This window comes from Phycodurus eques, chromosome 1 (genome assembly GCF_024500275.1).
Source record: "Phycodurus eques isolate BA_2022a chromosome 1, UOR_Pequ_1.1, whole genome shotgun sequence".
Taxonomy (NCBI): Eukaryota; Metazoa; Chordata; class Actinopteri; order Syngnathiformes; family Syngnathidae; genus Phycodurus; species Phycodurus eques.
In genome coordinates, this window is record NC_084525.1 from 27,160,603 (window position 1) to 27,304,781 (window position 144,179).

The 144,179-nt window shown below is 41.4% G+C and overlaps 3 protein-coding genes across 6 annotated transcripts in view; 1 reads left to right on the top strand and 2 right to left on the bottom strand.

Annotated features, from left to right (window-relative positions):
- The window catches only part of slc48a1a (solute carrier family 48 member 1a), an 8,493-nt gene extending 5,898 nt beyond the window's left edge, over nucleotides 1–2,595 (bottom strand). Inside the window, exon 1 of the mRNA XM_061685465.1 lies at nucleotides 1,681–2,595. Coding sequence (XP_061541449.1) covers nucleotides 1,681–1,810 — 130 coding nt within the window. The 5' untranslated portion in view covers nucleotides 1,811–2,595. The remainder of the gene's footprint in view (nucleotides 1–1,680) is intronic.
- Nucleotides 2,596–6,749: 4,154 nt separating this feature from the next.
- rapgef3 (Rap guanine nucleotide exchange factor (GEF) 3) lies at nucleotides 6,750–52,343 on the top strand. Of its 4 annotated transcripts, none has more exons than XM_061685507.1 (28): nucleotides 6,800–6,815; nucleotides 22,309–22,418; nucleotides 22,541–22,585; nucleotides 28,387–28,493; nucleotides 31,129–31,250; nucleotides 32,327–32,498; nucleotides 33,562–33,646; nucleotides 34,048–34,108; nucleotides 35,331–35,407; nucleotides 36,607–36,753; nucleotides 36,831–36,931; nucleotides 37,710–37,798; nucleotides 37,895–37,973; nucleotides 39,150–39,300; nucleotides 39,550–39,632; nucleotides 39,714–39,744; nucleotides 40,493–40,568; nucleotides 40,723–40,860; nucleotides 40,949–41,046; nucleotides 41,882–42,007; nucleotides 43,929–44,110; nucleotides 45,142–45,232; nucleotides 45,323–45,373; nucleotides 46,308–46,395; nucleotides 46,492–46,556; nucleotides 46,653–46,707; nucleotides 46,844–46,915; nucleotides 51,898–52,343. In XM_061685507.1, exons 2-28 carry the CDS (start codon nucleotides 22,410–22,412, stop codon nucleotides 52,014–52,016), a joined length of 2,520 nt encoding a protein of 839 aa, XP_061541491.1. In that variant the 5' UTR covers nucleotides 6,800–6,815; nucleotides 22,309–22,409; the 3' UTR covers nucleotides 52,017–52,343. The 4 variants fall into 4 exon arrangements, with proteins under 4 accessions (XP_061541480.1, XP_061541491.1, XP_061541474.1 ...); XM_061685501.1 differs by lacking the exon at nucleotides 6,800–6,815 and adding an exon at nucleotides 15,617–15,708; XM_061685496.1 differs by lacking the exon at nucleotides 22,309–22,418 and having other exon boundaries at nucleotides 6,750–6,815.
- A 14-nt stretch (nucleotides 52,344–52,357) lies between these two features.
- Nucleotides 52,358–111,231, bottom strand: itga5 (integrin, alpha 5 (fibronectin receptor, alpha polypeptide)). The gene is made up of 30 exons (XM_061685477.1): nucleotides 110,807–111,231; nucleotides 93,429–93,559; nucleotides 86,493–86,593; nucleotides 85,715–85,838; nucleotides 85,254–85,315; nucleotides 85,135–85,180; nucleotides 84,926–85,051; nucleotides 84,805–84,849; nucleotides 84,086–84,129; nucleotides 83,882–83,938; nucleotides 82,837–82,889; nucleotides 82,501–82,709; nucleotides 80,634–80,825; nucleotides 80,503–80,548; nucleotides 79,020–79,133; nucleotides 77,364–77,419; nucleotides 76,333–76,490; nucleotides 76,102–76,239; nucleotides 71,068–71,135; nucleotides 68,574–68,724; nucleotides 68,387–68,479; nucleotides 67,207–67,286; nucleotides 67,042–67,122; nucleotides 66,824–66,929; nucleotides 64,473–64,631; nucleotides 63,944–64,051; nucleotides 60,631–60,744; nucleotides 58,513–58,614; nucleotides 55,999–56,121; nucleotides 52,358–55,910 (listed from the first exon to the last, which is right to left on the bottom strand). Exons 1-30 carry the CDS (start codon nucleotides 111,007–111,009, stop codon nucleotides 55,827–55,829), a joined length of 3,174 nt encoding a protein of 1,057 aa, XP_061541461.1. The 5' UTR covers nucleotides 111,010–111,231; the 3' UTR covers nucleotides 52,358–55,826.
- Between the last annotated feature and the right edge of the window lie 32,948 nt (nucleotides 111,232–144,179).

Sequence of the window (144,179 nt, forward strand, 5' to 3'; positions counted from 1 at the left end):
TAGCCATACAGGCATTTTGTGCAAAGATGGTGGGATAGTGACGGTAAAGATAGATGCCATAGTAAAGGTAATCACAGCCATCTCACAGCACCACCTGTTTTTTTCCCTATGAGGAAAAACAAAAGACGACGTTGGTTTATTTAAACTGGATTACATGGAGGGCAATTTATTTAGGCACGACAACTATGACAGATGACGTCTATATTTGAATAGGAAAGTGACAAGTGGCCACGATCTTTGTGGAATTTTTCAAAACATGGAATGAGCTTCAAATGCCTCTAAAATCCTGTGTAACGAATACATTTTTGAAAAACAATTGATTCTTAAAGTGCATGACCGACTCTACTGCCGACACTACTATTCTCAGACATAACGTTCCATTTGTGTTATTCAAATTTAGTTTTTAGGGCAAGTGACGCCATTTGGAACGTTGCATTAATTTTGACTCATTAACTTGGAGAACCCCTCGGAATCTCTGAGCTTATTGGTGGATATTTTAAACTGAAACTTGTCATCCAGTCAGAGAAGGGGTTCTCCGAGTAGCACGCAAACAAAAAGGTTGAGATGTTATGAATCCCACTGCAATATGATCGGCTGCTGCATCCAGGCATGACGCGCCATGGGCAATGCAGATGATTTGAGATGACCATTCCAAATATGTACTACTACTACTACTAATAATAATAATAATAATCCATCCATTTTCTACACGGCTTATCCTCACTAGGGTTGTGGGTATGGTGGAGCCTATCAACAGCGGGCAGGAGGCGGGGTACACCCTGAACTGGTTGGTTGCCAGCCAATCACAGTAATAATAATAATATGTATGTATGTATTGTACAATATAAAATCAATCAAGTTGGTTTGGGTTAAAGTTAGGTTTAGTGGGATTTATAGTAGCGCCACCACAGTGAAGTCAGATACTGCCTTTCCTGTCAAGATGCAGTAGGGCGTGTCTTACTAAAATGCAGCAGCCAATCATGTTGAAATGGGCATGTCCTGCCTAGAACTCGGTGGGATATCTTGAAGATATATTGAGAAATAACAATAATAATTTTTCTTTAAAACAGATTTTCTATAGACGACATCACACAAAAATATTCCCCTAACAGGCCAGTTTTTCCCAACACGCAAAAAAATCTATTTCTACAGAACCCAGATTTATCTGATTTAAAAATTCTTGCTACATTATACTCAGGTTCAAGGTGCCATTCCTACCAGACCCAACCTTTTGATAGACTGAAAGAAATAAATCACACATTTAATAGGAGAATTTGTAACGGCACCTGCACCGCAAAGGGAATACATAGCATTGTTTTTTTTATTGTTAAAGATATGCCTAAACTCCTGTAATGTACAATATAACCAGAGTACACAAGTCATGCTGTGACGAATGAGATTGTGATCAAAACAATAATATTATACAACAAACATGGCGGTTTCGAACAGCTGCACTTCATCTTCAAAGACAAAACTAGCTTATAGGTACCCAGATGTACATTTGTACTTTGTTGTCCTTAACTGAAGTATTCGTTAACATGTACTTCGGTGAAGACACATTTTAGGAAGTTGGGTTTTAGCTTTGGCACGGATTATTTGTTTGCCATAAACAGACCAAACCAAAATCAAAACAACACCTTACTACATTCACGTCTGTCAAGTAAATACACGTTTACGTACCTGAGAGACCTCCCATGGCCGCTGTCCATGGCTGATGATAAACGATATTCCACACCAAAAAAGCCGAAAGTCCAACCAAGGCACCAAAGCTAGCATAGCCAATGCTAATATATATCCTTCTGATCGCCATGTCGAAGTCGAACGACCGCCTCGGACGGGTGCGTTTACAAATAATGCAGTGTTTATTTTTTTTTTTAAAAACAACTCTGCTCAGTCAGCTACGTAGTCAGCTTATCGCCACATTATGTAAATCGATAGCCCTGATGCTAACGACGGGGATCGGTGAATAACATTAATACAGCCTCGGGAGAACAGCCAGAGAAAGCCGATTTTTGTTATGGTCAACGAAGATAACGATTAAAAAGTGCCAAATAATCGCCAAAATCGCGTCTTGGAATTTCACGCAATTACAAAAAGCGAGCAACAACACAGCTAGATTACTGTTTTCTTTTTTTTTCGGTTGCCACCACAAAGATGATACACTAACACCAAGAGAGAAATCCTCTCTGCAGTCCTCCAACACGTAAAGGTAAAATAAACTACTTCAACTGTTGCCGGTTCACGTCAGTGTCCTGACAAACACATAAAACCGCATGTTCCATAATATTGTGTTGCTGCATTTATAAACCCTACAACGTTTTAAAATCAATTTACGGTGGTATGTAACTTTCTTAGACATAAAGTGCACAATGTGACAGTTCTTACCTACAGTTGTCTAGAACTGGAAGTCGTAGTACAGATACTTTGAAAAAAGAAGAAAGTTAAATATAGATGATCTGCTTTAAGTAAAAAAGTAGCCCAATTACTAACATACATAGAAATGAAATTAAGTACAAAAGTAAACATGGATTTTTGTTGTCAATTATACAATGATAACTTGTTTAGCACAACAAAAAATAACTTCTCTGCACACAAAATACTTGACCCTTTTTTTTTTTTACTTTAATCATGCAAGCACTTGGGGGGGGGGGGGGGGGGGGGACTAGAGAGCATTTGCTAATGCTTTTATCCCATTAAAACGTGTTCCCATACCTTTGTTGATGTTGTGAAGTGACTCATAAAAAAAGCTAAATTAGCTAATGATTACAACTACACTTTACCTGTTTTTTTTTGTTTTTTTTTTAGATTGGATGCTAAAAACTCATGATTTGTACAAGATAAAACATTAGCCATACTTTATTATTAGACCAACAGCATCAAATAATTCTCTTTAATAAGGTCATGGATGGGGAATAGTTTGCTTCTCCGAATCTGCTGTGTTGTACTTGAAAAATCGGGATAGGCATGGAGAAAGGATTTCCTGTAATCCCTCTTTATAGCGTCATTGGGAAACCCCCTCGATCAGACGACATTTAATTTTGTTCGATTTAAATTTTCTGAACGATGGCTGCACTGCTTTGAAGTTTTCGATCAGAAAAAAACATCAAGGATTTAGCCAAAGGTAAGTAAGTATCTGTCAGATACTTTGAAGAAGTGTTAGTTAAAGTACTAAGGTACCTGTATGAACAATTTGACCTAATTTGGTGCATACTTAACGATTTTTGCGTTCGTCAAAATTAGTTGTCAACTTGTGAATGGCAGCCATATTGCATGTGCAAATGCAGACGTGATCGTTTAATAAGAAACATCCATGCATTTTTCTACCAAAGAATCAAGGTGTCAGTCAGACATTTCTAATAATTTACACTGATTTCTGGATACGCCAATTTGGGCCAATTGGCCCAAAGTGAAAGTGGCAAAAAATTCTTAATCCTTATCCGATGCTTACAAACTAGGGCTCATTTTATGCGTGTGTCACTCTATCCAATGATATATTCTATTTTGATAAAGTTATTTTGAAATTTTTAGTAACATACCTAAACACAGTGCAACATAAATCAACAACAAATGTGACGGTTAAATAAGGTACATATTCCACGAACCAGTGGTAACATACACAGAAACAACAATTACAATTAAGGTAAGAATAAGGATGTTAATTATTGCAACAAAAACAATCCACATTGCATTGTGGGAATCACGTGGCTTATTGTCATGTATGCTTATTTACGTTAGCATTAGCAGCTTGTGAGCGACCATGCAAATAGTTTCACAGCGTGTTTGCATTGTTTGGGCTTCCTGTTCATTAGAGTTGTTTAGTCACTGTTGTGTTCTTAAGAATCGGGCTTGTATTTCTTTTTTTTAATTCACTTTATTTACCAATCAGCACACAGCTAACATCTATTCGACATGAAGCTACATTCTTCTTCGTGTCGTTTTCTTCTTTGCCTCCTATCAATGTAATATTTTTACGTAGTGCCCCCTAATGTTCCGACTGGGATACCACAGTGGGATAAAATTCTGTCTTTGTAACAAGATGAGAAACTTGTTCCTCTTTTTTTTTTTTTTTTTTTTTTTTAAATTTAATACCTTATGTTTTTGATACTGCGGCACGGTGGACGACTGGTTAGAGCGTCAGCCTCACAGTTCTGAGGACCCGGGTTCAATCCCCGGCTCCGCCTCTGTGGAGTTTGCATGTTCTCCCCGTGCCTGCGTGGGTTTTCTCCGGGCACTCCGGTAGATTTCTCAGTAGGATACTCCATTCCTAATTGCAGCACGACTGGATGCAAATTCTTGTTTGTGACATGTCTGTTTAATGTCACTTCAGAAATAAAGTGAGAACAAGTAAGTCATAGCATGTTGTTTAATTTTTCATAGAATAACTAAAAACAAGCGGTACAGTGGGCGACTGGGCCGGGGTTCAAATCCCGGCCCCACCTGTGTGGCGTTTCCATGTTCTCCCCGTGCCTGCGTGGGTTTTCTCCGGGCACTCTGGTTTCCTCCCACATCCCAAAAACATGCATGGTAGGTTAATTGAAGACTCTAAATTGCCCTGAGGTGTGAATGTGTGCGCGAATGGTTGTTTGTTTATATGTGTACTACAATTGGCTGGCAACCAGTTTAGGGTATACCCCGCTTCTTGCCTGAAGATTGCTGGGATAGGCTCCAGCACGCCCACGACCCTAGTGAGGATAAGCGGAACGTAAGATGAATGAATGAATAACTAAAAACATACTATCGATTGGTTTTGAAGGGATATAAACTATGGAATATGAACCAGGGAACATTAACGACGATGATGCAACAGATATGGAGAAGCAGAAGGTATTCCCCATCCAAGGAATTGTTGTTTGATTTAGTCAGCTACAAGAATGATTCTTGGTGAATGTGTTGTGCCAGTTTAAGACCAAAAGTTTTTCAAAGGTTCTCTGTCTGATCTGAAATAGCACACACAAGGTATATTCTTTTTCAGCATTTTTTTGTGACTTAGTTTACTTAGTTTTTTATTTTTATTTTTTACCCTCAAGATGGCGACGCATGGCGGCACGGTGGACAACTGGTAAGAGCATCAGCCTCACAGTTCTGAGGACCCGGGTTCAATCCCCGGCCCCGACTGTGTGGAGTTTGCATGTTCTCCCCGTGCCTGCGTGGGTTTTCTCCGGGCACTCCGGTTTCCTCCCACATCCCAAAAACATGCATAAATTGGAGACTCTAAATTGCCCGTAGGTGTGCATGTGAGTGCGAATGGTTGTCTGTTTGTATGTGCCCTGCGATTGGCTGGCAACCAGTTCAGGGTGTACCCCGCCTCCTGCCCGATGACAGCTGGGATAGGCTCCAGCACACCCGCGACCCTAGTGAGGATAAGCGGCTCAGAAAATTGATGGATGGATGGATCCCAAAAACATGCGTGGTAGGTTGAATGAAGACTCTAAATTACCCGTAGGTGTGAATGTGAGTGTGAATGGTTGTTTGTTTCTATGTGACCTGCGATTGGCTGGCGACCGGTTGCCACCCGAAGATAACTGGGATAGGCTCCAGCAGCCCACGACCCGCGTGAGGAGAAGCAGTAAAGAAAATGGATGAATGGATGTATTTGTATGGCTTGCCAGCAGCATGGTGACTGGCTGTGTCTCGTGCTCTTAAAAATGCAGAAATGTATTTTTAGCATGTGTGAAAGCTTATGTGATTGGTCGTAATCTGCAACATTACAACATCCCGTAATTGCGATTCAAATCTTGAATCACTGCAAAAACAGTGGCCAAATGACTAGTCACTCATGAAAATAGTTATGGAACCCCTCACACTTCATGAGAGTTCAGTCAGGTTCGGTCACATCGTTCAGTGCGGCGCAGGCTTAAGAGTAAGCTAGCAACCAGTCTCAACAAACTTACTTTGAAAATTGCAAACCCTTCAAACCCTTTTCCAGCTCACTCTGAAGAGATTTCCAGCAGACGGGGTGAACTTTGAAGAGCTTGACTCTGCCTTTGTTCTCAATATGTGTTTATCTACCAACCAGAAGTTCACCTGCCACTGCACACCGTACACAGAAGCGCTGCACGCCCATTCAGCTCTTGGAGAAGGGTAGTTGCGCTCCAACATGCTCCTATCATTTGGATTGAACTGTAGAGCATTAACTATTTAACATTTATCTTGCTCACCCAAAAATAGATAAACATATTTCGAATCATTTTTATTTTAGTATTTCATTTTTTCAAGCCTTCTTATTCAACGTAATGTCGTGAGTGGTGAGTGAGGTGGCGGCGCCGTTGCAGTCTCTTTTGGCCAGCCACCACTGTTAACACCCCTTATTGAAGCTGCTCCTTCTTTCAGAATATGTCACAAAAAAAGACGGAAAAGCAATTTTTTTTGCAACTTTAGACATGCATTTTTCCCTATAAATGTTGTTCAAATTCAAAATTGTATAACCTCAGGGGTGTACCATTTTAGAGGTTCCAATGTATTTGTTTTTGTAAGAACGTTTTCTACAAAAACCTTACCCTATACATCTTTATTTCATGGTCTGTGTAATGAAAGTATTTGCTTCTTAGCTTTAAATCAAGTTGCATAACAAGCCTACATGTTGCCACCATGTGAAAGAAAATTCTTCGTGCCCTTGAGGCTAACTCTTCATGACCAATCAGAGGAAGGTCGTCTGTAGCAACCCTCCTCACAAATCACACTGCCTTGGGAAATTATCTTTCCACCATATAGTAGAGGACAGAGGAACAGCTTGTTAAAAAAAAAAAAAAAAAAAAACAAGGCAAAAACTTTGGAAACTGATGGACACGCTGAAGATTCTCACAAGGTCTCCCACGGTGAGTCATTGACTGTCTTGTACTTTGATTGACAGATGGTTTGATGAGTGATGTTCGCTACAAGTTAGTCTGTAACTTTAGATCATATGCCATATGAGCCGATTTGAAAACAATATTTTCCAGCTGATTATTACATACGACCAGTAGCAATGTTCACGCATATGTTCATTGTACTTTGTATAGCTTTTCTATCTAAATTACTGAGTTGAACTCAATTGTAGGCAAACTTTTTTTTATTCTCATATTGTGTTAAAACGAATAGTTTATTAATTTAAGTGTGTTGTTAAAAAACAAAACTCATTGTCATCATCTGTTTTGATGCATTTTATTGTCAATATGTGACTTTGCTGGAGTCATCATTAGCTGTAAGGTTAAACACTCACAGACACATGCACGCAAGCACTGACACGCACAGACGCACAACACGTCTCATTGTCAGGTCAAGAGAGAGGAAGGAAAAGGTGTGTTTGTGTGTGGTCAGTCAAAAGGAAATTTAATAAAGAATGTCTTTGGGGTCACGTTCAGTTTAGGTCGACGATTAGGAAAAGTTTAGAGAAGATTATTCTGGATGATTTGATGACTTTTACTCATCAAATGTCTCCACTGAGAGAGCTTGACAAAAGTTTGTCCGTGTGTTTGTGTGTCACAAGACAGACCCACCAAAGACAGTTGGCAAAGTACACATTGCATGGGCGTAGATCTGTCGCAGGAAATCCCACTCCCTTCCTCAAAGGATACGAATAGAAACACAAGTGGATGTAATGAATAAATAAACATGTACAAAAAAGACAAGACACACAAAAATACACCAAATTACATAATGACCTTACATATCTAAATAAATATCTAACCACACAACCCACCCTTGTTTAATGCAATTATAGACATAATTTCAACATGAACATTTGTTATGTTAAGAGCTGGCAAAAGTACACACACGCTGCACTTAAGTAGAGGTAATGATAATTGTGTAAAAAAAAAAAAAAAAAAAAAGATTGGTAAATGTGGAAGAACTGATTCAACTCTTGTACTTAAGTAAAAGTAAAAAAGTACAAGTTCTAAAATTTACCTAAGTACATTACAAATGTAAAAGGTCATACATTTTTACTGTCACTTACAGTGGGTACGGAAAGTATTCAGATCCCCTTAAATCTTTCACTCTTTGTTATATTGCAGCCATTTGCTAAAATCATTTAATTTAATTTTTTTCCTCATTAATGTACACACAGCACCCCATATTGGCAGAACAAAAACAGAATTGCTGACATTTTTGTAGATTTATTAAAAAAGACAAACTGAAATATCACAAAGCCATAAGTATTCAGACATTTTGCTGTGACAGTCATATATTTAACTCAGGTGCTGTCCATTTCTTCTGATCATCCTTGAGATGGTTCTTCACCTTCATTGGACTCCAGCTGTGTTTGATTGCACTTGATTAGAAAAGCCACATACCTGTCTATATAAGACCTTACAGCTCACAGTGCATGTCAGAGCAAATGACAATCATGAGGTCAAAGGAACTGCCTGAAGGGCTCAGAGACAAAATGGTGGCAAGGCACAGATCTGGACAAGGTTACAAAAAGAATTCTGCTGCACTTAAGGTTCCAAAGACCACAGTGGCCTCCATAATCCTTAAATGGAAGATGTTTGGGACGGGCAGAACCTTTCATAGAGCTGGCCGTCCGACCAAACTGAGCAATCGGGGGAGAAGATCTTTGGTGAGAGAGGTAAAGAAGAACCCAAAGATCACTGTGGCTGAGCTCCAGAGATGCAGTCAGGAGATGGGAGAAAGTTCTGCAAAGTCAACCATCACTGCAGCCCTCCACCAGTCGGGGCTTTATGGCAGAGTGGCCAGACGGAATCCTCTCCTCAGTGCAAGACACATGAAAGACCGCATGGAGTTTGTTTAAAAAAAATAAAATAAATAAATACCTGAAAGACTCCAAAATGGTGAGAAATAAAATTCTCTGGTCTGATGAGACCAAGATAGAACATTTTGGCCCTAAGCGGTATGTGTGGAGAAAACCAGGCACTGCTCACCACCTGTCCAATACAGTCCCAACAGTGAAGCATGGTGGTGGCAGCATCATGCTGTGGGGGTGTTTTTCAGCTGCAGGGACCGGACGACTGGTTACAATCAAAGGAAAGATGAATGCGGCCAAGTCCAGGAATATCCTGGACGAAAAGCATCTCCAGAGTGCTCAGGACCTCAGACTGGGCCGAAGGTTCACCTTCCAACAAGACAATGACCCTAAGCATACAGCTAAAATAACGAAGGAGTGGCTTCAGAACAACTCTCTGACTGTTCTTGAATAATAACCCTGACTTAACCCCAATTGAGAATATCTGGAGAGACCTGAAAATGGTTGTCCACCAACATTCACCATCCAACCTGAAAGAAGTGGAAAGGATCTGCAAGGAGGAATGGCAAATCCCCAAATCCAGGTGTGAAAAACTGCATCATTCCCAAAAAGACTCATGGCTGTATTAGCGCAAAAGGTTGCTTCTACTATATACTGAGCAAAGGGTGTGAATACTTATGGCTGTCTGATATTTCAGTTTTTCTTTTTTAATAAATCTGCAAAAAATTCAACAATTCATTTTTTTTCTGTCAATATGGGGTGCTGTGTGTACGTACATTAATGAGTGGAAAAAACATTTAGCAAATGGCCACTGTATATACAATACCATTTTTATAACACAACGGGGGGGAACTCAGCACACAAAGTAGTTTCGCTCTTTAATTAAGTTGCAGTACATAGCACTCGTACTAACAAGAAGAATAAAATCTCATTGGCTCAACTTTTACGCTATCAAAATGTTTTCTTATAGCTTTGCCAACGTTGTGAACTGAGTAACACAAAAATGAATATTAAGAATTGTTTTAACACCAAAGTTGGTTGCTTATAAGCTGTCATAAACAACACCATACCCACGAATAATTGTTGTAGTTTAAATAAGGATGGATGGGGGATATCTTGCTTTTGTTGCATCATCGTCGTTAATCCTACGTGGTTCATGTTCCTCCATGTTGCTGCTTTTTCTTTCTGTTTCTACAACTTCACAGTAGAGGGCACCGATTGTTTACTCGTGAAATATTAAGTGTTTGTAAGTGCACAGCAAACTGCAACTTGTGTAGTGAAAACAAGAAGGCAAAACTAAAATATTACGACGTCATGATCTGATCTCTTCACTCTCTTTGACCTCAGGCCTTGGTGTGCTTTTTGAAATGTAAACCCATATAAAGCAACGATGCACCTCAGTAGACCTCATGTCAAAGGATTTACCTTTTCTTTTGTTTTTTACCCTTTTCAGGCCGAAAGATGGAAGAATATGCACCATGAAAGGGGAACATGTTATTGAAATTTTCAAATGGTAGTGATTAGCCTGCCTGCCGCACAGTTCAGAGTTTGTAAATGTTTTTAATTGATTGATTGACTCAATCAATGTGGCACGGTGGACGACTACTTAGCACATCTACCCCACAGTTCTGAGGACCCAGGTTCAAATCTGCCTTCACCTCTGTGGAGTTTGCATGTTTTCTGCGGGTACAAAACAAATAAATAAAATTAATACAATGTAAATATTATTCCATTCTGACACACTCTGTTTTCGGAAGAAGTGAACTTTAAACCTATGTTTGTCTCGGTTTTCTCCGGGTAATCAACCTTCCTCCCACATAACAAAAGCATGCATATTAAGTTCATTGAAGACTAGAATTACATGTGAATGTGAATTTAAATATATGTACCCTGCGATCAAGTGGCGACCAGTCCAGCTCTCACCCCAAATCAGCTATGATAGTATTCACTTCACCCATGACTCTAATGAGGCCACACGCTATAGAAAACGAATGGATGGATTTATTGTTGTTTGTATGTATTTCGTTGAATCTCTGTAGTGCCTGTCAACCCAAGTAGTTATCTGATTATTTTGAAATATGTATCCATAAGGGAGCCGTTCTGCACTTCTGCCCCACTGTTCTGTAATATTGCTTTAGAGCGACTAGAGAAACCGATGTACTGTAAATACCTGTATAGGTGTGAAAGTACCCTAAACGACACTTTTCAGCGATTACTCAGAAAATAGTCATGATGTGATTTTCTGAAACTTCACGTTTTAGACCAGTTTCCAAATGTTTGTATTTTCACTCTCCAAAACTGAACTAAAACTAAATAAACAGCATTTTTGTGTTTTTGCTTGTGTTGTGTATCAGAGCAGAATTCATGCCAGCAGCCCATTTTGAAGGCTCTGTAGTCGGTCAGTAGCCACACATTGATTCATAAGGAATGGGATCTTCTTGTCATGCAGCTGTTTTGACAAGAGACACATTGACTCCTCAACATTCTTGACCTTGTAGACACCAAATTGTATTATTACTGAGTACTAGTATTCATTTAGGCCTATACCGAAATATTCCATTGATTTTTTTTTTTATTATTATTTTTTTTATTCCTTCTGTGTTTTAAACAGACTTGGCCAATAAAGATAATTCTGATTCTGATAAAGCTGAAATATTTTAAATGCAGACAGTTCAACAAAAGAATAACGTCTAATGATAATATGTCAATTCTAAATCTAGTTTTAATCTAAATTTTGTATTACTTGTTTCATAGTTTGATTTTTTAGGTTGTTGAGAGACACTATATCTTTGTCCCCAGTTGATGTGCAGTATTATGCTTGTGCCACAGTGAGGTGCTAGGACGCATGCCTACCCATCACGCCTTTTATGCTTGTTTTCTTCCTGTATCAGCAGAGTTCTAGGATGCTTTAATACTTTGAAGCTGTTCTCTCACAGTAAGACTGATGTGAGAACATCTCCTTAATAATACATTTTCCATGCTTGGATACATATACTTTTTTTCTCTATCATGCCTTTATTCGAATGCAACGTTAAGCTGCAACAACTTAACATAGGTCAAAATTTAAAACGTTTTATTGTCTTACCTTCTGCATGTGCCTCTCCTGAGAAAAATAATCTGTTAATTTCATTAGAAAGTCCTATTTTTTTTTCTTTGAGTTTGAAGCACTGATATTTATGGCTTCAAGTCTTTCCTAGGTGTTTGCGTAGAAAAATGGCACCAACGTGAACCTGTGTGGCTGCCAAAGACATTCTAAAAAAGGCTGTTTCTGCATCGTGGAGGCAAAATACTGTTTGCCTCACCGTGCACTTTTTTATTTTTTTGCAGTTTTATGTGATTAACAAAACTCAATACAGTATGTAACACACACATTTTAAACAGTATGTAGCCTAAGTATGGAAAGTCAGAATGCATATTACAAGTTTCTGAAAACATTATATTGGATTCGTGAAGAGAGACAGAAGACTTGCCAATAGACCGCCCTTGTGTTGTACAGTAATTTTACTAATAGATGGTGGTATTGCTCTGTACTATCTCTCCTTTTGTGAGTGATTGTGCATACTGAGTCACTGATGGTGTAGTGGTACACTCCCTGACTAGTGCAGGCAGCGTGGATTCAGTTCCCACTCAGTGACGGTGTGAATGAGAGTGCAAATGGTTGTCCGTGTCTATATGTGCCCTTGCGACTGACTGGCGACCAGTTCAGGGTGTAGTCCGCCTTTCGCCCGAAGTCAGCTGGGATAGGCTCCAGCGCCCCTAACCAGGATAAGCGGTGTTGAAAATGGATGGATGGATGTACATACTGAGATGAGGCTGGCTGCTGCCTTACTTCACGTCTCGCGAAAAGGAAATATGCTAATTCTTCAATTTTAACGATTAAATCATGGACATTATTGGATTCCAAATGAAAATCAATAGAAAGCATAAACCATAGCACTAAAATAGAAAATAGTTTTATTCTTAAGGCATTGAATCGATCGCAACTGGACTTTTCTGGTAACCTTTCATTGCTCAGTGACTCTCTGTACTGTGTTTTGATGTCGCAAATGGATTTTCTGTCAAATGGCTGTCTGTGGATGTACTAAAATAAAGATGATTCTGATTGTCTTCGAAGACGTTTTGCCTTTCATCTGAGCAGGCTTTGTCATTTCATGCAACAAGGCTTAGTTAAGACAGAGCTAGCCTGTGTTGGTGTGGAAAAAACCCTCAACTATTTAAACTCCAAGTTAGAGCAACGTCTCAAACCACGAACAGTATCATTCTTTTGGAATGCAAAATGACAGTCGTGAGGCAGCTCCACTACTATTTTACAACTGAATGGAATATTATTGAGGGAATTTCCACCTAACGATGCTTGTGGACGGACAGTGGACTCTTTGCAAGGCATTCTAACGAGTGACGATTTACACATGCAGGTGAGGCTGTGCCTGCTCTGACTGCACGTCCCTGTGAGGATTCCAACAGTAAATGGTTGGCCTGGACTGTAAGTGTACAATAGCTGTGATAGTCGACCACCATGTTCACTATAAACTAATGTAGAACACATGTAATTAATCTTTAATTTTGTTCTGATCAATGTGCACCGTCATTCGCCTCTGTGCAGAGAATACATTTTAGGTAGCACACTCGGAATGCTTGTGCTGGCACAACAGGTAGCTTTATGAATCCATAAAGCTGAAGTGTCAGTTTAATGGCGGTGCAAAGTGCAGACAACGGTGAGAGAAATTGAACAAAACCTTTGAGGTAAGACATTCAGGCACTGTCGTTTATCCGTAACGCTGTCACCTCCACCCCCTACAAAACGTTTATCTGACCCAAAGCTGGGACAACCTGATAAGCATGCAGAGTTAGGCTGGTTAACATCTGACATCAGTTACATCAGGCAACATTCAGAATCAACAGGGTACTTAATTTATAAAGGAAGAATTCCCCTAATCTGTCCGGACAAGGCGGCACGGTGGCCGACTGGTTAGAGCGTCAACCTCGCAGGTGTGCCTCGGTTGTTTGTCTATATGGACCCTGGGATTGGCTGACGACCAAAGTCAGCTGGGATATGCTTGAGGATAAGCGATATAGAAAAGGGATGCATGGATTCTCTCTGTTGATTTGCATTATTCAAATGCATATGTATACACTTTACGACTTCTTGTAATATTAGCATACATTATCCTATTTCTCGTCATGGTAATCTTATTCTCATAGTAGTACGACTTTATTCTCTGATCCTTTCAACTTTTTTCTTGCAATGTTATGACTTTGTCTTTTTTCGTAACATTCCAACCTCCTACATCTTAATCATATTTATAGAATTACAACTTTTCTTGTAATGCTACTTTTTTTTTTAGCCTTATTCTTGTAACATTGCAAATATATTATTGTAATAATCCACATTTATTCTTGTAATATTGCAAATGTATTTTCATGGCATCCCAATTTAATTCTTGTAACTTTTTTCATAAAGTTTTACAATTTATTTTGTGGGTTCATAATCCGGCGGCACGGTGGACGACTGGTAAGAGCGTCAGCCTCACAGTTCTGAGGACCCGGGTTCAATCCCCGGCCCCGACTGTGTGGAGTTTGCATGTTCTCCCCGTGCCTGTGTGGGTTTTCTCCGGGCACTCTGGTTTCCTCCCACATCCCAAAAACATGCATAAATTGGGGACTCTAAATTGCCCGTAGGTGTGCATGTGAGTGCAAATGATTGTCTGTTTGTATGTGCCCTGCGATTGGCTGGCAACCAGTTCAGGGTGTACCCCGCCTCCTGCCCGATGACAGCTGGGATAGGCTCCAGCACGCCCGCGACCCGAGTGAGGAGAAGCAAAACGTGGATGGATGGATGGGTTCATAATCCATCCATCTATTTTCTGAGCCACTTCTCCTCACTCGGGTCGCGGGCGTGCTGGAGCCTATCCCAGCTGTCATCGGGCAGGAGGCGGGGTACACCCTGAACTGGTTGCCAGCCAATCGCAGGGCACGTACAAATGAATAACCATTCGCACCTACAGGCAATTTAGAGTCTCCAATTAATGCATGTTTTTGGGATGTGGGAGGAAACCGGAGTGCCCGGAGAAAACCCACGCAGGCACAGGGAGAACATCCAAACTCCACACAGACGGGCCAGGATTTGAACCCCGGTCCTCAGAACTGTGAGGCTGACACTCTCACCAGTAGGCCACCGTGCCGCCTCAGAACACAAACCCAATTGTGAAATACGGGTTGGCAGCATCATGTAGGATTTTGCTGCAGGAGGAACTGGTGCACTTCACAAAATACATAGCATCATGAGGAAAGAACATTATGAGGAAATACTGAAGCAACACCTCAAGACACCAGCTGGGGTGGGGTGCGGGGGGGGGGGGGGGGTTATTAAGAGGAATCTCTTATCCTGCTGACAGTTTCGCCTGTCATTCCAGCCTTCGTCAGAGTCACTGTCACTGCTTCCTGGTGTGTTGTGTCTTAACAGCTGATGAAACAGAAAATACATTCCGAATGCATATAAGACAGGATGAGTTCAGGGATTCCTCGGTTTAAGACTGAGTTCACGTCCTACGGCGAGGACCGCCCTGTAAATGTGACGTAACACTTTTGGAGCGCTCAGCACTTGACTCTTCCAAACTGATTGGACTTAAAATGAGCAGTTACGTTATTACGTCAGTAGTGAGGTAGGACACGTCCAGGGGAGGTCACGTGTGTCCCAAAGCGTGCACTCAGCGTGCGCGCGCGCTTGCAGGCATGCAATTACTGTGCATGATTGTCTCAAAGTGACGCAGATTCTAGCCCGATTTACGTGGATGCAGGAGCATATGAGGTCCGGTAGCAGTACCAGGGTTCCGTTTTTGTCCGAATGACGGTCTAACGAGGGTGTGTGCGACCCGTGCGCAGGTCGTGTGCCTGGGGAACAGTCCCGATTTATTTTGTAGTCGACTGTGCGCATGTGAAACAAGATGCATCTGTTCAGGAGTTACAATTATCAAGTGTTCCCGGACCGAGGCTCAGTGGACACGCCGACCATACGCGGCATCAGCTGGGTATGTACACATCTAACTTGCACTCTTGAATGGACTGAATTGAATGGAATCTATAGTGCATGCAAATTAAATAGAACCCCCCCCCCCGTCTGATGATACAAGAGTTATACTAACACATGACTCACATCTTTCTGTATTTTTATTTCTTTTTCTTTTTTAAAGTTATCACAGAACCCGAATGACTCATGTCTTGTCATCTCGATCAGGGGTTTCAAACTCATTGTAGTTATGTGGTCACATAAAGCCTAATTTGTTGTCAAAGGGGAAGAACCACTAAAATCTTACCATACCTGATATAATAATAAATAACAATAAGTTTAAATTCAAATAAATCAAACGCATTCAGAAAATATTTATATTTGATGATTAAAAAAAATCAATTTACAAAACAACCTCAGACTTCTTGAAAATATTTTGCTTCTGTTTGTCATATACAATGCGTACATAATAACAGTGTTTGTATTTTAAGGCACAAAACTTATAGTCACAGGTAGTTGGGACTGAAAAACACAGTATTGCACTTTAAAAATGTAATCCACTTATGAAGACCTAGGAATTATCATCATAATTTTTTTTTACAGAAGCATAATAATTCTCAAAATAGTCTTAGTCTCTACCGCAACAATGTCTTTTGTGTTTTTTCACTTTCAAATTCACCCTGCGGGCCGGATTGTACCCCCTGGTGAGCTGGTTTTGGCCTGCGGCCCGTATGTTTGACACCACTGATTTACATACAAGGATAACAAATAGATAACGTATCATGTTAAATGAAAATTATTCTGACTTTAATTGCATCTAAGTTAAATCGTGTTAACACCGACTATGTGTCCTTCATGCAGTTATGATAACATAAATGTAACTTGTATTGTATGCAATAATTAGGACCTAGAAAGACTTAATCTTCTTTTTATTGCTAACTATGGTATCCCAAAGGCCACGTAGTTTAGATTTGATGACTTTTAAAAACTTAAGCCAAAATTTCAACTAAATGGGATAGTTCTAGTCCGAAAGTATTCCCAGACATATCTGAAAGCAAATTTGTGCGGCCCTTTGTGGTGGCGTCGGGTGGATCCAGGAAAGCAACCAAAGCAAAGTATTTTATTGAATTCCTGTTATAAATAGCGCATTGTTTATTGTTCACCTTCACCACGCCCCGCTTTCTCGGAAGAGCCTGGAGAAGGGTGTACAGAAGGAAGATTGTCGTTTCGTGGTGACATGAAGACACAGCATGGGGATTGTAGCCTTCAGATGCGCGACTTGTTCTACTGTTAGACAGTTAATACAAGTGTCCGTATTGGAGTTTACGTCAAGCAATCTGTTTTTTTATGTAACTTTTATGTAACACAATTTGTTGCAAGCAGCGCTGATCTGAAGACACTCATGTTTTGTATCTTCAAGTTATCTTACATAATAAATTACACAAGTGCACTTGACAGCATGGAGGATGTTCACTGTCTGCCCACTGTTTGAAACAGGGCAAAGGTCCAGCCTGAGAAAGCAACATGAGATGTGATAGAAATAAAAAGCTGTGAAAAAGAGACATAAAACACAACATTGAACAATCCAAGTGCAGAATGAGCTAGTAAAACCGCTCTAAACTGCTTGAGGACTCTGCTACATTTGCACAGCTGCCATTATATTAGTATCACCACACGAGTCGTTACACTTTCATTGCTCAATGACTCCCCACACTCGTGTTTTTTATGTCCTAAATGTATATTTCTTCATAGTGGCCGTTTGTTGTTATCCGAGAGTGGCTCCAAGTACCGGAGACAAATTTCTTGTGTGTCTTGGCCATACTTGGCCAATAAAGCTGATTCTGTTTCTGATTTTAAAAGCAGACTATGCATGCATGCTCATGTGAGTGTTTCATGTTGATATCATTAATACTCACAACGAACCTGCAGTGTGAGACACAAGCAGGCAACGGCTGATTTAAAAACCTTGTCTTAGACCCTTATTCCCTCATTCTCAGGACAGTTTCTTTCTCTGGTGGCACCTCAAAGGCCGGTCACAATCTATTTCAGGACACTGGTTGATCTGCTCCTTCGTTGACTGTAAGGGTAATGTTTTAAAGGAACTGTATGAATTTCTTCACGCTAACAGTTCCCAGGCGCACTTGTTCATTGAACAATCTTGTGCCGTTTGTCAAAAGCTAGCGCTTTTTTAAAGCTAATCTGTGCATTCATCAACACTCAATGCCACTTTGTTTACATGCACTGGGATCACTTCAGTCTTTGCTGCAACTATGATTGCCTCCCAAATGCGCTGATGCGCCATTCAGCTCGTTTAGCAGTGACTCAACAAGTTAAATTTTTGAGCCAGAAATTTGAGCCTTTCCATCACTTTGGTAAATGTTAATTCTTGCCTCATGAGTCCATAATAAAACTTTGTTACAATTACTTTGACTTGTCTCTGTACCTTTTGGCAAATTCCTGTCTAGCCTTCTTATTCTTGCTAATGAGTCGTTTGCGTCTTCTGCTTCCATTCCCACCCTCTGGTGATTGCTACTGATGTCCGGTGTTGGGTCTTTTTTTTTTTTTTTTTTCTTCTCTCGAAATGTTTCTCTCATCAACAGCTGTTCTTTTCCTTGGTCTCCCCGTTCAACATCTGTAACTTAATACCCCGGTGGTTTGTTCTTCAGGACCTTCCAAATGTTAATATTGACATGGTCCACGTTTGTACAATTGCTTTGATTGATTTTCATCTTCACTCAGGTTCACAATTGCTTGTTTTTCACCCATTGACAACTCTCTGGTTTTCATGTTGGCTGCACAACTAACTATAATAAATTAATTATTCAAAGGAAAAACACAAAAAATGAAACTCAACGTAGACATTTCATCCTATTTATTGTTTGAATAATCAGTGTAAAAGAACACACATGAGCAACAAAATACGCTTGTATGTCACATGCCCCAATACTTAAGCTCACGTGAACAATTGATGCATTCAAAGAAAGGTTGTCATTTTCTAAGTTGTGTATTAGATCCACACGTAAAATACAGTGAAGCCCCATTTATCACGGGGATACAATCCACACCCACCTGATAGGTGGAAATACGCAATATAGAGAGACCATTATGAAAAACATGTTTTAATAGTTTTATCTCGACCACACACTTTAAACACATTTATACTTATTAAAACACACTTAAACCAACTAAAACACAATTTTTAAAGTCTTCCTTTGCGCCTGTTCTCACGCTCACTGTCAAGAATTTGAAGACTATCATTAGTACAATATCACTTTGAGAAAACAGAAATAAGAACACTGTTTGGCTCGCACAGTACTCCAAGAGGGTGCTGAGATACAGTTGTGTACCGTCAGCAGAGATGGATAGTTACATTTACTTCGTTACATTTACTCAAGTAACATTTTGGATAAATTGTACTTGTCAGAGTAGTTTTAATGAAGCATACCCTTTACTTTTACTCAAGGATGTATGTTAAGAAGAAACAGTACTTTTACTCCATGACAATAATCAACTTAATCAACAATAATCAACAGCCCACTCCTAACTTGAGAAAAAAACCTAAGTTTCAGTTTTTTCTTTTGTTTTGGCTGTGCATATGGCAACATTAACACAATTTTATGGTCACAAGTAACTCTAAAACATGCATCTTCTGTTCTGTTCTCTCTCTCTCGCTCTCTCTCTCTTTTTCTCTCTCTCTCTCGCTCTCTCTCACACACACACACACACACACACACGCAATCAATAAGTCTGGTCAGCAGACAGCTTCTTCATTCAGTCACTTCTGAACACATCCACATGCCAGTTACAGATATAAGAGGGCACTAGTGCATCCATGTGCAACCAGATTTATTTGTATTTTATTTCAACTTTATTTACCAGGTAAAAAACAATTTAAAAATATCATCTCTTTTGCAATGGTGACCTGTCCAAGAAGGCAGAAAGTGAAACGTCAAGTCGAAGTCAATCGCGTTCAAGTTTATTTAAGTTTTTTATTTTCACCTCCCCTCTCAAAAAGACGCAAAAATAAATCAGTTGAGTTGTACAAATTCTAGGTCACATTAACGGTGGGAAAAGTTTGAAAATTATTTGTCTTGGACAAAATTCTTTTACAACTCAAAAATCTGGCATTTGAAAAGGGGTGTGTATACTTTTATATTCACAGCAGCTTTGTTCCTGTTTTTGTGATCTGCCTTGTGAACCTACGGTACTGTGCTGTTTAACAAGTGGAAACAATATAGTATAAGACCATTTCTTGGAGCTGAATTTGCCTTAATGTTATTTTACAAAGGTTTTATTTTATAAATATTTGATCTATTATGCCTATGAGTATTCTCATTCATCCAGGTCATTTCATTCTGAGGGCATAGAATCGATCCCAACTGGACTGTTCTGTTTGTCTTAGAAGACGATTCGCCTCTCATCCGAGCAGGCTTCATCAGTTCATGCAACAAGGATTTTGTTATGTTTTAGATGAAGTGATATTCTACAGCAATATCTGAATTTGCACATTTGTATTTTATTTAGTTATTTTTATTTTATTTGACGTTCATGCTCTGATTTAAAAAAAAAAAAAAAAAACACGAGTTACTCAGTACTTGAATAGTTTTTCTTTTTGACTGATTCCTCTTTTACTCTTACTCAAGTAATTATTTGGAAGACTCATTACTTTTCATATTATTAATATATTATATTATTCCAAAGTAACAGTACTCTTACTTGAGTACGTTTGGCTACTTGTCCCACCTCTGATAGTCACTCGCAAATGCTGATATATTTAATATGTCAAACCCAAGATTTTTCAATCTACTGGAGAAATCAAGCAATTGACCGTGTTGTTTGAATGCTTTTGGAGTCGACTGTATACAGTATTTGTTGGATGACATCATTATTCCTACTACCTTAGTTTCCTTCCTGTGGTCACATATATATATACAGGACGAAATACTTAACATTCCCCGGTCTCCTGATCACGACTCTGTGTCCATGGGGTCAAACTGGTTTTTCCACATTACCTGCATATGTCTTATGCATCATTTCACCTAGGTTATAACTAAGAAGACAATGTCCTATATACGGTTCTCGCCCTTAAATGAAATTGTGCATTACCAGTAACTCCCTTTTCACCACCTTGTCAGACTAAACAGCTAACAAGCCTACATGTTTTCCAAGTGCAAACAATGTGGACCATTAGTCGGCTGTCTACACTGCAATGTGACTTTGACACGACTGATGAGGAAATACAAAACGCGTGTGTATCCAGGAGGTAACATTGAACAGATGCATATCAGATATTACATGAAGGGTGTCTCATCAATCAACCTGGTGTTGATGTGTGCATCACGTGAAAGACGTAGTCAGTGACGTGCACTCTAAGGAAGGGCGGGGCGAAATGGCCTTAAAATCTGCTGATTATTTTTTTTTTTTTTCCCTCTTTACAAAAATCTGATTTTAATGGATTTATTTCCCCTTCCCTTGTATAAAAAGCTAATGACAATGGCATGATGTAAAGTTTAGCTCAGTTTTTTCTTCCGCATGGCATTTGCTTAATTTCTTCTGATTTCAAAGAAGCTTTGAGATGATTTTTCTTTTCTGCATTTTTCCCCACAAGCATATACTTGCCTCAACTTCCACAGAAATAATAATTAAAAAAAAAAAAAAATCTAATGAGATAATGAGCAAATATATTTTTCCTCTTGGGAAAAAAATCCCTTTGTTCAAAACATGGATGTGAACATAATCCTTAATAAGTAAACTTTCTAAATGTCAACAATTTAACATCATAAAACGAGCTGCAAAGCTGCATGGCTCAGGTGGTTAATGTCGGTGGTAAAGTAAAGAGTGTAGCGGCACGCCTCCACCACGCTCATGTGTGATTGCAGCGATCCGTGCATGACTGGAGCATTGCCACTGTTCTTGGCCAGTGTGGCAACAGACAATGTAAACGGGTACCCTTATTAAATAGAGAATGAGCTGATAATAACCACTGGTGACTTAAATATGTCCGCGGACCTCAGTTTAATAAAGAAGGACAAGATGTTAACCACTGTGAAAAATAAAATGAATACTACAAATACAATAGCGACCTCGCAGGTCACCTGCTCGGGCCCTAACAAAAGTCAAGCTTAACCTTGATAACAAGTGATAGTACATATGGTGATGCAGGAGTCTAATTGCTTCAAATTTAACTTCCGCTGTTTAATCTTTTTCTACAGTTTATACCCCTTCTTTTGGAATAAGTGTCACTTAAAAAAAGCCAAGAAAAAGCACACTTACAGAGTTCGGAGTCATTTGATTCTCTACAATCCACACATTTCACAGTTAATATTAACTGTTACACATCTATAAAATAAACTCAACCACTAATGAAATGTAACTCGTTGAAAAATAACACATAACATCGCACCTTTGGCCACAAGTAACAAACATGGCGGCTAGCTTGCGTTCATCCCCCCTACCATTATGATACAGAAGCACTCGTGAATGCTGGACACAAGTATTATATATAGTATTATATAACGTATAGTAAGCATCACCAGAGTGTTTTCGGTTAGAATGGGAGTCTGCTTACTTCACAGTAACTTCCTGTGGATTGTCTTTTCTCCTTTGTTAATCTTTTTTTAAGATGGCTGAAATGAGGTCCAGTGAAGCTCTTTTTTGGTCGTCCTTTCTGAAGATAAGACTACCGTTTCAGTTTTGACTGCATCAAAAAAAAATCAAAAAGACATGCTTAAGGTGATCTACTGCAGGTGTGCTCATCCTGAATTCGTATTGTTTGGTCTTGGTTAAACTCTGTGATTTTAACATGCAGACTTAGCTCATTGATGATGAAATCCTCCTCTTTCTCATTCTCATAGACTCCGCTTCCAGAGGCGCTGGACTCAAAGGACACAATGAAGCAGGTCTGTATATATGGCCCACGATGTAATTATATTTGTCCTGCAAGACCATATCAAATGTGTATTAGAGCTGGACCGCCAGTATGTAGCACATGCGGCACATTACAAATCCCAGAATGCTTTGCTAGTGTGTTGGCCCATCAGTCGAGACCGGCGAGCGCCCTTTCCCTTTCTGTTGCAGTCGTTAGCAACTATGCTACCAGTCTCCTCGGGCAAATTTACACTTCCCCTTCCCAAAAATGGCCAAACGAAAGATGGAAAACTGTTAACATCCAAGACAGGTGGAAGGCAGATTGTCTGTTCACTAAGGTAAAAGTTTGTCGTGTGCGGAGCAACGTGGCTGGAGCAAAGAATATAACATCATTGAATTGTTTTTTTTAATGCCCTTTATCAACTCCTAGGCAGTGACTGTTAATAGTTTGAAGTTTGGATTTTCATTGAAGGACTTTCTTAATTTTATGGGTTGATTTGTTGTTGGCCTTTGAAAAAAAGATTTACATAAAAAAGAACGGTAGTTGGAGAGAGATAAATAGAAGATGGAGAGACTTCATGTTATCTGTGTAAGTACAAAATAACAAACAAGTACCACTGATGTCTTGTATCGCAAATTAGATTTCTCGTGTTTATAATATTAAAGTTTGTTTATTCCAGATTCAGTGTTTAAGCAAAATTTAAGTTTGTTGTCATATGATAAACTTTAACGCTACATTTCTGCAGAGAAGGGAAACATGCAGATCGCAGTGATTTTTCATTAAATATTGATTTTGGCCGCCAACGTTGTCCCAATTTTTAATTTTGGCCCACTGTGAATTTGAGTTTGACACCCCTGTTGTACCTGAACAAGTTCAATGAGCAGAAGTTCATGAACTAGTTCATATTTTGTGCAAACGTGAACTGAACTTATTTAATTTCTCCCTTTTGAACGCAATTGAGAACGCCCTCATTCTGGTGTCAAAGAATGGTTTTCATATGAAAGTTCATTTTCATTCGAGTGTCAGGTGTTGTTAGAGACTTCCGGGACAAACCCGTCTGAACACACGCTATATGTGCCTTCATATGTCAGCAGATAAACGCTGTATTTGGCAACTGATACAGCAGGCACGTTGCAGCTGCGTGAGAAAGTGAGGTGCGTTCAGGGACACTGCGTAAATTAATGGGTTCTTCGGTGGTTCTTTTGGAATGCAGTACATAATTGTAAAAAGTGATTACTAGGATCATTATTATTTGTATCAGAATGCTTTAGCTGTAACTCATGTACTCAACTCATGTAACACTGTCATGATATGGAATTTATTTTGTATAATTTTCTGATAAGAATAGATAAAATAAATATTTTGTTGATACAGTATAGTCAGCCAGAGCTGCGAGGAACGCAAAGTTATCAATGTGCTTTCACCATCGTTCCTGACATACTTTGTTGCGTGTTTTTGTTTGCACATTAAATACAATAGTTCTGTTTTTGTTTTAATTCCTCATTTTTAAAAAAAAAGACCATTCAAGCAACACATTTTTCATGTTTTTAAGATTGGAGAGTGAAAGCTGCAGCTGGTTACTAGGTGGACTGAATACGCGGCAGCAATGGGGAAATGATATGCCAGTATTTTGAGGGGAATAGCCAGTCTGCAACATATTGAGAGAAAACAAAAAACTATGAACTAGTTCATTTTTGGAATGGTGAACTTAGTGCAACATTTTACATTATGAACTATGAACTGAACTAGTTCACTTTTGGAACGGTGAGTTGAACTGTGAAGTAGTTCACGTAGAAAATGAACTTTCCCAACACTGGTGCTGAACTTGTTCTTCTGTTGTGTATAATATCCTGTTCCACCGATCATGCGAGTCTTAAAAAGCACATTCCTGGTGAGGCAGGCAGTCACAAGGAGTCTAAAGGGCACTTGAGCACTCACAGCTAATTGACCCCGCTCCTCAACTTGGCCTGGGCCTCTCACTCCGCTCTTTATCTCAGCTGGCCACCACAAAGTGGTAAGACGAGAAGAAGCTGTGACACAATGCTAAACCCCTGTTTAGCATTGTGTGAGAATACTGTTTGGAGTGAAGACCCTGACCTTGAATGAAAGCAGAATTCAAGTCTAATCTTTGTTAGCTGGGCGTTGTACCAAAATGGGCTGTTCAACTTTACATATTTACAATTTACTCACAAATTCATCTATTCGCGGATTTATGTCTTTGGAACGTCCTCTGTTATTCACTGAAAAACTTGCGTACTTGCTGCTTTGTAAAAATAGTGCTTTGGCGCCATTTTTGGCATCTTGGTGTCAAGGACCTATGTTAAGGTGATGGGAGGCGCCAACAGGTTAATGTTCTGTGTAAGACCTTATGGAAAAAGAAACTAGCAAATCAAATTTCTCATAGTCGCGGTAACTCAATAATGCGGTAAGAAACCGATTTATCGCAGTTAGTATTCCCCTACTCTGAATCTGAACGTGTCAATAAAATTGTTCCTCATAGTTGAAAGTACTCATCTGGATAATGCAATAAGAAACCGATTTATTGCGGCATGTCATCGGCTAATTTGAATCAGAACCAGAGTGGGTCCCCATCTGCTTTCACTGGGAACTAATTTGTAGTTCAGGGCCGCTCCTCGTCGGCTATGTTGAAGTACGGCTGAAAAGAATACAGTTATTTAGGCAATAGGGATGCCAGCAAGCGTGACAAGGACTGACCTAGTGCACCAGGCACTAGCAATGTATCCAGTCCAAAAATAAATTGTTAATTGATAATGATTGGGTCGAGGATGACTGTTTGTCAAAGAAAAGCAGATGATGACAATGTTTTTCTTTGAGCCAAATTTATCCCCTATTAATGTACTACATTATTATCTGACTAATAAAATGATTATAAAAATGTTGACATATGATGGCAGTAGATGAAGACCATATGGTGGGATCACCCACCTGTAGTTGCAATCTTATTTGATGACCAACAATATGTTGAAACATCTTTTCACCAGTCCAGCACGTCACGTTCGAAGCCGCTACTCGGAAAAGTCTGCCATTCCTGTTTACAAAGGTTAGAGTGCCTTCAAATTGCCCTGTAAAATCACACAGTGTTGACATGGTGGGCGGAGTCATTCCTCCCTAAAATACTAATGACTCAAGGAATGCACAAAGGAAATATGCTGGTGTAGAAGTGAAGCCAGTTGCAGCCTGGGTCTGAATTGCTTTCAAGGATGTGTGATAATAAACATCTCCTTGCATGATAGTGTTGACATGGCAAACCAATTCATGTTATGTACTTGTAGGATGGTTTAGGAATGTCTTTTCACTTGTTGGCTAATGTCTGTATACCTCTGAAATGTGAAGTGGCAATATGTTCCCCTTATCATTGATCAAATAAATGTTAAATACCCAACCCGAGTTGGACTTTTTGCTTTTCTCTGGTGTCTTGTAAACATACTGAGGGACTAAATGACTTTGTTACCGTCACTTATGATTCAGTTTGATAGTCAATCTGAGCATGCCCATCTTTTTGGAAAAAAAAAAGACTTTTGATAGTGTTTTTGTAATAACTTGCTTTGGTAATGGGAAAAAAATAATATATGCCTGAGAATGTCCCAGTGGGGGTCAAAAAGGGAAATGGGCCCCTGGGAAACACTAATGTACCTTGTGCTCATGACTTCGTCATTGCCGTCCGGCAGAAGAGGCCTCGGGGTGGATTTATTTGGGGGAAGGCAGGTCTGGGAACAGGCTGGTTGAAATGCGTGGAGCAGATGTACAGTATGTCACGATCCCTGGTACAATCACAGAGCAAAGGCTTAATGTTATTTTTGTGTCAACCAAGGTTGCCTGCTGTTTTCTTTATGCCCCTTGTAAGGCACACACTCTTGGACGAGAATGTTAAATGGGCTTTCATTTTGTATCGCATTTTTCAAAGTACCCAAAGCGCTTTTACACCGTCTTCTGATTCACCTACTGATGACCCAGCATCAGTGCCAAAAGACACTTCGACATGGTAATGAGCGAGCCCGCCATCTTCTGATTGGGAGACGGAAACTCTACCAATTCAGCCTCGGGTCAAACCAGTTTCTCCATTCTCCTAACAGGATGTGTGAATTTAGACTGCACTTTATATTAGATGAGGTTGTCATTCACACAGATAATAGTTAACTTATTGTATGCCCATTTCCATTCTACTAGCATATGAATTTTGGCTTTTGATAGGAATAAGCGTGTTCAAAAACCTCTATGTTGCAAAATAGTTTTGTTTATGTTTTGTTTTGTTTTACAAACAAAATTGTAAGGTTTTAGCAAAGACTAAATTATCTTCAGTGTTATGAAAATGATAGGGATTACGGCGACAAAAGACTCAAGAGTTGTTGGCGTTAACAAAAACCTGTACATCTGGTTTATTGAAGACTTAAAATTTTCTTCTGGGTTATGAAAACAAAACTTCAAGGTGATGGAAGACTCGATAAAGTTGTTGGTGTTGACAAAAACCTGTACATCAGGTCCATTGCAGACTAAACAATATGTGTTTACAAAAAAAAACTGTACAGAAGTTTTACTAAAATGTATTTGTGATTCAGAAAACACGTACACCTTGATTCATTGAAAAGTCTTGGGTGTTTACACACACACATACTTTATCTCAAGTTCCAGTCTTAAGAAAACACGTAGCCCAACGTCAGCTTTATAGAGGATTCTTGACAAAAAACTAATGTTATGTTCATTGATGACTCTAATGATGACTAGAAAGTACACTGGTTGAAGTGATACAATTCAGAATGTTTCGCTCTCATGTGGCACCGCTAGGATATGTGTCATAGCAGTGAAATAAAAAATAAAAAAAAGAAAACCGAGCTCTTCATATTGGAATTAGGCTTCTTCCAAATGTGGACAAACATTTAAAATTGTCCGTAGGTGTGAGGATGTGAGTGTGACTTGTTGTTTGTCTATATGCCCTGCAATTGGCTGATGGCTAGTCAAGGGTGTACCCGACTATCACCCGGAATCAGCTGGTATAGGCTACGTATCACCTGCGAGCCTCACGAGGATAAGCGCTGTAAAAATCGATGAATATGCTACAACAGAGGTTTGTTACTAATAAATAAGGAAATAATTGTTAACTTTACCACATGGTTTGGTCAAGAAAACGTTTTTGTCACAATATCCATCAGGTTAGCAAATCTTAAGCATCATCCAAAAATACTGTATGCACTTGCTTTGAGCAAGGATTTTCTTGATACTGTTACCACCTTGGGCAAACAGCAGTGCCTGATGTGAAAATCTGCAACACAAACACAACCGTCTAAGGCACTTTTAGAATCACAGGGTTGAGCACAGGGCTGAAGTAAAATTACCATTTCATTTTGTTGGTGTGTAAACAAGTGTAAAGCCTGAAAAACAGGGCAGCCACGTTGACGCACATTCTTGTTACATAAGACTTGTTTCTGCACCAGTGGCTAACAGGGTTTCAACCATTCAAGGGCTTTTCAGGTCTTGAACTAGTTTGGGCTGCGTGCATGCGAGGGGGAGTGAGGAGGAATTAAATGGCGAGTTGAAGGGGAATTGACTAATGCCCCAATGTGACAGACACAGGGTTATGAGGCAATTTTCAACGCCATCACACCTCCATATTACAAAGATCTTCACACGGGCTCTCATCATGTTGACTGACTGCCTCACACATACATACGTATGCTCTGACATTGAGTACACAAAACCATGTGTGTCCCAGCTTTTTCCCCACATCATAAAACACAACCAAATGTCATATTTATGCCCCTGATATAAATATAGTCGTGTATTTAATGACTCAATGGTCTCCTCTGTGTGTTTAAGTTCCTCTCAGATCGCGTGGTGAAGGCCGCAAGGTCGGTGTACAGCGTCATGGTCCTGAGAAACCCTGGGTTGATCCGGGATAGAAAATATCACCTCAAAACTCACAGGTAACATGTAGTTTTCTTCCATTTTATAATGTATGACAACTAGGCATGGGAATTAGACATTTCTAAGATTGACATATTTTTTTTATTATTAATTTTATATAACAGTGCCAACATCTGTCTCGCCATTCACATACACGCATAATGTAAACATACACACATCAATCCTTTCACCCATCCAAGTCCTAAACCTCATTCCATTCACCAGGCTGTCTTGTAATGATGTACAAATACTGTATTGCAATATGTCTGTGGAGCTTCTCAATCATCCAGGTCACAGTAATCCGCAAAGGTTGAATCAAGGCAACTGGACTGTTCTTGTTTGTTGAAGACCGTTTACCTTTAATTCAAAAAGCTTCTTCAGTTCTAAATTTTAAGTGTGGAGTCCCTCTAGTTATGCCTCGGTGGGTGTGTCCCCTGGGGGTGATCAACAGTAGGGTGTTATTGTTGTTGCCTGGATGGTGAAACGGCCGTCCTGCATACCAGTCAGTCAAAACAGTGTGGCAAAACAGCTCGTTAGGGCCATTCTTCCCGTTGAATATGGCGATCTTTGGGTGGAGAGACGTCAGGATATTGTTATAGGCAGACAATTGGTGATGCCTCAAAGCTCCTCCTCTGTTTGGAGATGGCTTCTCTAGTTTGTACACAGATGGCTTCTTTTATACTGTACGTCTTTCAAACCAGTGGTCCTCCCTATCCAGAATTTGGATGTTGTTGTCCTCGAAGGATGTCCCTTCTTCTTGAGATGCACATGACCTGCTGATTCTGGACAAGAAGAAGCCACCCACCGATGCCGAGCCATGCGCCTGTGCAACGGCTGCTTAGTCTCTTCATCACAGAGGTCATTGCAGTGCACTGTAATGCATAAACAACGTTGCTGAGTTTGTTTTTCTGGATGTTGTCCTTGTGGTGAATCAGCTTTAGTCTCAGGGTGTTATTGGATGTAAAATGCTTTGTAATGTTATGTTTGGAAAAAAATCCAAATCACAAGTGGAAGGTTTGGTGTTTGAGGCACTTGTCTTCTTTTGTGGAGTTTGCACAATCTCCACCATGCTCCATCTACTTCGTCTTCCTCCTAGGTTCCCCCCACAAAATATTTATTTAAAGGTACCGTATTTTGCCTAACCAACCTTTTCTTGTATATGGGATGTAATATTGTCTCAATGGTGCCTCAATAAACGTGTAGTGTTGTGCACAAGACCATACTATCCGAGACCAAGACTTGCCCGAGACCAAGACTTTTGGGGGTCGAGACCAAGACAGAGACAAGACCAAAACCATCAAAATCTATTTAAAAAGCTATGGCAAGGTTGAAGACTTAAAGTGCATTCGGTTTTTTAATAAAAAATTTATTTTAAATATATTTGACAGCCAAAAACACACTGTCTGCAACTCTTTGAAAGCACAACAAGCAAAAATCCCAAATATTGAAAAAAAAACACATTTTCTTGCAAATGTGATGACACCCCACCATAGACTGAAAAACTACCAAATTTAGTTGATTTGGCAAACGCTGCAGACAACGTATAATACATGTTTAAAGCATGCTACTGAAACACGCTCATACACAAATTTGACAGACACGTGACGGAGCACATTGTAACCTGGCTCTGATCAAGAGTGCGTGTGCACCAAAAGTTCGCTTAAAAGTAAAACTGTTTGTATACGTGTAAAGTTATGCATTCAAACATATACAAATTGACTGGCCACAAGATTAGCTACAGTGCCACAGTTGCCATTGTGTGTTGGAGGAAATAATATGCAACATATACATATAGTATTGTTAAGCAGCGGTGTTGAAACTTTGTCTTGCATCTTGGAGTAAACTTAATGAGAAATAGCGATATTGTAACACAGTAATAAACAAGTATATGACACATGTATAGATTAAACATAAGTGTATATAATAACACTGCTGTTTGAGTTGGTGGCTGTTGGGCAGCCATGATTTTTTTATTTTGAAGAACCGAGGGAAAAAAAGCAGTTCCTCTTCACGTCAGTCACAACGCCGTGAATGGTGCGGTCATTACGGGGATGGTGGAGAGTTATTAATACATGAATTCAATGTATTTATTGATTTTACGAAGCACTTCTTATTATCATATTAATGAAGTTAAAGAATAGCAGATCAGTGCTGGTCTCGACCGGTCTCAACGGAAAATCCCGAGTCCGGCCGGTACGAGACCGAGACAAGACCAAGGCTTTTGGGAGTTGAGTCCTGGACGAGACCAAGACCTTCAAAATGTGGTCTCGAGACAAGACCGGTCTCGAGTGTCGAAATATGAATTCAAATCGTCCACGCATTCCTGAGTTCCAGACCGTTTTTCTGCCGAGAGGCCTGAAATCAGGTCATTTGAATTTCTCAAGCTTATCTATTGCTAAAATCATCCAGTATTGAAGTTCTGCAGCCGTCCAGACAACCAGCCAATTGTGTATAAATTAGCTGAGCCCTATTTGCTGCTACCTAACAAGCTCAATTTGGCCTCCATTACTTCAAGATGTTACCTCACTTAACCTATTGTTACAGTACACTAATTCCTTAAGATTTAGACATTACTTAATTAAAAATCAATCAATCGCTTTATGAAATAATGCCCATATCAAGTGACAACCTCTGTGACTCACATGCAAATTGCAGACAATGTTGCTCTGGTAAGGAACTCGTCGACTGGCTGATTGGACAAAACGAAGGCCTGCAGTCGAGAAGCCAGGCGGTTGGAATGTGGCAGGTCCTGGTGGATGAAGGGATCCTGGTTCATGGTAGGACATTGAGACATCTGAAATATCTGTTGAAAATTAAGAGAACCATAAGGAAAGAGGAACTTCTCCCCGACTACCCCAAATGACTTTGACCAAAAAGATAGAAAATCTAGCGCTCTTGCATCGAGACATAAAAGTGTCAAGAAAATTTGACCAATTGAGAAGTGATTAGGAGCATGCACTGAAAGAGAAAAAAATCAATAAAACACTCGAGAATTCTCTCGAGAGTCGTCTTATTTACTGGTATTTATTTTAATATATTCAACTAATAATATCTCCGACAGTACTCAGACATGCTTGAGGAGTTGTGCTGATTGACGGTGCTCACGCACAATTCACCCAGTCAAGTATGCACTAAATACACAGGAAGGCACATTGTCTGACTGGAAAACAATGTTCCAATCAAGCGAGAAACGCTCCATCATCCATTGAAGTGGGTCACTCGGAATAGATTTGCTTTTTTTTTCATCTAGGGCTAAGCATTCTACAATGTTTTAAAGGCACTTTGTTTCCAGCGCTCATACTGAAAAAGTTCATGTAAAGCAAAGTAAGGAACAATTGTCATTTGCGTTCCAAAATATTCTGAAATAAACACTGGCTTATCATTTTCATATTTTTGAACGAACACTGCAACATTCTAGACCTCTAAAGTGGACAATTTGGCGCCGTTATGGGAACAACAGACCTACCATCGGAATGGGTTTTATCCTTTTCTAAAAATATTGGACTGTACAAGCCCTGACCCAACTCTGAACAAATAACAATTAGCTAAAACAAGTGAAAGTTGCAATGTTATTTTAGGCCATTAAAATAATGTCAAGCACATAACGAATATACGATACATTCACTCGTATTGAGGAGAATAATCCTGTGGAACCTTGTTAGTTGCCATGGGAACCCATAATCCAACTATTACATATTGAATCTTGAAACGTTTTCCAATGGTCGACAGGTTCATGCTTGTGGTCATATTTTTTCATCAAGGAAAACCCTTATGAACATTTGGACGACCTTACAACCAAATTAGCCACATGTATTTTGTTAACTTGTGTTTTCTTTGTTTTTGCTCTGCCAAGTGAAACATGAGTTGAACTTTCACGACAAGGACACTCAGTTCTACCGCTTCCTGGACTCTGAGTTTGGACTCAACCACCTAACAAAGGACTCGGAGGACGAGTTGCAGGAAAGCCTGTCGCTGCTGTCTCAGCTGGGCCCCGACGCCCTGCTCACGATGATCCTACGCAAATGGTCAGTGCCATGGCTTTTGAACAACACACGAGACCAGCCAGCCACAACATTCACATCACAAATCATTGGTGCCAACAGCTGGCACATGCCGAAGCGCGGACTACACGTGACTTCTGAACAGGTTTTTAGATGTTAAGTCCAGTTCCCGGGGAGGTTGGGTCCTAGTTTGTTTTTCCAGTAAAACCAACAGAAGCTGAATCGCGTTGCGATTCCGTGGAATTTGCAGGCCGTGTCAACTTCCCCAAGTCTTTATCGTGTTCCTCAAAGCAGCCCTGAACAACAGCACTCTGGCAGGATGTGTAGCTATTGTTTAGCTTGCCGTATTTTAAATTACATGTAATTCATTTTAGCTGCAATTGGAAATCATGGTTTATGTATTAATGGACAATATAACTTATTATTACACTTAATGCAAGGCTGTAGCCAGGGTAAATATTTTAACCAGTGTTCAGTGATTTACTTTAAGCAGTGAGGGTTTTACACACACAGTTAATTTTGTGTATTCTGTTTATCTTGATTTATATCTAAATTTTGAAGTCTCGCCATCCCCATTCACACATGTTGGTACATTCACATACACACATATAAATATTTGTTTTACCATTTACATACACATACAGTGGTTCCCTCAGATATGAGTTTAATTTGCTACGTGGACACATTCCAGACTCAAAACACTCGTATCTGAAATAGAAATAGAATAGAAATACCGTTATTCCCTTCCAACCCCCCACATATTTTGCTTCAGTTCAATGGACATTGTGCTGCTCCTTCTAGTGTGTGCACCTTGGCCACTTGGAGCCAGTATACTACACAGACATAGAGACACACACAAAGAAGAGTTTCACAACTGACTGAGTAAGCTGCAGTAATATTAGTCAGTTTTTGCAAAGGATAAAAAAAATATGCCTGTGAGTCTTATGATACTGTCTGTTTATGTTGTGCCACCTTTTTTGTTCAAATATCAGTTGGTTACAGGGTAATAAAACCATGGTACTGATGCTATTGTCTCTATGAATCCATTTGAAGAACGCCCTCTGCTTTCTTATGTGTGTCTGAATAGTCCAAATCAGAGGAGTGCTGAGGACCTGGAGGTCATCTATGAGGAGCTTCTCCATGTCAAGGCAGCCGCTCATCTTTCCACCTCGGTCAGTCACTGTTATTGCTCCTTGATCCATGACTGCAGTAATACTCAATCTGATAGAATTGAAATTCCGCATAGACATCAGACTACCAGAGAATCCCACTAATCATTTTAAACCAAGACTGTAGAATACAGTACCTTTCTTTTCTTACTGTGACATTTTCCAAATATTTGCAATAATAATACCAAATACAAAATGGTCAATAATCCTATACAAAAAGAATGCTTTTCACTTTTGTTGTAAGGTGGTACCATCTAGTCAGTACCTTCGACATAACACTCGCCCCTTTCTGTTGTGGATTTATTTGATGTTCTATTAGAAGGAAACAGACTCACGTTTCATGGTTTAAGTTTTCATTTCTTGAAAAAACCTGACTAGAATTCTGACCTCTGTTGTGCCTGTAGGTGCGGAAGGAGCTGGCAACTGTGTTGGTGTTTGAATCACATGCTAAGGCCGGAACTGTCTGTAAGTTGCCCAACTTTTGTACACGTACACACATCTCATTGTAAAGACCCCCCTTTTGAGTACAACACCATGTTTTGATAAAGCATGTGTACAATCAGGGACATTCATGAGCCCTTGTACTATGATAATGAAAGATTAGGTCAGGGTTAGGTCATCATGTGTAGACATACAGCAGGGGTCGGCAACCTTTTCTACTCAAATAGCCATTTGGGAACGCCTCCCAATTAAAAGAAACCACTCGGAGTCACAGCCCATTTTGAATGTATGCTATGTACAAAAAACTATGTTGCATTTATGAAATCAACAAACCGCTGCAGAGAACACAGAATTGTATTTCTGCATGTAACAAAAAGCATTTTACACTTGGTTGATTTCAAATAAAATAATCAGTGTCTATTTGAGTCCTCGTATTTAAGAAATAAGAATCCAAACTTACGCCAAACCGCACTAAACGAAAAATGCAACGCCGCAAATGCCATCCGGTTCTGCGTTTGATAATTTTATTGCATGTAGTACTGGATTGTGCAGTCAACTGTCCTCCTCTAATTTAGGAGACAGAAATCCAAACTTATGCAAATATTATCCACCGGCACTGAACCAACGATGCAAACCAAAATGCGCCCTCTGCTTCTGTGTTCCATCGTGTGTACTGGAGTCTGCAGTCAACTGTTCATCAGCGGTGAAAGCAAAAATGTTCAAATGTGAAGGTGAAAGCAAAAATGTTTAAATGTTGAACATTTGAACATTTTTGCTTTCACAAAAAAAAGTCAAATGTTCTGTTATCTTCAGAAATCTTTCTTTTCTTGGATTTATCCATCATTTACCTTCCGGGCAGGGGTCAAAAAGCTCAATAAATTGCAATGGTGGTGTGCTGGATTCATCTGGGCTGCTAGATGTGAGTTATGCCAGGTATACAAGATATTTGAGTGTCGCACATCGGCAGATGTGACGCATATTTTGGCCAATAAAAATCTAAAAAATGTTTTATTTGAATGTTACTCGTTTACAATCATCTTCAAATTTATAATTATAGTTAAAAACGAACAAACTAAAATAAAATTAATTTAAATAAAATTAATTAATAAAATACTCATTATTTAGGAGCCACGGGTTGCCGACCCCTGACATACATGACATACAATAATGGATCAAGTTTTTCTGTACATGTGATCTGAATGCACACACGAAATATATTCACTCAGACCGTGTGTTGTTTCTCAAGTGTTCAGCCAGGGGGACAAAGGCACTTCCTGGTACATCATCTGGAAAGGCTCTGTCAATGTGATTACCCACGGGAAGGTAAGTCCCTCTGCTAAGTGATAAAGATGACCAAAAATGTTTTCTTTCCTGTAGAACAATGTGTGCACTCTCTGGTATGCAAGCAGCAGATGCTGCACATTTGCCATTACTCTCAATTCATCATGCTAATCAACTACGTGTTGGCATGACTAAGAAACGTTTAACATATCTGCCGTTAGATGTTTAAATCAGCCTAAAACAACCCGTTCAAAATTTTCTTCAGGGCTTGTATTTGTTAGGGTCACAGCTGAGCTGGAGCCTATCCCAGCTGACCGAGCGAGAGGCGGGGTACACCTTACACACCTGTAGGCCACTTATAGACAAACAACTACACGCTCACATTCACACTTATGGACAATTTCAAGTTTTTAATAAGAATTTATCCTAACGTAGCATGTTTTTAGAATGTCGGAGGAAGCCTGAATACAGGAAGGAAAAAACACGCAAGTACGGGGAGAACATACTAACGCCGCACAGAAAAGCCAAAGCTGAGATTAGAACCACAAACCTCAGACCAGTGAAGTATATGTACTAACAAGTAGGTCACTGTGCTCTCGAGTCTCAAACCAATAGAGTAGGAAATAATCCATTAAGGGAGGCTGCTGAACTCCACAGAAACCACTTGCAGCTCACATTTCACGCTACATTCTGTATATATGGATTTTTCTTGCATTATTGTTGTTGACCTAACCATATTGACCTGTGCTGCTTGGACACATATGTATGTACTGTATACAACAACCAAGTGTGTTCCGTTAGCCCATCTATGGCGTTTCCCATATGTTAGCTTTAATCAAACAGACTATACTGTGCTAAGGATAATGACATCTTCCGATACAGCTGCGTGATGGCCTTTTCAATGGCAAGGTGGATTGCTTTCGACTTGTTAGTATTGTCTACATTTTCACCAAAGCAGATTTAAATACTGTTCCATTACGATACCTATCCAAATGCTTCAATGGATAAAAAAACAATTGCAAAAAAAGTAAACAAGTAATTGAGAAATAAAATTCATGAACGGTACACAAACGTGAAGCACTGAGAATCAGGATAAACCCATAAATAAATTCAGGCCACAGGGGTTAAAGCTGAGGTTTATAATCCAAATTTGCCAGTTCATTAACATTGTAAGTGGTTAATGCGGCACTATTTAAATCCTTAGAAAAACAAGATTGACAATGTGAGGTGTGTGCATTCAGGGTCTGGTGACCACATTGCACGAGGGCGAGGATTTCGGGCAGCTGGCCTTGGTGAATGATGCGCCGCGGGCCGCCACAATAATCCTGCGAGAGGATAACTGTCACTTCTTGCGTGTGGACAAACAGGACTTCATCCGAATTCTCAAGGTTAGAAGACTGCTTGCTCCACTGCAATCATGTATTTTTGTTTGCGCGATTGTATCCAAGCATTTCTTTAATTTTAGGATGTAGAGGCTAACACGGTGCGACTGGAGGAGCACGGGAAAACGGTACTGGTGCTGGAGAAATGTGCTGACCCATCTGAGCAGGGAGGAGGCGGAAACAAGTAAGGGACCCCTGAAATATTGTTGTATTGGCATCTTTACAAAAATAGTAGGAATATTAAAATCATCAACATATGTATATGTACATCTATAAAGGCAGTACTTAAAGTTGCTATCAAAATTGTAAATTATATTTATTTGCAAAGGAAGGAACCTTTGAGTAGTTTCCAGTGGATCAACAAAAACAGAACAATAATATTACAAACTCTAGAACTTGATGCATCTGCCATTCCAGGGTTGATGTAATAAATACAGTACATTAAAATAACAAATATTGAAGCCATAATTTATTAACGATTATAGAGAAATACATTTGTATACTGTTCAATTTCACAACCTAATTATTAATTTTTTTGTATTATCCTATTACAAAATGTACTGCGGTAATGTTCTTTACATACAGTAGTATTAAAAATATGGAAATTCAGACAAATTGTTCTGAAAGTAAATTTCTATAAGTTGGCAGCTCTACAGTCATAGCCATAAATGCAATTTTACTAATAAATGACATAATTTTACAATGAATCATTGGCGGATTTGATTTATTTTTGTTTGAATTAGTGTAAAGCGCTTTGTGTTGCATTTTCTGGGGGGATGAAAAACGCTTACAAATGAAGTTTGATGGATTGATTGATAATGTCTTCGGTGTTTCGGTGGCCTTGGGTTCCTCAGTTTCAGTTTTCAGTTTCGGTCAAGAATTTTCATTTTGGTGCATCACTACTTGCATACATACTATTGTGCAAATGTCAACATGTTTTTTTTTTTTCTTGTTCTGTGCAGGTACACTGTGATGTCAGGAACACCAGAGAAGATCCTGGAACACCTCCTGGAAACAGTAAAGTTGGACTCCAATGGGAGTGACGCAATCGGTGAGAGGTTGTCTCGTCTTTATATTTTTTGTTTGAGAAATTGTTCATCACCTGAAGTGTTTTAATACAATGTTGTTGTTTTTCCCTCCTCGCTAGACTCTTATGTGAGTGACTTTCTGTTTACACATAGAGTCTTCATGCCCTCCAGTCAGCTCTGTCCTGCACTGCATCATCAATATCCTTTAGTCAATGGTGTTCAAACACCATCGATCTAAATCTTTAATTTCTAATTATTGAATACAACTCCCCTCCCTAACCTGTTCCAAAGAGCATCACGTTCTCATCTATTCTTAGCTTCTCTTTAACTCACTGTTTACCCTTCATTGTTTTTTCAAAGAGCTCCATGTTGAAGTGTTAAAAGTTCAGGTATTTTGAAATTAAATCTGCACACATTTGGATTAGTATTCAGATCTGCTCTGCTCAAGCGTACACACACCCTCGTCATGCCGAAAACACGATATAGTATGTTTGTCTTAGCATTAGAGTAATTTTGCTTTTGTGTTGCTTCTTGCTGTTTCCACTTTTTATTTCCTACATGCAGGGTGGCAGTTTTTGTTTTCTCATTTTTATAGGTTATGTATTCTGGCCTCCCTGAATGTGCATGTTTAGTTCTCCAAATGAAAAGCAGTGTTCTTGCCTCAACCTGTATACTTGTCACCATAGATGTTCACACAAAGTACATTCAACATAGCATCACTTTTATTATCGTGAGCCTAACATGAGTCCATCCATCCATCCATTTTCTGTACTGCTTATCCTCACTAGGGTCACGGGCAGCACGCCCGTGACCCTAGTAGCTCCAGCACGGAGCCTATCCCAGCTATCTTCAGGCGGGAGGCGGGGTACACTCTGAACTGGGCGCCAGCCAATCGCAGGGCCTAACATAAGTCACCTAGCTTATTGCTAACATACAATGGGAAATGCCATAGATGGGATAACTGGAATGAGCATTGCTATTGCGCTCTTTTTAAACAATTAAACAACAATTACTTTAGCATAAACACTTCAGTAAATATAACATCTAACAATACTCTCAGGCATTTACCCGTATTCTTTCTGTTCTGAGGATACAGACCTGCTGGAGTTTAGCTTTAGCTTTAATCTACCTCTTTTTGACACCGTCGATCAAATATACATGTGTCACACTACAGGCTAAGGCATGCACAGGTGGTGGATTATAAACCAGTGTAGACTATGTGTAAAAAAAAAAAAAAAAAAAGTAAGGATTTCTTTAAAATGTTGTGGGTGTATGGATAATATACCAGTCCGTTCAATAGACCGAATGTTTACGATACTGGCTTTGTCAACCATGTTTAACCTGGAAGTTGATGTTCCTTAACTGGTGATGCACCTACCAGTCAGAGCTCTCTGACGGTTCCGAGCAGGAGAAGGCTGCCTACATTCTCAACACCAAGCAGAAGGTGGTGAAGCTGATTGGCCAGTGGGTAGCACTCTATGGCCTTGTGCTAAGGGAAGACCCCATTGTCTCAAGCTTTCTAGAGGTGAGGCGTGGGACAGGGACATGCTTGTGTTTCCAGTGGAGAGTGTCTAGGTGGGAAGATGACAAGCTTTGGTTTTGGTTAATGTCTTCTTCCCATTCTGGAAGTCACCCTTCTTTGTTTACCAGTCAACGCTATCCATTGTGTCTAGCTCCTTCCCTCCGAATGAGCTGGGTACCCCAACTGCAAAAGATCAGTTGTATTGTTCTAAAAGTATGTAGGTGTACTATATATTTCTGTCTCCTCAAACAGAAGCTGAAGGAGGACATTGCAGCTAATATTCATTTGTCTGGCGTGCTGAAAGATCAATTCCGGGACAGAAGAAGAACAAAAGTGTAATGAGGTTACCCTAAAACATCTGATAACTCCTCAAGACTTGAAACGCAGCTAATGTAGTGATTTGTCATTTTAACCAGGTTGGAGAATGGATACCACTACTTGGGCAGGGTAAGTGCCATCATTCAAGGCCTGTCTGTCTGCCTGTCTTTTTAACTAGCTGACTATATCAGTGGTGTCTGGTGGAGTTTTCGCTTAAATCCAAAATAGACAAACAGTATACCAAAAAGCAAGCAAACATCTACTAAGGTATAACACCAGTGTGTTTACATAAATGAAAACAACAAAAGCAAAATTACACTCAATATAATAGCAAATAAGAGGTTGTCCAGCATCCTGAAACAGATGTGTTTGACTTTAGAGGTTCTACTGTAATGGTGCATTCAAGTATAAATCATATTTTATTTTTTATATATTTTTGAATAAAAACTCAAGCGGCGGCACGGTGGCCCACTGGTTAGAGCGTCAGCCTCACAGTTCTGAGGACCCGGGTTCAATCCCCTGCCCCGCCTGTGTGGAGTTTGCATGTTCTCCCCGTGCCTGCGTGGGTTTTCTCCGGGCACTCCGGTTTCCTCCCACATCCCAAAAAACATGCATTAATTGGAGACTCTAAATTGCCCGTAGGCATGACTGTGAGTGCGAATGGTTGTTTGTTTCTATGTGCCCTGCGATTGGCTGGCAACCAGTTCAGGGTGTACCCCGCCTCCTGCCCGATGACAGCTGGGATAGGCTCCAGCACGCCCGCGACCCTAGTGAGGAGAAGCGGCTCAGAAAATGGATGGATGGAAAACTCAAGCAAAAATGCAAACAAATGTATTGATTCCCTGTTTTTGTTATGTTTCTCTGATGTCCTCAACAGAAGTCCTCTTTTGACTGGTTCCCTCATTGTGAGGAGCCTGTGGGACGGATACAGCCAATCAGAGCACAGGATAAAGGTGAGCTGCCAAAACATTGTGATCTAATCAGACAGATTACGTATTCGCAAAGCTGAACTGGGCTTGTTTTGGCCTCCAGCGTGGAAAAGTTGCCTCGGCCACTTGTAGTACCAGTAAAGTAATGGGGTGGGTGATGTTCTGCTATGCGGTGCAGTGTTGTACGAGATTTACACGCCAGACCACCAAGCTCTCACGCTGATGCTGCCGGTCAACACGTCCGTCCAGGAAATTATGCTGTCACTGGTCAAACCTGGAGGAGATCATGTGCTGGTCAAGATGAACTCAGCAGGAGGTGCCAGTCACAAATCATCACTGTACACATGTTCTGCTTTTCTTTAAATGCTATTGAAAACCTTGACCAACATTTGAAACCCTAACAGAAAGAGCCGAGTTGAAATTGGATGCCACCGCCGTGTTCACCGCACTAGGACTCAATGAGAGACTCTTCATCTGCACCAGTGGCCAAGTAGAAAAACTGGTGAGGATACTTTGGATCTGATTCTGCTGACTCAGTTAATTGGACTTAAGTGAGACGCAATGACAAGCTGCTGGTGAAATGTCAACAATGTCTGATCTCATATTAATATCGTTGACAAAGGACGTGAGCTTTGGAACCGCAGGGTAGTTCAAGGTTCAAGTCCCGCTGTGGACAAGAAATAAGAAATGCCAACTAGATGTTGGAGAGATGCTAGTCTGCTTCCTGAATACTGTCGAGGTGCCCTTAAGCAAAGGCACTGATACCACAAAACCTCCACCCCAGTTGAAGAGATCCAGCAGTGTTTGCACACCCCTTTCATTCTGACATTTGTCCTTGCATGACTGCATGTGTGAACTAGTTCACTGTGTGGTGGGCAACACAAAATATATAAAGGGGTGAATTTTGCCTTAAGGGATTATAACCACTATAATAAATGAAAATATTTTATTTATTTAAAAACAAAGTCATTGTGTGGGAAGAAAATCTGTCCCCTTGATTATCCCCTTGAATTGGGAATGGAGGGGGGGAATCACGCTGAGCTTGGTTGGGTGAGTAAGGAAGTTGCTCTGGCATGGAAATGTTCTTCTGGACCAGGAACTGTCGGATATTCAGCCTCAGGGCATTGTGGGCAGGCGCGTTGTCGCGGTGAAGCAGCCAACAGTTGTTCTGTCGCAGCTCTCGCCTCTTCTCGCTCACTGACAAAGCAAACGCCGCAGGATCTTTTTGTTTGTTGGGGTCTGAAATATGTCTGTTGTGATGCCTGTCCCTGAACTTTTCTGACACTTTGTGTGTGTCTACCACGTCATTCACCTTTGCTCCCTCCCTCTTCACTCAGACACCACTGAACGAGCAACAGGGTCCTGGGCGAGGAAGTGCCAACACACTTGAGCACATGTGCTCCAAGGACATCGCCAGTGAACTCACCAACTACGACTGGGAACTGTTCACCGCCATGCATGAAGTCAGTTATCAGTTTGCATTAAGTGCAAAACAAATATATGTGTCATATCCAGTTGAAGCCTGTAAAAGTGACATTGAGGTAATTATTGAGATTATTTATCCAAGGCTCTTTGGGTGTGAAGTGCAATTTATGTATTGAGCCACAGCGGGAAAGAATGTACAGTGCTATGAAAACGCATCCCTTCTCAAATTCTAATATTGTTGCAAAGTTACCCCTCTATAATGTTTAAGATCAGAACCCAAGCGCGCTTCAGCTTGAGGCCACAGACTGTTGGCTGAACATTCTCCTGTTAAAGGAATTTCTGTTAAAGAGCCGAATTCATGGTTCCATCAATCACAGCAAGTTGTCCATGTCCTGAAGGAGCAAAGCAGCCCAAGACCATCAAACTACCACCACCATGTTTGACTGTTGGTATCAGAATCAGAATCAGAATCAGAATCATCTTTATTTGCCAAGTATGTCCAAAACACACAAGGAATTTGTCTCCGGTAGTTGGAGCCGCTCTAGTACAACAGACAGTCAATTTACAGAACACTTTGGAGACATAAAGACATTGACAAAAACAATTGTGCAAAAAGATGCAGAGTCCTCTACCACTTAGAGCAGTTCGAACGACTAATATTGCAATAGTCCGGTGAAATGACCATTGTGCAAAGGGCGCTGAGACTTCAAGGAGTGTATGCGGTTTAAAGTGACAAGTAGTGCGATCATCTGGGACAATGTCGGTTGTGCAAATGTTACAGATACTCCTCAATCAGTGTGCAAATGGAGCAGATGCTACTCTGGCATGAGTGGCCAGTATATGCAAATAGTGCAGCATGGCGAGACAACTACAGTGAGTGCACAAGTAATAAATAATTGGCCCCACAGAAATGTGACAACAAACTCAAGTCAAAAAATTGCCAGCTTGTTGTAATGGAATTATAGGTTAGGTGTTTAAGAAGTTGATCGCAAGAGGGAAGAAGCTGTTGGAATGTCTACTAGTTCTAGTTAGATGTTAAACGTTATAATGTTCATTTTCTGAAATGCTGTGCTACATTTACGCCAGATGTAAAGAGACACACACCTTCCAAAAAGCTCAACTTGAATCTCGTCAGTCCATATAATATTCTCCCATAAGTCTTGGGACTCATTATTGTTGTGTAACTGAGGCAAGGGAGGCCTGCAGTTCTGTAGAAGTTGCTCATTGCTGTTCTCTTGGGGTAATCTTTGTATGGCGGCCACTCCTGGAAAGGTTCCCCACTGTTCCATGTTTTCTCCATGTGAGGATAGTGGCTCTCCCAATGGTTTGTTGGAATCCGAAAGCTTTATAAATGGCTTTTGTAACTCTTTCCAGACTGACAGATGTCAATGGCTTTATTTCTCAACTGTTCTGGAATTTCTTTGGATCGTGTCATATTGTTTCAGCTTATTTATATCTTTTGTCTGACTTGATTTTGTCAGGACAGATTCTGTTTAAGTGATTTCTTGATTGAACAGGTCTGGAGGTAATCAGGCTTTGGTGTGACCAGTGAAAATGAACTAAACAAATGTGATTAGCCACAAATAATTCATGATTTAACAAGGGGGGCAATTACCTTTTCACACAGGGCCAGAAAACTTTGAAAAGGTTTTTTTCCCTTAATAAATGAAGTCACCATATACAAACAGCATTTTAAGTTCACTTGGGTTATGTCTGTCTGATATTTACAGTACATTTCTTTTTGATGATCGTAAACATTAAGGTGGGGAAGCTATGCATAAATTTAAGTATTCGAGAAGGGGGCCAATACTTTTTCACGGCACTGTAAATACTGAAATGTTGCCTTATTTATCACTTCTTGCTCGTTACATGAATCTGAACTTACACACGTTGTTTTATTTTCATCACCACACTGTAGATGATAATATTAATAATGTCCTACTGTTCGTCGTCCTCCAGGCCGAGCTCGTCTATTACATATTCGGACGTCAAAAGTTCCCGGGCGCCCTGACGGCCAACCTAGAGCGCTTTGTGCATCACTTCAATGAGATTCAGTACTGGGTGGTGAGCGAGCTTTGCCTCTGTGAAGACCTGGTCAAACGAGCCATCCTGCTAAAAAAGTTCATCAAGATCGCTGCAGTGTAAGAATCTTGCTAAAAATGCTATCGTGAATATACACATATTGTCCAGTTGGTAAATTGTAGTTCTGTAAAACGTTTAATCTACCGTCTGTCCAGGCTCAGTTCTGTATTTGTATTGTAGTTCTCTAAAACAGTGATGGTGCGACAATGACAAATGTTTGCTACTTTTTGTTGTGTTTGCGCTAGCGTATGTGCTAATTGTTATTGTTCAATGTTGACTTTGGGCAGCTGCTACCCTGGGTTGGTTGCCAGTCAATTGCATGTGCCAATCACATCCATACATTCACACCTATGGGAATTAAGAGTCTTCAATTAACCTGACATGCATTTTGCGATAGTGGGTGGACGCCAGAGTAGCCGGAGAAAACCCAGGACAGCGTGGGTAGAACGTACACATAGGTCAAGATTCAAACCCAGAACCTCTCCACAGTGAGGCAGACATGCCAACCACTCTTTCATCAAGCTTTTACCGGTCTTTACCTTCTTAAACTAGAATAGAGCATAGTGGTAGTAAAAATGGTTACACCTTTTCATTACTATTGCTTCCGTAATTTCTGATTGGGTATATTATTCTAATTCAATATTTTGTTCATGGGGAAAAAAAAAAAAAAAAAAAAGTGTCTTTCACATAATTTAATCTTTACACCAAGAATAGATTATTCTGCACCTTATAAATGAGAACCAATCAGTGAAGTGAAATGGAAAGGCATGACAATCTCAGATCTAAACAAGTTCACGTTCAAATACACGTCAAGTGTACCAAAATTACATAAGACACTAGAGCAGAAGAAAATCCAATCTCTTTTCCTTTGAATGCTCTGTATGGTAGTTATACTGCCCATTTAGGTAGCAATGTTAGTTTGGTCTGAAATAATTGCTCCTCCTGTTGCGTGCTGCTAAGTAGTGAAATTCTTTGTGCCTCAGTTGCTTCAAGCTGTAAAACCTCTACAATAAAAAACGAGATTTCACAGGATCAAAAGTTGATCCCTCAATGTTTGCATTTAGTGCCAACTGACTTTGTGTCCTTTCAGATTAAAGGAGCAGAAGAATCTTAATTCCTTCTTTGCCGTGATGTTCGGTTTGAGCAACAGCGCGGTGCATAGGCTTTACAAGACCTGGGAGGTGACTCATTACTTCATGTGTGTCATTGAGTCTGCATAACGTCACCATTATTCCTCATTGTTAGCCTTTCTTTCTTTGTTTTTTTTGCAGAGAATATCCAGTAAGACGAAAAGAATTTATTGCACCTACGAGAGACTGATGGTAAGTCTGACTGAAAATATGTTGTGCCTGTGCAGTAGCATTTTTATATGGAACATCCATCCATCCATCCATTTTCTTTACCGCTTATCCTCACCAGAACTGTGAGGCAGATGTCCTAACCAGTCGCGACCGTGCCGGCTATATGGAACATAATTCACTTTTTAAATTTATTTTACACGATTTACACTTCCTAGGTATCTTAATAATGCGTATGTGACTTTTTTTTTTTTTTTTTTTTTTTCAAAAATACAGTGTTGCCTTGTGTTATGAATGAGCGGACTTGTGAATTTTTCAAAACATGAGTTGTCGTTCTGCCATTTGTTTTTTTTGCTTTAAATTGCTATCAAATGGGGCGGCACGGTGGACGACTGGTTAGAGGGTCTGCCTCACAGTTCTGAGGACTGGGGTTCAATCCCCCCGCCCCGGGTCGCGGGCGTGCTGGAGCCTATCCCAGCTATCATCGGGCAGGAAGCGGGGTACACCCTGAACTAGTTGCCAGCCAATCGCAGGGCACATACAAACAAACAACCATTCGCACTCACATTCACACCTACGGGCAATTTAGAGTCTTCAATCAACCTACCATGCATGTTTTTGGAATGTGGGAGGAAACCGGAGTACCCGGAGAAAACCCAGGCAGGCACAGGGAGAACATGCAAACTCCACACAGGCGGGTCCAGAGATTGAACCCCGGTCCTCAGAACTGTGAGGCAGACTCTCTAACCAGTTGTCCACTGTGCCGCACAAGTTGAATTATATTGTGAAATTGTATTTTGACAAAAGCATGTCACAGACATGTTATGAAAACACCTGGGACCCGTTTTTAAATGGTGAAAATTTGCACATTGTCACGTCTCCTTTGAATATAAGATAAGATAAGAAGGAAAAACTGTGCCATCTGGTGTCTGCTACCTTGTGTGTCTTCTTGTGCCAGGATCCATCTCGAAACCATCGCGCTTACAGGCTGGCTGTGGCCAAGCTCAGCCCCCCTTACATCCCCTTCATGCCTCTCATACTCAAAGGTAACCGAAGGTCACCAGCAGTTTGCATCATTGTACAGTCACAATACAGTGCAGTGACATTACTGGCGAAAATGACTGGACGTTGTCTTTCGTCAGACATGACGTTCATTCACGAGGGAAATCCCAACTTGGTGGACCGCCTGGTCAATTTTGAGAAGATGGTAAGACAGACTTATGCTTAACGGAGTTTCTGAACAAATGGTGTACGTTGAGCTGTGTGCCACTTGTTTCTAACCTAAATGTCCTCCGCCCGCAAGCGGATGATTGCCAAGACTGTGAAAACGGTGCGAGTTTGCAGGAGCCAGCCTTACGGTGAGTGGCCATACTGTTGTACGGCAACTTTTCTCATATGGGCAAAAGTATTGGGACACACCACTTAACAGGACCAGTACTGGTCCGAACGCTGTGCTAAATGGCATCGAATAACATGTTTCCACTCCCTCTTCAGTGCCTTCGTCGCCACAGAGAGGGCTGGCTGATCGAATGTTTCTGGAAGGCCCTGCTACTCGCATATCTACATGTAAGTTTGTCTGGAGACTGAAAACCATTTTTTGTAAGCTTGGCACCATGATTCCCTAGTGATAAGCCCTTTTGCCTCACAGTTGACAGGTTCCAAATTCGAATCTCGGCCCTCTTGTGTGGGGTTTGTATCTTTTTCCCACGTTTGCATGGGTTTCTCCGGGTACTCTGACTTCCTCCCACATTCCAAAAACATGAATGTTTGCTTCACTGAATACTCTGTATTGCACATAGATGTGAATGTAATTGTGAACTCATGTCTTTTTGTGCCCTGCAATTGGCTGGCACCCAGTCCAGGGTGTACCCCGCCTCTCGCTCCAAGCTCACCCGTGACTTTATAAGGACAAGTGCTATGGAAATTGATTGGCTGGATGTTTAACGTCATAATGTGTTATCTATTTTTTTTTTAACCTGTCCTGTTCAGCTGCATGGCCTTGCAGATTTGTGGATCTGTATGCCTTTTGTGCTGGAACAGTTTTGCTGTGCAACATGGGGAGGGGGGCGAAATACTCCCTCTGCTTATTTTTGAAATGTTTTAATTATTCTGATGTTGATTGAAAATTAAGCCGGACAGAAAAGGGTTTTAGGGGACAGGCAGAGGGACAGAACGGACAAGGGGAATAGGGGTGCAAACTACAGCAGAACAATAGTTAGACAGTCTAAAAATTTGACAACAAGAAACGTTACAAAGTCAAATCGTGTTCTTATTTGTGGACGGGGGGGACAGCCGGTGAGGACCTGCAACAACTAACCAAGAAGACAAGATGAGATAGGGGCAGGACAGGACGGGATGTGGGAAATGAGCAAGGCACTTCTATTGATGAGTGGTGCGGTGGGATGCTTTTATAGTGTCTGAACACCTGTAAGAACCTGTGAGTTGAAATCTTAATATAACCTGTGTTATTATCAGTGGTCCCAGCACAAGCAATTAAAGCCTCTAGCGTGTCTATGGAGCTTATAAGTGAATGAACACCATATCACATGCATGTTAGTCAACTGGTGTACAAAGTTGCTGAGCTGGCTCATTGAGGAAGGGTGCGCCCCACCTGCAAGAGGGGGCCAAGCCAGCAAGGCTATCCTGCGGGGGACACAGCCAGGGCGCCACCCACTCACAGGCGGGGCCGGGGATTGAACCCGGGTCCTCAGAACTGTCCGGGTGACGCTCTAATCAGTCGCCCACCGTGCACCACAGTCATTACACACTACATAAAAAAAATGGAAAACACAATCATCAGACCATAAAACTGCCAGAATAATCTTGATTGTTCATAATTACAATGCATTTTGCAAAAACAAAACGAAAATCCTATATAGCGCAAAAACAAAAATCATATACAGAACGTGGTTAAAAGAAAAAGTACTAGTACTAAGTGATATTTGATGTATTGAAATACCTTTTAGTATGTATAGATTAATACTGTCTTCAATGCAGCCCTATGGGGGGCACAAGCCAGTGCAAACTGCAGGCCGGTCCCAAGCCCGGATAAATGCAGAGGGTTGCGTCAGGAAGGGCATCCGGCTTAAAACTTTGCCAAACAAATATGAGCGTTCATCCAAAGAATTCCATACCGGATCGGTCGTGGCCCGGGTTAACAATGTCTGCCACCGGCGCTGTCAACCTGCGGGGCGCTGTTGGAAATTCAGCTCCTGTGGGTCAAAGTCGAAGCAGAAGAAGAGGTGGAAAGCGGGTTCTTCGGCAGAAAGAGAAGAGGAAAACACAGAGCCTAGAACTGAATGTGGGAACTTTGAATGTTGGGACTATGACAGGAAAATCTCGGGAGTTGGTTGACATGATGATTAGGAGAAAGGTTGATATGTTGTGTGTCCAGGAGACCAGGTGGAAAGGCAGTAAGGCTTGATGTTTAGGGGCAGGGTTTAAATTATTTTACCATGGTGTAGATGGGAAGAGAAATGGAGTCGGGGTTATTTTAAAAGGAGAGTTGGTTAAGAATGTCTTGGCGGTGAAAAGAGTATCAGATTGAGTGATGAGGCTGAAACTTGAAATTGAGGGTGTTATGTATAATGTGATTAGTGGCTATGCCCCACAGGTAGGATGTGACCTAGAGGCGAAAGAGAAATTCTGGAAGGAGCTAGACGAATTAGTTCTGAGCATCCCAGACAGAGAGAGGGTCGTGATTGGTGCAGATTGTAATAAATATGTTGGTGAAGCAAATAGTGGTGATGAAGAAGTGATGGGTAAGTACTGCATCCAGGAAAGGAACTTGGAGGGGCAGATGGTGGCAGACTTTGCAAAAAGGATGCAAATGGCTGTGGTGAACACTTTTTTCCAGAAGAGGCAGAAACATAGGGTGACCTACAAGAGCGCAGGTAGAGCACGCAGGTGGATTACATCTTGTGCAGACGATGTAATCTGAAGGAGGTTACCGACTGTAAGGTTGTGGGAGGGGAGAGTGTGGTTAGACAGCGTAGGATGGTGGTGTGTAAGATGTTGGTGTTCGAGAGGAGGATGCAGGAGATAGGCTTACATGGAAAAGGATGACGCGTAGTGGCAACCCCTAAAGGGACAAGCCGAAAGGAAAAGAAGAAGAGTCGTCATACTGTATTCATCCATCCATCCATCCATTTTCTTTACCATTTATCCTCACTAGGGTCGCGGGCTGCTGGAGTCTATCCCAGCTATATTCGGGTGGGAGGCGGGGTACACCCTGAACCGGTCGCCATCCAATTGCCCTGCAATTGGATGGCGACAAACAACCATTCGCACTCCCAATTTATTTTACACGATTTACACTTCCTAGGTATCTTAATAATGCGTATGTGACTTTTTTTTTTTTTTTTTTTTTTTTTTTTTCAAAAATACAGTGTTGCCTTGTGTTATGAATGAGCGGACTTATGAATTTTTCAAAACATGAGTTGTCGTTCTGCCATTTTTTTTTTTTTGCTTTAAATTGCTATCAAATGGGGCGGCACGGTGGACGACTGGTTAGAGGGTCTGCCTCACAGTTCTGAGGACTGGGGTTCAATCCCCCCGCCCCGGGTCGCGGGCGTGCTGGAGCCTATCCCAGCTATCATCGGGCAGGAAGCGGGGTACACCCTGAACTAGTTGCCAGCCAATCGCAGGGCACATACAAACAAACAACCATTCGCACTCCCATTCACACCTACGGGCAATTTAGTGTCTTCAATCAACCTACCGCGCATGTTTTTGGGATGTGGGAGGAAACCGGAGTGCCCGAAGAAAACCCACCCAGGCACGGGAGAACATGGAAACTCCACACTGGGATTTGAACCCCAGTCCTCAGAACTATGAGGCAGATGTACTAACCAGACTCCCACCGTGCCTACTGTATTCATGTATTTAATAAAAATAGCAATAACCTACTTGTTCACATCTCTGAATCTTTGGCGTATGGTGGCCAGTGTATCTGCTTAGGTTGGGCTGCACTCGCAGCATTCCCGCTTCCCTCAATTGTCAAACCGTGGAAAAGCACATGGTCTGGAAAGATTGCCCGTATTTAATCTGTAATACAGTATGTAATTGTTCTTTCTCTTACACCTCCTCTCTCTTGTCTTCCTCCTGAACCACTTCTTACTCTGCCATTGTCTTTCTGATTATCCATCCATCCATCCATTATCTGAGCCGCTTATCCTCACAAGGGTTGCGGGCGTGCTGGAGCCTATCCCAGCAATCATCGGGCAGGAGGCGAGGTACACCCTGAACTGGTTGCCAGCCAATCGCAGGGCACATATAAACAAACAACCATTCACAACTACGGACAATGTAGAGTCTTCAATTAACCTAGCATGCATGTTTTTGGGATGTGGGGCCGTGGATTGAACCCCTGTCCTCAGAACTGTGAGGCAGACGCCCTAACCAGTCATCACCATGCCGCCCTCTCTGATTATCTCTATCCATAGTGAAACGTCAACAACCAGTGCTCACAAACCTGGCTTACATTGGTTTGTTCACATCATTAGCCACAAGTGTGATAAATTTTGAGTTGCTGTGTTGAGACACCTGTGCTTTAATTGAGGGTTTTTTTTGGGGGGGGGGGGGGGGGGGGGGGCTTATCTGCTTATCATTATGCAACACGTGCATCAGAGTGCAAAATGTGGGTGAAAATATGTTCACAAGTTGTGTAAAAACTAGGTGAAAAGTGCTTCAGGTTGTACTAAAAGAGTGACCAATTCAATAAGTGGGTTCAGGGCACGGAGGATTTGGTTCAGACGAGGGTTTTGTGTTTTAACAATTGAGAAGTACTGTATTAACCACTTTTTTATGCCACAGCTTTGCTCCTTTCGCTGCACGTAGATCCGCACAACAGAGACACTTAAAGGAAAGTTAACTGTTTATTAAATTCGCTAGCGTGCGAGCTAGCAAGTTAACGAGCTAAGGACCTTGCTTGACTGCGGCGAGCGTCAAATATGTTAGTGCCTCGCTCAGTGTTGTGGTGTTCCCTCCCCAGTCCTCACATAACGGAGACACGAGAATGTTACACGTTATTCAGCCAGGCACAACAGCTGACAACAGACACTTGAGGACATAGCGTCCGAGTGAATGTATTTGATTAAAAGGTGAAGGGCTCATCTCCAGCAATTTCAGCGGACACGCCTACACAGTCCTGCAGCTCCAGGCGGGCCTTATTTTACACAGTTTTAGAGCCTTATTTTCCATACCTGATTTTTTTTTTTTTTTTATTCGTTCACATTTGGTAGGCTTTTTAAAAACACTCTTCTCTGCGGTGTGTAAAAATCATTTTACAGGCACTTTAAATACAACTGAACTGTACTTAGGCCGTGATTCTTTCACATACCACTAGAGGGAGCCCACGTTCAAGTCGCTCACTTTCTACACTGTGACTCACTGTCCTAGACAGATGGATGAGTGTAAATTGTAAGAATTGTAAGGGGGGGGGGGCTTCGTCCAAGCTCAGAGTTTTTATTAGATTTATAAACTAGTAAGAACAATCCAATAGTTGACTGACAAAGATGTTCTCGTTTCATCGTTGTCCATCTTTACAGACTCAGACCACGCCCTCCCTCTGCGGAGTCCCAGCAACATCCGACACTACATTCAGAACCTGAATGTGATCGACAGCCAGCGCAAGCTAACACAGATATCGAGGATAATAGAATGCTAGCACCCATTACTACGCAAAAACTGGTGAACTGGTGGGCTGGTTGTCATGGAGACTGATTCAAGGAAGAGAAGACTACTAAATGCTGAACTACAATCAAACAGACGGGGCCTTCCAACACACTATTGCATGTTTGTGTTCTTTAGTCTTTATAGCTTCATGTACACTGCAGTCACACAATTTCATAAAATGCAGAAGGAACACATTCAGCCTTTTAGTCGGTCAGTTGCTTATGCACCAATGTTTATAAATTAGTACGTGCACTGTATATGCATATTATTTCATACATTTGTTTTTAATAAATTATTTTCCCAGCAATGTGTAATCAATGAAACCACAGGGAGAATTGTTAAAAAGGGAAATAGTTTATTTGAAATACAAATCATACAAGGTAGAAATGTAAAAATTTTAAATCATAGCAGGAACAAATTGACCTTCAAAGATGCCCCCAAGCCCCTTCAGCAAAAATAAAATCCCCAATATGGGGTGAAAAAACTCACAAGTTACCAATTGGATTCAGAAATACTCTCCTAGTCACAAATATGTACATCGTCTTTTTGGAAGAGACAAAAACAAGGTTGGAACATGCCAAAAATTAAAAACATAATAATAATCATAGGGGGTGAGAGGGGCAGTGCCTTCACATGATGTAACCACAGGGGACTATCGAGGTCCTTATAAATAATGGCTTGACATTAGAAAAAGTTTTGTAGACCAATTGACATACATTAAATCAATATACGTGTGTGTGTTGGGTTGGGGGGGGGGGGGGGGCTTGTTTAATGAGGCAAACAGATGCAACCATACAGCGCATTATTTATTCCATCATGTCAGCTCTCTGAGGTTTTTGTTCTGCATCTGTGCAACAAAGTGGTGACTAATCCATTAAAAGCATTAAATCGGCAAAGACCAACCCGAACAATGAAATATGTGCTTATCGCAAACAACACTTACTTTTAGATCACACAACAAAGCTCTGGCTTGTCACAATTAGAACTCATTAAAACAATGACCTGGGGGGGAACAAAAAAACAAGAGTGAATATAAATATTGCACATCTAAACATTTAGCTCCCAGTGCCTGGTTGGCCGCCTCTGATGATAATTTGACCATAATGACAATTGTATCACAATACTTCTACATCGATGACAGTAGTATTGCGATACCGCTAAATCGACAACCACATGGTGTGACATTTGAATCATAATGACAATAGTAGAACAGTATCGCAATACTTCTGCGTCAGTAATAATTGTATCAGGATACCACTACATCAATGACAATCTTCTCTAACAATGGTATTGCGATACCTCTACACCGCTGACGATATAATGATACTTGGATGATGTCAACAGTATAGCAATACTTTCACATCAATGACAATAATATTGTGATACCTTTCCACCAGCGGCGATATTATCGCTATATTTCTACATCAATGACTCAAGTATTGCTCTAGTTCGAGGATTTCATGACAATACAATCACGTGACCACTACAGTATGCTGGTATGCTGATACTTGGACGATAATGGCAATAGTATCACAATCTAGCCATCCATCCATTTTCCGTACCGCTTATCCTTATCCACTAGGGCGGCGGGCGTGTTGGAGCCTATCCCAGCTGACATTGGGCGAGACGCTGGACTGGTCGCCATCTAATCACAGTATCACAATTGAGATCAATGAAAATATTTGCAATACTTGTCTATCAATAATAATAGCATCATTATACTGCTTCCATCAGTGACTGTCTTGATACTGCTACTATCGATAATGATAGTGTCACAATACCGCTACAGTGCCCACAATATAATGAACGGACCATTATGACAATAGGATGATGATCCCGCCATATCACTAATGCCAGTATCTCAATATTTCTACATCAATGATGAAAGTATCACTAGACGTAGACTCTGATAATAATATGACATTTGGATCATTAATGACAATAGTATCACGATACCTGTACATTGATGGCAATATGGTATAAATGACGATGGTATTGTGATATTTCTACATCAATGACAATAGTGTCAATATAATTCCGCATTGATGATGACATAATGATACATGGAACATTTTGACAGTGTCACGATACCACTTCATCTCTGGAGATATGATAATACTTAGACCCTCATTTGTTATTTCTGGTGTCCACATTTGCTGCTGAAATGTTGGAAATGTCCCGATTGTGGAACTAATAAAGGTTATCGTAATCACAATATTATCAGTATATGATATGACGACATTTGGACCGTAATGGCAATAGTATCAGGATACCTTTTACCTCGATAGCGATATTATATCAATGATGATAGTATTGGGATATTTTTACCTCCGTGACAATAGTATCACGATACTTCTACATTAATGACAGCAGTTGCACAATTCTGTACAAAATGACAGTAATATCATGATACCAAATAGTATCCCAATACTTTCACCACGATGACAACAGTATTGCGATACTTGATCCACAATGACATTGACAGTATTGCAGCGTATTGCATCAATAACTTTACTAACCATGACGATCACTATAGTTGATGCGCACTTACAATAATGCAATGTGAAATTGTTAGGAATTAGGGCCAATACCAATCGATAGTATCGCCATTCTCCAATAAACCGATACGAAAACAAATAGGCGTGGATTGTGATTGTGATTGTGATTGTGATTGTGATTGTGTCCGCACATGGCTAACAACTGTGATAATCAAATCTGGATGGTGGCGACAGGTTTGCCGTCAGGGTGGAAAGCTGATGTCAACACTCTCCAGGTGCCTAGACGGGGGGGGGGGGGGGGGGGGGGCTAACAAGGATTTACTGGTAGGAACGGTGGAGGAATTCATACAATAAAACTAACATTCATAAATATACCATTCACACAAATGCATATCCGCTAGCACACCCAAAGGTCAGATAGTATTTGCATGTAAAAGTCCAAGAACAAAATTAAAATAGAACAAAAAATCTCAACACTTGTCTTGATCAAGTTCAGTCCTGCAGTCTTTTGGTAGTGGGATGATTTGTTTTCTCTCTTAGTCAAAAGGGTCATAAATAAAGTATGTCACAGTAACACCAGGCTGAAAAGCGGCTCCTTCACACTCGCTTAACAGCGAGCCCTCTGTCTAAGCTACAACACTGCTGATTGTCAGGTTTAAGGCTTTGGTTCGAGGCATCATGACTTTTCAGAGTACAAAAATGTTCTCTGGTGGAACTTTTAAAGCAAGGCTTCAAGGTCGTCCAGTTCCAGTCCCATCTCGAGCTATTCGGAGGTTCTGGTGAACAAGCAAATCAATCAGTAGCAGGCAACTTGAGAACTTGCAAGGAGCGCAAGCCAGTCTTTGGCATCAATGGAAGTGAATCAGTAGATTTTCTTTGAGTGCAAAAACAACTCAACGCAGCACCGTCCTCCGACCTGAGGCAGAGAGATCATCGCCATGGACCGACTCGACGCGTCCATCCTGGCGGTTGTCTATACCCGCTTAACCTGTTCTGGATGCTGGAGACTTTTCCCAGCATGCATTTGGGGACAATCCTGGGAGCATCCTGGACAGGTCAGCCCCATAAACTACGTAAGGAGTGATCTTAAGGATCTATTTTGCTAACCAACCTGCCTGCAAACATAAATAAAAAAAAAAACATTCATTTGGTTGGGAGTACATTAGGAAATTTCTTCTGCCCAGTCTAGTAGTTCCAGTGGTCTCGCTTCTTTTGCTGCTTGGCAGTCCTCCGTCGTGTGTCTCCTTTGCAATCATGTGGCCTGATTCTGTGGTTCTGCTAGCGGGTGCTCTCGCGTGGGCCGCTCAGGCCTCCGAGGCAGCCTGTGGTTTGAGTTGGGCTTTCTCCATGGCAGTGCCGTATGGGAGGGATCTCTTGAAGAAGCCGAACTGCAGAACAACATGGCGCAACAGCTCAGTCATGACAGAGCTTGAATAAACTCTTTGAGACTTTTTCGTACTCGACAGGATCACTGACCTTGTAAAGGACGAAGATGAGCAAGGCCAGAAGCAGCAAACCAGCCAGAATAGCCAAGATGATGATCCATAGCGGGACAGAGTTTTCAATGTCGGGCTTGTTCCACACCACTGGGGTCACCACCTGGAGACCACATGAGTACCCTTAGTGTAGTTATTCACTGGGAATCATCCAAATGTACCGAGGCTGAACAAGAACTGATCTCGGCGACATCTAAGAAAGTTGCATTCTTGAGTTGATATCGAACTACAATCATAGAGTTGTGGTAGATTGGTTGTTGTTGACTTAAGGTCCAACAAAAGGTTCCCAACACATTTCGAGGGTCCGAACGGCGCACAATGAACGTGTTTCCACGGGAGTGTAAGATTACGTCATCTCGCGGCACAAGAAGGCATGCTCACTTAATGCCGCACTTACTGTTTTTTATTTGATTGTTTTATTTTAATTGGATTGTTTTTATGACGTTACTACTGCGTATGCATATGTTTAGTGGTAAACTTTGGCGTGCTCCGATTTGCGTCCAAATTAAGGTTATGGCACCGTTGTAGGAAGGGAACTCTGTTGCAATCAGAGGACCCCCTTTAATTATTTTACTTTCTTTAGAGCCCGTAGAATACGAATAAACAAAAAATAGTGGCAATTTTAAGTCATTTCTTGAGTCCGCGTTTGTTTCTGTTCCAGTCGACTCTCCTTGTCCATTCTCAGCTGTGCGGTCAAAAGCCAAGTTGCAGAGGAAACCGTTTGTTCGTTTCGTTTATTTCATATGGACATCACAAGAACATTGGACAAACCAGATGCACTGCTTTAAGTTTTTTACCACTAGTGCTAAATTTCAACACTTGTCCGCCGGAGACTTTTAAAAAACAAAACAAAAAAAACATATAATACAAAGTAGATAAAACACAGGATTATACATGCAGACAAGTCGTATTGGTATAGTCAACTTGGTCTGTATTTAAAATCAGTCACAGCACGTAATTTCAATGTTAAACATCTAAATGTTCATGTGAGCAGCTCTGCCCAGATTGAAGCCATTTTTTTTTAGGTGCCTGACAAAAAATTTAGGATCGCTCTTCTGCCTCAACTCACTGGTAAGTAAATTCCAGAGACTGACTCCTATAAAGGACACACGAGACTGTCCAAACGAGGTCTCAAGCATTGGGAGGATACAATCCCCCCTGACAGAGCATCGAGTGGCTGGTCTGTCAGAATTTTGACATCTGTTGATGAGCGCTAATGCTGGTACAGAATTATTCAGACATGTAAAAACAAGTTTCACTATACTCAAATTTTTGAAAACAGTTTTCAAAGGAAAGAAGTTCATGTTTTTTAATGACTTTGCAGTGATCCCTGTGCCACTCCCAGGTCATTAGGACACAGGTTGGACTGAACATTTACCTTCACACACTGTTGTCTTCCTTCCAGGTATGATTTGAACCGCAACAGAGCTGCAGATGACATTTTAAAATTCTGCATTTTCTCAATTAAAATACAGTGGGCAACTGTATCAAATGCTTTTTTTTTTAAGTCTCGGAACACAGCACTGACTATATACCCTTTGTCCAGTGGTGCTTTTATTGGTGTTCCTATCCCCAGATTTGTATACGAGTGTGACTCGCGCTATTTTCCAGATTTGTGGGAATTCTTTTCATTGAATTGAAAGGTTAATCAGATGTGTTATTGGTTCTACTAGATAGTTCTGGTGTTTTGGTTTGTTTTTTTATGTTACGACATAAAGGTTATGGACATCCTTTCACATTGAGCTGTTTACGTTTGCAATGACTCTTTTCACTTAGTCTGGAGAGGCCTCCTTAATTACGAACAAATCAGTTTGATCGTGGCAGTCAGCATCACGAGAAAAATGGTTTCCTGTGAACTTATTTGCTAGTTCATGTACTGACTCAATAAAGAAATGATTAAATCTATTTGCAATTGATTGGTTATCGCAAGTTTGATGTCCATTTATTTTGATGCATTTAATCGTTTGATGCTTTTTCTTACTAGAATTAGTTAAGTTGTTTATACATTTCCACAATTTCGAGCTATTACCATTTGCATCTTCTATCATCTTTATGAAATAAATGGTTTTGGCTTTTCGCATTTCACATATCACTTGATTTCTAACAGCAGTGTAAAGAAGGCAGTCAGTATAATTGTTTTTAGAATAAAGATTTTTTTCTTATGAATCAAATCAAATAAAAGGTTTTTTTTTTCATCAAATCCCACACATCATTGTTGAACCACGGAAGGGATGACTTTTTAGGTTTACCTTTCCAAGCTTTTGTGTACTTCATGATATCAATATTAACAAATTCCATTAGACATGACCAGGAAAAAAAGAATCAAAGCATTTCTGTTGATCTGTGCCGCTGCTTCTGTTAACAGGCTAAAACAGTATTTTAGTTGTGATTTATTATTGTTTTTAAATATATATACCGTGTCTATAGTATTTGATTGCGATATTGTCATGAATAGGCTAGTGGACTTACACTGGTAAATAAACATGCTAAATACCTTTTTGTGTCCACTGGGAGCGTGTTTGGGCAGGATGGCGTAGGGCATGGTCTTCACACTGTATTTGGCCAGGCACTCCAGCACATATTGCTTATACGCTCGCTGAAGGGGAAACGTCATATACATGTAATGTAGCTGTCTCCCGCTAGGTGGCGACAGAGACAAGGTAAACCCCCCGACTCCCTTTGCCCAATCACATGATGGATCATGTTTGAGTGTTCAATGAAAAACATTGTTGTGGGTCAGACATGTATGAGGGGCCGTCAGGGACATAATTCAGTATGACCTCTTTCTCACACACACACACACACACACACACACACACACACACTACTAAAAATGCTCCCATACACACTAATGAAACATTCTCACACACACACTTTGAAATGCATTTCAGCAGTGTGTGTGCAGGAGCACTTCAGTAATGTGTGAAAGCGTTTCAGTTATGTGTGAGCAAAAACATTTCAGTTGTGTGTAAGACTTTCAGACACAGGAGTGCAAAAAAAAAAAAAAAAAAAAATGGTGGCGTGTGGGAGTACTGGGAAAAACAATCAGTATTGCGTGTGAGAATTTCAGTGGTGTGTGTGTGTGTGTGAAAGCATTTCAGTTACACGTGTGCGGGGGGGGGAAAAAAAAAAAAAAAAAGTAAAATACAGTAGTGTGTATAAGAGCATTTCAGTTGTGTGGATTGTAGGTAATCCTAAAAATATGTCAGTGACTGCCCCGCTTAGACCTGACTGGTTGAAAAGTGGTGCCAAGATTTATTGAGCTATATTCAATAAATGCAAGAAAAGAAAAGTTTCTGAAGAAAACAGAACTATGTGCTACACAGTGTTGGGAAGATTACTTTGGAAATGCCATTGGTTACAATTACAAGTTACCCTGATGAAAATGAGAAAGTAATTGTAGTTGCACTACTACTACAAATTAATATAGCTAATTAAATCTGAATACATTTATGAATGAATGCATCAGCAGGACCTTTGGATGTTTCCTCTAAAAAAAGTGGCTTCAAACCATAGATAATTATTTTGGAATTAACCACATGCAATATTTGTTCTTTATACAAATAACTGATAACAAAATGTGATGAAATAGAAATACATAAAAACGTATTTGTTGCTTGACATATATATATATATATATATATATATATATATATATATATATATATATATATATATATACACGCCTCGACTGTGTGGAGTTTGCATGTTCTTCCCGTACCTGCATGGGTTTTCTCCGGGCACTCCGGTATCCTCCCACATCCCAAAAACATGCATGGTAGGTTAATTAACAACTCTAAATTGCCCGCAAGTGTGAATGTGAGTGCGAATGGTTGTTTTTTTTCTATGTGCCCTGCGATTGGCTGGCGACCAGTTCAGGGTGTACCACGCCGCTCGCCCGAAGATAGCTGGGATAGGCTCCAGCACGCCCGTGACCCTAGTGCGGATAAAGCAGAAAATGGATGTGGAAAACTAGATACCATGTTGACGTAATAAAAAATATGAACAATTTAGACAATATCGCTTCATGTGAGAAAGTCCAAATTTATGTGTTTAAGGTGTAACTATGAGGCTAACCTTTAAAAAATCTGAGACAAACTAATAGATTGCACCACGAGGTGGTGCTTCGAGGTCATATTTGGAAATATGTGTCATGTTTGGGACTACAGTCGATTGCACATGACCTGAGAGAGCCAATCACAAGCGTTGCCTTTAGAAGGAGGAAGTGCAAGCTTTTGTGGCTATTTTCCAAATGCAACTAAAATTGCAATCAACAAAATTTCTAGCAGCGGCTGTCATTTAATTACATATTTTCTCTTTTTTTTCTCACATTTTAATGTCAAGGATTACAATTACATAGATTTTGGAATGAAATTAACTATTATTTCGTTCCATACAATAAGTTACTCCCCAACACTGAAAACTGCAAACCAAAATTGTCAGCCCACAGCTGATCTCCTGTGTTAGTTTTGTTCTGCTTCGAAAAACTGATCCAGAACTAATACTGAACCTTGTCAAGATCTCATTTCTTTGAGAATGCTTTGAATGAATAACTGAATTCAATTTGCTGCAGGAGGATTCATCTGTGAGATAAGAAAAAAGCTTCACCAACCTCCATGAAGGTCTCCGCCCAGACACGGGAGCGCACTTTGAGGATGGCTGTGGTCCCCTTCTCCAGGAGACCCACTTGGCACTGCAGGGCCCAGCAGTCCACATTGGAACAAGACTACACAAAATACAGGAGACGCATGATGATTACAAGCGTTTCATTAGACTTCAAATTTGAATTTTTGAAAAGCTTTACATAACGACGGCAGCATTTACACAGACCTGCAAGAATTAATACACTATAATATGCATGTCTCGCCAGTTGTAGAATTTCTAAAGTCAAATGCCCCGGTATTGTCCTGATTTTGCACAATTTGACGTTCTGGAAAACTGTGCATCTAAAGTCAGGGAGAACCTCAACAAGGGGTGTTAAAAGAAGAGAAAAAGAAAAATACACAGGTGAAGTCAGCAGACATCTGTTTACAGTTTTGTGGCAGTTAAATGTTTTAAAACTGTGACGTGTGAGCTGTGACTGATCACCACCTTTGTCATTAAAGTTTAAGACCAAGTTTTAATGTTTTTAAGTATCACCATTTAACTATGCATAACTTGAAACTTGTTTTACACTTGTTTGCCATCGAAAAATATGATTTACATACGAAAACATTGCATGTACGACATAGTTAATAAAGGTTCAACAATGGCAAACCTTTTAGCCTGGAACAGATTTCTATATCCATTATTTCCTAAGGGAAAATCATCACATCAATCAGCTGTCAACTAGCATCCTGGAATTAATTTTGCTCGACCAAAGATGTTGCACTGTAAATTCAAGGCCACCTACAAAATCGTTCTGTCCGCCAGTCGTAGTTGACAGGTGAAGGACACACAAAGGGGAAAGTAGTCAAAGTCAAAAATAAATCACACAAGTAAAACAAATGGGAGCCACATTAATGCTGCAGGTCAAATAAATACAATAGAGTCTCATGTTAAGAACCCTTGTCCACACCTGCTTCAAATTAGATTGGAAGGATCTGATTAGAACAAAAAAAGAAAAGAAAGAAACTGCATATTACTGTCTAACTGCTGAAACCAGTCTATTGTTCGTCACGATTGTCTAACGGCACTCCCACAAAGCGGCTTAGTGTGCCCAACATCAATGGAGGCAGACCACCCCCAGACGGCGAGGCTTCGGCGGGTATCCTGCGGGAGCTCTTTGGTTCACATAGGAAGCCGACAAAGGTAAACACAGCAGGAGGAGACCCAAAGTGAGACAGACTTATTAAGGCCAATCAAACAGACAGGCTTCCTCGGTGCCCATGGCAAGAAAGCCCCAAAAAAAGAGATCTGTGGGAGGGGCATGAGAGTTGCCCGGTGCCAAGTCCGACACGTCCTCACTCGTGGGCTTCTGTGGTCAGGATGTGAAGGTCGGGAACATTAAGGTTGTTCATGATATTCAAAGGAACAGCGGATGATGACGCAGTTGGCGAATGAATGTGAGCCCCCCTTTGGTCTATCCTTGATTCATGAATGCAACAAAGCAAAAATTGTGTTGGTATGCCTTCATCCATACGTGTTTTTTGTTAGAATTCTACATTGATGTCTAAGCAAGATTTCGCATTGATTTTCAATTATAAACTGAGGTTACACAAGTAATATCAAATAAAGTATGACATAATTTCTGGCACTGTTGTCATGTGTCAAAGCAAGAATCCTTTTCAACTTAATTTGACATTGATCCTAAGTTGGTGCAGTTGCGGATGTCAAAGATGATATCAGTCCATGACCTTTTTCAAGGCTCTGTCGTGAAAAGAAAATGTAACAAAATTCTAGAACAATCAATTGAGCACAGGTCTGCGCCAAAGCGACATTTGCATTTGTTTTGTTTTGTGCTAAATGCTTTTAATTCAATATCTGCCCGCCGGAACACGACATCCGTTCGGCTGTTAGCCATTCATTTCCGGCGAGATGGCGAGAGGCTGCCTGCCAATTGTTTCAAAGCTCAGGCTCGCCATTGGCCCAGCCGTATATGGAGCGGAATTAGGGCTTAACTTGTTTTTATACTTTGAAAAATGAATGACGATTGAAAAATTGCATGTACACTAAAAACTGGTTAATTCAACCAAGACAAAAAATATATATCACAGGGTAAATATAATTCTTCATGTCACAGACATGTTATTAAGACACCTGGGAAGTGATTTACATTCAGATTACATATTTAAATTGCTGAGGTAGCAGAAGTTTGAAGGTGAAATGGATCTACTGTAGATGCAAGAATTGTATTGATTTGGAATTTTGGCCTTGTTTTCCTACTATCAACTTTTATTTTATACAAACAGGTCAACTAAAAATGTCTTTAATTGTTTGACCATTTCTGGAATTCAGGGGTGAAACTCTCAAAGAGGGCACGTCATTTCAAAACTCTCTCCAAATAACATTCTTATTTAGCGAAACAAAGACACATTGAACGGCGACATTGCGTGCGTACATGCCAGACGAGCAAAGTAGAGGACATCAGTCTACACACACACGCACGGGGGCGCACATACACACACAAAGATGTATTTACTTGAGGGCGCGTTCCACCCACGGAGACACGCAGCTGGGACCATCAATGGTGCCTGTATGCGCCAGGAACTATATATGAAGGGGGCCCCATATTCAGCCAGTTATTATGAGTTATGACAACAGGACAAATGCAACAATGCTTCCCTTTTAACACCGTTGGCCCAGCAGTATATGGAGCCAGGAACACGGTCACTAACTTGGATGAGAAATAGGATGTGTAAAGTACATTATTCAAATCTAGCCCAGTGATTCCCTACCAGTGTTAGTGTGCTGTGAGAGCGCTTCAGGTGTGCCGCGGGAAATGATCAAAGTTTACTTAATCGCTCAAAAACTTAAAGACATTTTAAAAAATGATTTCTCTTTATTCATCTATTTATCCCAGGGAGGCACAGTGACAGACAGAGCAAATACATGCTTTTCTATTAGATGGCAGGAAGTACATACAGTAATTAATGTATCCACTTTTTGTGACATTTTGTTTGTTTGTGTGCCGTGAGATTTTTCAGTTGTAAACTATGCGCCTTGGCTCCATAAAGGTTGGAAATCACTGGTCGAGCCCTTAATCACAAAAGAGTCTCAAAGGGCTTCACAGGCCCCAAGCTGGTAGTGATTGACGACATCCCCTAATCGCCTACAATTCTTAATTCTTGGGGCATTGTGATGAAACCATCACTCAGACACTTAACGGTTTTCAAATATGAAAAAAAATGCATGATGTCTCCTTAAGTACGACTGACCCATAAATGTGAACGCTTCTGACCGCCGCATCACACGCATGCAATTTAGAGAGAAGACGGCTATTTTACCAGGTTCGCCAAGTGTGCGAGCGGGCTCCTGTGCACGTCCCGCCGTTCCACACGGTGCTCGTGGGCCTTCAGCGCCAGATGAGGCGCTTCCGTTGACGTGTGTTGGAGCTGCAAGGGAGAGAAAAGCATTACGCATTCGCCACGGTGAGCTGAGGCCACCCTTGTCTCCTGTTCTGAGGCCCCGATGTCAGCGTGCCATTAATCAGTTGCACGGGAGCGTAGCCGGCTCTGCCATGCCCAAAAGAGGACACAGATGAGCTCTGCCCAACATCTGTAAGCACAAACAACTCCCTCAAAGCATGCTAAAGAAGGGAGGGGGCACGCCACCGGTTGCCAGAGATGAGTGAGTTTACTGCCACTGAGGTGGTTCTTCAAGGCGCTGGTGGGGTGACCGTCCTGGGTGGGGCTGGGGCTGGTGGACAGTTAATCATACATTCTGCCGGCAATCAGTGGGAGAGCTCCAAAAGTTGCACGAGCCCCTGAGAGGTCAGAATCTGAGCAAATGTACATTTGTGTAGTTTGCACTCACTCTGAGTTGGAGGTGGTTCATGTTGCTGCCGGCGGTGCAGTTGACGGGGCCCTCGGTGGAGAACTCCAGGGGGTAAAGCAGAGCGTGGCCCTGGGCGGAGAGGGGGCAGCGCAGCTCCAGCAGGGTGTGGCTGATCCGACTGGGTCCATTGTTCACCAGCTGGAAAACAACATCCGAATGCAGTGTCAACAACAAGATCAACAGGCTTTTAGTTGCTACTACAGGACTGTTTTAAATTCTTAGGCTACCACTAGCTTAGATGATGACGTGGTGGATAATTCTGGTAGTAATCGAACAGCAAAAGACAGAGCAATAATTATATGCTGTCGTCATAGCATTGATAAAACAATAAATCTAAAGCTAGTAAGACTTTTGCACAGCACATTATCATAGCCTAACCCCAGATGTTTTTGTTTTTTGAATCAATTCCACAAATCCCTCTATAACAAACAAAGTGCAGACCGAAACTGTTTGTCGGAGGACAGGCCAATCAGATCAACATCCACTGAAATGTGGTTGTCACACAGGCGCTGTTTAGCTTACCTTCAAATCTGTATTTCATATTTAAAACAAAGCAGATAATCAATAGCTAAAAAATGTGTCTGTCCTGCAGTTATAAAATTCTATGGGGGTGGGGGGGGCGTTCGCCTGCAATTGGCTGGTATACAGTCCAGGGTGGGATGGGGTCCAGCTCACAAATGACTCTAATGAGGACAAGCGCTACACAAAACAGATGTATGGAAACATTCCTTGAGAATTAATTGGGAATATATAGGGATTTACAGGGATCAACTGAAAATTAAGCAAACTCCAGGTTCATTTTTAAAATTTTCAGTGACGCTGTTAAAGCATATTTAATGAGCACTATGTTAACTGTTGTGATTGTAGTGTGCAACTGTAGAGCATTATAATGACAGCTGTTGCTATTTTGTTTTTTAATACTTTCTCATGTGACTAACTGAGGTAACCAAAATATTCGGAGCAGCACTGATTATGATGCACTACAGTTGTACACCACTGCATACTACAACCACAATAATGAACGTATTGTTACCAATAAATTAGACAAGATACAGTCAAATAGTTTCTAAACCTGTCTCCTCAAAGGATGTAGACCTTTGTTGAATATAGTCAAGCTGTGACTTAGCAATACGAATTTGTAAGCTATATAAGGTGTGTCAGAAAACTTTCAGGATTGGTGTCACGAAAGACACTTTTCACCAAAACTATGAGTTTTCCCCTTCAGCTTGAACCAGACGTTCAACCAGCACGTATACAGACAGGATGCAGTGGCGTTTGCTGTGCATGGGAAGAGGAGAGAGTTGTGAAAGGATAACAATGCCCTGAACAGTCATTGTCATGCCGGAGCAAGCGCCCTACGCCGAGTGATTTTTCCCTCTTTCTCGCGCTCAAGAGGGAGATCAAGTGGATCCGTTTTGAAGACCTGGGCAACATCAAGATGGCCGTGACGTCAGCGGAGCAGAGGATGAAGGTGTTGCAGAGAGGGCTGGGAGTTGTAGTTTGAAAAATATCTTTTGTCACACCAATCCTGGAGCTTTTCTGACACACCTTGTAAAATCGAATACATCTTCCTCACAAAACTAGCATTAGCCACCGAGCATTTCACCATTCTTGCAAAAAGTACATATATTGCAACTTTGGGAAAGATTTGTGGCGAACCTGACTTGTATGCAATCAGAATCAGAATCAGAATCATCTTTATTTGCCAAGTATGTCCAAAACACACAAGGAATTTGTCTCCGGTAGTTGGAGCCGCTCTAGTACAACAGGCAGTCAATTTACAGAACACTTTGGGGACATAAAGACATTGACAAAAAACAATTGTGCAAAAAGATGCAGAGTCCTCTAGCACTTAGAGCAGTTCGAACGACTAATATTGCAATAGTCCGGTGCAATGACCATTGTGCAAAGGGCGCTGAGACTTCAAGGAGTGTATGCGGTTTAAAGTGACGAGTAGTGCGATCATCTGGGACAATGTCGGTTGTGAAAATGTTACAGATACTCCTCAATCAGTGTGCAAATGGAGCAGATGCTACTCTGGCATGAGTGGCCAGTATATGCAAATAGTGCAGCATGGCGAGACAACTACAGTGAGTGCACGAGTAATACATAATTGGCCCCACAGTAATGTGACAACGAACTCAAGTCAAAAAATGTCCAGCTTGTTGTAATGGAATTATAGGTTAGGTGTTTAAGAAGTCAATCAGTGTTGTGTCTCTAAGCTCTTATAATCGGGACAAGCTTTAAAGGTAAAGGAAAGTATGACGCAAAGAGCACAGTCTTGTTTGGATGTGTCACAAGGAGGTGGGGGGAGGAGAAGAGGCACTCACCTCGTAGATGTGTTCCACTCCCGGCCCAACTTCCTGCTCCACTTCGTAGTTCTTGGTCACCTTCCAGTTGGCCGGTGGGAAGAAGACCTTATCTGGGCGAGACACCCTTAAAAAAAAACAAAAAAAAAAAACATGGAAACATAGAGCGAGAGAAGGTGGGAGTGAGAACATATTTGGCGAGACACCAAAAACTTTGTTGAGGCCCAGGGACTCCTCACCCTTGCAGGATGACTTCAGCCTGGACAACCACCTCCAACTTGTAAGGCACCACCTCGCTGTGGGAGTTGTTCTCATTCTTACTACAGACGCCAAGAAACAGATTGAGGTAAACTGACGTCAGGACCAGAAGGACAGACTTTGGACTTTAACTGTTGGCGGAATACCTGCGAATCTGCAGCTCAAACTGGACAGTTTTGTGTGTGTCTTTCAGCCGAGGCACCGTGAAGCGAAGACCTGCCCAAAGCTGCAGAGAACATTCATCATCAGCACCATGAAACCACAGCTCCCAAAAAATAACTTCACAACAACTTAACAGAATAAAGCATCTGACTGTGGATACAAAACACCGTAACTTGTTCATTAACCCTTTGTTGGGCTCAGCCTTAAACAGTAAATTGAGTTGCAGTGAATTGTTATTTGCTGAGTGCATATCAACACAAGAGAAGCAAAAGACTGAGTTGCAGATATGACCTAAAAATCGTATCCATTGTTTTTTGGAAAGAAAAAATTAATCATATCCCTGAGCTACAGGATCCAGGCTAACTCTAGAATAATAGATAGCATAATTATCAAAGATTCAACACCTATATTGAGAAAATGATAATAATGTCTTAAAATGTCTCTTGATGCATGTGTCTTGTGTCATTTCCAAGTAAAAGATAACATTCAACATCAACAAAAAATCTAGAATTTGAAATTTGGCCAGGGCTTGAATCATTTTTTTGTGGACCCAAGGAAGTCAAACTGTTAGGCATTTCTATAACTCAAAATTAGGCCTAAAATTTGAAGGAAAATATGGTCCAAAGGTTTGAGACGTAAGCAGCTCAGAATCAACATCACTGGTGAATTTACGATGGTGAAAGTTCGGATCATGGAACACTGTGGACTAGTGATTATCAAATCTTCCTTACAGTTGTGAGGTCCTTAGCTTCGGCCTCCCTGAGTGAACTTTTCATTTTCCCGACATGTTTGCATAGGTTTGTGCCGGGCACTCTGGTTTCTCCCACATTTGAAAAACATCCATTTGGATTAAGTGAAAACTCTAAATTGTCCATAGGTGTGAACATGAGTATGAATGCTTGTATATATATGTGTTCTGCAATTGGCTGATGACCAGTCCAAAGTGTACCCCACCTTTCACCCAAAGTCTATTTCCATTATTTCTTCCGTGGAAAGTAAATCCAAAACCAAACAAAAGCTCCAGTATGACTGTCGTAAAAAGGGTTACAAAAGAAATCTGCCAAACCTGCTGACTGTTCCTGTGCAGCTCACCTCTGGATGACACAATCTTTTCCCCCAAAAAAGGAAACTTTTTATCATTACAGAACAAGCTTGCGTCCTTACACTGGTGCCAGACTTCATGGGGTTTCCCAGATCGCAGCTGAGGTATCGGGTCTGGTTCTCGGTGTCGTAGCTGCAGGTCAGCTGGGTTAAGCTCTGCTGGCAGAACGTGGAGGAAAAGGTGTGAGCGTGTGCACAGAAATTCCTGGTAGTGCTTTTCCTTTTTATTGAGAATCACAGCTGTGCTCACCTCGTTATTGCGGGCGATGCCGCTGTAGTCGGCTTCGGGTGGCAGCACCACATACAGCTCTGCCTCGTATGCGCCCCCCTCGCCCTCATTCCTGGCGTTGAAAGTCAGAGTCAGGGCGTTCTCATCACCCAGGTACACTTCCTTCCTGTCCCTGAGGAGCCAGCAAAGTGAATAAATGTTTATTAATTGGGGTCAAAAAGTGTCACCAGGCCAATAAATATGTGCGGAAGAGTGGCCAGTTCATCATAACTAAACAAAGGTCAGTTTTGGGTGGGGGGAATACCAGAAAAATATAAAAGAAAAGCACTTAAACGTAACATAAAAAAAGGCATCATAATCAATAGTGGAGTACTACAAGGCTGTGTACGAAGTACCTTGCCCCAAGAGCGGTGACACTTTCTATTCGGTGATTACCTGCAGTGCAACCGACGCTACGACGGGATACTAGAATGGGAACATGCTTTCTGTAGGTGGCAGTTTCATGCTGCCATCAAACCTTAAAACTGTTCCTGTTACTTTAACAGCGAAACAATTACATCAGCCTGAAAACTACACTCTGACTTGTTCTTATACCAAGTGCTGTTAAATGATGCCTTTATGTGCCATCACACTGTGGCAACACATAACCTTGAAAGGACAGTAAAGAAGCTCTCTATCGACGTTGTCACACACACTGCACACAACGTTGGGACGATATAAAGACGCTGCTCCCATTCTGCTCCTTCCCATTCCTCGGAACAATGAGGAATTCCATACCAAAAGCCACACACATGCTTCTAATTAGCATCTCCGCTCATAAAGGGAGAGCTGGCAAGCAGTTCTCCTGTAAGTCAGCTGTAGTCGGCTTCTAACTGGCGCTGCACTTTTTTTTTTAAACCAAACAACGGCTCCAAATTAGTAAAAGGCCACAACACTGTGAAGCCTCCCTGAGGGACCCCTTCCTCCAACAGGTTGTGTGCTTTGGCAGCCCAATGCATGAAATAACAGGAATTAGGAATTACTGCCTCATTTTTTATTTTTATTTTTTTCATTTGGCTGAAATTCTACAAAAGCAAAGGCCATCACGTTACACAGCAGTCCCAAATATTCAGACACAATCCTAATTGCGCAAATCGCACTTTCCTGGAGTTGTACTTTCAATGCACCCACAGCAGGTTGTTCCATATGCAGGGGGTTGCCCATACATGCAGATGGCAAATAAATATAGGAATGTGAAATCAAAATGACAGAGCGGAGAAGGGAGTATCAGGGAGGAGAAAAATGCTAACAGATTTTTCAAGGCAGCATGCGGCAACCTCGGCATCAGGCGGGACCTTTGGACTTTAGGCACGCGCCTCCCACGTTTCCCAACATTCTGGCTGTGTCCTGTTCGCCGTAGCACCTGAAGGGTGCACGCACTTCCTGTTTTTAAAGGATGCCGTGCACCCACATCCTGAAACGCTGACGCTTGAACTTTCTTTGGTGATTTAAAGTCAGCAGGGATTTAACACAGACAAATGTAATCATGTTTCAGTGCAGAGGGTGGATTTGTATCTAACCTTCTACTCACTACAAATCCTTTTTCAAACCGCCATATACTGGACATTTAGTGTTTACACTAATACACAAACATACAGTATACATGTCAAAGCCCTTCACTTCAGCAAATTCTCAGAATGTGGAGAAAGTCCGTTCATCTTTGAGAATGTGCTTTTTTATATAAAATATGGGGAAAGAGAAAGTGTTTGGAATAGTGCATGCACTTCCAAATAAACACTTGGAGGGGGATTGGACCAAGATTGTGTGTGTTACATCCATCAGGGGCCAAGCAGTATCAACAGAGTAAGTTTACACAATGACCTAGAAACCTGGGTCTTCTCCAAAACCGTCCTTTGATTGGCCTTTGTTAGCTTATACAAGAGTTAAAAATACGGTAATTTGATATGCAAGTATTGCAACTCACTAGTGGTGTAGTAAATGTGCCCTTTGATATAATTGGCATTGATTTACAGTAATACATTTTGATGGGGAAGTACATAAACACAACAATAGCACTGTGGTCCACCATTGTTGTTTTGTGACATACTTGTTCATGCTGAAAAAAACAGTCCCTTTGAATTTATTTGATTCAAACATGTGCATCATTTGCACATGATTAAAATGTGTTATACTAACATTAGTGGTGTAACGTTTCATTCATTATATTGCTGTCTCGATTCATATTCCTACGATCCAATTGGATGGATCTGTACTTGGCTAGTTAGCCTTCTGGATGAAAATAAATCCATTTAAATCGTTGTGAAAGCTAATCAGTCGATTGTATCGGTACGAACAAAAACACAGTGATTACACACGGCAGACTTTGCATAAAGGTGTGTATGTGCATATCAGTGCACTGTCCTCAATTGAGATTTGAAATTACATCCCAACGTGGGGATTTTGGGGAATCTAATGTATTTTTCCCCATCAATAATATATGGATTCCAAGAAATGTGAGAGGAAACGAAAGACTCACCCATGGACTGCCAGCTTCAAATCAGGGACACAGATGTTGTCTTCTCCACAATCCAGCAGAATCTGAGCCTGAAACACACATTTATTTAAACAAAAAGATTTAACATATGTAAGTAGCCACAATTCTTTTTTGAATTACTGAGATAATAAATCACGTGTTGACGGCAAACATGAGGATAAGTGTAGCATGATGCAATATGTGCAATGACTGATGACATTCCGACACACACCTGGATCACAGCCCCTCTCTTTGATTTATAGGATTACAGAGGGATGATCCAAAACACTCTAGCGGCTCAATGGAACGACCTAGTGAGCTAATGATAGGAGCAGACGCGTACACACACGCTTCGCAGCCAGCTGTGCCGGCACGCATATGTTCTGTTTTTGCAAAGTCACAGGAGGAAACGATGAGTGCGGCCCCAAGGGAAAGACACACTCTTGCGGCACAAAGCATGTGGCTGCAAGCTCACCGATCTCACCGCTGTCCCACATCACAGCCCTCTGTGGCGGCCCACACTTTCCCCACACGCCACCCCATCGAAACCAGCGTCCTTAAGATCTAGAAGGACATAAGACAGGCATACTGTATGCCACATTATTCTACACCGAAAAAAAGTTATTTGAATTGACTTAATTTGAACATGTGCATCGTTGCACATGATTAAAATCTGTTTAAGTAAAATATATTATTTTGGTTATTTTTGAGAAAAAGAGTAGAAAATTACATCAGTTTACCACATTTTAGTCATTTGCGACCGAAAATGAAGTTGTAAATGTTATTGTTCAACTGAAATCCTGTAGGTGGCAGTAATACTGTCTTCAAACTGTTGCCAGAGTACAAAATCAGAAATGTTAAGTCAAAACTCCTGATGAGTGTGGTCAACACAGAGGACGGCTGCGCCACCGACTCACGATTGCCAATCAGGAAGCAGAGAATGAGTCCTACAAGTCTTAAAAGAAATGACAAGAAGAATTTGCAACACCACCATAATTAGTTATTACCAGGTAAGCGACCAGCTAGCCCATCTTATTCTTTTTTGCTTTTTCCAGCAGTCTCGATACCCTGTGGCACATTGCTGCCCCCCCCCCCCCCCCCCAAAAAGGTCAGTTTAGGTACTACATCAGGTCACAATTTGATTGTGGGATAAGTCGGACTGCTAAGTGTGCACCACACAGTCTCTGGACATTAAAAATACTCAAGATCATATTTAGGGTCCCATGTGGACTCTGTCTTATTTCAAAGATCTCTGTGTGTGTAGCCTGCTTAATGCTGCATTCGAGACTGCTGGGAAGTCGCAAATATCCCACCTGGAGTTTAACAGTTCTGAAACTTCCAAACGTTAACGAAAAACAAGTGTGGCGATCATGATACACTAGTAATTTCTTCATTTGTGAGGGGATCCTTTGATGGCTGTTGGCAAGAACAAACCTTGATTAATGTTTCAATTATTTTATTAAGTAGTATTTATTAAATTATTTCTCTATAATTTACCTCACAGAAAAGATACAGTAATTATATAATCTACCTATATTTCCATGCCAAACTGTGTGTTTTGAATGTTCATATCTAGTATAAATGAACATTTATATTTATATGAATGAACATTTATATTTAATTAGTTATATGTAGTCTTGTGTCTCAGTTAAATTGGAGAAAATCAGTTTGCCGAGCTAGTGGGAACTTTGACTTCAAGTGACGTTCCGATGCAATTTCCCTTGTCGTAGGTCGGAAATGTCAGATTTCCCAGTTTTCTGGAATAGGGCATATGGGCTTCGAAAAACCCGAAACTAAACAGATTGGAGCTTCTAAGGCAAGAAGGAAACAGAGAGTGCTGCTGCTAGATCAGCGTTGTTCGTGCGGCGAGCTAAATTGCATCAGGCTGCGAGGGTCAGTTTCATGATGCTGGTGATGACGAGGATAATAAATAGAAGGAGATTAAAGAGAGCAATGCGCCCGCCTCCACCCCCCTCTGTTATTACACCAACGCCAAGCTCTAATTATGGACACCGAGGCAAGCCGCCATGTTAACTGCGCACATGTATCTTTGGACCTGTGTGGGTCACACATGTGATGCGAGGAGTTTCACAACAACTCTGACAAACATTTATAATGATGGCGAACATAGTCAGTTGGCCACGATCAGGCAAACCACAGTACGCTACACGAGAAGTAATGCCAATTTTACTATGAGACTGTATAACCACATGATTTCTCTCAGCTAATCACAAATTGGAGAGAAATACAGTGGGACATCTAAAGTATAAAATGTTGGGGATACAATTAAATGTAAGAAAACTAAATCTCGGGTACACGATTTAATAATGACAGGAACATATTTTTACACTTGGGTGGCTGTTAACGTTAAACTTTTACTTAAAACATTGTCTGTAGAGTAAAATAAAGTTGTTTTGTCCTTAAGGACACATTATATTGTTTTTATATATTATTTCCATTATTTCTTATTCCTTATTTCTATTCTATTTCATAATCCATTCTAAATTACAACAAATCAGCGTCAGATGTAAATCCCAGAACAGATTATGTTCCACTTGCAAAGAGACAAACTAGAAGTGGTAAACAACACAATGTAGGTTTCAATAACAGTTTCATAACCCTTTTGTCTAATGATGTCAAAATGTGTTCATAATTGATGAAGACTCGACTTTTTTGGAAAGTGTTGCGCGAACACTGTTCGGAACCAAAAAAATTATCAAATGTTCCCAATAAAACAAAGACTAGCGGCGGACAACTCACGATACGGAGCGGTTCCATGTGGGATTTACAATAGTGGAACAAGTTGGAATTTGACCAAACGTCTTTGTCTGTAGCTCGTCTTCTGTCACAGATTATTTCAATTTCTATTATGATTTGATATAGGCAATCTTCATTCTTAATCCGAACCATTGAGAGGTCGTCCAGCTTTGCTCAACAGATTCTCTTCGACTGTATATAAAAGCGAGTGTCCTCTGAAGAGTGCGATCAAGCGAGACTGCTCCATTAAGCAAACTCGCGAAGGACAATGAGGGCCTTTTTGCATACTTTCAAGCTCCGAAGAACAACAACAGCTGAGATTCATGCAAACGCTGCCAGAATGACGCCCATTAATAGATCCAGCATGAGACCATAAATCCTGCCAGAAGCATACGGAATATGTTCAGGATGTGAGTGGGTTTTGAGACTTGGTGAAAAGTTGCTGCCACACAGTCCCACAGTCTCCGTTATCCCAATAAGCTCTGGTTGTGTGTATGAAATTAAATATGTTGAACGCTACTCTGCTCCCAATTGATACATGAGTACAGGGCATTTCAGGTTTATTCGAAAGGGGAGCGTTGCCAGATTTAAGTTTGATATTTTAGCTCAAGGTCTTGGTTCCTGGCAGCCAACCACATCTGCGAGAGGCCCACACGCTTAGATATACTGAAGGCAGTAGTGCAGATCCAGCCAAGGAGAAGCTACAGAATTGTGAGAAGAACACATACCACCATTAACCAAACTGGTGGCGATCGCTGAGGTCACGTATATACAGTATCCTGCTGCCATCGAACTCAGACTACATTCAACCCAGTTTTTAAACCAGATATGCTGGGCTACAGAACATGTACAGTATAGTGTCTATGACTAGCCATCATTGGTAGTATAGTGGAACACACGGCTGAGTTTCCTGCAGACAGTCGATTCCACCTTTTGCCCACGGTCAGATGGGCTCCCCCACGATCCTAAACAAGATAAACGGAATAGAAAAAGAATGGGTGGGTGGATGGATAACTACAACTACAAACCTCGCCAAATTATGTCAGTAAGCGCAATGATTTGCTGTTGGAAGGACTATTGGGACTGGTGACATGTATGTCACTCTGCCAAGGGATGGGTGAGGCACAGATGGGGCGCTGATGTGGGAAATGGGCCCACCTACAGAAGGAGTTGGTTGTGGCACACAGTTAGCACAGTTGTCTGGCTACCATCCCAAAGAACCTGGCTCTATGATGTTGTGATCAGGTACAGGTGCTTATTGGCCAACTATTATGAATTCATAATACACAGTTCTCTGACCACAGTTTTTACTTTCACAAAAGTTTGGTTTTGGGACCTGTAGAACACTGATAAGAGTGCTATGGGGAAGGCCCTTTTTTTTTTTTTTTGATCTTGAATAGAGCCGATGAGCCAGCAGGGTCCAACATCAGACAATTCACAGATAGAAAACAAATACTAACACATTCTAGTTTTCCCAAAGGAGTTCAACAAACAGTTGCTCCATTTTCACTTCCTGTAAGTGGAATTCTGTCTAATTTTAGTCTGCCTGGAACAGGAAATGACTAATTTCTTCTCATTTTTATGCAAAAATCCCCTTGTAAATCGCCTGAAACTCTTTCTTGCAGTGCAGTTCCCTCATCATTGATAATTGATTAGGCTGTGTTGCCCTTCTACTAATCCATCCATCCATTTTCTGAGCCGCTTCTCCTCACTAGGGTCGCGGGCGTGCTGGAGCCTATCCCAGCTGTCATCGGGCAGGAGGCGGGGTACACCCTGAACTGGTTGCCAGCCAATCGCAGGGCACATACAAACAAACAACCATTCGCACTCACAGTCATGCCTACGGGCAATTTTAGACTCAGCAATTAATGCACGTTTTTGGGATGTGGGAGGAAACCGGAGTGCCCGGAGAAAACCCACGCAGACACGGGGAGAACATGCAAACTCCACACAGACGGGGCCGGCGATTGAACCCGGGTCCTCAGAACTGTGAGGCTGACGCTCTAACCAGTCGTCCACCGTGCCGCCCCTTTCTACTAATTTCAAGTAAAAATGTGCTTGAAACAAGAGAAAATTGTCTAAAAACAATTTACTTTTTTTCAATGAGTCTTATTTTAAGTGGAATTACATCGCATGCCCTACACTGTATATACTGTATCCTGTACAGTATATGCCATTTCATTTCTGCTTATGGACCTCTGGTTCGATGTAATCTGCATTTTGTTGCCTTGTACCTGTGGCATACGGAATGACAATCAAGCAATATATAATTGAAAGTACCTTCTGCTCAATTATGTTGGGGGATTGATAGTTGAGGATGGGTCGCAGACCGTGTGAGTCCGCAGCAGCATCGCTATCCAGGCTGAAGTTCAATGCCACCAAGATGGAGGAGAGTTTATCCCTGAAGTCCTTCTCATCCTAGAGTCAAAAATAATTACTTTGAATATGCAGTTGAATAAAACTGACTGGAACCGTAGCCTTATACGTATATTGCGGTGAAACAGGACGCACTCTGAGGTAGATCTTAGTGTGGTTGCAGACACGCTCGCCATGGTGCACCCTTATCCTCCCCTGCAGCAAAGGCTGCTGGGAGTCCAGGAAGAGGGCTCGCTTCACTGCTCCTTTTTGCTTGAACTTCTGACTGTCGAGCTGCACCTCCACTTGGAAATCTGCAACGCGCAAATGTGCATTCAGGTCACTCGTCACTTTAAACCGCATACACTCCTTGAAGTCTCAGCGCCCTTTGCACAATGGTCATTGCACCGGACTATTGCAATATTAGTCGTTCGAACTGCTCTAAGTGCTCGAGGACTCTGCATCTTTTTGCACAATTGTTTTTTGTCAATGTCTTTATGTCCCCAAAGTGTTCTGTAAATTGACTGTCTGTTGTACGAGAGCGGCTCCAACTACCGGAGACAAATTCCTTGTGTGTTTTGGACATACTTGGCAAATAAAGATGATTCTGATTCTGATTCTGATGATAGAGATGATGTACTAAATGGCAATACGACTGATGATTTGACAAAGGCTGGATTTACACAACATGGTCCCATTGACACAATTCAAGATTAACTTGCCAACTAAATGGCCCAATTTGGATATCGGTTGTGGAAGAAACAACGCATAGAAGCAAACATCTTTAGATTCTAATCAGCCCAGAACATTTTGGTGCATGTACCATTTCAATATGTCGTGAATGTGGTACATTCTTTAATACAGACTATTGAATATGATGTAAACATAAAACAGAGGTACATTGCATGGTGACGCTATGCAATGTTTAATATAACTTTGTTTGTTTACTTTTGCATGTTGCCGTCATTGCCGTTTCTGTTCATGCAGGTTGTTTCAGCGATAAATAGTCCTAAATCGGAAAAAAGGTATTGCATCGGGACTGGGCGTTAAGATAATGCAATATTATCCATCCTTAGAGGGGAGAAGGAACTCATTAAATTGTGCCAGAACTTTCACTGGCACTCACAGATTTGGAAACATTCACTATGGTGACTTTTTGACAGCGTGGATGGAGACTGTTGTCTTACCGAGGACGTCTGGTAGGTGCTTGCCGTCAGCAAATATGCAGAAACTCAAGTTGACACTGTTGGACAGAAGTTTAATTGTAAACAAAAGCATACATAATTCACACCCTTTCCAAAGTCCATTCCTTCCATGTTTCCCATTACAACGAAATGGAATAAATACAATGACTAACATGCTGGGAATGTTTGGAAGCCAGCTTTCACCAGACAGGCTGATGAATTGATGCCTTTTTGCACAAACCCTAAAGGATGCAAAAAGGGGTAGCAAAGTTAAGAGGGGTGAAATTGGGCAAGCACTCGAGTTTCAGCACTGACTGGCCAAAGGTTTCCCACGGAAGTCAACTCCCATGACATCAGCTGCATAACACGCTGCTGATGTCCTAACAGCTCACCCCCACCTAGTTGTTTCAGTGGATGCAAAAACCAAGGAGAGGGCAAGGGCAATGTATCGTACACCTGGATCTGTCTTGCGCTCTAAAGAAATTGCACGGGCACCCTGTTTCCTTACAGTATATGATAGCTCGCAGGTAATATGATTTGATTAGCAAACGTTTGTAACCAATTAGCAAAGAAAGGAAAAGTTTTGTGGAGTAATTGTAGGAGTCATTCAATATTGTATTTCACTGAGGTTTTGCATTTTTATCAATTAGTAGTCCCCTTTAAAAAACAGTTTTTTACAATAAAACGTAAAGGTCACTTGTATTTTAAAAATTGCACGAAAAAGAACAATTTAAATCTTACTGTATCTTTGTGATTATTTTATTTAACGTGATTATTTAGCAAGTATCTAAATTAAATGTAAACTAAGTGCAGAAAAAAGAAAAATTTCAATGTTACTGTATCTGTGTGATTACTTTATGTGATGATTTGACATGTTTCAATTAAATTTGCTTAATATACACATGGACCTATTTCTAATAAGAGCTGTTTTGAACTTTTTCCTCTTTTACTTAAATAAGCATGACATACAGTATGCTGTATCAATTATCATAAAAATCATCTGCATCGTTGGCGAAATATACTCTACTTAGCTTATATGCGAGACAATTGCTTTCTAATTCTCTACTTTGTCTTTACGCCCATCCAAAAAGAGCAGAAAGAGACAAAGTATAAGGGCGTCTATTGAGGGGCACTAATATTTTCATACAAGCTTCTGTGTGTGAGTTCTCCTGCACAACTGTGAGTCTACATGTCCTGATGTGTCCCAGCTGTGTTCCACTACCGAACAATATCACATTCAAAGCAACTGCAAAGGGGAGAAAAAAATACATTTGAAGCTCCTCCCCTCTCACTCTCCTTGCCATTATCCCCTCTGAAACTCCTCATCACCACAGCAACGCGGCAGTGTAATCAAGACACATGTGTATACAAGAGTTTCCTTCATAGAGTGGGGGTAGAGGGGTGCACACACGAGCCCAGTGTCAACCATGCTGAAAATCGAGTGACCGCCGTCTGTTTCCTTTCTGGAAGGGAATAGTGTGCACCTTTAGAGGAAGCCAAAACGGCTAACAATGCTGCTTTTGGACATGTTTCTTAAATGCACAATACGAAGACACGGGTCACATGACAGCTGCACTCGGCTAACGCTGATGGCACGCATATTCCTGATCAGACAGAAAATAAGTGTTTACAGCAGAAGCCAAAAGGAGTTTTGCTCACCAGGAAACGGAAATGCTGGTATTCCCGTTAGGGATCATGCAGTTTTTCTCTTCAGGGTTGATCATGGTGGGATAAACGGTCAGGGCGGCGGTGGTGTTGACGATGGGACGGGATCTGTGGGAGACAACCACGAAGATGGGTCAGCATGCGGAGGTGGCTAGTGCATTTGGTATCTGGGCTTTCAATGGGGACTTAACAGAGTGAATCCCCCTCTTGATATCAACACTATCACATTGCAGTCTAAGAAAACAACAACAACACAATAAAATAGCACGTAACTGTGCCACATACATCATCTGGAGCAGTTCAGATAATCAATCAATATTTATCTAATAACATAACAAAACCAAAATATTGAAATGAAACACTCATAATTCCAAAGATGCTGATTTTTAAATATACTCTATTAATGTGTTCAGATCGCATCCAATGTGCTTGCGAGTCTAGTTTGGCTTGCTCTGACCAACCAACCATAGAAACTGAAAAATGCCGACGCTATCGTGGGACGGCTAGTGGGACCTTTGAGGCTAATTCAAAATCCGATTGGTTAAAAAAAAAAAAAAAAAAACAGCCCAATGGCTAATTAATATACAATATCTCACAGAAGTGAGTACACTCTCTCACATGTTTGAGTGTGTTTGAGAGTTTCATTATAGCTTTCATGGGACAACACTGAAGAAATGACACTTTGCTGCAATGTAAACACACAGCTATTAATGTCTAAACCCCTGGCAACACAAGTGAGCACACCCTGAAGTGAAAATGTCTGGATAAAGGAGGCTAATGTGAACGCAACAAAAAAAAATTGGAGACACTTTTTGCATCGCTTTAACAGGACTGAGTTTAGTATTATGTGAAAGCACCATAAAGTCAGCTCATGAAGTGGTGCGCAAAGGTTTGAACAACAGTGATGTCCAAATTCAGTTTGGTTTGTTTTGCCATTGTATTGACTGAAACAGACCTGAATTGAATCAGTAAAATAAGTCTTTTTCTTTCAAATTAACTCATAGTGTGAATGCCAATACAGTCTATTTTCTATTGGTTCACAGCTTGGGCACTATCTGGCCTCGGACAGACTTCAGTTTCAAAATGACTAGTAAGCTAGTCATACATATATTTTAAACATCCTAAGATCAGTTTAGGAAGTGGTCTCAGTGAGTTCACTTCAAGTCTGTGGAGTGGTTTGCTTAAACTGTAAACTAAAATATGAAAAAGAACCTGCTTTTTCCGTGATTGACATTTTTGGTCCACTTTCAGTCCAATTCTGAGTTTGTGTCTTTTGAAAAAGAACTCTGTATGAACATGAAAAACACAGTTCATACACAATTCCCAAGATCAGGGTTCGGGTCAGGCCACTCGAGTTTTTCCACTGGGGTTATTAAATCTGACTTTTATATATTCAACCGATGACAGCACATAAATGCAAGCACTTTTACGAACTTGAAAAGACAACAAGAAAATTCCATTATTTTGAAGAACACACCTGTAGAGAACTGCCTTATCAACGCCAAAGGCACCAACAATAAGATCTGAGAAGATGAAGAAGAAATGATGAGAAAACATGTAAACGCTTAATCAGCACACAAAAAAAAGTACATTTTTAACTTCACTGACCCGGGTAACCATTACCATCCAGGTCCTTGGCCCCTCTGAGTGCGAAGCCAAAACTGGCAGGGATGGAACCTGCAGCCCACTGGCCTGCGATCACCTGGGACGGCTTTTCTTGGAGCCCTTGAGGGAAGCCGTTGTAGATGTAAACCAAGCCCTGCTGCTCCTCCCCACCAAATGGACAGCTGACAGCCACGTCTGCAAGAGGGCGAGGTTAAGGTTTTTTGTCCGTTTTACAAAATATATTTCACTTCGATACTCTGCATGGAAGTTCAGTGAAACCAAGCACACAGTTTTTTTTGTTGTTTTGTTTGTTTTTTAACAGTGACATAACCTCAACACTGTGAAAACAAGAAATGCCAATAAAAAGGCCAACAAAAGAAATCGCTAAAGGACAACCAAGTTTATTAATACATAACAATACAGCATTTCACAGCAATTGCAGGATACCATGCAAGTGCAGTGCCTAGGGGCTGTTAGCAAAATAGGGATGATATCAGACCATCCTTGTTACTTCGTAAGCACTTTGAGATCACATGACACTGCTGCCTTTCTGTTGCTCACCTTAAATTTTGTGATCTTGTTATTGGGGGCGGGGGGGACAGTATTTAATTGTAATCTAATTGAAAGTTATGCTATTACACAGTTAAAAATGTGAGGCAGAATCTTAAAATGTTTATATTTTTTATAGTTTTACTGTACTTATTTGAATATACAGTACTATGCACGAGGCGGCACGGTGGGCGACTGGTTAGAGCGTCAGCCTCACAGTTCTGAGGACCCGGGTTCAATCCCCGGCCCCGCCTGTGTGGAGTTTGCATGTTCTCCCCGTGCCTGCGTGGGTTTTCTCCGGGCACTCCGGTTTCCTCCCACATCCCAAAAACATGCATGAATTGGTGGCTCTAAATTGCCCGTAGGTGTGACTGTGAGTACGAATGGTTGTTTGTTTGTATGTGCCCTGCGATTGGCTGGCAACCAGTTCAGAGTGTACCCCGCCTCCTTGCCCGATGATAGCTGGGATAGGCTCCAGCACGCCCGCGACCCTAGTGAGGAGAAGCGGTACAGAAAATGGATGGATACTATGCACAAGCTTTATTTTTATAATTACCCCTTTTCACTGCATTCAATATGAATTTACACGCGGACACACAGGACACAGCAGGTTTACACAAATGAATGCAAAACCATGTTCACAATATTCTGTGGCGAAACGTTGCAGGAAAGCACAACCAGTTACATTTCAACAGCCAATTATATTTGAGTCCATTTTGGTGATGATCTGGATCAGGGTGAATTATTATTTTTACCATGTAAAATATGGTACCAATATGGCGGCACGGTGGACGACTGGTTAGAGCGTCAGCCTCACAGTTCTGAGGACCCGGGTTCAATCCCCGGTCCCGCCTGTGTGGAGTTTGCATGTTCTCCCCGTGCCTGCGTGGGTTTTCTCCGGGCACTCCGGTTTCCTCCCACATCCCCAAAACATGCATGAATTGGAAACTCTAAATTGCCCGTAGGCATGACTGTACCCTACTTTGTGGCCTTCTAGTTGTATATGATAATTGCGATATTGCACAGCACTGTTCATTGATATGAATATTTTCCATATTTGTATGTAATTTTTGGGGCACGTTAATTAATACGAATGCTTGCTGGCTGACGGTGTCAAATGGTGGTGACACCACGATGAAAAATAGTAAGTTTGAATATTGTTACAGGATTTCAACCAGCACTCCAGTAACAGCAAGCATCTTAATTCCCAAACGCGGTCCTTATGCTTTGGTGGCAGGGTGACAGCTAGGGGTTTAGAATTTAAAAAATAAAATAAAATCCATGCAGCCATTAGCGCCATACAATCGTTGCCGGTTCTCACCATTGAATCCATCCTGATTCAGATCTCCCAGCGGTGCAATGGTGCTGCCAAATCTCCCAAACACCTGAGTGCCCGTCAGATGAAGTAGGCTGAGCTCCAGGCTCAAGGGGCCACGCTGCAGGTATACGTAGACCCGGCCCATTTCTTCCAGACGGCCATCGGAGCCTCGCGTCATGAACATGGGGGCACCCACCAGCAGGTCGACCATCCTGCAGACAAAAAAAGGACATCAATCGAGTCATGTAGTTTCAGAAACTTAGACGTCAGCGGTGTAATGACTAGCTGGTGGCCTCCAATTCTGTCCCGATGGTCATTTTTGTTTGGGAGAAAACTCACCCATCATTGTTGACATCAGCGGTGGCTACTGCATAGCCAAAATATGATCCCATCTGGAGACAAAGAGTGGAACTGTTTGATCAAAATTCCTGAAATTCAGCCTCAAAATTCTGAAGAGGGGCAGTTTAATTAACTTTTGATTTTATTTATTCGAACAAGCGGCATCACTATTCAAACCATGAAACACACGATTTTCTATTTTTCTGAATTGCCACTACAATTTTCAGAAAACAACTGAGCTTCACTTAAAAGTGTGGACAAGCCTATTTTTATCTGTTTTCATTTCAGGAATTACATTCCAATTCCATCTTTATTATACTCTACTGATTGCAATGTTAATAATAATCTATTATTGCATTATTATTATTATTCTTAGCATATCTCTTAACAGTTAAACATTCACAGCCTTCCCTAATCAAAAAGCCAAACAGCGGAATGAGACAATGCAAGTCAATGCGGCAACGTCTGAGGCTCAGAGGTAAATATCTTCATATTCAAACAACAATTGTAACATCATGATGATTGTAGAGAAATACGAGCATGTCAACAAGTAAATCAGTTATTCACACACTGACGTCATCAGCTTCGGGAACCTCACTCCATTGTCTCTGATGTAGCTACGTAATATAATTGAAATAGTTCTAACAAATGTAATTGAATCTATCAAATATAATGTAACTAATTAACAGCTTCACACCAGGCGTTGCAGCTGTACACTCTACTGTACTGCAATCGTTATAACAAACAGTTCAAAAAGGTCCGACACCAAACATTGCTTTGACTTTAATGAGCATTAGCTTTATTTACATACATGTGTACATAGTGTACATATGGTACATACAAACGGGTTGCACCCGAACTAATTCCATCCGCTTCTCAATCCCCCAGAATTTATTTATCATGCCCATCCTGACTAGAAACCACAATCAGATAACAGGTGAGGAAATGCTTTTGCCATCACTGATCCATAAATCAGGAGGTTGCAGCACGAGCCATTGAATGAACATGAACCGAGAATGAAGGAGGTTTCGCCGGTCCAACTCACCTGCTCGCCTGTGTAGTTAATCATGACCTTTAAGTCTGTTCCATTCAAGATGGATACCTGTAACACAGCAGTAAAAGATGCTCTTTACATGACCTTAAATAAGCATTATCTCCACATGTTCCGCCTTATATTTTACAGCATTCGTCTAAATAGCCAGACAGACTCCGAGCACCAAATTAGACAGCCAAAATGGACTTTTCTTACCAATCCATAAAGCATCACTCCTTTCGGAACACCGGCCACAAAATCTGAAGGAAATAAAGCAGAGATTTACACAAGGAAGCCATCCAGCAGAACACCAGTTCTATTGAGAACACATCCAGTTCCAAAATCATATAAGGAATATGAATGGATATGCGAATTGCTTGGGTATCCCCTCAGTCACGCTCTCGTCCTATAGACTTTTGTCATTTACATAGTCAATCACACCACACTTCAATTGTACAGCCGGGTTCACGACCCTTGTCCTGCATGCTTCTTTTCCTGTCCTTGTCCTGTTCTATCTTGTCCTGTCCTTCCCTCACAGGGTGGAGCACTATAGCCTCATACAACACTCATATCTAATGTTTCATTGTTGTAGATATGTAATAATTTACTTTTCTCATCCTGTTTGCAGTTAGTGCTTTGTCTTTCGTCTTTGTTTCTCTCTCCCCTCTAGAAACTTTGTTCTGTTCGACTCGGATTCTAAATAAACATCAATTATAATACGAAGAAACCACAGCGGCAGCTTAAAAATGCCACTGTGACACAGTAAAACTGTTCCGGCATAAAAGGGATACAGATCTTCCATTGTGCTTGACCTAATAGCCGAACAGGACCAAAAAAATCATATACGGCTACTTGGCTTCATGTTATCCATATTCGACTGCAATTGTATGTGTCACCAACTACTGGCATTGCAGTAAACATTTAATCGACTTTACCTTCTACTTGATCTCCACTGAACTCCCCCACAGCCACAGAGTAACCTTGTAGGGCATAAAAGTGAGACTTAACTTTCATGGAAAAGTACTAAGCGCGGGTGGGAGGGCAAAAACAGTTTACCTTGGTAGCTGTCATCGTGTTTAGCCTGGACCTGTTTTGTCTGGATCTGACCATCCACAGACTGCATAAAGTAGCCTGGGTAATAGGCCTTAATAATGTCCTCTTTATCTGCGGCGATCACCTGACCTAAGGTATGGCCAAAGATGAAAACCAATTAGCTACTTTTTACTAAGATAGCAGCATTGTGTTGGATTATGCGTCAGACGTACCCTGCCAGAAGTAGCTGCCCGGCCCACCCAACACTACTCGACCGTCCTGAAAGATAAATAATAAATTACTACGGTGACAGAGGAAGTGGACAAGCCCTGGTCCTAAATGGGGTGGTTACCGTGGTGAAGTCGGCACTGAATCCTCCTTGGCAGTAGCCTTGTCCTCCCTCATCGCTGATTTCTACACATGAAAGATCAGTCATAATACAAGCAATCAAGAAAACAATCAACAAATATACAGCACTTGTGAATCTGCTCCCAGTTACCGTAATGTGAACTGTAAGATATCGACATACATATCAGGTTTGGGTTACTTTATTCAGACCCGTAGGTAAATTTATTTTGAGGATTGAGTTTGGGGCCCTTTTATAAAACAGCCACAATAAGAAAAGGCAATAAATAAACCTATGTAGCTAAAAGCAGAAACGATAATAATAAAAATAAAATAAAGCTTAAAATGAATACTAATACTGTACTGCTTGTGCTGTTATTTTTTTGTTAAATATTATCGCTTACTTTAGGTGAGCAGCGGTGTACTTGTGTGATACTCTTGTTAAATTCAGATGAAGGTGACAGTCACCTGTTCTACAGGGAGCGTACTCCACAAATTTGGTGAAATTCTGAACAGAGAGGTAGCAAGTCCCAGTGACGTCAGACCGCGGAACATCCTTTTCAGTCCGCCACGAGTACAGAGGTGCGCAGGCCTGAAAGACAGGAAGGAAGAGCCATTTGGTGTGGTCAGTATGGTAGAGATGGCGTGGTGAACGGGAGGAGTATTTTTTAGGTGGGAGATGTTTTTCTAGTTGTTACAACAGTGACCTAAGAGGGGGGACGCCAGCCCAGGGCGTCGGTACATCTGGAGCAGGGTTACCACGAAACCCAACCCAGGTCATGACAACTCTGATGTCACTGGGTGTGTGTGCGTGCATGTATGTGTGTGTGTTGGACACACACACACACACAAAAATTGAGATGTATTGGGTATGGACGTGACAACTGGAGTTCGACAACAAATTCACCGTAAGACACAGGGCTTGAATCACATGATCAAAACTACTACAGTACATAACCTGTTGCTGTTGAATGGAATGTTCCACTCATATATTTGATGGGGAAGCATATGGATTTTTATGTGTTCAAAACCCACCCATGACCCATGTAAATCACAGGCTAAAAGAACGACATGACCAATGGCAGTAAAATGCTCCACAGGTACTTTATGTAATATATGGTATTGCAGATACATTGGCGTTACCAGCCTGGGGCGCCTTACTCCATTCACTTTTCACCAGTGTGGTTGTAACTATTGTATATGGTGGGCTCATTTGTGCCGAAATATTTTGCCTGGGTAAACTTACTAGAATCGTGTCACTGTGGGAACGCAGAGTGGCGCCAAACCACTGGTGCGACTTGAACTCGATCTGATGCACCGTGTTGTTGATCAGGACGACGCGAGCCCCTGTGACAGACACAAACATTTAATTGACACCAACACCACTGTAAGTGTATTTTTAAGAAAAAATGTGAAAATGTCAAAATATAAAGATGAATTGATGCAACAACTCGTTTTTATTTTCTAAGGTTGTAATGAGAGTTAGCGAGATAATACTATTTTTTACATTGCAATTCAAAGGCTGACTTTTGTGCGTCAAAAAAATTAGGTATTTCTCATTACTTGACAGATTACAGTACACAATGTCTTTTTTTTTTTTTAAACAGACAGCCAGCGACAAGAAACAATTATGAAGAGGCTGACAATCCAACAGGCTGATGTGCGTCATCCAGCGTAGCTGACCGAGTTTGGACAAGACCGTCCGAGCTTAACCTCAATGACCCTTGGCCCTGTTTGACCACCTGGCCACTGATCTGCCACTTTGACACTCCACTAGCAAGCAAGTGACAGATGACAGATGGTCACCGGAGTCAGGTTTAAACTTTGCAACGTCATGGGAAGACAGATGCTCCATCTGCGCTGCAGCCCCAATGCAATGCAAACAAAATCAATTCGACAGGGAAGAACACATTTTTGAGAAGTGACTCTCAGGCTGGTGATCCAAGAACCACTTCGCAAGACATCGTAACCAAAGATGACTTGGTAGTTCTAGGAAGGACTGATGATCGTCACAATGCATGTGGGTGTGAGCAAAGTATGATGTTGGCCAACTCGGCAACCCCAAACTGCAGTTTTGATCCATCCTTGTTATGGAACAGCACCAAGACTTCTGTCCAAGCAAAACAATCCCTCTGCGGAACCAAAGCCCTCATAGCAGCACGGTCATCATTCCTTGTTTCGACACACGTTTGCCTCAAGCTCACCGTTTCCACATAAAAATTCTACAACTAAATGCGCAACTCAGTTTCCTGGCTAGCATTTTCACAAGAGGATCACTAAAATAAGAAAAACCACAATATTCATTTAATATCCCATCAGCAGCTTTTTTCTCATTCCTGCCAAAGTGTTCAGGTGTCCTGGGGTGAAGCCCAGCATTTAAGTCATACAAGCCAGGCAATTATAGAATACGAGCAAGGCTTCAAAAGGCTCCTTGCAAGCATGTTGCTTTAGCTAATCTCTATTTGCCGTGTAGCCGTTAATAACACACCACCGTGTTTTCATAACTCACAGGTGTCGGCATGGATAACTCAAAGCCAACATACAAATCCAGAAGCTGAGGTGAGGATGTGTAAATTCAGGTCCTATTACTGAAACAAGCAGCAAAGCCGTAGTGCACTGGAGGAGGCACTCTCGTGTTATTTACCCTGAAAAGTTCTGCCCAGTTTTGAAAACAAAGGCAACCTCAAGTTCACTTGTAATATGCATTGGAGTAGACTAATAGCGACAATCCCTTCACATAAGTTCAGGTCACCTCATAGAGCCAATATTGCATTGACTTGAAGCTGTTATCATGATATGTTATCAATGTTCTCTGACTGGGAGTTTTGGACCTCTCGTCTACCAGGTGGCAGGAAGCACATCAACAGGTCTGGTGTTAGTGCGTTTCCACAAAAACGCCAATAGCATCATACAGTATAGGCACAGTTAATTTTAAGTCTGTCTGGTTTAGCAATTTCCTCCAAATACAGTATTATATAAGGAATCAGTATTGTACCTCCAGTCTATTCCCCACTGGTTTTGTTTGGTAATCTTAGCCAAAACACACATTTGTTGTTGTTTTTCTATTATCGCTCGTCCACTTAGTGGCAGTACCGGATTTATCAGTTGATTTTTTTTAAACCAAAGAAAAATCATTATTAGCGTATCAGCATAGTTTGTTTTCTCTGATATGAAACTCAATTAATTGTGTCATTTACCTATAATAATAATAATAATTTGTGAGGAAAATATCTTATATATTGTAAATGTGACCCTCGACTTGGCATCCAGGGGAGAAATAAAGATAGAGGACCAGCAATATTACTTGTGATAAATCATCATTGAAATGGGAACAAAATGTGATTGATATCCTACTTAGAATGGATATAGTAGCCAAAGATGTAAATGCTCTTGCTTGCCTAATGGATTTCAGCTCATTACTGACATTACTCACAGAGGGGACACATTAATGCATCACCATTACCGAACATGAAGGGAGGAAGGGGGGTGTGAGAGACGCCAATGTTTTGTTTTGGGGGGCTGAAAGATGTTTATGGAACCCTTGGATTTCATCGGGCTAATTCAAAAATGAGCTAGTGTCACCATAACTAGCAATGAAAAGTTCGGCTTGTCTTGAAGCGGCAAGCTGGAGTCACGTGGAGCGCTATCAGAAGAAAAGAACAGAGATTCCAAAGGGAGATAGCGGGGAAACTGGCCATTCACATGTCATGTGACCAAGCCTCTCCTGGGACAGGCCCTGCAGTGTGGGGGTGTGAAGAGCATGCACAGACCAGCTCGCAACCATTAGAGGGTTGTGCAGACATTGACTGTGTTTGTTCGTCTGAGGGTCAGAAGACAAATGGTCAAATTCTCTCATCACATGCCCTGTGTTTGGCAAGGGCTTCTCCCCTTTCCTTCTTCCCTTCCTCCCATCCTGAATGGGCCTTCTCGCAGGCTCCTTGGTGTCCTCGCCCTCCACACCTCCTCTCCTATCCGTAGTCCGGCTCTTATCTCAATGGGAGAGGAAGTGATTGGAAGGGGGCCACTTTGACCCAATTCGTTCGGCTAATTAAGAGGGTCAGTGGCCCGTGGGTCAGAGCTCAAACTCACCAAGCATTTCGATACCAACACTGAAGTCGATATACAAAATACTAGAGCTTTTTTTGGGGGGAGTCAGTGTACTTTTACTTGATGGATGGACATAATCTATCGATCATTTAGAAGTCTATTGATGGTGTGGAACCGATCGATTCCTGGTTAATCATGTCATGAAGAAACTGAAGTAAAATGGCATGCACTACTCAGATGAAACCAGTAGAGGAGCTGTTGATTCAGTCTCAACTAGTTTGCTGTCTAAAGAAAAAAGAACAACAACAGGACATCAAATATGGAACATTGGGCTTCATCCACAGAGACCTCCACTATAAAAACTCCTCAATATGACACAAGTGCCAAAATGGGACTTCAAAACATTCAGAGAGAAATTGTACCATATCATCCAAAATTATATACAATAAAATAATACATTCTTTGTTCATTTTCACCATAGTCAATCAAAGAAATGTATTGAAAGGCCTGTCCCTAGATGCAGGTAATGTATAACTCTGCCTTGAATTCAACTAAGACAATTGTTACACTGTACATTGCTATGTGCTGATTATTAGTAAACAAATAGACAATAATTTTGTAATTCCACTCTTCCTTAATCTAAGGCTGAAAAATGTGCACATACCAAACTGAACCACACCATAATACTCGGTGGATATGAGGCCCATACCGAAATGTATTGAGGCTCCAAAACATTGCCAAAATGACATCGCTGTCAACCTTTTTCTGTTGAAAAAGTCAAGCATCCTCAGTGCTGACTGGCAGCAGCCACCGCCGGACTTTTGGATCACCTTATGGGTTGTTGGAACTTGCACATAAAGCACGCTCACAGTTACAGTAAAAGAATTGCAACACTAAATGTCATCCATGCAACAGCTGCTTGGCACATAGTTGCGTGCAGATGTTTTCAGAATTCCTCCACTGCAGCGCAGCTCGCTCTGCAGATTTAAGAACAGCCTCGGCAAATGCAACAAGCTCCTTCACCCTCAGATTGCCCTTGTGGGGAGGGCTCCTTCTCCATTAGACCTTGCAATGACATCACTCACGGCGACCTCAAAGTTATATGCCACGGATGTCCAACACATTTTCCGCTGGAGGGAAAAAAAAAAAAAAAAAGTCTCGAAAGCCAATAAAGGAGTCGTTAAAGGGTCTTATGAAACACTTACTGGAATATTACGCCGGTTGTTCACAATAAAGGACAATAAAGTTTAGCTGAACCGCGGTGCTCATTTTGACTGTTCCTGTCTTCACTTTGCTATGCTGTCTTTGAGCAAAAAACGTCTGCCGGGTCTTCTATCAACCACCCCAAAATAGAAGTCCATTAATTTGATCACCTTATGTCATCCCTTTAGCTCAGCTACAGCCCTTTTGTCAAGATTCCCGGTATCATGTTCACCTGTCCTGCGAACACGGCTCTGTCTCGTCTATTTGTTGATTCATTTCTTATCTCTCTCTACCGCCCCCAAACATGACTTCGAGGAAGGAAGGAAAAAGCATCCTTCAAAAGCCGTTCCTCAACAACCAATTTGTCTTTTCCAGACATAAACAGGTTAAAAATGGCTTTTTAATTGTTCAGGAACAGACACACAACCTCTGAACTGTGAGGCTGATTTTAGACACACATCTAAACTGTTAAAACAGTTCCCATTTAAAAACCAAGAACACCAATAAATTAAATATCTATTAAACAGGCGCAAACATGTCAGGCCTACAATTACATTTACAAATTATATTTTGATGCCTGCAAGTCTAAAATAAATTGCTAGAAAACTATTTGAAGTAAAGCATCTCACACCTAAATTTCAAGTAACATTGAACAGGCAAATGAAGGCTAACTTTCAAGTAAATCAGAACAGATAGATACAGATTTCAAGTGAGAAATTATTTTGTTTACCTTCAGTTAATGCCCCTCGGCAGCTGCATTGACATTCCGTTACGACCAAAATGTCAAACATCGCTATATGCGACGACGAAGGAACATTCATTTGCTCTTTGTTGATTTGGAAGTCATGTAGGCTCTGCTGTTCTGGGCTCTCAGTTTGGTTATCTTGCGAGTTATTGCCAGTGGAAGTTCAGTGGAAGATCGAAGGATTTGTGTTTCATTTCGCTTTCTATTCAAGCCACACTCTCACAACATATGAGACACAACAATTTTGAGCTGGCTTCTGGAAAAATTTAAAAGCACTGTTCCGTCCATTTATTCATAAAAACTCTTTTATTCTGAGTCAACTTTGCAAACTTTGAAACAGGCCATGCCGCCCCAGTCTTCTCCCGCAGATCTCTTCAGGAAAACAAATAGTTTGATTGGCTCATTTTGGTCACAACAAGGGTACAACTGTAATGGTGTATGGTGCATGGAGTTCGTACACAGTCTGTGACAGCAGAAAAACATTATTTAACGGCACTTGAACTTAACGGTCCGCGTGAAACCTTAACTCCGTCCGGACACGGACCGCGGTCTGCCATTTGAAGACGCCCAATGTAGAGTCTTCAATTACCCTAACATGCATGAATGGAAGCTGGAGTACTCAAGTACAAACTCCACACAAGACAGCCCAAGATTAAAGTCTAGAACCTTTTGACTGTGAGGCAGACGTGAGAATCACTGTTACACCATGCTGTGCAGTTAGCAGAATATGAGTACCGTAATTTCTTGTGTATAATGCGCACCCATGTATAATACGCACCCCCAAAGTTGACCTCAAAATTCTGGAAAACCCTTCTACCTATGTACAATGCATTTTTACAGTGCATGATTTTGCTTCTACCCATATGATCAAAACATGAAGTATTATCTTTATTTTGTTAGTTTTTTTCAAATAATTATTCTGAAGTTAAGCACTTCCATCCATCCATCCATTTTCTGAGCCGCTTCTCCTCACTAGGGTCGCGGGCGTGCTGGAGCCTATCCCATCGGGCAGGAGGCGAGGTACACCCTGAACTGGTTGCCAGCCAATAGCAGGGCACATGCAAACAAACAACCATTCGCACTCACATTCACACCTACGGGCAATTTAGAGTGTTCAATTAACGTGCATGTTTTTGGGATGTGGGAGGAAACCGGAGTGCCCGGAGAAAACCCACACAGGCACGGGGAAAACATGCAAACTCCACTCAGGCGGGGCCGGGGATTGAACCCCGCTCCTCAGAACTGTGAGGCTGACGCTCTAACCAGTCGGCCACCGTGCCGCCACTTTAAGCACTTTGAACACGTAATTATGTTTATTTACTTGCTATTATTTTGAAATTCATAGCACTACTTTTATTTAGTAAATCAGAAAACACACAGTTGTGCTCATATGTTTGATTAATCAGGCAGACTTTGTAAGATGGGTAAAATTCTTTAAAGAAAACATGAAGGGCCAGGCGAAACACATTTATCCATCCATCCATTTCAACACCGCTTATCCTGGTTAGGGTCGCGGGACGCTGGAGCCTATCCCAGCTGGCTTCGGGCGAAAGGCGGACTACACCCTGAACTGGTCACCAGTCAGTCGCAGGGCACATATAGACACGGACAACCATTCACACCGTCACTGAGTGGGAACTGAACCCACGCTGCCTGCACCAAAGTCAGGCGAGTGTACCACTACACCATCAGTGACTCGAAACACATTTAGATTTATTTTAATGATATTCAAATTAAACTATCAAGCATTTCAGAAAAGCATTATCATCAAACAAAACATAACCATAAAGAAATTAATGATATTATATATGTATATATGTTCAGTCATTAGTCGTATTTAAAAAAACAATATTTCACAAATTCTGCCAGGGTATGTAAACTTATGAGCACAACTGTACATAGTATGCAGTCATACATACCTCGGTCATATTGGAATGAAAGTGTGACATTTTTGGGGGTGGTAAATGCGCATTATACACAAGAAATTACAGTAATACAATTTGGATTTCAGTTGGACTACAGTGTTTACATGCTTTACAATTCCAGTTTGAGTTGGACTAACTCAATAATCAGATTTGAAAAATGTTATGTCAATGTGACCCATCGTTTTATTCTGCTATATATGGCTATATCTTGAGATGTAAGATAGTAGCAGAAGGAAATGTGCATGTCAGTCACAACACTTACCTTCCGTGTCAAACTCGATGGTGTGACAATCGGATTGACCAAGGCGCCATGGACAGTAGGACACGGTGCCTCCTTCAACAATGTTGATTTGCTTCGTGTGAGCCTTGGGAGCACCCACCACCACGCTGGCGCTAAAGTGGACACAATACATTGAAATCAATCAAATGTTAAATGTTTACTATCACACATTATCTTTATGAACCTGACCTAAACGCTCTATGCTTCATAGAACTAATTTGTTTTATTTGGAACTTTAGACATAAAAGACAGACAGGCAAGCAGGCAGGCAGGCAGGCAGACAGACAGACAGACAGACAGACAGACATTACAAGTTTGGAAATGTACAGGCTTCAGGTGGTAATAAATGTTGTACAATAACAATCTGGGAAATAGGATAAATACAACATATGGTACAACTAATAACATGCGTAATAGTGGTTGTATTGTATATAATAACACATAATTCAACCCAACTTTACAGCTATAATAAATATATCTCCATTCCATCCATCCATTTCTGTACCGCTTATCCTCACAAGGGTCGCGGGGATGCTAGAAACTATCCCCGCTATCTTCGGTCGAGAGGTGGGGTACACCCTAGACTGGTCGCCAGCCATCCATCCATTCATTATCTGAGCCGCTTATCCTCACAAGGGTCGCGGGTACACCCTGAACTGGTTGCCAGCCAATCGCAGGGCACATGTAAACAAACAACCATTCACACCTACGCGCAATTTAGAGTCTTCAATTAACCTACCATGCATGTTTTTTGGGGATGTGGGAGGAAACCTGAGTGCCCGGAGAAAACCCACGCAGGCACAGGGAGAACATGCAAACTCCACACAGGCGGGGCTGGGGATTGAACCCCGGTCCTCAGAACTGTGAGGCAGACGCTCTAACCAGACGTCCACCGTGATGCCGGTCGCCAGCCAATCGCTAGTTAATTGGTAGTAACTGGTAATAGCATTCATACAGTTGCTATATAGTGCAGTGTGACACCCACGTTTGTCACAGAACATGGTTCCTACACAACAGAATAGAATTCAAGTTTGTCTTTGTTGCAGAAGAGTTGCAGCTCCTGGTTTAGCACCTATATCAAGCTGGCGCAGCAAAACACCAAAACTTGCATTCAAGTTGCAGAATGTTAGCGGCAATAGTTTTGGAGACCACAAGAAGGAAGTGGTTGGTTTTAGGGACGCAACATGGTTGCTGTGGTTTGTAAAATACATTTTCTACTACTGATGGAATATAAAACACCTGAGTTAACGATACTATTTTGTAAATGAAAAAATAAAACACATTTTAGACCTCCCAGCGGCTGCTGTGGCTGCCAAACGCAATGCTCTCTGACTCGCACTGTTTTGTGTGAAATCAGACTCATAAGAAGAAATCATTGCACCATGTGGGGAATAGAGGACAAAAAAAAAAAGATGGACGGGCTAAGTGGAGTCATGCTCTTGTTTCCACAGCTGTGACATAAGCACATTTGCATGAACGAAGGGCAAGAAGGCGAGCAAACACTTAAAGAGACTATCACCAGGCTTTTTGGGTGTTCGGCAACGTAATTAGTAGCATGTGCTCTGACAAGAACGAGGCAGTAGATGTCAATGGATGGCCTTTATTGTGAAGCCACACACAACAGTTAACTCCTGATGTGCCATCAAATTTGGTCATAAAAACAGATGAGTGAGCAAAGAATACTGTAACCCAAACTAATTAACATTTAACGTGCGTTAAAGGCAGGACAATTGGACAATCACATTTCTGACTCATGGGTGGGTGGAACCCCTCCATTGCAGCTCAAAGAATAAAAGGAACAAATGCATTTCTCTAACAAAAGTGACAAAATTGATGAGTTGCGTATTTATATTTTTTTTGTCTGTTCATATAGAGATGGACATTTGCTCAACTATGGGGAAAATTAACGACTGAGTTTACGATTAACGATTAAGTTCATTTTTAAATATTATTTTCAGTGTGTGCAAAAACTGAAGGCTGCCAGAAGGTGCGAGTGAGTGAACGGATGTCTGCAAGGAAGTAGTTCTACTTCCCATAGCTGCATGACAATGTTTTCCTTCTTTAGACAGCAGACTACTGTAGTTGAGACTGAATCCACAGTGCCCCTTCTGGTTGCATCCAAGTATTGCACTCCAATTTTTTTTTAATTGCTTCAAAATGCAATTTTGTTGTTACATTAGCAGCTGGCTCCTTTTGGGTTAATGGAGCATGCCAGAAGATGTAAGGATTAGGGCAGGACTAGTGCACCATATGTAGTCTGTCTAATCTACAGTGTCTAAATTCAGGACACACCCCACTGCAACATGATTGGCTTCTGCATCGTGGGAAGGGCAGACTACGCAGATGTAACGAGATGACCATTCTGAATATGTCTTATATTTGTACAGAATTAAGACAATCAAGTTTGGTATGGTTAGGTTCAGAGCTAGGGTTGGGGTTACATTGAGCTACGTTGGGTTAGGATTAAGATTAGGGTGGGTTAAGGTTAGTGGGATTCATATAAACGCCACAACAGTGAATTCACATACATTTTTTCCCGTCTGGAAGCAGGAGGGTGTGTCCTACCAGGATACCGCAGCCAATCATATTGCAGCAGTACGTGTCCTGCAGCCAATCATATTAGAGCAGGGCGCATCCTGCCTAAAACACGAGTGGGATTCCTAATAACGCAAACCTGAACAGGATGTAGAAATTGAATGGATGGACTATACCATTTGCTTTCTGTTGCAGGGTTGACTGTTTTAAACTAACTCTAACGACAAAAAGATAAAATAAGATTCCTCAAAATGTATTCTTATATATTTTTGCATCAACATTTATTTCATTTTAATGAAATGGTATCTGTAGTTGGAAGGTAATCCTGCCAACAATGAAAGCAAAAAATCAAAATCAAAACAATACTCCCCCCCCCCCCCCCCCCCCCCTTACGTAATTATTGTCTACAGGTCACTAGACGAGTCTTGTGAAGAATTAGTGTGTTAATGTTGGAAGCAAATCCCTAGATAATGTTCACTTTCCATGGCCATTACCTCAATGTGGACCCACTTGACCCGACAAGCATCGCCAACACTTAAGTAGTTCAAGCAGGCATGAGGGCGCTGAGGGCGGACTGTCTAGGGAGCACCGCAACAGGAAAGCGCACCCTTTCCTGCTCCAGATCTTCCAAACGTGAACCAGCATTTACATTTTATGGCCAAACGTAGCATCCTGGGCCCCCTGGAGCCCACGCAAGAGTGACCTTGTAATATCGGCTGATCAGTCCCAGTGGGGAACCTCTGTCTTTGTCATAATATGGAGTTTAAAGTTACACTTTTTAAAAAAGAGAAGGAAATCCACCAGTCAAACAAATACAGTCCTATTATTTATGATTACCCCAGCACCTGTGCAATAATCTAATTCCCAGACACTGCCTGGAGAGCCTGACTTTTTTGTCTTCCAAACTCACATGCCAATATGCAAGCATTCAGTATAAATTCAAATTACACATACCTTTTCAAGGTTTGTTGGACACTACAACTGCAAAAGAAGACCACCAGCAAGCCCGAAAAAGACAACATTGGATGAGCACTAATTTCTAAAGCTTTCTGAGATAGCCACCGCCTGCATACTTCTGCATCTTTAATTTTAAGATAAATGCATGCATTACCAGCAAATATCCATTTAGAAAAATACTTTATACGTAAATCCCTTTTGTTCGTTATGGCCTCCAGCCATTTAACTGAAAGTTGTAAAGCCACAAAAGGAAAGTGAAAGACCGTCATGGGGTGACGTGCAGCTTAGCACTGTTGATCATGTGACCCAAGCAAAATTATGTAGATCACATGACACCAGCACAGCACTTCTTTTTGTCCATAGATGTGTGTACATTTTAGGTCCACTCCACTGTTTCCTTTTTTCCGTCTTCAGGAGTTGACTGAGGCATAGTAGAAAGCACCATACCTGCATTGCCAGCCAGTTTGGTAAAGTGTTATAACCAGAAATTAACTATAAACTCCTGTCTGTAAAAGCCTGCACACAATGTTAACAGAAGAAGAACAAATTGTGAATGTGCACCTATATCGCATTCAAAATACAGTACAATGGGCTCTTTATTGGGTCAAAGATGCTATTGTGTCTTCCTTGCAGGCAGTGTGGGTTCCCAATCAGTAAAAGTATGTATGTATGTGAGTGTGAACGCGTGTCTGTTGCTATAGCTATGTTCACACTGCAGGGCATGATGCCCAATTCGTATTTTTTGTTAAATCTGATCTTTTTATGTAGTCATTACTAAAAACAAATGCCGCTTCTACCATGGACGGAACGCGTCCGTGACGTCACACGCATCCGCAGAAACCAGGACGTCACATTGCGCATGGGCACAAACACGAATCGCCGTATTGACAGAAGTAAATATGGCCCCTTGCAGAGGTCTCATCATGACGCACCTGTGGCGGTTTCAAGGATTTTGTGCAGCCGGAGCAAACATTTTCTGAGATCACTTCGAAAGCATCTTCTGTTTTCGACTTCTTCATCTGATTTTTTTTTTAAACCTGTTCTGTTCAGCTGCATCCCCATGCAAAATGATGGATCTGTATGCTTTTTTGTGCTGGAACAGTTTTGCTGTGTAACAGGGGATTTTTAAATACTCCCTCTGTTTAATTTATTTATTATTTGTGTTAATAATGCTGATGTTTGTTGAAAATGCAGCCAGACAGAAAAGGGCTTTAGGGGATAGACAGAGGGACAGAACGAACAAGGGGAATAGGGGTGTGAACCAGAGCAAAACGATAATTAGACAGTCTAGATATTTGACGACAAGTAACATTACTAAATCAAATCGCATTCTTATACAACCAGTGTTATTGTTAGTTGTCCCAGCATAAGCAATTCAAGGCTATAGTGTCTCTATGGAACTTATTAGTGAATAAACACCATATAACGTGCATGTAAGTCAGCTGTTGTACGGAGTTGGTTACTGAGGAAGGCCGGGCCCGGCAGCCTTCACCTGTAAGGGGGAACCGAGCCAGAGCTCCCGTCCCATGGGGGAATCAGCCAGAACCAAAGGACCCAGGGCAATCCCCCAGCCAGTCCGCCATTGCCGTGTATGTTTTGTCGAACAATTGTGACGTTTGTCGCCATTTAATGACTGTATACGTATACGTCGCATACATAGCCGATTTATATCCACACTTGAAAGAGGCCTGGGTCAGGTATGAAAAAAATCGGAACTGTACTCTTCACATTAACATGAAAAAAATCTGATACATGTCACATTGGGCAAAAAAATCTGAATTGACCTACAGCAGGACGGTAGCCTATATGTGCCCTGTGATTGACTGGCAACCAGTCCAGGGTGTAGTGTGCCTTTTTTCCCAAAGTCAGCTGTGATAGGCTCCAGCTCCCCCAAACCCTGAAAGGATAAGGACAAGGATGGGTGAGTGGATGGGTGGATGATTAGATGGATTCTTTATTGGCCTTTACATACCCCAACCCTCCAAACACAATACCTGGCAATACCTGCCTTTGTTAGGCAGCATTTACTTACTAATAAAAAAAAAAGTGAAAAGAAATCCTGGATTCAGATGAACACTAAAAATGTGTACAATACTTTCCTCAATGTAAAGTTTTGTAGAAATCTGTAAAGTAGATTTCCTGCTCAGCTAACAAACAAAAACGTAGTTAACTACAATGAAGACACATTACTAGTTGTCATCTGTTTTGAGCAGCAAGGCAGCTAAAGTTTATACTAACCACTTTGTTAAAATAATGTGTTAGTGCGCATAGAAAAAGCAGGCATAAGTTGCAAGAAGCACCATCTTTTGTCAAACTCAGCACAGCTGGCTGAGCAGCTTTATCAAATAGGAAGAACACTGGAAAGAGCTCGCAGCTTTAATCAGCAAGCCGGACACTGAGGGGGAATTTCACACAGAGGTCCAGTCAGCTATTTAGCACAACGTGATAGTCATCTAAAAGGAGTTTACAGTAAATGAGGATTTATTTATTTTTTTGGCTCGTTATCTTCTGGGGATCAGTACAGCTTTTAGGGTGTTCCCACTCCCTTCCTTCAATTATCTGTTGTTGTCAACAAGTAGAGCTTTGGTATGATTAGCATTTAATGCAGCTCTGTCTGCATCACAAATTCCTTTTGTGCAAGTGTGGGGTGTCACCCGAGTTCCTGAGCTATGCAAATATGCAGCACCCACTGGGGGCCAACGACCTGACCCACAGCCATTCGGATGCTCAGGAATGGACGAGTCAGGTCTAGACCAAGAGAGACAGGATCCCTCTTTTATCTCAGCATCTCAGCATTGTTTCATGGCTGTGTCTCCATGACAACCATCAAGCTAAAAATTAAAAAAACATTTTTGCACAGGTTTGTAAAGACAATTCTTGTGGACACTGGGCCAAAAAGCTTTAGTAAGTTTGTAAAGACAGTAGTTGGTGCTAGTTGTAACACCATTTTTGGACAGTTAAGAACTGCTTGCAAGAAAGAGTAACAAACATTTTTGTGTGCTACTTGACATCACTTTGGTCAGGCAATTTCGACAAAAATGTTCTTTTAAAGCCTTGAAAAATAAAATTTCACTGGACTGAAAACTGAAGCAGAGCATGAATTCGCAGCTAATGGCGCTTCTGGCTTGTACAGCACCCATGTGACACTCAATCAATTTAAGTCCTATCTAATTGTTTGTGTTTAATGCCAAAATAACTGTTCCATTTTCTGGCACGCTTCTATCGGTGTACCATGAGAAATGCTAAGGCACTCACTCCCACAAAAATATAATTGTCTCCCACCAAGCTGGGATGTTGATCTCTCCCTTATCATCACTTTAAGGAAAGAAGAAAACGCATTAGTGCCAGTTGCAGTCACTAGCAGTCAAGTGGACTTTCTACTGAAGAATGCTCTCAGCGAGCCAACCATGCTTAAACACTGGAGAAGTCAATGTTGATGAGGGACAACATTTTAGGCTATCATTTTGCCGAATACAAGTAACTTCTAAAGCAGTAAGAATCCAGCGCCAACATAGAGTATGTCACTGAGAGGTTTCCGTCACAAAGTCGAGGTAGACCATTTTGTTGTTAGCAAACTTGTATGACAGTTTAGATGATAATGTTAAAATGGGATGTATGAGGCACATCTAAAACCAAAAAACACATTACACTCTCCTTTATCAAGTTAAGAACATTTAAATACGACTTATACTACTACTAAAGCATTGCTTGTAGAGTTAATGAAGGTTTTATGATGGCATCTATTTGACTCTAAGGGCCTGATTTACTAAAGATTTGCATGTGTAAAAACATGTGCAAACATGTGGAAAATGATCTTATCAGGCACAACCAGGTTTGCGTCAGGCAGACGCGAAATTGCCACGCAGATCATTTTGCGCATTGTGGGAGGAGTATATGCAAATAGATTGTTTTATCAAACCAGAGACGAATTGCGGCGGCTGATTTTGTAACTTTGAATACAGTGTCTGAAAGGCAGGTGGAAACTAATATACAGCTGTGCCAGCGTAGTACGGGCAACATGAGAGGCAATTCCCCTCCTGTAAACGTTTGTGAAATGACGGAAACAAATTTTAGCGCGACATATCGTCTATTCAGCATTGCAATTTTGGCGCTTCTGAATGATCCTAGGGCTGATTTGGTCACAAGAAGGAGTCATGCCATTTCATCTATTTAAAGACTCCTTTTAACTGTTCATTACCATGCATCTGGGTCATTTAAGCACACTATGACAACAGGTGCTGGCCTCTCCCAGAGCAGTTTTCTGGATGTGTGCATTTTAAAGACTGGATGAGCACATACCTGTCCATGCTATTGACAGACACACAGGCGAGTTGAATCTAACAAAGCATGGCTTGTATGCGGTTGCTGGCTGGCCCAAAATTAGCGGAGCCATTGATTTATTTTCTGTAACTCAGCGTAACTTTGTAACTTTTTTTTTTTTTAATAAAATGGTCAACACCACTTTTACACTTGTTGCCCAGAGCATGAGCAATCTGTTATAGTGAGTGAACACAGAATTTAGCACCTGCTATTTGGTATCTTAGTAAAAAGGTCGCAATCTTAGTACATGAGGAAACACGGCCACCAAATCCACGATCAATCTGTTCGAGCAAACACAGAAATTAGTACCCGCTATTTGGGATCTTAGTCAATCAGGCCCAAAATCGGCAGTCAACTAGCAGCCTGGAGCAGATTGTGTTCCACCTGAGAGGTCCCACTGTAGTTGTTCCATCGCTGAAAGGAGTGAAAAAGTGGAGATGGACGGTTGACAACAAATGAGGTTGATTTAACTTTGTTCGACACAGGCACAAGTTCTTTTTGTCGCCAAGTGGCAGACACGCGAGCTTCAGCGTGTGCAGCTTGTGCAGTTACACAAATGTCTTGAGTCCTGTCATGGTAGAGGCCAGACAGAAGCTGGTCAAGTCCTCACACTGCCATATGGGGACAGACAGACTGACACGCACACACACACACACATTGTGGCTGATGAGAGTAGCAGTGGTTGCTGGGATGGCGTGTGCAGACTACAGAGAGTCCACTGTGCTGCGCGCGAGCCACATTTCACTTCTGCCAGATTGACCTGCAACCCACTGATAAATGACAAGCTGCAAATCTTCTTTTACAATTTTGGACAACACCACAGATCTGAGGCATACGCCTGACATCTTGATTAGATAAACAGCCCAGTGCGTCACAGATAGAGCTGATCCTACTATCCATGCAAAACCATTTCCTCTGTGTTCTGCGGTCTGGAAAGAGCCAAAGTGGAACCCCGCATATTTGCGTTTCGGCATTCACAAATTCACCTAGTCGCTGCTTGTAACATGGCATAACAACAATATGTGTGTGTGTGTGTGTGTGTGAGAGTGTGTATATATGTATATATATATATATATATATATATATATATATATATATAGTATTTAGCGTCTCAATTGAGACAACAAACGGTTCCTTTCACCATAACCACGCCAAAACAATTGTCTGCTCAGACAAACTTCCGTTCAACCCCCTTCCCCCCTGTCCCACCATAACTTTCATGTCCTTCATGGGTTCATAAATGACATCACATCAACCTTATTTGAACAGGACCACTGCATTCAGACACTCGATGTTATGCGAAGACGGAGTGAAGTGAAAATGAAATGTGAATTTTTTTTTTTTTTTTGATGAGGCATTTGTGCACAAGATCCAGTATTAAGTTTCAAGGGGCATGAACTTTCAAGATTTTCTTTCACGGTAATCTTTCCAAAACTAATTTGTTGTTCATTCGGTACCTGTTTTGATACAGTAAGTGAGGCTAATAAAATAGCAATTTATAGATTTTATGTTAAAATTGACTCAATGCTCTGTGTATTTCCTTGTCTGACTTCCTGTCTGGGTTGTCATATTGTGTCCAGCTTAACATGAACTTGCAGTGTACTCTTTTGAAAATAGACTTGTAATGACGGACCTTTTATGCGTTGCATAACTTTTTTTTATGTTGCAATTAAATACAGTATTTAAACAAACACAAGGTACTGTTATTTTATGGTTACATTCATGGTCCAAGTAGACAGTTACAGTATCCTAAAAGTTTGTCGGTCTGCATTTAGAAGCTGCTGGTGTTCCTGTCCAATCAACCACTTTATCACTCCAGGGACATTGAATGCATCCTCATCCTCAGCTCTTCCATCTGGGGAAATTCAAAATTATATATAAGATGATAAAAAAATGTGGCCAATGGCCTTATAGTATACAATACCAACGAGTCAGTACGGTAGCTAACCATAGCAATATAGCTAACGGTTATTAGCTGCTAAATTGTTGATAAACTGTGGCTATGCACTTCTAACATGTTACTAGCATAATGTTACAACATCACTTCATCCTAGTACAGTATTGACAACATATATGATAGATACTTACACTTCCTTAAGTTGATCAAAAATTTACTCTTGTATTCTTGTCGCTGGCCTTGCTCAGTGTGACGTGAAAAAAATAAGAAAAAGAAAAATCACATCCGGGGGCATTAGTTGTCACTCAAAACGAATTAGCCAATGAGGGCGTGTGTCCGCCCACCCGAGAGGTTTGTGCCAAAAAGAAAATGCAAAAAGTGCAGAGATTGGAACGTGAGCAAAAAGTCAGGGCGCGCGCACGAATATCGTCATCGCAAGCAAAACATATTTTCATTCAATAATTCTTTTTTGGTTGCGTTAGATTATGTCTCAATATCTTGCTTTTTCGCTTGCAATTCAAGAAGTTTTGTTTCATAGTCTTGTTTTTTGTTTGCGACTTAAAAGGTTCTGTGTGATTCTTTTTGGGACAAATCTCATTCCATAGCAGAACTGACACATTCAGTACGGCGGAAGCACTGACGTATCCCTGCCAATGGCCAACTCGCTCGTTCGTAAATTCATAGAAAATGGAGCCCACTCTGCCTCTCTGAACACTGACATTCTCAGGGTGCAATGGCAGCGTCAGATTGAATTTCTGAATGTACCCAATGAGTGAAATGAAAACAACAGACAAATTAAGCAGGCAATCTTTGCAGTTAGCGGTATAGTTCATGGACGAGAGAGTTTGATGCGGATGAACTTGAGTGACATCAACCCTATAGAACGCTTTTGGATGAATTAAGAGCGGAGAGAGAGAGCCAGGCCTTCTCGTCCAACATCAGCGTGTAATCCCACAAAAGCACTTCTTAAAAATTGTCATAAATTCCTATAAAGACGATCCTACACCTTTTGGAAAACCTTCCCAGAAGAGTTTAAGATGTTATAACTGCAGAGGGTGGAACGACGTCATATGAAACCCTATGGTTTAAGAATCAGATGTCAAATTCATATCCGAGTCAGCTGAGCGAATGCTCTTGGCAATATAGCGTAGGTACGTGGTGGCCACTGGTCAGCCACAACAATACTAGCCTGTCTGTGACATGCATATGTGGTGTGAATGTACGCGACGGTGCTGTGATAATAGCGTGTCCTATCTCGAAGAAGCAGTCAATTATGTTGCAGCAGGTCGCTTTTACCTTAAATGGAATTCGTGACAACGATTGACACTGTCTCTCTCTCTCTCTCTCTCTTACTCTCTCTCTTTCTCTTACTCTCTCTCTTTCTCTCTCTCTCTCTCTGTCTCTCATTCTCTCTCTCTCTCTCTCTCTCTCTCTCTCTCTCTCTCTCTCTCTCGTGCAGGAGGTTGAGATTGCAGTGGATAAAAAGGCAACCATTAAAACTTACACTCGCAAATGCGACTAGATAAAACTTTTAAATGCACAAGGTGAAAAAAAAGTCTCGAGACCTGTTTAGGGAAGCGTCTATTATTTGCTGAAATTCACTATTCGCAGTCAAGCTCTCTCCCTATCCCCCTGAAAATAGCACTCCACTGTACTACACTTTTGGGATACATAAAGAAACATAGTAGTCTGACTGAACTCATAGCAAGCAAAATATTTAATTGTTGCGCTAACATACACAATAATGGTTTGAAACGCACTTATTGCAGCTCATGGAAACAGACCAGACGTGCTCCACAGTTCCTCACCACAAGTTTAGACTGGGAAGTAGACTACAAGATGCTAGGACAAGAAGAAGATCTGTTCTTACCACTTACCAGAACAGATAATACTGTATACATGTCATTGGAAATAGAAGTGTTCAGCATGTACCAAATACAAACAAACAGAGCTGTAAGACTGCTAGCAGGACGCCGTTAGTGTTGCTTTAATATTTTGTGACAAAACAGCTCAACTGCAGAAAGGCTAGTACCAAGAAATTGAAATGGGGCAGAGTGCCACCTAAGGTAGAGGAGGCGGACGTACTGTACTTCTGGGAAGAAATCGATTTCCCTCGCATGCATCTATACTGGATCAATGCATGTAGTTCGATTAAATGTCTTTGGCGACCATGAAAGAATTCTGAAAACTGTTCATATCTGTGTTGTTTGGGCTATTTGTTTACATGACAATCTCCTGGGGGTTTCAGAGATTTAAAACGTTTCAGAATTTCAAAAGGCATAAATTTGAAATCTCAAAGTCTTTTCAAAACGACAGCGGGATCATTTTGAAAAAAGACAAACCTCTACGCCTTGTCAAGCCACAGTCACACAACTTTTTGTAGCGTGGGCACACTCAAACCTATTGTGAGCTTGCAGTGGCCGTGCATGAAGCCTGGCATCTGTTTTGTGAAAATCTGCGATGTTGTGTGTTCATAAGCGACAAGTGGAAAAACATTGCAATGATTTGTGAGGTTGCCTATGGATGTATAGCAAACTGCTGCCGCCGCCTACCCCCACCCCTATAAAATACTCCCCACCACCAATTCTTTCACGGGCCCCTAAAATCCTCCCGCAGTGCTAGTGGTTCACACCTTAACACAATGGCCACGTCAGGGGGTCCGAGAGCCCTCTTACCTCAGCATAGAGAGGCTGTTGTATTAAACAAGGTGGGGGCGGGGGAAGCAGCTGTTGAAATACCCCCAACACACACAAACATTCACAGTAATGGCCACAGGCTCATCCCCATGTCAAATATGGCCAAACTATGACCATGTCACAGGTTTTAATGCTATATACAGGACAGCCCATATCAAATTACCTTCAATGATGAGTGACTCATTGAAGGGGTGTGTGGGGGTCAGGCTCCTAGCAGGAGCAGATCAAATGGACCGTACGAGTCGAGTCGGCTCTCTGGACGAGAAGCCAACTCCCAAAGCAGACATGACCTGGGGGCATTCCCGAACTCAAACGTGATGGCAGGATGGGGGCCCTTTAAAAAAAAAAAAAAAAAAATCTTTTTTTAAACACACAGTGTCACCATGCACACTCAATGTCAAACACAGGCTCATTCTATCAACAAAACCACTTTCCCCAGTTCATACCATACCTAACGACACAGGCGCTTTGTGTGAAAAACAAATGCAGCAGTGTAGCGGCAGTCACGTCTTTGGCGGTATCGAACAGCGGTGTAGCAAAGTTTGACATTTAAAGCAGATTTTCAGCAGTGACTCAGTGAAGAAAGTCATGCTGAAAGGTTTCCTTCAAGAGAAGGCAGTAAAGACAAAGCGCCCATTGTGTGCATGTGTGTGTGTGCATGTGTGTGTTTGTGTGTGTGGCATGAAGCTCAAATACATAAGTAGGTTTAATTTGGAAACACACATAGACAAAGTACAGCAGTGATAGCGATCAAGTTTGCAAGAGCGCTCACCCTTGTAGAAAAGACAACATTGCCATTTTAGCGGGCTAAATGGACCTTGGTCTAATGTCAATATTAGCTTAACTAAACCTGTTTGCAAAGGTCAGTTTTGGCAAAGGGGGACTGTGTGGAACTGATGACCTCAATATATTGGTCAGACATTGGTGAAGTGGAAACGACACACATACATGGGACTATTTACAAGAGGACGACCTAATGAAATCAAAATGTTGACAAGCTTGTCAAAACATCTACGTATATGGACCTTCAAAAATGTTTGAAAACACGTTCGGGCTGCAATGGGTACTCGAGTATTGTGAGCACTTCGAGTACAACAAATGATCGAGGAATTTTCTCTGCCTCGAGGCTCCGCTTATCTAACTCGTTCAATGCCATCCCTCCCAGTTTGATACCATTGGATACAGTAGTTGCCATGACCATGGCAGCAAATAGTTAATTGTTGTGAAGCACAATGAAGCAGACTTCATCAACGAGAGGGAAAGAGGCGGAAGCGAGCCGAGTTCAAGCAGCGCGAAAACGGCGACGGTGCGATAGTTTGCAAACCACCGTAGGACACAACAAAGAAGATGAAGATGGCGATGATGTCCGAAGACAAACGCGAGAAAAAAAACAACAAAATAGAAAAAGTGTGAGAGCATTTCAGACTGAGCAGAAAGGCGAACACCGGAGACGCGACACGTCTCACTAGCGAGACACACAGAAAGCGGTGGAAGAGCTTCGATTAATGTCGCACCAATCAGTGACTTTAACGTGAATACAACTTTCTAGAAAAACGCTATGGTTGTGCGCGACTAGAATGTGCATGTGAAGCGTGCTTGTCATATCATTAAGGGACATTTTTGCTCAATGTAGGCGAAAAGTGTTCTGTAAATTGACTGTCTGTTGTCATACTAGAGCGGCTCCAACTACCGGAGACAAATTCCTTGTGTGTTTTTGGACATACTTGGCAAATAAAGATGATTCTGGTTCTGATTCTGACAGTCAAGCACTGTGAGGCATAGTCAGTGATCTGCAAGTGGCCACATTTTGAGTCAAGGAGGGAATCATCAGTTTGATTCTGAGTCAAGGAGGGAGTCAACATTTTGAGTCAAGGAGGGAAGCATCAGTTTTCATACACTGCAAGCCAAGTCTGGTATTTCTTTTTTTTTTTGCAGCCCCTAACCCTTTGCACGCACTACCACCATCACCTCAGTATGATGCAACTCCCTAATCCTCTGCTTGTCATCACAGAGTCAGTCATAGATGTAGTATGACGACAATTATAGTCAGCACACACTATATGGAAAAATACACACATCTTTTGGTTGGACTGGAGTCCTTGGATCTCAGTTCATTTTAGACAATTCTGCCTGTCACTTTTTTTTTTTGAGAAGGCATTTTCAGTTTCAATGCGCAAAGCAAGGTCCATAAAGGGACGCTTGGATGAGTTTGGTGTGGAGGAAACAGGTCCATGAAACACCAAAGCAGATCTTGGAGCAGAGCCAGCACCTCTTTCAGTTCCATCATCAGTGGCTTCTGACCTCGCAAATGGACAGACGTACTCCATCATTCGGTGGAAAGTCTTCCCAGAGGAGTGGAAGCTGTTATACTGTAGATGCAAAGGAGGAAGAACTTGGCACTTTCGTAACTTTTCCCTTCCTATGAGTGGAATATGTCCCAATACCTTTGTCTGCTTAGTGTATGTGGGACACACATTTGCCCAGTAGTCACCCATTCTCCGGACACTATCCCAAGGCCTTCTTCCTTGGTGGGCCGCCTGCCAGCCTCCCAGTTTAATTTTATTACGTGAAGCCAGAGGGCATGACAAGCACTTCATACATTAACTCATTGTGAATGTCAGAGTGGGAAAAAGTACGCCTTTGTGTTTGCAGGCCTGGCGTCCCATATATGGATATGGTGCAGACTCCAACCACAACAACAAGCACTTTTGGACACACATATCTGCCAATTTGTCAAACGCAGACATATTTTTATTGCCAAGGTTGGTGCAAGAGCTGTCCAACTCATCCCGACAGGGAAAGACTCCTCCACATGTAACCCTCGCATGACCCCAGCCCATGATTCTCGCGACTCCCCCACTTGCTGTGTCTCCACAGCACTGTGGAGAGAGACCAAAAAAAAGTTGATTTCAGAAGTCGGATGATATATTTGAATGTGTCAGCTTGTAAGAAAATGTTTAGGAAGAGCGGCACATGAAGACATTGACAGTCTTTCAATTTGTTTTCAATAGAAAAGTGGAAAAAGCAAAGCATGAATCAAGGCAACTTGTTTGTTGAAGATGTTTCACCTTTCATCCAAAACGCTTTTTCAGGTCTATATTTTAAGTCTCCCTATTTATGTCTCTGGTGGTCAACAGGTCAATTTCCATGCATTTTGAAGTCATCGTTCCATCCATCTTCTATATCACTTTTCCTGTTCAGTGTCACGGGTGAGCTGATACTTTTTATTACTTCCCTCCATCAAAGTATAGATTTACAGTACTATGCATGTACTTTGACCAGCACAATATGTAGATTCACAATCCGAATGAAAAACAAAACTGCAGAATCGCATTCAGAGAAGTGAGATTTTGTCTTCACTTTTTATCAAAGTTAAGCTGCGTCTGTTTTGTTTTTGTATTTTACATTGACAGTGCTGAAACTTCTTTTTACTCATTTATTTGTCAGAGTTAAGTATAGCAAGGTAAATGTTTTATGAAGGTCCTGGAGTAGATTATTTCAAAATCCCAACAAAACATTCTGAAATGGATCGTATTCGACTTTAGAAAATCCATTATGTACGCCAACAAAGTGTATTGAAAAGACAGTTTTGCAGTTTGTGTCCACGTGTAGTGTTTCTTTACAGTGTCATCATGCCAACTACTGGCCTGGCATGCATATTAAAGAGTTTTTGGGTTTTTTTTTTTTTTTAACGGTCCATTTGGATGTTTTGACACCTTTGCTGTCCAAATAAGAAACCTTTCCAAAAAACCCACAGGAAAAACTTTCCATTTTTTTTACTAGCTCATTGTCGTATAAACATACCCTAATCTGCTCACTCAGCCTGGAGCAAACTCTCTAGTAAGGCTCTTTGTTTCCTCTTGCCCCTCCGGCACAGCGCCGCGTTGCATTAAAAGTTCAGTCATCAATAAGATGACGTCTCCTCATCCTTAATGAGGTGAAGAGAGATGATGGGGAGTCCAGACAACGTGTGTGTGTGTGTGTGTGTGTGTGTGTGTGTGTGTGTGTGTGTGTGTGTGTGGAGGGGGGTCTGAGGGTCTGAAGGGTGAATTAAAAAGCCCTGCCGGATGACATCAGCCTTTGAGGTCGTAAGGAGGTGGAGGGAGTGGGGAGATGTTGCAATGAGGCAAGTTTCACGTTCTAAATCATCAAATCTTCCCAGGCAGACTGATAGCGCCGCTTTTAAAGAAAGAGCCAGGGCCAGGAGATGACTAGTGGGATGATGGTGGGAGACTGGGGCGGAGATCTCCTCTTGTCTGGGTAATCAGGGAAGGACGAGGGAGGAGAAATATAGCTGTCGGACACTTTCAGGCAGGAAGTCAGATTATCCCTGAGTGAAATATTTTGGGGGACTAATGATGATTACAATTGCAGGAGTTTACTGTACATCCAAGGCTCATTTAACTTTACTGCCATAGCAGCACACCCAAAAAAAAAAAAAAAAGAAGCATCACTCAGCAAATCTGTGAAGCCATTCCTTCCTATTTGCCTTCGCTACACCTAATAAAAAATTGAGAGAGAGAAATCTGAAATGATCACACAATGGAGTCTCTCTACTACACCATGCTGAAAGAATTCCGATAGAGGGATCAGCTGCGCCGGCCGGGAAGCATCACAACCACGAACACTGTACGCAGTTAACAGGCTTCTCTGGGGATGAAAGTGGCAGATTGAGGGAACAATGGGATTTCTAAACGGATTAAATTGAGGTTATTTTATTGGGTTTTTGTGGGGGGGGGGGGGCGGAGCACAATTTGGGGTCATAATAACTATTAAGAGCTGACTAGATAGATAGATAGATAGATAGATAGATAGATAGATAGATAGATAGATAGATAGATAGATAGATAGATAGATAGATAGATAGATAGGCAGTGCGTCCACGTACGACTGGTTGGGCACTAATAAATGCTGATGTAAAATGTGTTGCGGTCTTTTTATAAACTTCAACTCACCTGGCGGAGTCAGCCAAATAAAAGTCGACCGCGTATCCAAAGTAGCTGCCCTTGTCCCCGCTGTAAACAGATGGGTCGTCCGCGTCCAGGTTGAAGGCACATCCCAAGGGCGAAGCGAGCAGGAGCCCGGCGAGGCAAAGCAGCGAGCGGGCCACGAGAGCGCCTGTCCGCGGCGTCTTTGAGCGAACTCGCCCCGAGCACATTTTGACGAAAGGAGTCCTCTTAAATTGGTTTCCAGTGACAAAACTGATGCAGGTTTTGCCTTCTTTCGGTGATTTGCGTTCTTTGGGGTGAAAAAAAAAACTAGAGCTGCATCCCCGCGACTTGGATCTAATCAAACCACTCGAGTAGTGATCGTCAAGGCACCGTCGGCTCTCGTGCGCGCTCCAGACCCACACCTCTTCTGTACTGAGCTCCAACACCCACGCCTCCTTGTCCTCATCCTCTAATAACCAACATGAAAAAGCAGGGAGTTCCCACAGCAAAGTTTGGAAGAGGAGGAGGAGCCTGTGATTCCCCGCGACAAGAAGAACAAACTTTTCACAGTACATCAACTAATCTTTGTTTGCCTCTGTGTTCAAAATGTGATGCCTTCCGCACTTTTGACTTCAGATGTGTGTCTATCTATTCGACGATGATTAACCCGCTGAACAAAGCCGCCCCAAAAAAACCACAAAAAAAACCTCTGCGACCCAAGGTTAGTTTTACAACCCCAATTCCCATGAAGTTGGGACGTTGTGTTAAACATAAATAAAAACAGAATACAATGATTTCCAAATCATGTTCAACCTATATTTAATTCAATAAACTACAAAGACAAGATATTTAATGTTCAAACTCATCAACTTGATTGTTTTGAGCAAATAATCATTAACTTAGAATTTTATGGCTGCAACACGTTCCATAAAAGCTGGGACAGGGTCATGTTTACCACTGTGTTACATCACCTTTTCTTTTAACAACATTCAATAAACGTTTGGGAACTGAGGACACTAATTGTTGCTGAGCTTTATAGGTGGAAGTCTTTCCCATTCTTGCTTGATCTACAGCTTCAGCTGTTCAACAGTCCGGGGTCTCCGTTGTCGTAATTTACGCTTCATAATGCGCCACACATTTTCAATGGGAGACGGGTCTGGACTGCAGGCAGACCAGTCTAGTACCCGCACTCTTTTACTACGAAGCCACGCTGTTGTAATGGAGAATGTGGTTTGGCATTGTCTTGTTCTAATAAGCAGGGACGTCCATGAAAAAGACATTGCTTGGATGGCAGCATATGTTTCTCCAAAACCTGTATGTACCGTTCAGCATTAATGGTGCCTTCACAGATGTGTAAGTTACCCATGCCATTAGCACTAACACAGCCCCATACCTTCACAGATGCTGGCTTTTCAACTTTGCGTCCATAACAGTCCAGATGGTTCTTTTCCTCTTTGGCCCGGAGGACACGACGTCCACAATTTCCAAAAACAATTTGAAATGTGGACTCATAAGACCCCAAAACACTTTTCCACTTTGCATCAGTCCATCTGAGATGAGTTTGGGTCCAGAGAAGCCGGCGATGTTTCTGGGTGCTGTTGATAAAGGGCTTTTGCTTTGCATAGTAGAGTTTCAAATGGCTCTTACAGATGTAGCGCCGAACTATATTTACTGTCATTGGTTTTCTGAAGTGTTCCTAAGCCCATGTGGTGATATCCTTTACCCATTGATGTCGGTTTTTGATGCAGTGCCGCCTGAGGGATCGAAGGTCACGGGCATTCAATGTTGGTTTTCGGCCTTGCCGCTTACATGCAGTGATTTCTCCAGATTCTCTGAACCTTCTGATGATAATATGGACCGTAAATGATGAAATCCCCAAATTCCTTGCAATTGTACATTGAGGAACATTGTCCTTAAAGTGTTCGACTATTTTCTCACGCACTTGTTCACAAAGAGGTGACCTTCACCCCATCTTTGCTTGTGAATGACTGAGCAATTCAGGGTAGCTCCTTTTATACCCAATCATGGCACCCACCTGTTCCCAATTAGCCTGTTCACCTGTGGGATTATTTGCTAAAAACAATCAAGTTTATCAGTTTGAACATTAAATATCTTGTCTTTGTAGTGCATTCAATTAAATATAGGTTGAACATGATTTGCAAATTATTGTATTCTGTTGCGGCACGGTCGCCGACTGGTTAGAGCGTCAGCCTCACAGTTCTGAGGACCCGGGTTCAATCCCCGTCCCCGTCTGTGTGGAGTTTGCATGTTCTCCCCGTGCCTGCGTGGGTTTTCTCCGGGCACTCCGGTTTCCTCCCACATCCCGAAAACATGCATTAATTGGAGGCTCTAAATTGCCCGTAGGTGTGACTGTGAGTGCAAATGGTTGTTTGTTTGTATGTGCCCTGCGATTGGCTGGCGACCAGTTCAGGGTGTACCCCGCCTCCTGCCCGATGATAGCTGGGATGGGCTCCAGCACGCCCGCGACCCTTGTGAGGAGAAGCGGCTCAGAAAATGGATGGATGAATGGATATATATATATATAAAAGTACATATAGTTAAATAATGATGCATACACGGATTAATTATACCTTCTGCCATTTTGCAGAAGAGCATGTAATTGTTCTGCCTGTCACTATACATCACTGACACAGATAGATCAACAAATATACATTATTTGTCCATCCATCCATCCATTTTCAACACCGCTTATCCTGGTTAGCTTCGCGGGGCGCTGGAGCCTATCCCAGCTGACTTCGGGCGAAAGGCGGACTACATCCTGAACTGGTCGCCAGTCCGTCGCAGGGCACATATAGACACGGACAACCACTCGCACTCACATTCACACCGTCACTGAGTGGGAACTGACCCCACGCTGACCGCACCAAAGTCAGGTGAGTGTACCACTACACCATCAGTGACCTACATTATTTGTATTTAATACATTTTTCCCCCATTTCTCAAAAGTTTCCTACTACAGTATATGTTAGGATTAAACTGGCGGACTTACAAGCTAGGCTATGTGGTTGCTTGTCTCTTTGTTTTATGCTTAGTTTGACAGTAAACTTCAACTAGGATTGGCAATAAACAGCTTGAAGCCACTTTTTTGGAAAAACATGTTCACTAATTCTCTCTGCCAAACTGCTTCTTTTTGTAAAGTGAGTTCAGTTTACTGTCACTATACAGTCTAGTGTTCGTATGTTTAATTTTTGTACGCAAATCAAAGCAAAAAAATCGTCAGAACGACTTGTACCTCAAAAAAAGGAAAACTCGTAAATCAGCTCATTCTTAGAATCGTATCTCAAGTCACCACTGTATCAGCAGTGTACGTGTTTATAGTTTGTTATTTGCCATGGGGAAACATTAAGGCAATTCTATTAAAATGAAGAAGAATCACATAGATTGTATAATGTCGTTCCTGATGTTTCTTTCCCAAATCAGAAACCAAATGTACAGTATATGATCTGTGTGGAAGATTTGAAGTCACTCCGTATTTGTATGATGACCTCATTGTACAGAATCGGGACTGATGTGGTCTAATGGGGATTTGTGGAGGAGGGGGGCATTATTGGACTGACTCACACGTGAGACTGGAAGAACACTGTCGTGACGCTGGTAGAAACAAATCACTGAAAAGAGACCCTGAACAAGGCGTCTGGAATGAGTGATTGTTGCTTTTGTTGATTCACTGGAAACCTTCAGGAATAGAACAGCGGGTCCAAATTTGGCCATGTGTTAGCAGCAATATGTACACGTCCATCCATTTTCGTATTTATAGCCACGCCAGAGCATCCCATCATGGGTTCGCGATTTTATAATCTGCCTTGTCTGGAGGTCTGGAGGGTCTTTTTGCAGCTGTTGGGGGGGGGGGGGGGGGGGGGCCTGAAGGTTCCCTGCTCTAATCCTGCCCGTCAAATGTTTTTCCCAACGCAAAATCAAACAGACGGACAGATCAAACTGAGCAACTGCTATCGTTTAGGGCATTTGATGACGCAGCAAGAGCGTTTCAGGGCCTTAACCTTTTTTTTTTAGCTCATCTGCCTCACAGTTGAGATGTTCTGGCTTTGAATTTCGGCTCAGGCCCTCCTGTGTGCAGTTTGCATGTTCTGCTTGCATGGGGTTTCTCCGTGTACTCCTGCTTCTCTCACATTCCATCAGCAGTCCAGAGTGTACCCTCCCTTTTGCCCAAAGTCAGCTGTATTATCGAATGTTTGTTTTCCAGGCTCTAAAATATTGTTTTGACGTCACTTTCGTGTTAACGTACCTTTAATCCTGATGTTCGTTCATCTTAAAAGTGTAATGAATTACAAACATAGGCGAGCAAAACATCCATGTGTCCATTTTCTGCCTGCGACTTTCCACTCTCTTATCTTTACAAAACATTTGATCTTTTTGACTTTTTGAAGGATTAGGACAAATACAGTGGTCGACCACAATCTGCTCCGGGACATTTGCCTACCTCCAATTTCTATCATTAAAAATGATGGAAATCAACTCTGCAAGCATTTTATGCATTATTTTCACAATTAATGACAATTCCCAGGTGTCTTAATAAGGTTTTTCTCAAAAATGTATACAGCATATTTGTTGCCATAGTGAAATTGACTCATTGTAGGGGCGGAGTGCCAGCCCTCAGCCCGCCCCACACAGTGCTGGGCCAATGGCGAGTAAGGCTTTTGTTGAATGACGGTTCTCGCCAGGTAAATGCGGACATATTCTAACCGGCATTTGGCCGTCTCCTCTTCCACGTTGGTCAGCGGCAGTGTACGCTGCATCTTGCTGTTTGCCTCTACAAGCAAAACCTCACAATATGGAAAACAAGTGCGTGCCAGAGACAATAAAAGCACTTTTTGTGTCGCATGGACACATTGACAAATACAAACCCACCTTGCCATCAACTTTGTGCCGTTAATCTAACACTAATCAGTAAGCCCCAGAAAACTAAATGCAGATCTGCTTCCCTTGCTTGAAGACAGCACTGGGCTAATTTAACCATATCCCCCAGAGACACACCCACAGCGAGCACCCATAGAGATTCAGTTGCATTATCACTTGTGGATGCAAATACACTTGTTGCATAGTGGAGTGGTGTGGCACATAATATCTCCAGACACAAATACCCTTCACTCCACGTACAGAACTTGTTTACAACAGGACAAGCTGAACATTATTTTAACATTATCATCAGAAGATAATCCCAGTAACACTTTTAGCTAATGCTAATCTGTGGTTACAGGGCATCTTTGCTTACCTTTTTGCTTTTACATATCTTCAAAGTGGTTCTTTTGCTCTGGAACTTCATCCTGTCTCGCTGCTAAGTCGTTGATGGAGAAACATGCTTCATGACACATTTTCAGAGCTACGCAGATCACAAAAGATACACTTGGTTGTTTAATGTCACACTTGACGGTTCGGCAGGCACTTCAGAGACAAATAATTGTGTACAAGCAATTTAAAAGTCAAAGTCAGCAACATTTTGACATTCTTGACTGTCAAATGTAAGGCATTAAAACTACTTTGGAAGTTAACCATTGTTAATAATAACATTCAATTTGTGAGTGACGACCATGTTACATAATGTATTACCATTTAACAACAAACATGAATAAAATACTGTAGTTTACAATATTTTACTCGCAGGGCACATAGAATACAACCATTCACACTCACATTCTCACATATGGACAGTTTCGAGTCTTCAGTTTACCTATCATGCATGTTTTTGGAATGTGGTAGGATTCTAGAGTACACAGAGAAAACCCACGCAAGCACGAGGACCACATGCAACCTCCACACAGGAAGGCTGGAGACAAGGTTAACATCCTATACCTCACAACTGTGAGGCAGGCACGCTTACCACTAGCTCACCGTGCTGCCTGTGCAGCAGTCAGTTATAATAATAATTGGCCTTGACTAAGTGAACAGTATTTTCCATCTCGCTCCAAGTATGATGTAAAAACTGGGGGTGTGGTTTTATTCCAGCGCCTCATCTTTGGCATCACCGCTCGGACGCCATGGCGACACAGCTGAAACACACACACTTGCAGAGCAATTCACACGACTCGACACAGCTGACACAATGCTTTAAAAATAGCCCTGGCACATATACGTATATAAAGTCATGTCAAGTACGCATTGGCTGACTCTTGAAGTGTGATCGAATGTTAGTGATAGAGCGGGATAGGTCAACATATTAATAGTTCAACAAGTGGGTCGTATCTTCACAAGTGTGATATAAAAGTGTGACTTGATGATAACATTGAACACGTCCAAACTAAACGTTCAAGGTGGTTACAGCCGATCGTTTTTAACCTTCCGTGGGTTCTTTTCCCCTTTGCAAGAGTTAATATAATAGAGGGGCAACAATGAATCAATGAATTGACAACTAATTGAATAAACAAACTCAATAAATGACAGGTATTTTGATAATCGATTAAATTAGAGACATCACTTAAAATTGTCCAAATCCTTGGAATTTTAACCTCTCAACAGTAAATATTCTCATATGTTCTGTAGTCCTCCATGAAACCTGTTTAAACCAAAATGTATCTTTGTTTTTAATCAAAACTACATTTGCAAACATCTGCTTTTATTTCTGCTACTACTGGAAAATAATCAACATTTTTGCCTATTTTCTGACATGATACAAATAAAACCACTAACTGAATCAATAATCAAAATATGATTATCAAATAATTAAAAAAAATACAATTTTTAATCGATTATTAGAATAATCATTAGTTGCAGCCCTAAAATGCACTGTTGTTTTTTGAATGATATCTGATGAAAAATGTCCAGGTTATGCAAAGATACTTTCGGGGGGATTGTTCTTTAGAGCAGTGATTCTCAACTGGTGGGTTGAGACCCAAAAGTTATAGAAGTTATCACCCATTTTCGGGTGGGTTGCGGACAGCTGGTAAAAAATTACATGTATTCGTATTTTAAAAAAAACATTTCGGTATAGTACAGAGGCGTACCGAGTTCCCACATGGAACATAACAGGTAAGCGACAGGAAATCTTCCTCACATGTGCTATAGTCACTATTTTACTCCGTAAACAAACACAGCGCAGCTCAGCTTCTGGCTAGTGAGCTTTATGGCTAGCAATACGCTTTTGTCGGCATGTAAAACTAATTTGAAATAAGGCATAACGTATCATTGTGTACAAGTGTATTTTTTAAACAAAAAATAAATGCTTTATTGTTCTTAACTTCTATAAAAGGGGCTCACAACTTTGTAACAATAGGAAAATCCAGGTGCCACTGGGTGACAACAGTTAACCACTGCTGAGTTTTAAAGCAAATATTTGAGGTAATGGATGCATTGTGTGTGCGCATGGCTCTATAGATGGCCGTGTTTGTACGGTAGTGTATGGGGTTGTTTGTTGTTTGTGTCAGTGACTCTGGATTTTTTGATTGGTATGTCAAAAAGTTCCATGCTGCCTTGAGTGCAAAAATGGAAAATGGCATTTTTTAACATATTTTTTTTCTGCAAATGTTTAAAGAAATAAATGTAGTAAAGTCCTAGCCCAACAATAATGTAAGTTTTACTTGAGTTTAATTCCTTCTGTGAACACACTCATAACTCAAAACACTCATATACCAATTCATCTTTATTCATTGAAAAAACATGGAAATACAAAAACCATTTTCGTAATATGTTTTTTAAAGGGGAACTATGCACACTATACACTGACTTGTACATAAATCAGAACAAGCAGAGGATTTAATGTCTGTATGTTCCTCAGGGCCACTTCCTTTTTCCTTTTGAATCCGATGCTGTCAAGTGAGGGGATTGGTTTTAATGATGGAAAATGTGGTTGTCCACACCATTGAGAGAAAGTGAGCTTCTGGCTCAAATGGACTCTTTGGCTCAGGAACAAGTCCACTCGTGACCCAAACCCTAGGCTTGTCTTCCTTGAAAACACATTCATTTTCCTTCCTCCTCCTGTTTCCTCATCTCTCTCCTCAGCTGGAGCAGCACACATGGAGCAGACAGGAAATTCCTCCGGTGTAAAAGCCCGCTCTGGTTTCCTGTTCGTTAAGTTCTTGTTCTTGGTCGCTCTGGTCCAAGCGATTGCTTGATTTCTTTCTTTGCCCCCTACCCCCCTTCAAAGTGATGGTGATTGTTCCAAACTGGGGAATATGGCACACTGGATGACAGATGAGTCATGAAGCGGCGGACGTCATGAGCCGGCCCCGGTTGCAAAGCGGCCCGCCCTTTGTTTTCAATACATGCGCTTAGCAACATGACACAATGAGATATTCAAAAATGAAGAAATCATCCCAAGGGCACTTTGGGGGGGTTAAGGTTTCTCTCATTGTAGTGTCTGCAGTCATCTCTTTAAAACACCCACAACACCCTTTAAAATGAACACTTGTGATTTTAGGTACAAGCATTAAGCAGAGTGGCGAGAGCCAGGGCAGCTTCCATGCTGTGGGATGGTCATTAGCCTTATCGCCATAACATCCACAAGTAATGTTTACTAGCAGAGCCTGGGGGAGTGTTAGGCCTTTCCGCTCTCCTTAAAAATGTCCGTCATCATTTCAGAGAGGTCAGGCGGAAAAACTAGCACAGAGTACATTAGCTACGCTACATAAAATACAGAATGTACAGCAGAATGTGAACAAAAAATTAGAATTATCAGTATAAACTGTACAGCGGATCTTCGAAAGTGCAACATGATTCATTCTGGGATTCTGGTAGAAGATTTGTTTGGATTTCCTAAACAGTTTTCTCATAGTAAACAATGTGTAAGAAAGTGAAATCATCAGGGGGGTCAATTTATTAACATCATTAAAAAAATGTTTTATTAAAAGCAATGTCAGCTTTCTCAGATTCAGGAGGAGCAGTGTGGTTTTCGTCCTGGCCGTGGAACGGTGGATCAGCGCAACACCCTTGGCAGGGTCCTCGAGGGTGCATGGGAGTTCGCCCAACCAGTCTACATGTGTTTTGTGCTCTTGGAGAAGGCGTTCGACCGTGTCCCTCGGGGGGTCCTGTGGGGGTGCTTCGGGAGTATGGGGTACCGAACCCCCTGATACGGGCTGTTCGGTCCCTGTTCGACCGGAGTCAGAGTTTGATCCGCATATCCGGCAGTAAGTCGGACTTGTTCCCAGTGAGGGTTGGACTCCGCCAAGGCTGCCCTTTGTCACTGATTCTGTTCATAACTTTTATGGACAGAATTTCTAGGCGCAGCCGAGTCGTGGAGGGGGTCCGGTTTGGTGGCCTCAGTATTGCATCTCTGCTTTTTGCAGATGATGTGGTTCCGTTGGCTTCATCAAGCCGTGACCTCCAACTCTTACTTCGCAGTTTGCATCAGAGTGTGAAGCGGCTGCGATGAGAATCAGCACCTCCAAATCTGAGACCATGGTCCTCAGTCAGAAAAGGTTGGCGTGCCCTCTCCCGGTCGGGGATGAGATCCTGACCCAAGTGGAGGAGTTCAAGTATCTTGGGGTCTTGCTCACGAGTGAGGGGAGAAAGGAACGGGAGATCGACAGGCAGATCGGTGCAGCGTCTGCAGTGATGCGGACTTTGTATCGATCCGTTGTGGTAAAGGAGCAGCTAAGCCAAAAGGTAAAGCTCTCAATTTACCGGTTGATCTACGTTCCTACCCTCACCTATGGTCACGAGCTATGGGTCGTGACCGAAAGAACAGGATCCCGGATACAAGCGGCCGAAATGAGTTTCCTCCACAGGGTGTCCGGGCTCTCCCTTAGGGATAGGGTGAGAAGCTCGGTCATCCGGGAGGATCTCAAAGTAGAGTCACTGCTCCTCTACATCGAAAGGAGCCAGATGAGGTGGCTGGGGCATCTGATTCGGATGCCTCCCGGACACGTCCCTGGTGAGGTGTTCCGGGCACGTCCCACCGGGAGGAGACCCCGGTGACGACCTAGGACACGCTGAAGAGACTATGTCCTTCGGCTGGCCTGGGAACGCCTCAGGATCCCCCTGGAAGAGCTGGATGAAGTGGCTGGGGAGAGGAACGTCTGGGCGTCCCTGCTAAAGCTACTGCCCCCGCGACCCGACCTCAGATAAGCGGTAGAAAATGTCTGGATGGATGAATGTCAGTTTTAAAACCATACTTTAAAAATTCTTAAATGTCAAACAAGTGTAAAAAGAAATTAACTGCTGTATATTAAAACTTGGGGGGCGGGGGTGGGGGGGGGGGGTACAATATATTGTGTTCCCCCCATTAACATGTAAATTCTGAGTTTTATTATTGACATTGACTTATCATCACTTAAGCCATACTGGACTGAGCAACCAGGACAAAGTGTATTCTTTTGTCGATACACTAAAGTATAGCGCAATGAATCCGTTTCTGCATGGTTTTATAGTTGTCATAGTATTACAGTACTTTTGTTGACAAATGTAATCCATCTTAATTTCTCTGCGGTTTGTTCTGAGTTGTAACTTGGTATGAAGAGGAAGTTGAATTTGGTCACTAAATGCCTTTGTTTGTGTCCTCCACGTCATACTGTGTCAAGGAAACAATAGCGAGCGGCTATTTGCTTGTGGTTATCCTTGGCCACATCTGAAATGTGTATGGCTGGGCTCGTCGTCATCACCCGCTGCAGTCCGCACACCAACTCACACAGTAAACACAGTGCACACGTCTTATACAGTACTGTCTACAGTATCTACTGAATTAATACAGAGCCATGAAAGGTATTTGCCCACTTCTCAAATGTTCTTTCTTTCCCTAATTTAATGTTTAAGATCATCAAACAAATGTAAATAGCAGACAAATATAACCCAAGTGAGCTTAAAATGTTGTGTTTAGATGAGGATTTCATGTATTAGGGGGGGGGGGGGGGGATATTCTAAGTTATCTGGCCTTGTGTGAAAAGGTACTGGCCCCCTAAACCTAATAAGTGGTTGGGCCATCCTCAGCAGCAACAACTGAAATCAAGCGTTTTCTATAACTGGCAATTAATCTTTCACATCTCTGTGAAGATATTTTGGCCCACTCTTTCTTGCAGAATTGTTTGAATTCAGCAAAAATGCAGGGTTTTCGAGCATTAACGACCTTTTTAATGTAATGCCACTGCATTTCATTCGGATTCAAGTTTGGACTTTGATCATTTTGGTTTTTTAAGCCATTCAGAAGTTGACTTGCTGGTGTGTTTTGCACTGTTGTCCCGCTGCAGATCCCAAGTGCAATTCAGCTGGAGGTCAGAAACTGATAGCCGAACATTCTCCTTCAGGATTTTCTAGTAAAGAGCAGAATTCATGGGTCATGGTTCCATCAATCACGGCAAGTCGTCCATGACCTGAAGGAGCAAGGAAGCCCCAAACCATCACACTACTAGCGCCATGTTTGACTGTTGGTATGATGCTCTTTTTCTGAAGTGATGTGTTACATTTACACCAGATGTAACCAGACACACACCTACCAAAAAGTCCAACTTTCGTCTCATTTGTCAATAAAATATTCTCCCAAAAGTCGAGGTAATGATTCATGTTTTTTGGGTGCAAAAGCAAGACGAGCATTTAAGTTCTTTTTAGTCAGCAGTGGTTTTCGCCTTGGAACTCTGACATGGATGCCATTTTTGCCAGTCTTTTCCTTATTGTTGAGTCATGAACACGCAACATAAATGAGGGAAAAGAGGCCTGCAATTCTTTAGATGTTGTCGTGGGTTCCTTTGTGACCCCCTGGATGAGTGGTCGCTGTGCTCTTGGGGTAATTTTTGTAGGCTGGCCACTCCTGGGAAGGTTCACCGCAGTTCCATGTTGTCTCCATTTGTGGATAAAGGCTCTCAGTGTGGTTTCCTGGAGTCCTAAGGGTTTAGAAATGGCTTTGTAACCCTTTCCAGATTGGTAAAAATCAGTTATTTTATTTCCCATCTGTTTTTGAATTTCTTTGGATCGTGGCATTGTGTATATGTATGTATATGCGTATATATGTGTGTGTGTGTATATATATATATATATATATATATATATATATGCCATAAAGCCCGGACTGGTGGAGGGCTGCAATGATGGTTGACTTTCTAGAACTTTCTCCCATCTCCCTACTGCATCTCTGGAGCTCATCCACAGTGATCTTTGGGTTCTTCTTTACCTCTCTCACCAAGGCTCTTCTCCCCCGATTGCTCAGTTTGGCCGGAAGGCCAGCTCTAGGAAGGGTTCTGGTCGTCCCAAACATCTTCCATTTAAGGATTATGAAGCCACTGTGGTCTTTGGAACCTTAAGTGCAGCGGAAATTTTTTTCAATTCTGTCAATTTTTCAATTCAATGAGTCATTCTGTCTGTCATCAGGCAGTTCCTTTGACCTGCCTTTGTCATTTGCTCTGACATGCACTGTGAGCTGTAAGATCTTATATAGACAGGTGTGTGGCTTTCCTCATCAAGTCCAATGAGTGTCACAGCAAAGGGTGTGAATAGTTAGGGCTGTGTGATATTTCAGTTTTTCTTTTTTAATAGATCAGCAAAAATTTAAACAATTATGTTTTTTTCCTTTCAATATGGGGTGTTGTGTGTACATTAATGAGGAAAAAAATTTACTTAAATGATTTTAATAAATGGCTGCAATATAACAAAGAGTGGAAAATTTAAGGGGATCTGAAAACCTTCCGTACCCACTGTATATATATATATATATATATATCCATCCATCCATCCATCCATTTTTCGGAGCCGCTTCTCCTCACTAGGGTCGTACATATGTATATATATATATATATAAATAGCCGGCCACCCATCTGGTTAGCGCATCTGCCTCACAGTTCTGAGGAACAGCACCGCCTGTGTGGAGTTTGCATGTTCTCCCGTGCCTGTGTGGGTTTTCTCCGGGCAATCTGGTTTCCTCCCACATCCCAAAAACATGCGTGGTAGGTTGATTGAAGATTCTAAATTGCCCATAGGTGCGAATGGTTGGTTGTTTGTTTATATGTGACCTGTGATTGGTTGGCAACCTGTTCAGGGTGTACCCCGCCTCGCGCCCAAATATAGCTGGGATAGGCTCTAGCAGCCTGTGACACTCGTGAGGATAAGCGGTACAGAAAATGGATGGATGGATATACTATGCACAATTTAGAGTCCTGAAACTGAGTGAAATTCCTCAAACAGAGAACACTAATCAGCAACAGTAGGTATGAGAAAAACTGACCTATTTATTATTAACCAATGAGTTACATAAAGTAACCTTAAAAATAAGAATGAACTACATTTGAATAAAATAAATAAAAATTAGGACATCCTGAAAAATAACTTTAATAAAAACCAATAACAAAAATGTATATTTAAATTCCTACACAACCACTGCTTAACTTAAACATAAGCATATTCTACATTTCAATAGATTAACTTAAAAAGAAATTAGAAAGACATGAAAAATAATCTCGAGATAATAAACACAAATTATACTTTTAAAGTGCAAAATAATGCTAAAGGTATTATTGGAATGTGCTGCTCCCCATTGGTCTGGGGTGTAAAAATACCCGTTTTCCAGTGCTTTCACACACCAACTTGAAAACTAGCATGGATACATGAAAAACTGAGAAAATGTGTGTAAATGCCAGCAGGCATATTTGGCAATGAAACAACAACTAATAAACATCACCAAGATTCTAAAAGCCGGTCAAAACCTCGCCAAGGGTCTTACCCTAACCCATTCACCAACTGAACATTTTTCATTGTCACACATGTAAAAAGAAGTTAACAAAAAGAAGGTACTCCATGTTTATCTATTTCTGCCCTGCGATTGGCTGGTGACCAGTTCAGGGTGTACCCCGCCTCTCAGCTCCAGCACACCCGCGACCCTAATGAGAATAAGCGGTTCAGAAAATGGTTAAATGGAAGCAGGTTTGTTGAACTGAGCTCTTATTAGAGAGTCCTAGTTTTTTTTTCCATCTTATGAGCTGGTAGAGATAACATGGTTCTACTGCGTCATGTCAAGTCACGCGATGTCCAATTCGAACTTTCACTCCCAGGTCACCAAATATGGTTCCTCGCCCAGTAAATGGCCTTTAAGCTTGTGTCATGGTGACCATTTGTGAGGTCCAATGAAAACAGCACAGCTAATGTCATGACTCCGTCGCAATTAATTGGCTGCATGGCGACATGTTTTTCTTCCACCTCTGGAAGTTCCTCGGCCGCGATGCTTGTTTACACAAAAATTAACAATGTCGGGGAAATGCCACCCCTGCCTGGGATGTTAGATAACGTAAGACAACAGAGGCCCACCCCCCGCTCACAGCACTTTTGTCTGTGGCAAATACGCACCAATGATACGGAGCCAGACTCCAAATTAGGACGAGGCCAGAAGCAAGGACAAAATTCTGCCCAAACACCACATGTTGAGCATTCAGCATTGTCACAATTTATGTACAACATAGTGAAGTAGTAGTTTGGAAGTGTAACTTTCCTCCATTCCTTAAAAATGAATGTTAGGTTCATTTAAGACTTTCAAATACCCCGAGCCGGCCCAATCCCCACATTCTGCCAGATCTTGTCTGCTCTCGGATGCTAAGCAGGTTCAGTCCTGGTTAGTACTTGGATGGAAAACCCCCTAGCAATACCAGGTGCAGGGATTGGGCAATAGGCCAATCACCTGCTCCCCAAAAAGTTAACAGAGTCAAAATTGCATATAGACACTAAATCTAAAAAGGGAAGAACATTTTTAATCTTGCGACATATTTTCTTTCATAAAGATAACAAATCCATTTAGTAAGAAATGTGACGTAGGCACTCTTTGTTTGCTTTAGTGGGCCACAAAAAAATGATGTGGCGGGCCAGCTCTCACCCCCAGGCCTTGAGTTTGACACCCCTGCACATTACTGACCCCCAAGCTCTTCAGTTGTATAAAACAATCAAATATGCTGTACGTCGATGCCACGGTACTCTAAAATCTCACTCGAAAACCTCCTGATGTATGTCCTGTCAAGACGGCTTTGAGCTGAAAAAGACGCGCCACTGTTGAACTCAGCGGCGGTCTCAGAAGAATGCTGCACTTTAGCAAGCAGCGTCACATTCAAATAAACGGTGTCATGTGCAGGGTGAGTACACATCGGCTTTTACAGTGTGACACCTCCATGCCTCCTTATACGCCAATTGTTGATGTTCACAGCTGTCCAAGGCACATTTGCCTTATTTAGAGGCGTACGATCAGACCTACGGTATATTTCCGAGTGTGCGAGGTTAAATCCAGTGCAAGCGGGAGGTCTTACACAACATGGGGCAGAGGACCCGAGATGACTGACAGGGCAACGTCAGCAGATTCATTAAGGAACCTCGGTGAATGTCACGTCCTCAGTCAGGATTGGGTTTCTAGCCAAACAAAGTGAAGCATGAGAACAAGCGAGAGGAAGCAGACGGGAAGTGCGGCGTCTTCTAATGAAAGGCTGCAAGGTCAGCGGCGTTATTATGGTTCAGACGCAGCTTTTCTGAAATGTGACACATCCTCATGTAGAGTCCACACCTGTCTTCTGGTCCCGTTTACCGCGCTGAACCGTGCAGTTATTTGTTCAACAGTCTGGTTAATATAAGAGCCTCCTTGGCTCATTTTATAGCAAACCAGTGTGTATGTTTTCAATGTGCAGTGGTTGTGTATGCTTATTATGTCTGGTTATTTTCTGGTAGTACCAGCAGTGGGGTGGTCTATCCCACTATTAGCCCAACTGGATGAGAAAGATGGCTGCCAAACATTTTCAAATGGCTACACTTTATTTACAGTGGGTACGGAAAGTTTTAAGACCCCCTTAAATGTTTTACTCTTTGTCATATTGCAGCCATTTGCTAAAATCATTTAAGTTCGTTTTCCCCTAAATAATGAACACACAGCACCCCATATTGACAGGGGGAAAAAAAAGGAATTGTTGAAATTTTTGCAGATTTATTAAAAAAGAAAAACTGACACAGCCATAAGTATTCAGACCCTTTGCTCAGTATTTAGTAGAAGCACCCTTTTGAACTAATACAGCCATGAGTCTTTTTGGGAATGATGATTTTCACACCTGGATTTGGGGATCCTCTGCCATTCCTCCTTGCAGATCCTCTCCAGTTCTGTCAGGTTGGATGGTGACTGTTGGTGGACAGCCATTTTCAGGTCTCTAAAGAGATGCTCAATTGGGATTAAGTCAGGGCTCTGGCTGGGCCATTCAAGAACAGTCATAGAGTTGTCCTGAAGCCACTCCATTATTTTAGCTGTGTGCTTAGGGTCATTATCTTGTTGGAAGGTGAACCTTCGGCCCAGTCTGAGGTTCTGAGCACTCTGGAGGAGGTTTTCGTCCAGGGTATCGCTGTATTTGGCTGCATTCATCTTTCCTTCGATTGCAACGAGTCGTCCTGTCCCTGCAGCTGAAAAACACCCACATAGCATGATGCTGCCACCACCATGCTTCTCTGTCAATTGACTGTCTTTTGTCGTACTAGAGCAGCTCCAACTACCAGAGACAAATTCCTTGTGTGTTTTTTTGGACATACTTGGCAAAATAAAGATGATTCTGATTCTGATTAATGAGGGAAAAAATTTAACTTAAATGATTTTGGCAAATGGCAGCAATATAACGAAGAGTGAAAAAATTAAGGAGGTCTGAATACTTTCCGTACCCACTGTAATTAATTAATTAATACATTAATTCATTCATCCAGATTCTCACCAAAATTGTAATGGCTTCATACTTGGCAAAACCTTTATGATCCTTTATAATCACTTGATGTGTGAAAAAGCATTAAAACAATGCTATGACGCTAATAACATTAAGTAACACAAGAAAACACTAGACACTCAAAGTTTCAATTTGCAAATGTAAAACATTAAGTATGTGTATAATTTATATGTGCACCTATGTTATAGTCGTACCTTTAACAAACAGTTTCAAAATAATGTGAATTCTACACTGGCAATGAAAGCAAACGGAACCACTTTTACGCTTGCACAAAAATCAGCATACACTGGCATTTGCGCTCAGACAAGGGTTGCGCAGTCCAGGAAAATAGAGCCTGAAATGTTTACCCTCCATTTGATCCATCCCAGTTGTACACAGCAAAGACACACTGTGAAACTGGAACAGGCAGCTGCCTTTCTGCGCCCAGGGAGCAGTTCAGGGTATTGGTGGTCTTGCTTAAAGACACCACAGCCGTGGCTCCGGGAGATGTCTGGGCTGGATGATCATTTTCAGCATCCTAGATAGTGCAGGTACCTGATAAAATGTCTGGTGACCATATCTTTTTATATATATGAATGCAAATGTTGCACTCGCCTGTTACTGTACATATCCATAACATGAACATGCAGTTTGCTTTTGCTGTCATTACAGGAACGAAAAACAATAGTCTGCAGAGAGAGAAAATCAAACGATCCAGGCAGGAATTTTTATTGCAGCTGAATGGAGCTCAGGGGTCGTCTTGGAAAATCTTTCCAGCGAGGCTCTTTGCTTTCAGGACTGTCCTTAATAGTCAATCTGCTGCAATTTATACGACTCCTCTCCAGGCCGCAAGGAATCTATTCTTCCAAGAGCCAGTTTTGCTGTATAAATAGCTTCACGATGATACAGTTTGTCCTCGCTTGTTAGGTGGGCTGAGCAGGCACAGTGTTCTTAGGGGGGTCAAACAATCCAAATTTCCTGTGTTTGTGTTTAGGAATGTTGTGTTATATGCTGTTGATGAAAAGTCCCCTTGTCACAAGACAAAAAAGGTATTTTACACAATTTAACAATGACTGTATTTTGTTGAAAGTGTTGAAAAGTGTGTGGCAGTCACGCCTAATTACAGTCATGGCATGAATTGCATTACACCCGTTGTGTCATATAAATGCGATTATTAATGGTTTAGCGAGGGATCTCCTTCACTCTGTGGCTACAGTAAGCTCTTTTGGGGTTGGAAGTGTGATAAATCGTACATGAAACAACAAACCTTCACAAGTGGACAGAGGTGTGGACTCGAGTCACATGACTTGGACTCGAGTCAGACTCAACTTGACAATGTGCTAAAAGACTTGCAACTCAACGTGGACTTGAACAGCAATGACTCGTGACTTCACTTGGACTCGAACCCATTGACTTGAAAAGAATTGCTATTTTGACATAAGCACTGAGGAGCCAACACTTTGTAGCTTTCTCTTGCTATAGCTATATGTGCAACTTTATGTTTTATTACAGAAAAATATTTTGAGTGACCACATAACGCTGAAGGTCTTAACGACGAAGTGGCCCACACCATCATTAGCTAATGTGATGTTAGTTCTTACTATGTTCTAACAGTTAACATTCCTTCTGGGTACAATCTGGTAGAGGAATTAAACAACACGTCATTCTTTCACACACTACGTAAAGTAATGGTCCCATTTAAAAAAAAAAAAAAAAAATGAAAAAATGAAAAACAGTAAAACATAAATCAACAATAAATGTGACAGTTATATAAGGTATACACTCTAAGAAACAATGTTAACATTCACAAAAAGGACCATGACATATAACATAACAGTTAGGACGTTAATTATTGCAACAGCAACACAAATCAGCATTGCATTGTGGGTATCGCGTAGTTGACGTCATGTATGCGTGTTTCCGTTAGCATTAAGCAGCTAGCTTTGTGAGCGATCACGCAAATGCAGGGGGTTACACGGCGGGCTGGCCGTGCGCTGTCTGATCTTCCCGTTCATTAGTCTAGTTTAGTGAAAGTAGTGTTCTCAAGGGTCAGTCTTGTACTCTATTTCTTTTTTTATTCACTTTATTCACCTTTTTCGATCAGCACACAGCTAACATCTATTTAACATGAAACTACATTCGTCTTCGTGTCCTTTTCTTCACCTCTTTTTGACGTAATATTTTTACATCGTTCCCCCTCAGGTTCCGACTGAGATACCACAGTTAGATAAAATCGTACCTTTATAACAAGATGACAAACTTGTGTTCCTCTTTTTTTCCAATTGATGCCTTATGTTTTTGATACTCACAAGAAATGTCAAATTTAAACTGTTATCTATTTATATTTGTCTTTGAAATTCCCTCACTAGAAATGTTTGCAGACAAGAAAATGCAGTTTCCTGCTTTATGCACATTGTGATGAAAACTACTGTTGATTATCTAAAAGAAGAATCCGTGAAATGTCTAATTTTCTCTTGTGTATTCTTAATTTCTCTTTCGCCAAGCAAAAATATATTTTATCGTTATACTTAATTATTCCAGTAGAATTGTCAGTAGAATACTCGATCACTAATTGCAGCACTACTGGATGCATGTGACAGGTCTCTTTAATGTTACTTCAGAAATAAAGTGAGAAAAAGTAAGTCATAGCATAGCCTTTTCATAGAATAACTGAAGGCAAAGCCAATTTATTTATATAGCGCATTTCATACACAAGGTAACTCAATGTGCTTTTCATGATTAAAAGCATTTAAAAACAAAGAAAAAACCGCTTATAAAGATTTAAAACAGAGAGAGAAAAATAAAAATACAATCAAAACAGCGTACAGAGCAGGAAATATCATTTAAAAGTGGAAATGCTCTGAAAAGCATGAGAAAAAAGAAGAGTTTTTAACCCGGCCTTAACAGTTTGCACACTTGGGGCTGGCGTCACTTCTGTTGGAAACTTATTCCATTTGTATGCAGCATAATGGCAAAATGCTGCTTCACCATGTTTGCTTTGGACTCTGTGCTCCACTATTTGACCTGAATCTGTCGATCTCAGAGCCCTAATATCGATCGGTTTTGAAGGGGCAGTAAACTCAGCCCCTCCACTTGATGATTGGCTTTGAAGGTGCAAATATTTGGATCAGCCTTCTAGTTTTCTCATAAAGGTTCAATGTACTTGTGTATCGAATTTGTTTGGATAAATAAATATGGATTTTAAAATATATAAATGCAGTATATAATATAAAAATATTAATTAAATATAAATATTATATATATTTAAATATATTGTTATTTTGTTGGTAAAATGACTCGAAACACTAAACTGTAGGACTTGCGACTTGACTCGGGACTTGAGGGCAAAGACGAGACTTACTTGCGACTTACAAAGCAATGACTTGGTCCCACCTCTGCAAGTGGAACACTCAACAGGAAGAAATTATGCCAGTAGTGGTTACCTTGTATAAAAGTACAACAGAACAGTGGAGTTTTCCATTTTCTGAGCCCCTTCTCCTCACAAGGGTCGCGGGAGTGCTGGAGCCTATCCCGGCTATCATCGGGCAGGAGGCGGGGTACACCCTGAACTGGTTGCCAGCCAATCGCAGGGCACATATAAACAAACAAATTTTGACACTTGAGAGCCAAATATCGGAATTGCGTCACTTGAACGATGCAGTTTAAATCCAGGCTAAGGCTGCTGATCTGGGGCCACTGTGGCAATGGTGTTCCGCTATTCTCCTGAATAGGAAGTTAAGATAGTATTATTTTATGGTACACTTCTGACATGCTGTTGCTGTTTTTCCTATAAGTGTCACTGGTTTTCTACTCAACAAACAATGTCCACCCACCTATGTCTCTTGGTCTTATTATACTTCATTTCAGAAAATGTAGATAGTGTAAATATAACAAAAAGTGTATTGAATTGCCTGAAAAGTGAGACTTTCTACTCTCAAACTCTGAGTAAATCCATCTCCCACCATTGGTATGCAATTTCTGTCATTTCACAATAATTTCCAGCTAAAAATTGGAATTGGGCTGATTGTGCAATCAGGGACATTGGCTCATGAAATCAGATGATTCACAGTGCACATTTTGTATGAATAAGATGTTGTTTGGAGATCCAGCCAGTCATGTGCGAGACCCTCGATGAGTGGGAAAAGAACCTTGGCTTGAGTCTCCTGCTCAAAAAGCGCAAACACTGCAGACGATGCGAACAAGGGAGCAGGCGCACTGCCTTATTTAGAGGCACGTTGGGAGGCACATTTGAGTCACAAGGCACGGGGGGGTTCATTAAAGGAAATGAATCAGCATGACAGAGCAAACATCGAGTGTTGCTGTCCATGCTCGACAGGTATTACCATGAATGGTCAGCTCCTCTCACGAGTGAGACATTTCGTCTCCAGGTGGCAGAGATGAATCACAATACAAGCTAATGCTCACACTTCCAGAATGAGGATGCTGGAAAAAAGCCACTTATAAAGTAATATGTTGCTTTTGTGTCGTAAAGGAACAGTGTCCAAATGCTATACCCTGCATGCCAATATCTGTTTTAAGATATACAGTTTTACGGTTGACATATATTCATCACAGGTCAAACTTTGATTTGAAAGATAGGTATGTTGGTAAGTAGTACAATAGAAGCATACGTAGGTCGTTACCCAATAAAACACACTTGCACTACCCAGTACCATAAGTCACGTGGGCGGCCATGGTGTGCGTCTGAATCGACCATTAGCCATCGGCTGGACAAAGCGTCGGTGACGAACAATAGCTTGCGGTCTTGGTCATCGTTCATTAGCTACTATCCACCCTGGTGTTTCCCTGGAACATGAAACTGCATGGCTTATGACATTGCTTGGAATGTCTTGAGTATGGCCTAACCGATTAATCAGCCAGTCGATTTAATCGGCCAATATTGGCTCTTTTCAAATCGGAAATAAACATCTGCAATTCTGACAATTTTGGACAATTTTCCCCTTTATAGTCACTAATGTATAAACTTACCACCCTATTTATTTCTGTGTTCACTCCGGGAACGGAGCGGCAAGATAAACAAGATATCATATTAGCATGTACTGTACATACCAGTTTGAAAGTGTGTCACAAGCTGGTACGCGACAGGCGCACTTCAGCATTAGTAGCTAGCTTCGCCGCGTGATGGGTCACTGTGAAGAGTTTCACAGCCGGCTGGCCAGCGCTGTCTGGGCTACCTGTTCCGGGCAGTCGGGTTGTGTCAGTGCTGTATTCTCAAGAATCAGTCTTGCATTTATTTGTATTCACTTTATTTAATGCTCAGTAGTAGTACACAGAGCAACAGTATCCATTCGAACATAACGCCATATTTCTTCTTCGTGTCTTATTTCTTTAGTTATTGACAAACTCTATTTACTTGTTGTCACCGAGTGCTCTGACTGAGACATCACAGTTGGATAGAACAGCACCTATAGAACAAGATGACAAACAACTGTTCCTAAAACTCTGGTTAAATGGTAGGCATTTCTCAATGTTACTTGAGGCACTGTTGCATCTATTTGAATTCTTTGCGCTTTACTTTATTCCTTGAAAATGAGTTGTACAAGTACAACCACATATTTTGATTGGGGATTTTTTGGGAGCCACTGGATATTTGGGTTTTATTTATTTACTTATTTATTTTATCATTCATGTTGCAGTATTTTGTGTTCTATACATCTATATATTTTATAAACAAATGGACAAAAGATAACAGAGATTTGCCATTTATTTCATGTAATTCGAAGGAAAAATGCTATATCGGGGATATATAGGGGACCAAAAAATAAGTTATTTTATTTGTTATATTTTTTTGATTAATCGGTTATAGTTTTTTTTCTGCCGAATGTCGACATCAAAAATCCATATTGGTCGGGCCCTAGTCTTGAGTGCATCACATTTGGCGGTATCCAGAGGAGCGTCCACCTACACTATCGCTCTGGCGGCCAGAGCGATAGTGTAGATCGCACCGACATTTGTTAATGTTTTGTTAATGTTAATGTTGAGCGACAGTTTGATGTTACCGTTGTCATAGTCGAAGAAGAAGAACTAGAAGCAGCTAGGCTAACAGATAGCCAGTCAGAACAGTAGGAGGCACTGGGTAAAAAGTCTTGTGACATTTTCTCAAGTCGAGTCTAAAGTTATCAAATTCATGACTCGAGTCCACACCTCTGTTGGTTGGTTTTAGGCACATCTGAGAATTGAGCCTTTGCCGATCAAGGGAGGGAAAATATTCAAATTCAGCCCGATAATCAGCATCTGTGTACCCCTCTTAAGGTTAGTGCTTGCTTCTGCATTCATATATTTAACCCATCACTACTATTAACACTAAAAGGGCATCAGTGAGAGTATCCATATGGTCAGTTCCTTTAGCTTTTGACATGTCAACTACTTTTTCTCTGTCAGCTTTAGAGAACAATCTCATCTCTTATCACTCATGTGCTCCTCTTGGTGCATGGGCAAGGCTCACATTCCCAAAGGGGAGTTAACGCTCACTCTTCTGCGTGTCGGCTTCAGCCTCACTCCTCACACACGTCTGCTTTCTGTTAGCCAGTTGGCGTAAGCTTGGGCCTGTGTTCTGCTGTAAATAAAAGTTTCCATTTTTACAACACAGTCACCATCCCCCTGCCCGTCCCATGTGCTTTCGGGACACATGACATACGAAGCCACAGCTTGCGTTCAGGTTGTGTGTGTTAAAGGAGACATGTTAGGAGTGATTGACTTTTTAAGTGCTTGTATACAAATAGTTGGGTCTCTGGGGTGCCTGCCCAGCCATCATGTGTGAAACCAAATAAATCTTTTGTTAGCTGCCTATTTCTGAAAATGTCTTTGCGTATTCCAGCAAACCGCTCTGCACTTCGTCATTTACATAATAACCCCCCTAAACACACACACACCGACTTTCTCCTCCCATGATCACTATCATGCAAAGACACATTCCCCACAGGTGCAACACCTCTGCTATCATGTCAAAGCCAAAAAGTAAGCAGAGCTGCATTTAGTTTTGTTGGATGAATAGATTAGCATTATCCAGCACCGTTGGCCTCTGATAAGCAGCACATACTTGATTGAAGTTGTCAACGCTTGGGGGGTATTTGTGTTTGGTGATGTATCCATATGCCACATACACACAGTATAGTGGATGGAGTGCTTTTTTCACCAATAAAAAGTATTGTATTGTCTTTATGACTGTTTGCTAATTTTCCCTCCTTCAGATGTATTATAAAATCATCGCTTTAATGTCAAACAGTAATCCTTCAGATGAGTTGAAAACAGATCAGTATATTCAGAGTGCACGTCACTTATTGCACTAGCTGCCAATCACCACAATGCAGTCACAAAAAACACAAACAATGTTCTATTGATTTGTGTTTTGTTTTGTTTTGTTGCTGTGTCAATTTCATAAACTGATATCATCCAAAATGGTAAAAACGATGGTAGCATTATTATCCAACTGATGATTGAATAGTGGTAGTGAAATGAATAGAAATTTGTGCTATGCATTAGATGTAATAAAATAGTGAGTGTGTGTTCAAATTTACCAGTACAGAGTTCTCTAGAATTGTTCATATTAATGCAGAAATGAACAAATTCATTTCAAATACAATTTTATCCATCCATCCATTTTCCGTAGCACTTATCCTCACTAGGATCAAGGGCGTGCTGGAGCCTATCCCAGCTATCTTCGGGCGAGAAGTGGAGTACACCCTGAACTGGTCGCCAAACAATCACTGTTATCGCATATGCATATTTTAAGCCCAACTTTAAAAACTAGATTTGGCCTTTTTTTGTAGATGAGTTAATATCCAAATACTGGGATGTCCACTTGTAATTTGCGTCTTTCGTCACACTTACTGGTCTCACCCTGCCTCCTTATTTCTCCACTCCCGACATTCCACAGAAAAATGTACTCTCCGAGGACAAGTTGAGATAAGTCAATCAGGAATATTTGATGCCAAACCCTTGAAAGCTTCCAGAAAAGCTCTGGAAGTTATCACTTTAGAAGTAACGGTCCTCCCAATGCTGAGACTGGTCCATGTGATGAGCCAAGCAACATCGCTTTACTGAGATAGTGAGCCAAATGTGTCATAAAGTTACTTTCCCTGATGTTCCACCACCATGGTGCGGCATGTTGTCATGTCTGTAATTGCTTCCATGACTCTCAGTTGTGCTGCGGGCCATACTGATGATGTTAGCCACAGGTGGAGGACAAGACAGGCTCAGCTGGGTGGGGTGCTTTACTGGCTCAGTGGAGTCTATTGAAGGAGGCGTGGATGCCGATGACATGGCAATGAAGTGCTGTGTGCTGCATGACCTAGGCTTTCCTTTGTTCTTCACTTCCTTCCTTTCATCAGTTGCGGTTTCTATCTATCTATCTATCTACTGTATCTATCTACAACCCCAATTCCAATGAAGTTGGGACGTTGTGTTAAACATAAATAAAAACAGAATACAATGATTTCCAAATCATGTTCAACCTATATTTCATTGAATACACTACAAAGACAAGATATTTAATGTTCAAACTGATAAACTTTATTGTTTTTAGCAAATAATCATTAACTTAGAATTTTATGGCTGCAACACGTTCCAAAAAAAGCTGGGACAGGGACACGTTTACCACTGTTTTACATCACCTTTTCTTTTAACAACATTCAATAAACGTTTGGGAACTGAGGACACTAATTGTTGAAGCTTTGTAGGTGGAATTCTTTCCCATTCTTGCTTGATGTGCAGCTTCAGCTGTTCAACAGTCCAGGGTCTCTGTTGTCATATTTTACGCTTCATAATGCGGCACACATTTTCAATGGGAGACAGGTCTGGACTGCAGGCAGGCCAGTCGAGTACCCACACTCTTTTACTACGAAGCCACGCTGTTGTAACACGTGCAGAATGTGGTTTGGCATTGTCTTGCTGAAATAAGCAGGGGCGTCCATGAAAAAGACGTTGCTTGGATGGCAGCATATGTTTTTTCCAAAACCGGTATGTACCGTTCAGCATTAATGGTGCCTTCACAAATGTTTAAGTTACCCATGCCATTGGGACTAACACAGCCCCATACCATCACAGATGCTGGCTTTTGAACCATAACAGTCTGGATGGTTCTTTTCCTCTTTGCCCCGGAGGACATGACGTCCACAATTTCCAAAAACAATTTGAAATGTGGAATCGTCGGACCACAGAACACTTTTCCACTTTGCAACAGTCCATCTTAGATGAGCTCGGGCCCAGAGAAGCCGGCGGCGTTTCTGGGTGTTGTTGATAAATGGCTTTTGCTTTGCATAGTAGAGATTCAAGTTGCACTTACGGATGTAGCGCCAAACTGTATTTACTGACATTGGTTTTCTGAAGTGTTCTTGAGCCCATGTGGTGATTTCCTTTACACATTGATGCAGTGCCGCCTGAGGGATCGAAGGTCACGGGCATTCAATGTTGGTTTTTGGCCTTGCCGCTTACATGCAGTGATTTCTCCAGATTCTCTGAACCTTTTGATGATAATATGGACCGCAGATGATGAAATCCCTAAATTCCTTGCAATTGTACGTTGAGGAACATTGTCCTTAAACTGTTCGACTATTTTCTCACAACTGAGCAATTCAGGGAAGCTCTGTCTATCTATCTATCTATCTATCTATCACCTAAATGGCACAGTTTACCTGGGCTCATCCACGTTTAAGAAACTTGATGTACAGATTAATTTGGTTGCATCTGTAAACAATATCATTGTGGTTTTACCTAACGCTGTTAAAAGCAACACTAGATACAACTCGAGTTAGTGGTGACAAGCACAAGAGCCTCTTAGTATTGTAATTCTTAGGCATAAACAACTCATGTTTCATGTTGTATGTATTTTTGTAAGGTCCTTTATGGACCTATTGTGTCTTTAAAAAGTTATTATTATTATAATTATTATCATTAGTAGTAGTAGTATTTGTCAGGTTTATATATATAAATACTGACCACAAAGGAACTTGACGGTGTACGGAAACGTAGGCTACGATAACAGATGACAGAAAACATATGACATATGACAACGCGCTAACAAGGACTGAAAGAAATCGGAACGAAATACAAGCTAAGGTCTGGAGTGGGCTGATTGGTTGACACAAGGTTGACGAGAGCAGGTGGAAACAAAAATCTAACGAGCATGACAAGACATTAAAATGGATCACACGAAAAGAAGACATAACATGAAACAAAACTAAATAATATAAACCACAAAAACACAAATCATGACATTATTATTACATAAGCACGGATGCATAAAACATTGTCAAGCGATTACGTCAGAGTTTGCTGGATCGTTAAAGACACTCAATTCACAACACCAGAATCAGAATCGTCATATTTGCTCAGTATGTCACAAGGAGTTTGTGTACGGTAGTTGGAGCCGCTCTAGTACGACAACAGACATCCATTTTGACAAAAAATATTTTTGAGACATCAAGTAGTGTGGTAATGCTGATACAATGACAAATGATGCAGTCTTCTAGCAATTTAGAGCAGTTTGAAATTGCTAATAGAGCGATAATCTGGTACAGTGACCATTGTGCAAATGGTACAGAGTCCTTAAGAAATGTATCCATCCATCCATTTTCTGACCCGCTTCTCCTCACTAGGGTCGTGGGCGTGCTGGAGCCTATCCCAGCTGTCATCGGGCAGGAGGCGGGGTACACCCTGAACTGGTTGCCAGCCAATCGCAGGGCACATTGAAAAAAACAACCATCCGCACTCACATTCACACCTATGGGCAATTTAGAGTCTCCAATTCATGCATGTTTTTGGGATGTGGGAGGAAACCAGAGTGCCTGGAGAAAACCCACGCAGGCACGGGGAGAACATGCAAACTCCACACAGACGGGGCCGGGGATTGAACCCGGGTCCTCAGAACTGTGAGGCTGACGCTCTAACCAGTCGTCCACTGTGCCACCCCTTAAGAAATGTAAGAAGTTAAAAGTGACTAGTAGTGCAATAATCTAGAATAGAGACAATTGTGCAGATGGTGCAGATAGTTCTCAAGCATGAGTGATCAGTATTGGTGAACAACAGATATGCAAATAGTGCAGAGTGACGAGACCACTACAGTGAGTGCACTAATAATGTAGAAATGTCCCGACAGAGATGTGACAACAATCTCAAGACACAATTTCCAGCATGTTACAATGGAATTGTAAATTAACTGTTTAAGAAGTTAATGGTTAGAGGGGAAAAGCTGTTGGAATGTCTGCTTGTTTTAATTTGCATTGATCGATAGCGCCTATATGAGGGAAGGAGCTGGAAGAGCTGGTGACCGGGATGTTGAGGGTCCAAGAGGATTTTGCATGCTCTTGTCTTAGTTCTGGCAGTGTGCAATTCCTTAAGGGTGGGTGGGAGTTTACCAACGATTCTTTTTACATTAAGATAATCTGTATACTGTATACAGGCAATTCGTACTGTAAAGGCTCTTTCACACCGCACTTGGCAAAGCGTCTGACACCCTCGACTTTCCCATTCATTGTGTGTTTGCTGAGGGGGCGTTTTGATGTGACGCCGAGTGTCGCGTCAATGGAGAGGACGTCAGATAGAATTTTTTTTTATTCTGGAGCGTTGATGTGGTGACGTCAAAAAAGATCCTCCAATGAGAACTGAGCAAGTGCAGTGTGAAAAGGCCAAAAGTCTTCACACATACTGTCATACTGTTTACATTTCGAGATAGGTGCTGCTGTTTTGGTTAGCGAGTGAGTTCAAAAGGGCTCAACAGTTAACTATTTAATTTCCATGTATGGATGATAGCTTCTATGAAGTGAGATTCTGACGGGTAAAAAAAAAAAAAAAAAATAAATAAAGGTGTCAATTTGAGGGAGGCATTTATTTGTCTTATGTAGATAACACACCCAAACACTCATTGAGGCACAGTTATTTTTGCATCAAAACAACTAGCAGGAATTAGTTTCTTCAAATGAAAAGCTTAAAAAAATGCCCACTGTTTGTCCTGCACATACAATAGTTGTACAAGCCCACCCCCTCACCTAAAGAAGGCATGTTCAGTATGAATCTATCATTGGATTTTCCACTTGGAGCCATAAAAGTGATTTGGACCAATGTACTGCACTCAGGTAAAGGTTGAATAAAATTGGATTTAGGACAGGGAAAAAAGATATAAATATTATCTGAAGAATGCTTTTATATGTTTTCTTTATTTTACTGATGACCGACCGACCAACCGACTGGCCGACAGACACAGACAGACAGACAGACAGACAGACAGACAGACAGACAGACAGATAGACAGATAGATAGATAGATAGATAGATAGATAGATAGATAGATAGATAGATAGATAGATAGATAGATAGATAGATAGATAGATAGATAGATAGATAGATCGATCAATCGTCTTCATCCTGCTTTCCCTCACTCCAAAACATTCCTCTTGATCCCGCTCAGAATTTTCCACATTGCCTGGGAAGGCACACTCATATAAATGTGCAAATACCTTGGCAAGAAGTTGGAAATTGCATTGATGTTTGCTTCAGGGCTTGCATGTGAAGGATGAGGGCTACTGCTGTTCCTTTAATAGGGCGAACTGATGAAAACTGAGTATATATCACATCATCCATCCATTGCACTGCTTATGCTCACAAGGGTTGTGGGTGTGCTGGAGCCTATCCCAGCTATCTTCGGGCAAGAGGCGGGGTACACCCCGAACTGGTCGCCAGCCAATCGCAGGGCACATATAAACAAACAACCATTCGGGCACACATTCACACCTACGGGCAATTTGGAGTCTTCAATCAACCTACCAGGCATGTTTTTGGGATGTGGGAGGAAACCGGAATGCCCAGAGAAAACCCACGCAGGATGGGCCCGGGATTTGAACCCCAGTCCTCAGAACTGTGAGGCAGATGTGCTCACCAGTTGGTTACTGTGCCGCCATATCACATCATATCATAGCGAACCCAAATACCACACAAATTGCCAATCCATTTTTATAGCCTCATTAGGGTCGTAGGTGATCTGGATTCTATCCTACCTGACTGGTCACAAGTGATTTGTGTTTGGTTGGGGTTAGGATCTGCTACACTAATAGTCAAGTGTAGTTCTTTGACTTGGTGATGAAGTGCTGACTCTGTAAATGAAAATGCAATCCATGCTGGCCTCATAGGGGGACGATTGCGCTTCGCAGTTCTCATTTGTTTTTTTTTTAGACTCAACAAGAGCCACCTCATAGCGTTGCGTCTAGTTTTCATGGTAACAAAAGTTGCAGTACGTCATAGAAAATATTGATTGATAGGAAACTCAAGGTATTCTGACAAACGTGTCACACAACGACACACTTTGCAGTTACAGATGGTGTCACGTGCACATGTTTGTCTCTCGGCAGTCACGTAACGAACCGAAGCAGCTGCGGCCCCTAACTCAACATAAAAGGTCCGTGTGTAGCTATAAAGCCATAATCACCAAACAAACAAGAAAGGACACCCTCAGGTGATTCCTCAAAGAGCACGTTGATTCACCTGCTGGCCGCCGGCGAGGAGGTGGAGCTCAACGGTTTGGTCTGTGATTAGTAGGGTTTAGTGGAAGAGGGGTGACCTCTCCTCCCCGGGTGAGTGGTCACACTCTGCAGGGGCCTGATGAAGGGGCCCGAGAGCAGGGTCACATGCTGACACACTACAGCGCTCTCTAATCTACTGAGACCCAACACGAGCCGGAGGTTGGTTAGATTGGGGGGACACGGGCAACCAATTACTCGGTAGTATCTCGAGCTGTAATTGCGACCTGACAATTTAATCACAATTTAAAAAGGTCGAAGAATTACCGTTAAGTTCGGACAATAAGCCGCAACTTTTTCCGCTGTGCCTTAAATGACGACGTCGTTAGAATGTTTCCGGATTTCATGAGCTTCACGTTTGTGTTTACTGTTCATGAATGTTATTTTGCGCTAAACTTTTAAAATCAAATCCACACACGTTGAAGTATTCGGATCGCGCACACCATCATCATGCCAAAACGCAACTCTATGCCTGTACAACCCTTCAAGTTGAAAACAATCGACTTTGTCAAGAAGCCAAATCCGAACATTCCGTACCTTGTTTTTGTTGTGCATATTTTGTTATGGTTGTGCTTTATTTTCACTATTGTATTATTATGCGCTATTTCTCAGAGGAGTAATTAGTCAATTTTAGGGCCAAGGCAAACCAAGTCATGGAGCCCTTCACATCCGTGTAGAGCAAAGATTTAAAATATTAATGTTTATTATCAACTAAAAAATGTGAATTTGAGAAAATTCTCCCATTTACTGAGCTAGACAAATGAAATCCACAGTTTACCATTTCTACCACTTTTAATACTTACTGTAAATCTTGATGAAAAGTGTTACATTTGTTCCTCTCCACTTCATCCTCCTTGGCTGACACTGACAGCAGTGCCACTGCAATTGGCAAGAGCTTGCTGTTGTCTGTTACACAAATTCGGTGTCACAGTGAAAAAGGTTGAAGCTTTTGGTACCTTTGATTAAAAACAATAACAATAACTGTTTGTTTTCCTCATCCCTTCTCCTCTTCTCTCAAAGTCTGCTAGCTTAATGCCAGCATACAATGGGAAAACAGAGATGGGCTAAAGGAAATTAGCCTTGTTATTGCTGTTTTTTAAAACCATCAAATGACTATAACTCTAACACAAACACTGCATTAAGACATACAAATAAAACCTACAAGAGTACTCATATACTACGTATGCATGTACTGTATTTTTGTGAAAACAATTAGAACTTCAGGTGTTTAGCTCAGCTTGAGTTTAGTTTACTGACCGTCTAATTGTCAGCCTTGATCAACTGTAATAGCTGCAGTTTATAATCCAGTTTATGTGTGAACAATGTTTTTTAATTTAGTCTGGTGTGCGATATAAACCTTATTTTACACTAAAAATTACTGACAGTAAGAAAACCTGTGAGCTAATCGTTAACTATAGTGCTGTGCTCCAGAGCATGCTATATATATATATATTTATATATATATATATATATATATATATATATTTTTTTTTTTTTTTTCTTACAGCCCTCTCAATCACTACAATCTCTTGTTTTTGGTTTCCACTGCAAAGTCTGATCCAAGTGATCCCAGTGGAAGTCTGGTGGGAAAAGCAGCATATGTCACGGAAGTGCTCAACTAAAATGTTTTCCCTTGCAACAGCTGGAGCATGGGATGTATCCAGTGTTGACATCCTGGCTCCTAATGCATAATCTCCATGTCTACCCGCTTGTAGTGCTCGGGTAAAAAAAAAAAAAAAAAAAAATTATCACATGACCTGTAAACATCTTGTGGCTCTTTTTTGGGGGGCAAGTTTACGTAGGTCAGTAAGTGAGTGTTCAGAATGGACCCGTCACACCTCACCACATTGCAGATTTTAATGCCCAATTCACCATGCACTTAGACTCGACTCCTTGATGTGTACTCTACCCACTGCTGACCTCAACAAATAAACTTGTAACCAGGGCCAAGACGCGAACTTCATTAGATTAGTTGGCACCATAGATAGTAACTATGCCTCTCACAAGTTGTATAACATTTTTGGTTAACACTCGTACAACAGCATACCATTATTTTATAATAAGTAAAACAAATATATTGCTTACATTGGAGCATAAAAATGTGTACCTGTTAATTTTGTAGGGATTTCCTTTATCCAGAGTCTGCATTTATAGTGGGTTTGGGTTGCCTTTTGTAAACCAGATAAACACCCAAAATATTCCTTTCAACCTTCTGGATAATGCTTTGATTTGTCCTTCTGCTCTTCAGGGATGTCGCCTGGAGGAAGATGATTATTTTTTTTTGGATTCCATCCGATTTGGACAATCTGTCACAGACGATTTGGACAATCTGTCACAGATGAGCAACAGGTTTGTGTTATGCCGTGTCTCACAAGTCATTCCACACAATAAAATTGACAGGAAGAAGAGTTTGCCGCCGCACTGCAAGATAAGCTAACAGTTAGCCTAGCCTTTTCTACTTTGTTCTTCAACTACTATTCTTGCAGGCTGGATGCCCTGTGGCACTATGCTGCCTCTCACAGGTCAGTCTTAGCACTATGCCAGACGTCTGGCTTGGGGGCGGAAACTCGTAAGAGTTTGTAGAGATATGGTTACGTGTGTCGTGTGCAATGTTGGTCATCTCGAGTGCAGTAAGAACACATCCACACACACATCCATTTCTGAACCGCTTATCCTCACCATAGGGTCACAGGTCAGTCAGAACACACATGCCCTTTTTCTCCCTCATCTTATGTGGGGTATCTCACATTTTGTAAATTGGTTAAGAGGTTCAAAATCAGTATGTATTTACCAGGATTAACTTAAGCACATTGTGTGAAGAACAAATGTAACTGTAATATGTTTTGTCGTCACTGTTTTCTGTTCTGGAAGTACCAGTAAAAGTTCAAAGATGAGGCAGCTGGACGGTGGGGAAAAAAAGAGTAAATAGAAAGCAGTTTAACATTCCAGAACCTTAAAGAGGCTCTTGCTTGATCTGTTATCTATTAGTGCGTCCAAATACTTACAGTACCAACGTTGACATCAGCTCACAGATGCAGAGCTGCGATGCGCCAAAACGCTCAATGAGGCCAACAAGTCCGACGTGTTCTACATTGATATTTCCTGTCGCTCAATAGGGATTGCGGGGGTCCCTCTTTCTGCGAAACCCCACGAGATGGACCATGAATAACTCGCTCAAGTCATCTGGGATGTGTAAATAATTTCCTGAAGTGGTTTTTCTAGGCGGCACGGTGTTTTTCATCGCGAAACACAACATACTACTTTCTACCAGTAATAT

What these genes read in the sequence shown, in the direction of transcription:
- rapgef3 (XM_061685490.1), top strand. Translation starts at nt 15,625, where the DNA reads ATGCATCTGTTCAGGAGTTACAATTATCAAGTGTTCCCGGACCGAGGC. An exon ending in ATGTGATTACCCACGGGAAG is followed by an intron (nt 35,408 to 36,606) that starts GTAAGTCCCTCT and finishes GTGTGCATTCAG; the next exon opens with GGTCTGGTGACCACATTGCA. An exon ending in GCACCTACGAGAGACTGATG is followed by an intron (nt 45,374 to 46,307) that starts GTAAGTCTGACT and finishes TTCTTGTGCCAG; the next exon opens with GATCCATCTCGAAACCATCG.
- itga5 (XM_061685477.1), bottom strand. Translation starts at nt 111,009, where the DNA reads ATGTGCTCGGGGCGAGTTCGCTCAAAGACGCCGCGGACAGGCGCTCTC. An exon ending in CCAACATAATTGAGCAGAAG is followed by an intron (nt 71,136 to 76,101) that starts GTACTTTCAATT and finishes TGTGTGTTTCAG; the next exon opens with GCTCAGATTCTGCTGGATTG. An exon ending in GGGCGGAGACCTTCATGGAG is followed by an intron (nt 58,615 to 60,630) that starts GTTGGTGAAGCT and finishes TTTCCCCTTCAG; the next exon opens with CGAGCGTATAAGCAATATGT.